We start from the raw sequence: 144,179 nt of genomic DNA, 5'->3' as shown, positions 1-144,179 counted from the left end.
TACCTACATATGCATGTCGTTTTTAAAAGACACACTGTAGAAAAAGAATGAAAAGAGACAAAAGCCTTCCCAGGGCAGCCAAATGCATTTGACTGCCACCACATTCACATCACCCAAAAATAATAACATAAAAACAAAATTTCTGTGATTGTGTTTGTTTGTATCATATCTATGACAACACTGGCTAGTCAAGCTGGGCAGGGGATTGCAGTAAATCTGTGGTGTTATTTTTAGTCACTTGTTAGAAATGTCACAACTGAGCCTGGGCCTGGCAAGACCTGCTTGGCTCTTCTGTTGAACATAGTTGCCCCGCCTCTCTGTCTCCCTCCATTTATGCTCATCTACCACACCACCAGGGCAGACCATCTGATAGTGGTCCAGTGAGTTCAGCAGAGCTCCAGCTTGCAGGGAGAACATCTCCGCACAAAGAGCAGAGGGGTGACCTGGCATTCCTCTGCTGAGGAGCAACTGCCAAGATCACTGATTGAAACCTCCCCTCCCCTCCCCTCCGCCAGCAACCCCGCCCTTCCCACCCATACCCCACTTTTTCACCCCTTCCACCCTCTCCTCCCCCCTTACTCCACTCCATCTCTCTGCTACAGGGACACCAAGAGAGTGACCAAGTGAGAGAGAGAATTACAGTGGACCTGCTCTCGATCAGAATGCGAATGGAGCTGGAGCTCAACTCGACCAAGCACACAAACAAACCTGCCTGAGTTTGGCACACATTGACCTGACCTCATGGTCCATGGTCCATTTGTAAACTGCAGCTCCAAACTTTCCCTTCACCTCTAAAGTGTGTGGTACAGAATATCAATAAGGATCAAAAGTGGCATGCCACCAGGATTTTTTTGTGCTGTTTATTCTCAACAGACAAAATTAATTAAATTAAATCCAGCTTTTTGGCAGGCCTAATCGACACTGGAGTTTACCTGATTTGTTATAATCTCTTATTGGTTCCTCAGAGACTCAGACATCTAACATTCACTATACAAATGTTTCCAGTGGTGGATCTATTCCAATCCATTGATTCCAATTCAGAATCCACAGGAACTGGACAGAGTACAGTTCAGAATTTAGAACATTCCAGTTTGTGCTTTTCATTCCAATTCCAGTTTGGAATCCACGACTTCTCACCAGAGAGAATGCTGCTATTGGATGCTTCTGCAAACACCCAGAGTTTAGTCAATGATAATATTTTTAAATATTTAATCACTTATTCAAAAAAAAAAAAAGCATAAGCTTTGGTCTCCATACAGCAGACTGACCTCCACACCCTGAATTTCTGCCCTGCTACAGAATGCAAGCTTCCTGTCCTGGCAATGAATATCAGAACTGGATATAAATTGTTTGCTGCAGAAGCATCCAGTTTAAAAAAAAAAAAAAAAGATTCCTACTGGGAACGCAACAGGCAATCTGTGATTTGAAAGTCTTCATGCGCCCAACTTTTTAAATAATGAGTTTAACCAGCACTGACATATTACATTTTTGTTGTTTTGTTGTTAACCAGGATGTGATGCCATTTCTATGTGGTGTACAGCTATACAACTGTACATCACAACCGAAACACAAACCCAACCTGACATTATATTTTACAGTTAAAATAGACACGCTTGCTTTCATTAATGTCTGACATGCCCACCTCTCTGGCTTGCTGTCTTCACTTCACAGAGAAGCTCCAAGCACACAGGAAGACACTTTGTTCTGAGGCAAATTGATGTTTTGGGCCAAGTATTACTCTCAGCATGTCACCATACACAACGACAGAGACACAGAGACCAATTTCTTCTCCTAACAATGCATTTTAATAACCTGGCAGTAGCCCAGCATTGAAAAAAGAAATCCCGAATCAGACCTGAAAACTGATATATTGTTGGGACTCGTTAGGCATGGGTAGAGCCGCAGAACTATGAAATTTATGAAAAATAAGAAACTGGCAGAGATTCTTGGAAATATTACATAAATTCATCTTGTGGGCCAGGGCAGCAATTTACTGAAATATGTCTCTGTATTTTGTCATTCTCTCTGTGTCTCTAGAACATTTTTCTTCTTGTGATTACTGTCTTAAATTATGTTTTTCCTCAAATGACAAAAATGCTATAGGTTTAATTTATGTTGTAAAGCTCAACACAAAAGCTCTGTAAACAGAGCTCAAACTGGTCTTTGTTGTGAGTGTTTGAGAAAAAAAAAAAGGATAAAATTAGAATATTATTCACTCACATTTCTCCTTTGCAGTTTAATTCAAATCCATACTCAGGAAAAGAAGTAGATCTTCATGTCACTTTGATTTACGCAAGATAAACCTTGTCAGCATGGATCCTAAACTCTTAAGTCTTAAGTTGTTGCTGGCTAAAGTTGGTGTGTGCAGCAGATAGTTTTTAAAAGGTTTTTTGTTGCAGTTACATGGAAGCAGGCTCTCCCTTTACCCAGAAGAACTACCAGAGAGGTGACCTGGCTGACTTTCACTGGAGAGGAAGTACAGCATATGGATACTAAGCTACAGTACCTGGTGCAAATGTGTGTGGGTGTTCAGTTGTGTGTTTGTCTGTGGGTGTTTGTCAGTCTAACAAACAAAACAGTTTAAGACCATCTGCCTTGTTAATGGGGGAACGCTGTGCCAGTAGATGCTTTGATATCAACCTTTGAAACTATGGACATCTGTGTGTGGCGTGATGGCTGAGAGTATGCACATTTGAGTGTGTGAGAGAGAGAGAGAGAGAGAGAGAGAGAGAGAGAGAGAGAGAGAGAGAGAGAGAGAGAGAGAGAGAGAGAGAGAGAGAGAAAGTGAGAGAGAGAGAGAGAGGGAGGGAGTTGGCTCCATCTGTTTGTATTGTTTCTCTCCTTGATTGCTCCGCTTCCAGCAAACTTGTATTCTGGGACTGTTTTATTTTGGAACACACTCCCACACATGCATACCTGCAAGGAATCATTTACACACACATACAGACTCACAATGAGAACTGAGTGATATGTCCTGGTGAGTAGAGTGTGGGCACAGATGTGTATTTGGGAAATGGAACACAAATAGAAAGGCCAGTGGTTGTTGTTGATTTAAAAGAGTCATTGTCTGTTCTCTAGACTGCTTAAATTTGTGTAGAAGATTTTCCTAACTCCATAATTATATGGTTTGCCTAGAGGCCTAATGTTTTACAAGACAACTGAATTATTTTCTGTTCATTAGAACTAAATAGATGCTTCTTCAAGCGAGACTTAATGTTTTTAGATTTATTCTTTCACTCTGTAACTTCCTTTCTTTCACAAGATTCACTTTTGCTATGCTATTTCTTGTGTTTGTGTGTAAGTGTGTGTTGGGCGTCATGTCTTGTGATGTCAGTGTGTGCATGTGTGAAGTGGCCCAGTGTCAGGCTCCTGGGACCAAAGAGACATAAGGCAGAGACAGGGGCAAAAGGTTAATAAACACACACATATTATGCACAATTGCACATTTATACAGCCACAGAGATGTGAAAACACTCACCAGATACCAGATGTATGCACTCATACGTCACTATTTCTCACTATTTCACATACATTACATTAATAAAAAGCATGATCATTGTTAAGTGCTTCTCATTTTTGTTGTAATGTCAGGAACATATACTCAAACCTGTGGAGAGCTCACGGACACGTACATACAGCCGCCTGTATCACCACTCGGCACGTATTTTGACCCTGGGGCCAACAATACACTGCAAGAGTGGCTCAGGCCAGGAGGGACTTCACTCTGTCTCTGTTCATATTATTCAAAAGAATAAAGCTTTTTTTTCCCCCAGTAAATTGAAATTCCAAACAAAATGCCTATTAAGAGCTAAGAGACCTCCCTGGAGGAAAGAGTACTGGCATTTAACATGCAGACCCAGTGTTTAGCTTCAGCCCTTTCAAAAAGCAACACAGCCAAACCAATCTCCCAGAGAACGGCACAGCAAATTTCTTGCGGATGAGTTTCGGCTGGAGCCCAGATATACAAAGTGAAATGAAGGCTTCATGGTTTATTAAAGCAGCCATAGTGTTTATCCTACGAGAAGCAAACACACAGGCTGCCTAATAACACTGGCAGAGGATATTTCCTCTGACACATATACAAGAGGACTTGAAAGCTACTGTATAGCCCTCAGTGAGATTTATGTGAACAGGCTTATTTTCACACAGAGGTGAGTGCATCTTGCAGTCTAAAATATGAGCTCCTGAATGACAAAAATCATTCAAATGGCATTAAAACTGTTCACATGCACATAACCTCCCCTCTGATGGTAGTTTCAGTGTTAATCTGCTGGAATGAGAGACTGTGTGAGGCTGAAAACATTCAGTAAACAGAGGGGTGTGACTAGGTCATGCCATGTAGCTATGTTAATCCTCTGAGGGGTCAGTGGTTAGCATTTTTAAAAGACTTATTTGTGCAGAACAATGAGATAGTCTCTACAACAGGATTGCCAGAAGCTAAGACAACTGGAAGCATGGGAAACAGTGTAAATTGAAAAAAAATTGAGAATCAATGGGATTTTGTTCTATGGTCCGTATGAAATTTGAGCGCCCATGTTTTCTTTAATATTCCCACAGTCTGCAAATGTGTTTTGGGTTTCAGCCATTAAAATACTCAATCATGGGTTAAATAATGAACCATGAGGCTAGTCTTGTGCTTGAAGTCAGCATTGATTTTCACAGTGTTTAACTGAAACCACACTCCTCCCATAACCCTAATAAAGTTATTTGAGTTGGCAGACAGATCCATAAAATGCTTTAGTCACAAAGAGTTGACACTGAAGCGAAAACTGACTTAATTTAATACACTGTGCACACATTTTGTGCATTCAGTATCTGCAGTTTTTAAAGTTATTCAAAAAGTTCCTGATAAAGTTAATAAAGAATAAACAAGACAAAATCCCTTCGTCAAATAGCTCGATATGACGCGTCCTTAGCGCAAAATAATATAACGTTCATTTTTAAAGATATGAGACAAAGTCCTCCTCTCCTTTAAAAAAACAAATATTACAGTGGCAGTCCTGTTTCAGCAGCGGAGGTACACAGCTGTTAAATGCATATAAGGGAAACACTGTACTTAGCTAACATCACATATGTAAGTTAAGTTACGTGCAGAATTTAAGTTAAATATGTGATGTAGGATTACTTACTTAAAGCCATGTTGATTTTATTCTCATGGACTCTAAAAACACTCTCCTTTGTGAAAGTCCTGTGTTTCCACCCTACACACACATTGTCACTCTTTCTCCTCTGTCACATGATGTCCTTATTCGAAAATACAGTCTCAAATGTAGGAATCTCACATTTTAGGAGCCATTATTGTGTAACTAATACGTTTTGCGCTGTGGACTAACATAGTTACACATTTTGATGTGAGACGAGGCTGCTCCGGCACACTTGTGCACAGTAAACACTACCTATCTCGTCCCTTTGTGTCACTGCTTTGAGAGGGCTGAATTTATTCTTTGCCTATTTATTTGATGTTGATGAAAGAGTGGATCAAATCGAATCACATCAATCACATCAAAGGCCTGCTGTGTAACATGAGAAATGGCACACACGATAAACACACACACATAGACACACTGGCGCACAATCTCATAAACCTTTATAGTTTGATCAGCGTCCTGATCTTGAGAGGAACTTATCTACCCTTTTCAGAGGAATGTGAAATATCTCATGGAGGCAGCGTGCTTGTCAGCAATATCTCTGGGCTCTACCAGCATTCTCTGCGACTACACTAAATGCGATGTATTCACTTAGAAACTGGGCAGGAGAATAACTATATGGTCTTTACCTGCCACTGTCTCTCTTTATCTGGGGGTCAAAGCCTTGCTGTCTGTCTCGCCACACCACCACACAAACTCACTACACCTATATCTTGATATTCTCCATCTCACATCTCTCTGCTCCCCCACATAGAGTAGATAGTAAAGATAGAAAGAAGCATTTAACCTACTCTTTCAAACAGAGAGAGAGAGAGTGGGGTTACATTCAGGGCCAACTAACCAGAGAGTGCTTCTTATTTCCCACAGGTCAGCCGATGCTTTCTTTCCACTGTCGTGGGCATTCTCCTTTCCCAGCCCTCCACCGCTGGACGGACAGACGTGTGAGTGTCTGTGTGCGTCTGATGCGATGGGCATGACGAACATGATACATCTTATCACATGCTTCTCCTTAGCGGATTAACAGGCAGGCTTCCAACAGCATTTATGCCAACGCTCCTGTGGGGACTGGCTTTGTGCAGGCAACGGGAAAATTCAATCACTGCCTAAAGGATAGGAACGGGCGGAATGAAACGCTACTTTGGTTCCATTTCCGTGTTAACCGCTGTTTTTCAAGGCTGCAAATGAGGAAAGAGAGAGAGAGGTGGGGTGCAGCTTCTCAATCTGTCCCACTCATATTTCTGACTTTGTCGGGGAACAAGACTGTGGCAGAATGGAGTTAGGAAATGGATCATCGGGACGCATCTGGTGTCTAATGTCTCAAAAGATCTTATAATAAACTAGTTTCTGAAGTTTGCATAGGTTTATATCCACATCACCAATGTCCCTTATAAATCTTGGTACTGAAAATATGTCATCCAAATGTCTTTTCCAGACATAAAAACCCACACAGCATTTTGAAAAGTCATCTCATGTCAAAATAAATCCCAGTAGTGAGAACAGTGAATAAAAAGTGAGTATGTGGCATTAATCAATTCTCTTTTTATGGCAATATGAAATATGACCTTAAATTATAGACTACTTTTACTAGTTTGCCTCTTTTGGTCCCAGCGCAGCAACAATAAGTTATATTCCCATGAAGCTCAAATTGATCAAATATAATGCAAGAAAGCTGGATTTTCTAAGGGCCTTTCAATGCCACACTTATTATCCTTGTCACAAGCTGGACTTTTATATAACTTGAAGGATTTCCTCCATTTTCCATTTGCACAACTTTTTAGCAAAATATTTATGATGTTTTCATATTTTCAGACATCATGAGGTGAAATAACACACATATGTGATATTTGTGGAGATATACAACTGTATTTTCACAACTAATATTGGGCAGGTGGTACACAAATACAATGAAAGAACGGGAGGGAGCTTTATGTTTGGGACAAGCTCTGTGTGTAACTTTCCAACTTTATGATCGAGCACAGTCTGCCTACTTCAGGTGTCTACTCTGTACTAGACATCTGTTCTTGCATTTATGCCTCAGAGGATATTACCACGTTGATAGGTATCTCCTAGAAACATCTGCCTGGAAAATCAGCTCAGTCCCCAGCTCAATAACACAATTGTCAAATACACTCGAGTACGGTTTGCCAAGCTTGCCAAGATCCAAGGGAAAGATCCCGATGTCTTAATTTGATCGCAGTATTACCGACGACAGTGCAAGTAATATGAAAGTAAATGTCAGGAAAATCTCTAGAAGCCTTTTTGGCACAACGTGTTCATTATATTTGTCTCAAAGTTGTTTTGTTTTGTTTGATCCCAGTGGTATTTATGAACACGTATCCGTGCATTTGCAGGAACTGGCGATCCACTCTTGAGCGCATTTGACAGTTTTGTTACTGAGCCTGAGGTAACATTTAAATATGTACATGACGTTATGAAGGCAATAACTATTATAATTTAAACTATCGATTTCATTAAGGTCACGCACACTCTTCTTGACTTTGAAAGTTCTCAGATTGTTGTACTGTCCACACTACACAACTTGCTGTCTTGTAATTGGACAGCTTGAAGTTGTTGTGGTTTGCACACTTCATGACTGATCGATGACAGGAGGTCACAAGCTCTTTCCTGATCTTGTGATCTCTGATGAGTCTGTCTGGTCTCCAAACTATGTTTTAACAAAGGACACAATATTATGGGTGAGACGGTTATGACTCCTTTCGTACTTGTAACCTAGGCCTGCTTACGATGCACTTTACCTGTGGACTTTTATGCAAACTGAGTTATGACTTTACCCCACCTCCAGTAGACACTAGTTGTCTGAGATACTGTCAGTCATATATCCCTGAGTGCAACTGAATGAGTAATGCATGTACGTGTACTTGAATGTGAATATGCGCATGAATGCTCTGGTGCTTGTATACCTCTGTGTGCTGTGAGTGTTTGTGTGTCTGACTGCTGTGGGACTCAGAGAGGAAAAGACAGTGAGAGAGAGAGAGAAGAGAAGAAAGGAAGAGAGAGCAGTGGGAGAGGAGAGGAGAGGTAAACTAAAGCTGCATGACGAGTACATCAGGGCACAGAGCCCCGAACGGGAGCGACAGTCCAAACACAGATACACCGTGTCCAAGCAGACAGTGAGGGGTAGAGGAGATTTCCCTATGGAGGCAGGCCGGGGATGTTGGACATCTGAACACACATGAATACACACACACACAGTAAGCTTGCACTTACAATATATCAAGCAACAGCTACAAAACACAAACAAACAAATGATCACACTCACGCACATGCCTATATTCTGTGCACATAAACAGATGAGTGCACACATTTGGGATACACGCGGCGAGCCAGAGATAGAGTATTGGAAGAAGTGATGGTATTTTTGCATCTCAGTAGGCTGAATTTTCCCTTACACCTTGAAATGTAAAGTTGACTTCCACCTCCCATCAGCATTAGGTCCTGAGCAGAATACACAGAGCATACGTGGAGACTAGAGGTGAGTGTTATCTTGCCCCCACCTCAATATGCTATCGCTGTCAAATTCCCCTCACGCACATACTCTTTCTTCACAGAGGCAGCAAAAAAAAAGAGAAGAAGAAGAGGAACAAACATCAGTGTTGAGACAGCAATATTGGATATTCACATGATGCCTAGCGCTCACAGCAATCCCATAAGACAGGCAATGTGAGTAGGTGTGATGTGGCATGATCTGTGTGTATGTGTGTGTGAGGGCATTTTTATATTTGCAGAATTTTTTTTTTTTTTCAACTGTTTGAGTCATGATCTCATGGACAAAGTTAATACATGTCCTGTGGCGATTGTACACGCATGATGCAAAGACAGACAGTAGAATAAAAACATTCTGGCCTTGGTGCTCACAAACAGACAAAATGCTGAAGAAAAAAGCACAGTGAATGAAATACTGTGAATGATAATTACCAGGAGAAAATGAGGGGTGGAAAAAAAAAAAAAAAATCAATTTATACATTCTTTTCCTTTGAATAAAGGACTACTTTAGAATATGCATTGTACTGAATAAAAGCCTGTGGAATGGGAATAGACAATTGGTATGATTGACAAGGAGATGAAACTGTTCATTTTAGGGCGTTAAAATGACAATATTTCAATGTCACACTCTGTTCGAAAAGAGACCTTCATTGAAGATGAGAGCTAACAGCTATCACTTGAAAAGACTGTTGAAAAGTAAAATCTTACACTTATAATGTTCTGTCGTCCACCCACAGGAATGAGAGGAAGAGGAGGGAAAGAGGTAGGGAAACATTTTTAAAGCACTGTGACCAATCTATTGTTTCTGATTGGCAAGTGTTATCCCTTAGGGTTAGTTTGGGATTGCGTGGGTGGAACAAGCACCGAGGTTCCTAAGTGGGTTGTCTGTAGTTTATTTTGAGACAGTTCTATTACTGATGTGTCATACTTTTTGGAACCTGTGTGAGTCCATGAGCAGATGGCGGTGACAGAGATGAGTTTTGGTCTCAAATGGTTGGCTTTTTTTTTTTTTTCATGAGGCCTTCCACAATGCTTCCCACCAAAATGAAAACTTGATTCATGATTACATGGTGGTCATGTGCAGCAGGTATGAACTCGTGGCTTTGAGCAAAGATAATGTAAAAGTATGAAGGCACAAGTCATACTAGTTTAAATGTAAGACAGGTAGAGCAGCGGTAGTTGGTGTGAGTATTAAGCGGAGTAGTTCTAGGACGCCAGGACTGCTCTTGAGCCTGAGCTCTTGAACTGAGGTGTCGTGGGCCGAACTCAGTGCCCCCTTGACAATCCTTGTGAGATACTGCACACTCTCACCTTGTTGCTAAGGCTTTGTACTCGGTAGTGTATCACTTTTGCCTATGATCAGAGCATGCATACTGTTAGCATAGCATCCTGTGATAGTAATGAAACCTTTGGTAGGTGAAGACATGTAGTAATATTGAGACAGTCAACTCTTGTGGTGTAACTCCACGTTAATATGGCACTTTGTGTGTGTACTTTAAAACCATCAATGTCAGTCTAAACTATCAAGTTCACCCAAAAATTTGCAAATTAGCCCATCATTCAATGTACAGAGGGTCCTCCCTACAACAAGTAGTTGTAGGTGTAAATTATTGAGAATTATGAGAATTTGAAAAAAATATATACTTACCATATGTTATGAAGGCGTTAACTGCAGGGTATAACACAAAGCAATGTTCAGTGATGATAAAGAAATTATTTAACATTTAGATCCACCATGTTTGCTGATTAAAACCACCCTTGTTGCATTTGCTGTTGGGAAAAACTCTTGATTTTAAAAGAAAATTTCTTTGCTATGAAAGCTGTGAAATATACTGATAATATTAAAAGCTCTATGATGAGCAGTTTGCTTCTAATGACCTTCAGTTGCATTTTGACTTAAATTGGGCAAACCTCCAGTTCATGATTAGTGCACAAGTGGTGTGACGTCTCAGTCATCAGGGCCCACATAGTTAAAATATTCAAAATTTGTTAACAGAGTACTTGAGTTTTTACTTGCTGCATTTGGAATGTGCACCATATGGACCATAAGATAGTGTTGGAGATGTAAAGTATACAGCAATCACACATAGAGGCTACAGTGACTGAATGTTAATTCTGGGGTGAACTACTCCTTTGATAACAACTTTGAGGACCCGTGAGACCCACAGAGGTCAGTAACCAAAAGGTTATGGCAGAAAGGGTATGTCAGTGTCATGAATGCTAATAAGTAAATACACTTTTTTTTGGGTCTGCTTTTTAATCAGGGTCAGAGGTTATGGCTGAGGTTAGGTTTAAGAGGTCAGTAGGTTACAATCGTTATTTTTTTGGTTCAGCTCACAGACATTCATTTATTAATTGTATTATGCTAACAAAAGGCTCAAAAGAAAAGACATTCAGGATCTGATGCAAATCAAAGGGGTGAGGAAAACAGCTCGGGTGGCAAACAGCCCAACCGGACAACTCTAAGTCAAGCACAGACTTGTTTGACTGTCTTATATCCAAAGAAAACGTGGATGCAGTTTTCTTTGACACACAGCATGTATCTACGACAGAACAGGGTAGGACAAAAAAAATAATGCGACTTATGGCAATCAATTGTATTTTTATTGACCAGAGAAAATAGCCCTGTCGCCGCACTCTCTCTGATTAGCTAACCTCATCATTGATAGTATGGGCTATTGACTGAGAGCATCAGAGTGCTCATCATAAGGGCCATAAATGAGGAGAGTTGTCTCTGGGACACTGATCCCTGTCCCTTGGGCACTGAGGTGCTGTTAACAGTAGAACGATAAAAATCTTTCACAAACCCAACTGAACCCAAAGCAGGAAAAAGTAGCCATAAAATCTGGATACAGTATCATGAGAAACACGCTTACAGCCTGACTTTACCATCCTGCATTGACAGCCTATATTATCTTTAGCACGTGATCCTGTTTTGTATTGCCGTTATGGTAATCATGCAGATGTCTCTTATCACTGCAAAGGTTGGAGTGTTTCCTGTCCAAGTGGCGCAAAATTCTCTCTACCACATTTCACTCTGTCAGATTTTACTTTTTAAGAAACCTTTAGCACTTTATGTTTGGTTTTTTTTTTTTATCACTAAATGAATATAATGTGTTGACAAGGGGGGGTCCTTGCAGTTAAAGAATTTGTAGGAATCCAAAGCACTTAAACCACTTAGATGGTGTTAATCTTTTCTTTTAAATAACAAGTTACAGAGTCCAGCAGTTTTACCCGGTAAAAACAACTCTCCAGGCAGAAAATCACAACTGCACACTCAAGCACAGTTTGCTGTGAAACAGAACAACTCCTCATTCATTGTTCACAAACAAGTCAGACATAATTCCAGGCAAAAAACACTTCAGTCTAGTTCTGCTCAAAAGTACATAAGTAGAAATTAATCATAGAAAGAATAGAAGATGATTTTTTTTTTTTTTTTAAATACATCAAGATAAGATGTTTTGGATGATTCCTTTATGAATATTTCACTCCAGAATATTTCATGAAGGAGGAATGATAAAATCCAAGACTTATCAGGAAAAGTCTTGCTTCATTAAGTGTGACTTTGTATTCCGGATTTGATTAGTTTCACTGAAATAACTTGTGATTTGTTTGGTCTGTGTAGTCAGATAACATGAAACCTCCTCAGATTTACAAGCAGGACAAACGCAGGAACGCACAACTCCAAATCGCGAATGTCAGAGAAGAAAACTACGAGGTGTGTTCTTCACAGCTACAGAGCAAGAGCTGATAGTACAGAAGTAGACAATGATGTTTACAACTAAAAAGGGGGCAAGAATGTTAATCTATGACCACTCCTAACCATATCATGGTGGAAGTTATGTCAGTGATCATAAAATTGCACAGAAATTGCTTTAATGAATGCTTTAGTGCTAAAGGAAATGAGAAAGACATGCTCATACTTAAACCTGTTCCTAATCAGGTTTGGCTGAAATAATTTGATACCATTGGCTAACTGTTTGACTGCGGCTTGTTGCATAAACTCACTTTTTCATAGATTATATCTCTCGGGTCTCAATAAAGTACACATTGAGATCCTTCTATGTGTTTGCTGAAGCAGGTTTTAGGTTCCGTTATTGATCGGCACTCCCATTACAACGATTTCCAGTTAATATCCCTCTTTCTTTCTCTATGTTCATCCTCAGATAGAATCTGGCCGCTATATATATTTTACTGACATGTAATAACGTGGTTTCAAACCAATCGAATATCAGGATACAACTTGGCTCCGCTGGTTGCACTCAGCAGTCAGGCTGCTACATCAGCTTAGTTGAATTTAAAAAAATATTTATTGTTGTTTAGTTCACATCTGAATGCATGCTTATGATATTCACTGTAAGGCTGTGATATTTCTTCCGCGGTGGCGTAAAATCAATACCTTCTAAATAAACCTGAGTGGCGTCTCGGCTAAGACGTGCATTTGTTACAATGTCGTTCAGCGGGGCCCGTGAGTGTTTAAAAGGGCTGATAGAGAGTCATTCATCCAGACATCTTAGACAGCCACCAACTTGCTGATATGAAATAGTGCCTCAATAGCTTGTTATCGACTATTATGGTGTTCTATCATTTAGTTTGATAAGTGAAATCAAATTTTGGATGCTGGCCATACTGCTATTACCCACAAGAGAAGGCCAGTGTGAGTGCATGTGCACAGGTTTGTGTAGGTATCTTTGTTTGTGTGAAACAGAGAGAAAAAACATTAATGTCCATTTGTTATCTTTTTTTTCCAGGGTTGATAAACAGACTTGGAGCCCACAGCATGAGGTCAGTAGTATGCAGCCTTTGACAGGGCACAGAGGACAAGGCAAGGCCTAACTGAATCCCTTAAAGACGTGATTAATGACAAAAGGCACACACACACACACACACACACACACACACACACACACACACACACACACACACACACACACACACACACACACACACACACACACACACACACACACACACACACACACACACACACACACACACACACTGTTTTCAATGCATAACTCAGTAGTAAGCCTCTTTCTGTGTTCTGTCACACAAGAGATGGGGAGCAGAAAGCAGAACAGGGTGACTTTATAATCCCTGCTGTATTTATACTCCACCCTACTGACTTCTGCACTTCCCACCCTTCTTCTTTCTCTTTTTTCCCTTCCCATTTCTTCATGATTTCTCTCCGCCCGTCGCCTATATACACACACACATCTGATCTTATATGGCTTCCAAAACCTAACCTTCTCGCTTACATTGGGTTTCACAATCAGTTTTTTTCTTTATTATTATGCCATCAGAGTACCCTTTTGACTTTCTCACCTCCTACTTTTCCATCTCATTCTTCCACGGGCTTTTATTCTTTTTTTTTTTTTTTTTATTCCATTGCTTCCTACTTCCTCTTTGTTGCCCTTTACTTCTCTGAGTTTTAGTGGAAGCACAGAGTAGAGAGCTAGAATGCCTGTCTGGTAGGTTTCTTTCCAAACAAAAGGCTTCTTTTCCATCTGACTTACTCTACCTCCTATGTTTTGTTTTTTTCACAATTTTTTCCCATACCTCTCATTTGTGACTGTTTACCAACAATACACTGGTAAATACTGGAATTCTGCATGCATGTAACACAACAATGACTAACACACAAACACACACAAAAAGAGAGGTAATGGAGGAGAGACAGTGTGAAAAAGGAAAACAGCCCCAGCTTGAGTCAATGAATGCTGACTGAGAGGATGAAGAGAGGTCTCAATTCAGACTCATCTATGTCAATTCCTCTACTGAAGAGAAGCCATAACGTTGTGGGGATGAGGAAGAAGAAACAGAAGGCCAATTACAATAGCAAATATTGATACAAAAGACACGATATATACCAAAAACCAAACTCTCCAAAGACATTTCAACACAAACAAATGGTTTATGTGTCTCATTAAAAATAAATAAATAAATAAATAAAAGGAAATCAGTGATTCTGAACTGATGTGGTGTGACACAGCAGAGTGCCCTTCATCACCCTTAAATCATTGACATTATTATATATTCATTTATTACAGTATATGACTGTGGACACAAGTCTTTGAACCTCACTATCCATTTTCAGAGTTGTTTTTACACCCCACACAAGACCCACCCGGAATTCAAGATGGGCCATTCATGATTACACCGAATGCAACACAATTTGTTTTTATGGCCAACATGGTACTCAGTCAATAAAAAAACAAGTTTAACTAGTTTAACTAATTCCTTCTATTTTATGCTTAATTACGAGCTTTAAAAGTGTCTATAAAACCACAAAAACACCAAAGTCCTGATGTAGCACTGTGCTGCTGTTACCACTACAAGGATATAAACAGAATGTTAAACTGCTGGTTTAGCTATTATACAGCTGAAATTTCAGAATTACTTTATGGTACAGTATAGCTGCTCAGTATACAGTATGACTGCACACTTACAATTCCCATATAAGCACTCTAACTGTGGTTCACTGGCACATTTTAGGATACTAAGTTTCTTCAATCTAAGAATTGGATAAGATGATGGTTGAACAGCCTACATTGTCTTACATCAAAAATCTTCTTAAGTCCCATTGCTGACTGCCATTATTCATCAACAAGTTAAGACGCTGGCATTAATGTGAAAAAGCAATATGCATCAATGGCAAGAGACACATCGCTCTTTGTCCCTTATAATTTTTTATGATCTAATTTTCTGCCTTATTGATTTCTCCCCTTGCTCCCTCTCTTGCAGCCTCAATGTCTTCCTCCTCCTCTAGTGCCACACACAAGCACAGACAACTTGGACAACTTGTAAACCCAGATAAGGAGGCTGAAAGCTTTGACATATATGGGGTCATTTTTACAACCAGTTTATACAATCTTTGCCCTTTTACTGTTTCATCTCGTCACACGCTCACAAATTGGATGACAACTTTTACATGTTGGGTTTGACAGAAAGAGGTCACAAGGGCCATTCACAGCAATTTAGTGTGTGTGTTTGTGTGTGTTTGTGCATTTGTGTGAATTTGAAGCCTGAGGTGTTTAAAGCTGCACATGCTAATGTCATAAACATAACAGAAGACACAAATGCCCTGTGGATCCTGGGACACCCCACTCTGCACCAGATTTTATTGGACACTCCTCTATCCTGCTTGTACTTTCTTATCTATGTGTGAAGGAGAAGAGAGACAGACAGTGAGGAAGACAGGGAGGCAGATTTACACATCTGCAGAGTAACGGGGTAACAAGCACTTAAGGTTGGGCATGGCCAGTGAAAGGGGCGCGGCCTTCTCTCGTTAACTTTAATAAAATACTCCCCCAGTCAATGCCCCAGGCTGTAAAACTCCTGCATCTAACACTTTCCAGCTCCCGTCCTACTGTATATCTCCAAACCTTTACTCTAAACACATTTTTACACAGACACACACCCTAATAATTTACAATTCACTCCATTGCTCCACCCTTTATTTCCGGAATTTGGTCCAGGCATTATCTCGTTGCCAGTTAGAACCATTTTAACTTTTTTTTTGCACCAAATTGGATCCTGGTAACTTTCATTTAGACTGATGTTTGCGTATGAAAATGTCAAAAAATAAACAAATCCTGTGATAGAAACAGCACGGCTCAGACACTGAACTGACTTTTTGAAAAGGGACCTCTTTGCCCTGAACTGGTTCTGGTAAACTAAAACAAGAGAGAAGGACATGAAATGAAAAGTTCAGAAATAGATAGGAATTCAAAGAAGGGGAGGAACCATAAGGAGGAAGAATATTTCTAAAATGAGGGAGTAAAGAATGGGTTAAGGGGTTAAAAAGGAAATGAGGAGGTCTGCGATAGTGGTAACATTCACCACAAAAGAGTGTCGTCCTTACATATATCAAAAAGGGTAAGTACTCATCCAGATTCCCCAAATTATTCATTTAACCTTTAAACACTGTAGATTCATGAATATTCTTAACTATAAACCTGACATTTCTCAAACATACCCATGAAAGCCAATTTGTTCTATCTATCTTAATTAGGATATACGTTATAAAAAGAAAATACTGAAGTATATAATTCACATGTCCTCGGCTTTTCACTTCCAATTCTGCTTAATGGAAACAGAAAAATCTATATTTTTTCAAATTAATCTAATGAGATTTAAATGATTAATCTGAAGTGTGTAAGGAGGGTGCAATGCTAGTAAATCTTAATCACACTGCCATCATAAACATTACTGATACGGGCATCAAAAACATTGAAGTAATCAAGGATGAGAACACTGGTGGTTTCTCAGGACTGTGCTGATCACTTCCTAACTACTGATGAGTAAAGGAACTGTAAAACCAAAGCACTGAGGTAGGGTCTGACTGATAGATGGCTTTGTATGATGTATAATTGCTGATTTAAAGTAAATAATGAATATAAAAATACCAAAAGGATAATTTGAAGCAAGCCCAAACACTCTAGTATTTTCAACATTCACATTTTAATGACTGGGAACCAGCTAAGACTACTTACTACTTAAACAGATGTTAATCACTTAATCAGATAAGAGACTGTGCTTTATGAAGTTTAATATATGGAGATACACACGTTCACATGCAGACGTGCTGAGTGATGCAGCGGGGATGGCTGATTAATAAGCTGGGATGCGATGCAATCTCCATCTTTATTAAGATGTTGAAAGACACGAGACGTTAAGCAACACACACTCGCAGTCACACACCTGACGCAGGGAATTTGCTCCATGACCGACCGCACACAAATATCAGAACGAGGAAAGGATTTCAATTCTCTGGTAATGTGGCAAGGTAGTGAGACACGAGGATGACATGAGTGTGCATGAAAACATGTCTTTAAATAAATATTAAAACTATCTGCAGAAAGTGGTGTGTCGGGAGTTGTGGAGCATGAGGGAGAAGATGGAGGGAAGGATTGTTTTTGGCCCAAGAATAATGAACAAAATGAGTGCAGATGGAAGAGGCAGATGGTTTCATTTGTGATGGGCAGCCCAGGGCTGCCATGGTGCTTGATGGGTAATAGATATTACTCCATGGAGCCCGTGGCCCTTCCTGAGGATTGTGGCACGATGTCAGTCACTTGCTGATAGAGGACCAGTTTAGTATGTGATCTTTTAATTGTCCAGGTTAGGATGCAGAGAGTAATTTGATCCTTCTTCAATATCTGAAGGGGACAACCTGCCCGCCTGCACAGAACAACCACTGTTTGATATAAATAACATAATTTTGTATGCAAAACCATACATTTGATCTTTCCTTTATTTAACTATCTATATAATTGACCTCTCAATTTATTTGACTACATATCTATCTAGCTTTTTGTCAGCTGTCTTGTCACTGACTAAATGTGGAAAATGTGGGTCAAAGTGGGGAAACCTCTGATGTTCCGGGCCTGTGTAAATGCAATTTGAATGATCTGTGGGTTAAATATGGATAAGAGAGATGGAAAAAGTGGAACAATAACAGGAAACATAAGGAAATAACTGTATGTGGCAGCACTGGCCAAGACAAACAAGCAAGATCAGCACTCCAAGATACTTGGATAAATGGGCAAAATTAACCAACAGATGTGGACAAGATAAGGTCAGGCAGATTTCATTTCCTCCTCCTCTTAAAACTGCAGTGATGTTTGTGTGAGAAGATTGTATCAGTATCTTATTTTCAAGTATAAATGGCATCAGACTACCTGAATCCCTTAATCAAAAGGCATATCCTGCATCGGTATAAGAAGTAACTAAACCCATTCATCACTTCTTTAAATGGCACAACAGAACGTGGAAAACAGAGCCGCAGAAAATCTCAAAAGGAGGGTGATTGTGTATTCAAGGCAAGGTTGGAATTATCTTCATCCCTGATTCACAGGATTATCAGGCCACATCTGTTGGCCATTGACTAGCTGCATATTGTATGTATGTATAATCATGATGTGAAGAGTAATTACCATTATGGAGCTTTGTGAATGTGTGAAGGAAAGACAGCAAGGGCACGATTTTTTTTTAAATTTTTTATAATGCTCCACATTCCTGCGGGGTAGTTGAAAGAGTTACAAGTGACAGATCTTTGGAAAAGTCACCCAAAAAATGTCTCATGATGCCCACATAATAAGAAACAGAAGAACGTGTGTGTGTTTCTGTGTTTGTGTGTGTGTGTGTGAGCGAGCCGATGGCTGTGTCGAGACTAAATGTTGTTGAGGCATGTTATTTATATGGTATGCACTGTTTTGATTGTGCATGCGTGTGCAGCGACTGTGTGGGTGCAGGTTTATGCACTATGCATGAGGGTGCGGGTGGGTGTGAGGGTAAAGGGTTAAGTGTTATTAAAAGAATGTCTAAAGGTCTGTTTTTCTATTATGTGGGCAGGTTTTCGTGTATAAACTAAGTGTGTATGTGTGAGTATGTGCAGCATGTGCTGGTATGTATTGCATTAGTATGGATATGTGTATGTATGTTGCGTGTAAGACCTGAATACTGCAGATATATTGCTCTGAAAAATATCTCCTCTCCTCTCCTCTCCTCTCCTCTCCTCTCCTCTCCTCTCCTCTCCTCTCCTCTCCTCTCCTCTCCTCTCCTCTCCTCTCCTCTCCTCTCCTCTCCTCTCCATGTGCCTTATTTCACACTGACCGCTCTTCAGTGATCTCACTCCGCAGGGTCCAGCACTGAGGATTTACTCTGAGGCAGCCAATCTAAACAACCTGGTTTAACTTATTTTCCTCAGTATGACTGTTTCTTTGCAACACAGAGAAACACAGAGAGGTAGAAGTAGTTCAGTAGGTAAATTTGGAAAATGTGGCAGCACAGCCTATTTTTAAAGCTATTCACAATCAGTCTTTGACATGATGAATGGCACAAAGATGTAAAGTCAGAGATAAACCAAAGCCCCAGTGGCTGCCTGTGAGCCCCACAGCCAAGCCATAAAACCCTCCTCTCTTTTCACAACCAATCGTTAGCTCCATACATGCAGGCCCGTCTATGCAACCACGCACATATATTTTAACACCAGGTTCGATTGCGAAAGGGGTGGGGGGGGGGTTAAAGTCAGTTAAATCCAGCAAAACCACTCTCTCTCTCTTTCTCTCTCACTCTCTCACACACACACATACAAAGACATACAGACATAGTTAGACAATGAAGGGAAAATCATTAAGTGAAAGCGTTTCCTTGCTCACTCGCTAATTGTTTCTCGCCCGCAGACAGACTCTCATCAGTGTAGATTTTGTCTGTGTACACGCATTTGCTGTTTGCTAATGTCTACATTAGTGCATTTTAGGGTGATGAGTGCATATGTAAATACACGTATGTGTCTGTGTATGTGTTCATTCTATTTGGGTGTATGTTCAGAGTATTTCATGTGTATAAGTTGTACCACCAGCTGGGTCAATTTCTATCTCTTTGCTTAATTAATGGTTTGCCTCTGGCACCACTGTGCAGAGAGCTCCGCTCTGTCTGCTCCTGCAGCTTTTCTCTATCTGCACTGTGTGCACACAAACAATATATCCCTCTGACATGCACACAAACCCCAACAGGTGGAAAGACCGGAAGAGAGCACGCAACAACTGCAATGCATCTCTCACATAGGATTGTATGCTCACAACAGAGAAAAACTATACAAATAAAGACATAGGACACTTGACTATACCCTAAACCTGTGAATTTTTTTTTTTTTTTTCAGGTTTCGTGAATTAAATAGTTTGTTTGGTTCCTAACAGACAAGCCTTGGTAACAACATGGTTGCATTGTGATATGACTGGAATTTAATGCCCTTTCTCAGGACTTATATAATATCCTTCCTTCCTGTTTTTTCCTTTAATGACCCTCCCTCTTTGTCTAACCTTTTGCCCCTATTTGTTGGTCTGCCAAAACAATGACCTCTCCATCCTCTGCTATTCACCCATAGCTGTGTGATGCAGATGCTGCCCTTGTTGGAGTATTAATGCTTTCTGCCCTTGTAGGCAGGCATCTGATTCACCATGACTGCAGAAAGCACCAGAGATCCCCTTCAGGGTGGTGTTCTTATTCCCATGCAGTGTTATTGAGATGCGTATGTTTAATTTATGATCGGAAACTTTCAAAGGGGATCTGTTGTCTCAGAATCAAGCTTTGTCCATATCTTCCATATATATTGCCTCATTCTCTGTCTCTCTCCATTTTCTTATCCCCTTTATCTTGCCAGTGCTGTCATGCCACACTAGGCCCTCGAAGAGAGTATACCCACATGCATGCTAACACACACACAACACACACACATTCCTGTATATCAAGCACTTGTGAGCTGAGCAGTCGAACGAGGATTGCAGGATCCTCAGAGCACCAGGAGGAAAATCCACAGCTGATTCAAGTTAATAACAGAAAAACAACATCTGACGTGGCGTGTCTGATGTATCATTGTTTCACAGGCACAGAGAGCCTATCTGAAATATATCCTGTGTCAAGTCTGTAATGGAACAGGCGATCCTACGATCTGTCTCCATGGGCCTGACCAGAGATTTAAGAGAAGAGCCGACAATCTATAAAACAACAGATAACCGATTGTAATAGATAGTGGTAATATTCTAGCTGGGGATAAGTGCGAGGCAATAATGAAAATGTATGTGTTTTAATCAAATTTGTCATAGCAGCTGTAATTTGGAGGAAAAAATGTGTAAAAATTCCTGGTCTGTGGAACAACTCTCCAAAATAAACAAAACAAAACAAATGTTAACTGATGCTAGTCGATGGTGGAATGACTGATGATTCAGAGACAATTCCCCTTTAGCTAATCATGGCAGCAACACTTGATAATAAAGGTTTTTTGTAATAACAGATTTGATATGCATATGAGTATGTGACATACTGAAGAGTGATCCCTGTAGTGTATCATATATGCTGCTGTAAATTACCAATTATCATGCAGTAAAAAGTCCTTGTAGCATTTGCATAAAGAATTATCTTGTTTTCTGTGTTAGGCAGTTGGTCTCCCTTTCCTTAACCTCATTTCTCTCGCTCTACCGTTTTCTCCCCCCTCTCCTCTTCACCAGAGGGCCTCGAGGCTTGAAATGTTGTGCAAATCCATTGGAGAGCTGTCATTGCTGCCTGTGTTCCTGCCTCTCCACTGGCAGGTGGTCCCATGTCCTGCCTGGGGCAAGGAAGTGAGAGAGAGGCAGAAAAAAAAGAGAGAAACAGAAAAGAAAGAGTCATAGGCCAGTGAGACATCGCTACAGGTGAGTAAGTGAGTTTAACCCAAGGGTGGCTAATAGTGAGCAAATCAAGACATGCTTGTGCTCATCTATCTTTGAAAAGGCTCTGTCTGTTTCCTTTCATCGCCGCTTTTCCATAAGATGTGAGACTGATTGACACGAAGGGAGATCTGCTTTGTTTTACCGCTGCTTAGACATGACACATGCAACAGAAATGGGTGATGTGAGGCTCCTTTTACTCAACCTGTATTTAGTATAAGCCATGTTACATTTTTACCTCGAGGCAAACATGATGGGATACAAAAATTTGCACTATTCCGTCCTGCTTGAACTTGTAAACTACATGAAAACCTTGTGTGAGGAAATGTATCATCTGGACTGTGACAATGTTATGTTTCATGGGCTTTAAAATTATTACTGTCATTTTTCTTCTGGATCACACGAGACAAGAGTAATTTAATGAGTCTTTGTCTCAGTCCAAGACATTACCTTGTCATCTGGATTCTTTGATGGAAACGTTAAATATCCTGTGGCCCCTGATCTCTGAAAAAATGTTTCTGATGGACACCATATGTGTTTTTATGGAAGCATGTTCGCCTTCATATTCATGCAGTGTTTTGCAGTGCAAACTTTGATAACAAAGTCAAAATTACTCAGATTTTCCTCTTTCATTTCACCATCTTCCATTTTCATACCTCTTTACCCCAGTAGTACAGGCCTCATGCAAAGAAACATAAGGTAACAAGACCAACAGTGCATCATCAGTCACACCACTGAGCTGCTCTTCTAGCATTCACCCATGGAGATGGTAGATGAGGCAGAAGAGAAAGGTAAAGATTCAGAACAGAGAGAGGCAGAGTTGCATTATCATCCCTGCTCCCCCGGGGGTTGATAATTAGCTGGCACCACAACTATTGATAACTGTCACTGGATTTGCCAGCTTCAGCAACACTTGAATCATCACTTTTAACTATTGTTAAAGGAGGCAGAAAAGATAAAAGAGAAACAAACTTAGTTTATTTTTTTTTTTTTTTTTTTAAAGTAAAACTTATTTTTAAATAAGAGCTTCTAAAAAATTCCCCCCGGGGATTAATAAAGTAAATACCTACCTACCTACCTACCTACCTACCTATATATATATATATATGTATGCTTCTCAGTTGCAATTGCAGGAATGTCTAAAATCCTGTAAATACAACATTACAGTTTTTTTTATTCATATTTACATTTTATTTTCATTCTAGTGTTTAACTGAACAACAAATTAATTAAAAGCACATCATAAGAGACTGTTTATGATGCAAATGATTTGGTTGGAAAGTTGCTGATTGGCACAGTGGCCCCTCAGGCAACAACATCCATTTCAGAGGCGAGTGAAAGACCTCTCTCTATCTGATAGATCTCACCCTCTCTCTTTCTGTATGCTAAAGCATCTCAGTGGTGACCAGGTCTGCTTGGCCTATCTGTCAGCAAATGTCACTGCTAATTATGACAGGCTCCTTGTTCCCTAAGAAGTCAGCGTTGGTGCAGTTAGGTCTGTTTGACTGGGTCCTACAGATGAATTGGGCTCCAATGACCCCTGTGCTCCAAGGGGGTGCTGTATGAAGGTAATTGCTCCAATATCCTGAGCTGCAGGGATATATAGTGCTGACAAGTTGGTATTAGTCAAATATGGTGGTTCAGAGGGCAGCTCTGTGTTGTACTGGCCTGCTGGCCAGCAGGTGTGGGAGTGTGGTGGGCGGAGATGTAACACTGATACTTATCACACAGGGATAGTCGGCTCTTGTGATATGACTCTTTCTATGTGCCTTCCTCAAACTTTGGGAGTGAATCTTCAACAAAAAACACGACAAAGCCCACTAAAAAATTTAATTCAACACATATTTTCTCTCAGTGACAAAACAGTTTGTTTTTTTATTTGGGCGAAGTGACCCTTTAATCCTTCACATTTTGAACAATGTGTGAATTGTCCTGGCTGCTCTGCTAACTTGGTTTTGCTGCCATGAAGTTTGAGGACAACAAATATGTATGTCCCTCTGGTACTAATCACTGTAATTAAAGTGTCACACTGTGGTAATATAAAGCCCACGCTTTGATTAAATCAAAATAGCAGTGACATTATTTTCCTGATCCATGTGTTTAGGAAGGACTGATCCACTTTGAGCACAGACATGCCTTGGATCTCACTTAACTTTTCTGGAAATCATCGTGATTGATGTTACATTTGGGGAAACTGAGGTGACCTCACATTTCCCTGGATCCTATCATCGGACAGGGTACTGAATGATTACATCGTATTTCATTAAAAAAAGGAAAAGAAAATTGATGACGTCACAACACAGGTGTTATGAGCGTCACTCCCAAAACTGAGAGTCATAAGTCACAACAAGAGCCCAGTGCTGCGTATGGGTGTGTTTATGTGTAAAATATGTGAGCTGAATGGAGTCATATTTGCTCATAATACTGCATCTGCATTATTCCAAGCACTGCCAACATCCAATAACACATTTCCCCACTTTGTTTTCAGATGTAATTACACTAAACATTTTCTGTTGAGGAAAAACACACTCTAAAGGTTTCCACCCCATAATTTCCACAGGCTGTATTTTCATGTCTCTGTGTCTGTGATTATGCATGTGAGAATGAGTTCAGGTGTGCACAAGCATTCGAACATGAATCAGTGCAGCATGTCACTGTAATGGGTTTGTGTGTGTGTGTGTGTGTGTGTGTGTGTGTGTGTGTGTGTGTGTGTGTGTGTGTGTGTGTGTGTGTGTGTGTGTGTGTGTGTGTGTGTGTGTGTGTGTGTGTGTGTGTTTGTTTCCTGCTAGTTGTGTGCACATATGACTGACAGGAAATCAGATGTGAATTTACCCCCGAGCTCCTGCTTGTCCTTCATTTCTTCCATTACAAAAGACAAATTAAGAACATGAGAAGGAAATGGTCTATCTGTGTGGCTGAGTGATATCTGGAGAGTGGAGGATTACAGTGGCATCAGGGGGCTGTGAAACATTCTCACATTCATACAGACACCTGGGACTGTTTGACTGACACAATGAGGCCAATATTCACTAATAAATAAGAGGAGATGATGATATTTTGTTGTAGTTCGATGTTTGTAATAAAAGAAAATACACTGTATATAAAACTGGATGGTCTGTAGATGGAAGCATTCTTGCATATGAAATGTGCATACCAAGTGCCTTCTCATAAATACCGCAGGGGAAATCTCTTTGTCAATAGCTTGTCAGCAATACTGTCCATAGCAATTGTATTACTCATTATCAGTTATTCCTGTTGGGAGAAAATTATTAATTTGATCAGCGTCATAAGCCCTCTTGCAAGCTTGGATCTCAGTTTATCCTTTTATGTGTGGAATTACAAATGGCCCGATTATAAAACTTTCCACAATGGCAGTGAGAATTAACAGGCTAAGCATACACTAATGCTATTGTACCCTCATCAATGATGTATAGCTGAGCTCTTCAGTGGTGGCCTTTTCCACCGAGCAACACCCATCGGAAAACGAGGGAGAAGGACATACAGAAGCCGAGAAAGTACAGTTTGAAAAGAGAATCAACTGGTATTAATAAGAAATTCATTTTCTTTGGCTTGAACTGACACATGGCCATATTATTCTGCACCTTTGCTTTAAACAAGTCTGGCTATTAGCTTTGTCCTGCGCCTATGAATATATATTCCCTTTCGTCAGAAGAGTCATAAAGAGACAGTGGAACATCAATTTCTTCCTGGGACTTCAAAGAGAGATGTGAGGCCCCATAGAGCCGAATGACTGCTGGGTTGCACACTGTATCCAGGGATATCAAAGGCTTTTTTTTACATTCATTGCGGTAATGAAAGACCAGAGAGAGTACAAAAAAGGACTTGATAGTTGCCCACCCTCTCTCCTCCCAGCTTTTTGGTCATGATTGTATGTAAGTATTACTAAGAGTTGAGGATAGCCTCTCCAAATTGAGACCCTTATTGCAGAAGCCAGCTGAAGCACCATTCCCATTAGGGAAGGGACAATGTGCTCATAATATCTACATCAGCGGTGTCCTGTCTTAATTCACTTTTATTACATCCATTCATAATGCTCTCATAATGATGAGATGGATCCCAGCCAGGGGATTTTCACAGTGTCACCTTTATTATCACATACTGTGATTTGTCATTTGCTACTCTACAGGTCCCTGTAATGAGGATAAGTTAGACTTCTCTGAATTAAATCTGAGGATAAAATGCCACCATGCTATGTATTCTTTATCATTAACCCTGTGTTTGTCCACTGGAAGTAACACACTTAGGGGTAATAAATGGAAAGGCTTTGGGTTAAAACAACAAGAAAAATTCAAAACACAGTAGCTACATATTACCCTTAACTTTTAAGCTCACATACACACAAACAGTATAGTGCACACAGGTACCTATTTGGAGACTGCACATATGTACATTTAAGAGTTATATACTTTGTTTCTCAGTGAAGCAGAGAACACAGCACACAGCTGGAGCTAATGTCATTAGTGTGCATCGTGATAGAATATCGCACAACATAATGCATCAAACACAGACATAAAGAAACAAAACGCTTTGTTTCCACCCAAATAAACAGTTATTCTACTGGAGCAGGGGGCTGTTTGTGGTTTTCTTCTGTGTACAATGTGAGAGCGAGCCATCGTTCATTTAACTGTGGATGGAACGGGAGGAATAATGATAATAAAAAAACAGCTTTACTGTAAGGCTGCGAAAAAACTGGGTGTAGGTCAGACGTAAAACAGCTGTTTTCACACCAGTGCTGGCTGATAATGTCCAGCTGAAGAATGAAGAATGTTCTTACTAATTCTTTATCAGCTGATGGTATGTCCAAAACCCCCTGTAGAAACAAGCCTGTGTGGACATTCTCATTACTCCAAGAAAGGAAAACTGCTTTTTGGATTATTTACTCAAGACAAGAAACAAGACTTGAAAAGCAAAACTCTCTCTGACATAGTGTTTTGGGAAATCTGCTAACCTTCACTTTCTTACATAAATTTGGTGCAAATATTAATACCACTTACAGAGTAAATATGCCATTAGCTGGTTATCTTAGCTTAGCATCAAACTAGAAATTAGGGAAGCAGCTAGCCCGGCTCTATCCGAAGCCATTTTTGTCGACAAATTGTCTCGCCTATAGTCCTCCATAAAACCACAATGTCTTGTTCTTTATTTTTCATGCATATTAAATAAACAAGATACTGTATACAGGATGTGTAAATTAGTGGACTTTAAAGGTGCTGGTAGGCTTACTTGGTTATTTCGTTAGAGCCAGACATGATTCCTCTGTTTCCAATCTTTGTGCTTGGCTAAATTTACTGATGGCAGGAGCATCACGTCCCCTGATTGAACTTTGAACTCAAATAACTCATGGAAAGAATATGAATACACGTATTTCCCAAAGCTGTGAACTATTCCTCCAACTTTAAAACCCAAATTCTAATCCTCCCCCCTGCAATTTAACATAACATTCATCATATTATGATTAAACTGAGATTGATTGATTGCTGTTTCAGCGTGCCTAACTTTGACACGAGTGACCACACTTGGCATTCGGTCTCCTAAAATCAATCAGTAACTCCATCCAAGTTGCTGCCTAGATGAAATAAAATCTCTACCCAAGAAAGGGTGGATCAGAAAACTCTCACATGAATCATTGTCATTTCAGTCACATGTGTTTGGATCTGTTTTGTTGTTTCTGTATAAGGTCTTGTCCAAATCCTGACATCATCCTTTGAGAACATGTTCTGTTTTTGTGTGGACATGTGCTCCTCGGAAGTATACACTCATAAGCACGCACACACACAAAACTTGTTTCTGTCTTCATGCGTATAAACACAGGCAAACCATTGTGTCTGTAGGTTCCTGCTTTCCCTAGATGAATAGAGGGACCTTGGCTGTCCCTATTGAAAAGCTGATTCCTCATTGAATAGGAAGCCCTTGTCCTTACATCTCTCTGTCTACTGCGCTGATTGTGTACTAATGGCAACATCAGTCCCCATCTGGTGTCCATCATTTGGATTCAGGGCAGGGCCCGTCCCAGCAGATACATCCGATTAGTCCATCTCATCGATTTGTGCTGGCTCGTCATGACTTAGTCAACCCAAGGTGTCTCTTCTATGACATGCTGTCTCCTTGTGATTTAGTTTGCCAACACTCTAAGTGCATTGAGTGTGACAATAAAATCTTTAATCTAATATGCATCCTAAAGAGGGAGATGGTGGAGAATAAAGAGAGAGGGAGGGAGGGAGACGGAGGAGGGAGGTAACGTTCTCAATGAGCTCAGATGAAATGAGAAATGTTTGTGTAAGTTTATTAATACACGGGATACAGATCTTAAAGTTTTAAATGCTGCATGTGCTTTTTAATCCTGATTGATAAATGTCTGTAACATGTGGCATCAAATAGTTTGTCAAATAGTGTCCTTTAGTTATCAAATGATGAATATACACTGGTGCCAAGTGCTTATTTTGAGGTATTTTACATAAAGGAGAATTGTGATCATTATCCTCTGAAATGAACATGATTTCTTTTTTTTCTATCTGTGCTCGAAAGAGGTGAAATCCCATTTTCTCCCCATATGTAACCCAGCCTAATCTGCGTTTGCAGTTTGGAGCATATGATAGTGTGAATGGGGTTACAGGGCACAATGCATGCAGAGTGCTCTCAGTAATTCTAACTGACAAGGATCCCGTTGCCTGGGCTTGTGAGAGAGCATCATATTTATGGTTGTGTGAGCTGTATATCAATGAGATTCGGAGCTACACTGTCTGAATAGATCATTACACAGATCTCCAGTACACTGCTTGAACCAACTACTGTACCCCAATGCTGCTCTGTATCGCTGTAAACAGACATAACATTAGGGAAATGGCATATCTTGTAATGCATAGTGTATTGTAAAAGTGTATGGGATACTTTATAGAAACTTGATGATAAGGCAGGATGACTCTAAAAGTGTCTTGAGAGCATATTTAATGTGTCCTTTTTATGGTTTATAGTATGAAAATCTAGCTATTATACAAGAAAGGTGCCACTTTGTCTCTATCCTTCGAGTGGTTTAGGGTTATATCTCTTTTGATGTTTTCATAAATTTTTAATGAAATTCACATGTAATGGAGAATGCAATAGATCTCAATTCAGAAAAAGTGATTAGATTGTACACATTAATTCATGCTTTGCCAAACAGTGTGACCTTTTTTTTGTGCTGCTGTCACACACCTCTAATTGACCGATATTTCAAGAGAACCCGTTCAAAAGATTCGCTTTTCATGTCCGTAATTGCTTGTTGGCACACCTGACCTGCCATGTTGACACCAGATATACAGAGCTGCCCTCTCACCTATTTAATGAGTCTTTGTTGTGACACCACCTCTAATTGTCCTGATGGCAAAAGAACAGTAAAAAATGGTGTGAATGAACCCCCCCCCCCCCATCCACTCACACATCACTCCCTCCTCACACTGCTGTGACCCTGGCCGTGTGAACGTGCAGATTACTGCACTTCAGGGGGAAAATCTCGGGCTTGAAGCCAGACACTTGTCATTTTGACCACAATGACTTCTATATATCAAAGTGAAGCTCTTGATGAAACCAGTTATCCTTTATCAAAAAGGCATTACTAGAATCATTGCTGAAATTGAATTGGACAATAAAACCTTGAAGTTGATTTGTTTTTTTAGTGGGAATGACAAGACTCTGCAGTAAAATTAGAAGACATGTTGTGGGAATTAGATGAAAATGTACCCAATTTATGGGGGGTGAATAATGAGGGAGCAGATAGAGGATAAAGAGAGGAGAAATACGGGCGTGCAAAAGAATCAGTCAAATTTTCATCCCTCTCCAAAAACACGTCACCTGATCACTGATGGTGTTGTTTTCCCCCTCACTAATCAACCAAATAGAAAAATAAACCCAGCTTTTTGAAAATTGAGTTCAAGCCATCTTTGCACCACTCTGCTGGAACATGTGGATGGAGCCGAGGGAGAAAATAGGCCTGCGTGAGAAGTAATCAACGCAGCCCACTATGTTAGTGACAGCGGGTTAAGAAGGGGATGGGGAGGGATAGCTCAGTTTGGAGAAAATGAAAGCAGCTGGGGGTATTCGGTGTTCGCACTAGGCATTCAAACATGCTTGTTATCAAGGTTTTCTTTTTTTTGCATGTGAGTGTGTATGTATATGTATGTGTGTGTGTGTGTGTGTGTGTGTGTGTGTGTGTGTGTGTGTGTGTGTGTGTGTGTGTGTGTGTGTGTGTGTGTGTGTGTGTGTGTGTGTGTGTGTGTGTGTGTGTGTGTGTGTGAGAGAGAGAAAGACAGGACGCAGCAGGAGAGGAATGCAGTCATGGCTGTAAAGTGGGTGTGAAAACAGCTATGTTCACTGACCTCCAGGCTGACCTCCACACCCCTCCTTCCCTGGTAGTTGATACTGTCCTGTGTGTGTGTGTGTGTGTGTGTGTGTGTGTGTGTGTGTGTGTGTGTGTGTGTGTGTGTGTGTGTGTGTGTGTGTGTGTGTGTGTGTGTGTGTGTGTGTGTGTGTGTGTGTGTCTGTCTGTGTATTGCAAAAAAAAGCTTGAGAAAAAGTGTGTGCGCTGTAACACTTGCCCGAGTTTGTGTGGTGGTAGTGTTTGTGTGTGTGCTTGCAGCCTGAGTGCCCTTCTGTCAGTGTGTGTGGTGATAGCTGTAAGTGAACGGCCCTGAGTTTACATGAGTCCAAGAGAACAGGTCAAGAGGATTATCTTAAAATATTAGCTGCGCTCTCACCCTTTCCTCCCTCCTTATGTCTTCCTTCTCCTTTTTCTCCTCCTCTTCTCTTTAAGGCCCACAGCACCTGTTGCACACAGCGGGCTTTTTAGCAATCTGATAATCTGATTTCTTGACTTTACAGGCACAAAATTATCCATACATCAGTCAAGGTCTGTGTAAATGTATATATATATATATATACATTTTTTTTTTTTTATCATTCAAACATTACTGGCTGACAGACACATTTAAAAAAAGTAAGATCTACTAAAGATTTTACTAAGTCACTGCAAAAAAACTTTACTTACCTTTTCAGAATCCTGAACGTTTACATTTTAATGTCTTTTTTTTAATAAATGTTAAAATGTTATATTATTTTTACATTGATATTTCAACTCCCACTAATTTGTACTTGCATGCTCTTGCCCTTTTCCACTGCAACTATATTATTACTTCTATTGACTCTGCTTTCTATTTTGTCATGTTTAATATCTCACTTTTGGAACACATCTGAAATGTGTACACCGATTATTATACCTAGCATTCCTACATTTGGAGATATATATGTTTTACATAAATTCACCCTATAAGTCCTGCACAAATAGGCTATTCATATTACAGTTATTTCCGTTTGGGATTTCCCATCAGAACTCAGGCCTGCTGCTTATTTTCTAAAGTTTCACAGATCCTCCTGCTGAACATTTGTCTGATTAAACCGACGACAGACGCGGCTCCCCCGGCGCACTCGAAGTTGAATGTGTCCTCAGCTGAGTCAGCTGCTCGCCACTGCGGGGCGTCTGGGCGCTGGAGCAACTCTTGAACCCCTTCAGTCCGCTGCGTCCCCGCAACAGGCTGCCAGTTTCATCTACATCGAACCTGCATGTCCATCATCTCTCAGCATTATGTTATCACACAGAGGACTGTGAGGCATCACCACACTGCGCTCTCTCAGTCCTCCTAAACCTGTGGAATAGATGGGAATTTTACAAAAACAATAACATCTAAAATGTTACATTAAAAAAAAAAAAAAAAGCAATACTAAAATAATGAATGTATCATATTTAAAAAAATAAATCGAGGAAAAAGCCAAATGATAAAAATCAGCCTATCTTTTATTTTATTTTAAATGATATAATTATCCCACATTATCACAATATAAGCTCCCCACTGTTATTAGAAAAAAACCGCACATTTAAACTGAGTTAAATTAAACTGAGAGAGAGGAACTCAAGCCCGGTCTTCTTTGGTCCGCTGCGTCCGTTTGCATGTAATTAAATAGCGCCGAGCGCACTTATCGGTAGAATCTGACAGTGGAGTATCTAAAAGCGATCCCTGTCCTGTGCACCTTTTCCCCCTGTCCTCTCGCAGCTCTACCTTTCGGTAATTGAATTAGCTCGGTTTTAGAGGAGGGGTGGGGCTTGGCTTTGTTCGAGTGACGCCCATTCAAATAATTTCAAACCAATGGGACTATCCCCCGCTCCGCCGTAACCAAACCCACTCTCTCAATCGGCGTCTGGAGCTGCCTGCCTTTGCCCTCACCTTCCTGCGTGTCCCAGCGTTCTAAACCCAAACACAGGAAAGAGGAAGACTACACAGCACGCACATGGGAGAACGCGGTGTTTTTTCCCCTCCTCCACGTCGCACGATGGCTTATATATGAGGTGGACACTTTGGGATGCGGCCATAAACAAGCGTCTCCACGGAGAGAAGCGCATGAGAAAACACAACGCTGTCTGTCCTCTCCGCCACCGAGAAGGACTCCTCCCCACCTCGACCGTGACACCTCCGGTGAATCGCTGAGAACGGATAGCAGTCTTTTTTTTTTTACGCTGGAGGCGAAAGACCGAGTCCAGTGGCGACATTCATCTGCCAGTGACTGACTGAATGTATGGCTTTAAAAAGTTGCCTGGAAAACATGGACATCTGACGTGCGCCTCACAGCGTCATTGGACACATTGAGCCCCCCTCTCTTTTTTTCTCCATCACATCTTGGGCTGACTAATCCCCTGCGCTTTCGGGTTTGGAGTAAGAATAAGTGTTCAGCAGTTGTCATTTGCCCTGACACAGGCTACATCCAGTAGCACCCAGCAGAAGGGTATATCACCACCACCATCACAGAAGACCACTGCCTGTTGTGTTGCGCATTTGTGGCTATGTGCTGATCTCACTGTTTGTGCATTAGAGGGAGAGATATTTTGTTCAACCCACCACGGATTTGTCAGACCTGACATCCTGCATGAAATAAAGCTCATGATTCATCTGGACTCAAGCCGCGCAGCAGAGAAAACACAGTGACGCGTTGGTTTTTATAACTTCAGCATTTCCTTCAACCTGAACAAGTGTCATCTCAAGTGGCCCTCTTGAATGGTCACAATTCCAACTTTCCGTTTTCTATGCTGTGCGCATTTCTATTTGTTTAGCATTCACAAAACTGCGCCAGAAACACACGGCCACATGTGAATGAGACTCATCACCTATCCCGGTTGAAGCGCCCGTACAACTCGACTGACTGACCTACACTGAAGAGGAATACGTGCCGAAGTTTTGCTGTAGTGATGCTGCAATTGGAAATGGTCCTCTTCGTCTGCCTGGTGCTGCTGATGTGTGTATTTAGCCAGGAGCCCAGCTCCAAAGTGGTGGCCGACCGCTACGCCGTCTTCTGGAACCGGACCAACACCAAGTAAGTGGCCTCACACCGGGCAGGTTTACCGCGGAGGGTCGGCGATGTTCCGTATCCTCTGCAGGAGCCCAGGGGTTCGCAGATTTGCTGGACCACATCGGTGTTTTTCCTCCGCAGTGAGGGCATAATGCCAGTAGCTGTAGGTAAGGCTATAGGTGAGAAGAGGAAAAGGACTGTAAAGACTCGTATTTTCAATACGTGGCTGCTCATGAACAGCGCGACGCGCGAGAAACTAGACTAAAACCGTGCGTAATAAGGCCTGGACATAACATTCATGGTGTGGTATTGCATCGCTTTATCCATATGGTCTAGATAGGGGAATTTACCGTTTCTGTGGGAATTTTTCAGTTGTTGGTAAGGGGACAGAGCTGGAAAAGACCGTAAAACCTAGAGCTTTATCTTGTGTTGTTTCAAGGTGGGTATTTACACATGCCCACTGGACCCATTAACACCAGTATCTAGCTTGTCAAAGAAGCTGAACTCCACACAGTTCCACATCAGTACAAATCCGCAAAGTTAATTTACCTACAAAATGCGGCCATTCATTTCCTCACTTAAGACCCTATGTCTATTTTTCTTTTGGAAAATGTCACACCATTTGAGTCTGAGGCACATCAGAGGCCAAATGTCCTCCACCGGTGCTTCTGTGTCTTTTTTCTGTTTGGGGTATTTACCCCGTGACTTTGTCACTATAGCTTAAAAAAAACTTTTTGAAATGTAGCAAGAAAGAGCATAATAAGTCAGTCAGTATTTAAGAGCTCCTTCAAGCAATCCAGTACAGTTACCATAATGTAATTTAGGTGCATACAGCGATCTCAGCAGATCTAAAAGTACCTAAAGGAGTGGTTCATGAATATTATAGAGGCAACACGGCAGAAGAATGACATAAAATGACCATCTCACTTTCAGTAACATATTAGAGTTTGCTAGTGTTTCTTACTCTTAATAGCTCAGGTTTTAGAAAAAAAAAAATAGACTTCACTCATAAATTGAAAGTATTTTCTTAATTAAATTCGGGCAAGTTTATATGTTTTCCAGTCAATATAATACAGTTTGTAAACTTTTGTAATTTTTGATTGTACAGCAATGTAATGCAGTATATCTGCACCCTTTATATTAAAGCACACTATTGTACAGAGGGAAAAAAAAAATCCTGTAAAATTAGTCTGGCCGTTTTTCAAGCTAATGAAGAACAAATAATAGCTTTATTTGCTAAAATATACTTGCTCATTAAATCTGGAACATAAAAACCTAGTGTTGCATGATGTTGTGTAGGGATGACTGTTCAATATGGAAACTAGTAACTTACCCTTTAAAAACTTTTGAAAACTCTCACTTCCTGAAATAGTGCACAGCTTCCTTATTCTAAAATGGACATAGTTTGCATACATACAAATTTACATATTGTTTTTCCTATTTTTGCATTTTAGTGTGGATAAATGGTTACTTGTTCGTACGTTTAGAGGCACTCTGTCCTGATGTGATGTCTCCAAAAATATATAAATTCAAACACTTAAAATACTGTCCAAAATTGTAGTGATAAAAAAGGTGGTTCTTCATTTTTCAGTTATATTAATAAAAGAACAATTATGTGTTTAACAAAATAAGATTCAACAAAAATCTGTTAGTGAAGTGAAGATTTTATATACTAGAGAACTTCAGCAAAGTTAAAAAAAAAAGAAGTTTCTCAGATGTGCTATACTTTTCCAGTCAAAACCCTCTCTACTCGAGCAGGCTTGACTCACAGCCTACATTCTACGCGTTTGTCGAGACAGCATTTCCCTCTAAAAGTCCCTTATGGAGTTACACTGTACAGCCTTGTCCCAGCCTTATTAGGTCTAAGCGCTGATGGTGGAGTTTACAGAGATCTTTCACTCAACTGCCAATGGCACTTAGTATTTGTTGAATAAAATCCTCAGCTTACCCTCCAAGTGCACAAAGCCATTAATAGCACATGCTGAATTTGTTGCACAACTATTTACATTCAGTTTGAAGTTTGGGAAAACATGATTTATTGCTTGAAACAATTAGTGGTCAGGGGTACAAACGGTGGGCTGACTGTAAGCTCTCTCCTGAAGTCAGGGCCAGTGCAGCGGGGTGTGTAGATTCTCGGCCTGATATACCATAGACCATGACTGCTGTGGTCTTGGTCCTTACTCCGACTTAACATGGCTGTTTATTTATGGACGGCTTTTTTCAACAGAGGCAAACACAATTTTGAGTCAAATCTTGATTTCTGCTGTTGATAGACATACTTTCATTTCACTGCACATTTTTTTTCCACAAAAAAGTTTAGACGACTGGCCGCTCAGTTAACTTGATATCTTCCAGATGTGCTGACACATTTTCTCATTTTTTTGTGCAGAAAAAAAAGTGAATTTAGAAAAAAAAGGAAATGTAAGTAAATCTACTGATAATCTCAGATCTGACGCAGTAACAGTAAGGGAAGGAGAGAGAGCGAGACCACTGTGATCCACTGGTCTTCATGCATGTTGTGCGTTTTACTCTCTTTCAGTCCCCAGTAAAATTGGAGAAATAGATAGTTTCCTGAGCCTCATCTGTTTCTGAAGTTTCATACTTGCCTGAGGAAGGAAAACAGGTTTTCACGGAGGCTGTTGTGCTAACACCAGTCACTCTGTTCTACTTACTCGAAATAGAGTTTGTTTGACTCTCACCCCTGCAGGGTTGAGGCAGGAAGCCAGAAAGGTAAAGAAGAGAGGGAGAGATAGCAAACTTGTCTTATTGATGACTCAGTTAATAAATATTGAGTCCCTTTCCTCGTGCATTACTGTAGAAAGCTGGCGTGGCACTGTAACGCAACTTGTCGGCTTCTGCCTTTGTTCTGAGGCTTCAGAGTCACACCGAAAGTACGGCTGCTTCAAGAATTTACACTGTGAACGCCCAAGCACACAAACAGCCACATTTGAGCCCGAAGCACATGTTCTTTTATGATAGCAGTAAATTAAACCCAACGTAATTTGTCAGAAATATTGTTAGTAGGTTACATAAAGGATAACTTCGATGGTTTTTTTTTTTTTCTGGTTTGACTCTTTGCATTCTTTGTTGTTGGTGTCTGACCACAGTCATTCAGGGCTTGTTTTACAACCTACAGAAAAAGCCATTTGTCGCTATTCTTTTTTGCATCAAAAACTGCAGATTCCAGAGACTTGAATTGCCAGAGTTAGTTAATCCATCACACTAAAGCTGTAGTTTGAGTTTAGTTTTATCTTGAAATCAGTTTTGCTTTGAATTTATTGTCGCCAAATTGAATGTTTCACATCAGTGTGTGCAATATGTTATGCTCTGCTTACTTAATCACCTGAAACGCACAGAGAAATCATCTAGAGGAAGCGTCTACATGGCAATACCAACCAAAACAGTTTTACATACAAACTGTCACATCTGTTTCTAACTGTCTAACTACAATGGATTTTTAATTTTAAACAAAACATTTAAGTTGAAAAAGTGACCACAAGAAAGCAGACATGGAATTGTCGAATTGCATGGCATGCTAAATGGTTGGAGAAAGTTTAAACTTGATGTTGACACAAAAAGCGAAAGGGCTAGAAATTTTGAGTCAATTCTACTAATGTTTGACTTGTAGACAAAACACACTGCTGTAGACACTTTTACAGCTCAGCTCAGACTATCAGGAATATTAAATGGGGAATGCCAGAAAGGAATAGTTGTGTTTAAAATGGAACTTTTTGTCAACATAAAATTTACTTTTGCGGGGTGAAATTTCTTTGATAGTTTTCCAGTGGTCAGAATTATAAACACTTGTAGATTAGTGTGAAATGCTTTGTTGGTTTAGAGTCGTTATTTGTGCTCGCGGTGGCACAGTCGTTTCTGCTGGGTATTTGTGTTGTTGGCGAGTTGGGTCGAGGCTGACGGGGGTTTCCTTGCTGTTTTGTTGGCTTCATTCCACTGTTGTGTCTCACAGCCGCAGTGTGAGACCAGAAACTCGCTAACTGCTTCATTATTCAGAATAACACTTTTATCTTCCCTTTTAATCTCTCTTTTAAACACATCCACACTTTCTCTTTTAGATTTCAGTTTTTATGATTCAGGTTTTCTTATAATAACTTAATTTGAGCATTTTAGCATTATGCCCATCGAAAAATTCTTTTGATGGCCAGTTTAGAGATGTGTTAGAAATCTTGAAGGTTTATCTGTCCTTAAGAGAGTGCCTTCAGTTTGAAATAACTTTTCTCTCTCTATGAATCCTGCCCTCTGTTATCTCTCTGGCTGTCTTTGCTTGTGAGCATTTATTCTAATAAGGGGACAGACAGTGGCTCTAATGATGTCTCAGCTGTAATGCTGAAGAGACCGGTCTTTCCTTCCATTCTCCCCCTACCGCCCTTTCTTCTTCCCCATATCCCTCCTCGCCTTTCTCCCGTGCTGCCTCTCGGCTCTCTGCCTCTCCCAGTCTCTTTCTCTCTCCCTCCCTCTCTTCCTCCCTTTCTCTCACTCTCTCCGGCTCTTTTTGCCAGGCACAGAAAATGAATGAATACAATTAAGATATTTTAGTCCCTCCGCAGTTGATGATGGAGAAAGACGCGCAGAGGTCAGGCACACTTTGGGAGGAGCTCAGGGACAGGTCACACACATACGGCGAGGAATAACGAAGCAGAAAGTTTGCCTGTGAATGACAAACTAGTAACTGGAACTCTCCTTGAAGTGGAAGGTGTCATTAACACAAACAGTGTGATGCGGTTTTGGTCAAGCAAATTGCTCAATGTGATTTGTATTTTGCTGCATAATTTGTAGTATACTTTTTCTAACAAGCTGTTGTTGATCTCACATTTGTGTCGTAGACTCCACTGTAACTGAAGTTCTATTTACAATAGCTGTGTTGCCGGTATCGGCTTGCTTTTGTTTCAGTCCTGTCTGGCTTGTCTTTGTCCGTGCATGTTTTTGTGTTTAAAGGTGTGTGTGTATGTGCAAAGTACCAGATGAGCCATGAGGTCATAGGGCTTGTTTCCTCTCCATCACTCATAGATACCAGAATAATTACATATTTATTTCTCTCTGTTTGGCTTCTCATTGCTTGTCATAGACCAATGGGACATAAATAAATGTCTTGTCAGTCTGTGTTTGCATGTATGTGTGTGCAAATACTGACTCTACACTAAAGCACATACGCGTGGAGGTAGAAAGTTCGGATGGGAAAATTTAAAGCTGAATTGTTATTATTAAATTCATTCCTATTTATCTTAAAATGACAAAAAAACTGTATTTATTTAAAATCAAGCCTTTGATTTTTGACTGATTCCAGTCTCTCCCTTTTTTCTTATTCTACTGACTCCCTCTGAGCTGTTTTACTCTCTCCACTACTCTCTACTACACTCTCGTTCTCTCCCTCCGTCTCTGTCTGAGCGCTGATTACTTCTCGTTAATGACCCCTCGTTCTGTCATTTTTTTATGCCTGTGGTATTGGCAAACCCAGACACCAGCCGAGCTGCAGGGACATCGAGTGGAGAGGACACAAAAGAGAGCGAGTAATAAACATAGGACCTGATGGAAAACCAGCAAACTGTAATGATGGTGTTGTGCGATATAATACTTTTATTAGGTATAAATGGCACTTTGTGTTTTCTCACCAGACCTGTAAATGTACTTTCCATTTAAATTAGATTTTTTTTTTTTTCTATTAACTAGAAAATGAGCCCAGCAGGCAGTAGTCAATGCTTAGTCAATGTGCTTGGCAGAGCAGCTGTTCTTCAGTGCGCAGTGGGAGAGGGGGAGGACTCTTGGCCGTGACCCTTGTGGAGGTGCTATGCGGCGGACAGAAGCAACCCTGTCGCCGGGGGTGCCTGGTGGTCAGGCTGTAGTCTTGGATATGCTAATCTTGTTGAAGGCAGCCTACGACTGGACAGAAAAGACATTCCCAATGTGGGCATACATGTGTGTGTGTGTGTGTGTGTGTGTGTGTGTGTGTGTGTGTGTGTGTGTGTGTGTGTGTGTGTGTGTGTGTGTGTGTGTGTGTGTGTGTGTGTGTGTGTGTCAGTGTGTGCGTATTAAAAAATAAAAATAATTAGCTCATCAAAAGTGTTTTTTTTGTTGTTGCTTTTTTTGTAAATTCAAACGTTTTAATTTTAAACTATTCCATCCGCGTACTTGGGTGCAATTGATACTGCTTTTAAACCTTCACTCTGGTGATTTTTCTTTACCCCACACCACATCAGAAAACCTGTGATTGCTTATAATTAGATAAATACTGACTGACTGAGGTTAACGGTATTAAATTAGTACTAAGAGCCTAAACAATACCAGCGTCGATGTAAATGTTGGGTTATCCACCATAAAGCAGGCAGGATTTCTCGTCCACACTTACAAATACGGGAAATATTGAATGGCAGCTTCATTTCAGTTGCACATGTTTCCCTTCTTTGCCTGGGGAACCAGATTTTAATGTCCAGGTTTTTTTTTCCAGAGTAATCACCCCAAGGTCAGATGGAGCACTGAAACGCTGCTATCAGCAGAGAGATCTGTATTTTAGCCCTCGTTCAACCCTTGGCATTCAACCCGTGGGGGAACATTCTGTATAGCTGTACTTGGAAACAATAAAGTATTAACCAGCTTATGCAATGTCCACATGTACAAAGTTTGATGCAAGACTTATATTCTGGCATGAGAATGATAAAAATACAGTTTCCATTTTTTTTTGTTAGTTTGTTTCCTTTCTACCAGATACACGTTTGTTTATTCATGGGCTGATTTTTTTTTTTTTCCATCTCTGCCTGCTTGCTTGGTCTCAGATTGACTTAATTATTTTTTTTTTCTAAAGTTATGAAATGCCCCCCTAATCCAAAATCAGATTTTTACTGTGAACACCTGAGTGGATTTATAGTTGAAATGGACAAATTACAGAGGGAAAGAATATACAGAAAAGCCTATATTTCATTGTAAGACCCGAAAAAGGAGGTATAAATAGGAATACAGGATTACTGCAGGTCTAATGAGGGTTGAAACGCCGGTCCAGGAATCTCGCTATTGTGTACTCATAGGCCCTCGTTCATAGCTGAAAATGGCGCTACCATATCCTTCTTCAGGTCTCCTCTGTAAGATGGAGGCTTAGAAGCAGCTGTTACTGTAGTAACACTTGGTTGATCTATCCCCCCTGACCAGAAAGGGGCGCTACTGAGAGGGGTCTGTTAGCCTCTGATGCCCTCTGCTCTCAGCCTGAAGCATTTTAAGTGTGCAGTTGTAGTGAAAGCTACATAGATTTGCTTGATATAATCCAGCTCTTTCCACTTTGATTGATTTGACCTCGTTAAACTAATTTAGTGTCAAAGTCATATTACATTTACAGGAACTTCACCAGCTAGGCCAAAACAGCTGATGGCTTTCAAAAAAAAAAAAAAAAATTCTCTTTTTGTCACTGCTTACTATTCAACTGGAAAATGTGACGGGAGCGATTGAGACTGTTGGTTTTTTTGCCAGACACATTTTCCACAGATAATTCCTTTCATGGTAGGCTGGCTTCGGACCGTACGCTGCCGTTTTCCTTATTTAACTTGGGGGGCTGCGGGGGAGTGACTGGATGTTTTTCTAGCTGGGCAGCAGTGTGGAGAATAGATCCCAGTAGAGAACACATCTCCAGCTTGTGAATAAAGACCTAATTGACGGGTTGTAGCCAGTTGTAAATGACTCATGAGGTAATTCGTCTTCACAGACAGACTGAGAAACACAGTGGGATTGTATGATTGTGTGGTCTGCTTTCCCTTTGGAATTTACATAATCTTTTTGGTTTATTTCCAGACTTTTATATCCCCGAAAATAATTTTTTAGCTATCACAAAGTACTACTTTTAGCCAGAGATAGTGTTATCACCTTCCTCACCGGTGTATGGTGACTATCCTTGGAGAGTCTACACGGCTTCTCGTGTTTTTGTCCAGTCTTTGTTTGCGTTGGCACAGTCATTAAAAAGTGAAGAAAATTCATGGGAAAGGCCTAATTGATTCCCTGGCCTTGTTTTCATATGAACACCACTTTGTAAAGGTTCCACCGCTGTGACAATTTTCCACTGACATAAATATAAACAAACAAACAAACAATGCTGCTTTCACTTGGTTGAGCCTGCGGTTGTACTGAGATGGCCAATAATAAGATAGCTGCATTAGCCTGTTTGAATTGACAGTAGAGAAAAATACAAGCAGCCAATGCCCCCCTCCAATGCTGGGCTGTGAGACTGAAAGGCGGCCATTGTTCTGCTCTCTCTGTCCACTTCACATAGCCAGGACTGAAAGAAATGCATGCGTTTTCAACGGAGAGAGAAAAAAAGGGGAGGGCAAAGGAGAAGAGTGAGGGAGAATGGTGTGAATGGCGAGGGGAAAGGGAGATTGCACAGCTGAAGTTGTAGTGTGCTTTCGTACAGAAAAAAGGGAGGAGAGGAGGAGTATAATGCAAGTGCCAGACACGAGGGGAGAGGCATGTAGTAGCCAAGGATGACACAGTGTGTGGAAAAGAAAAGGTGGCATTTTCCCTCATTTCCAACTAGCCTCCCACATCCTCTCTCATCTGCCTCCCTCCACACCATCCAGCTCATCACCCTCCTCCTTCCCCGTCTGCCCTTGCCAAGGTTTAAAGATGCATGTGGCTTGCTGGCTGGCTGGCTGGCTGTCTCTCTGTCTCCCTGGTGGTGACCGTGGTTGGTTGGTTGGTGGTGGTTCTCCAGGGGACAGATTCCGGGTCTTCACCCAGAGGACATGATGTCTTTGGGTTTAGTGACACTTTGGCTATTTTCTACAGAGACAGGATTAAGCCCACTCAGGTTTAGACCCCCGCTTTGTTTCCTGTGACACCGAAGAATCACACACATGGGGTTGTGTTTACTTGGGGGTTGGTGCTGTGGTACTAAGTTGCATCTTGGTTCTTAACTACTGTGACACATTGCACGCTGTGCCCTTGAAAGTGCGTTTTCCACTGAGAAGCATGTATCACAGTCAGAATGCCAGGGCGTGTGCAATGTAGCAGCTTAATGGAGGGTTTCATTCCAAAATGCTATATATCTGCTGTGGAGACAAATTGGTACAATAAGAATGAGCTGTTTTTGTCCTTAGAAGCACATACTTTACAAGCGAAGGTCATAGAAAGATGCGTTGCTTTCATGGTAATGAATTATGTGGATAATTGTGCATGATTGTTATTCAAATGATAGATATCTCATTTTGAAACAAATCTCTTCATATTTATCTTTGACTCAGCTTGTCTCTAACTGTATCAGTTAAAAAGCTCAGGGCCTAATAGGACTAAGTGGGATTTGGACAAAAAAATGAACCGAATTAAATGAAAATATATATTTTTTTATATCTGTCAAAATGTATTTCAAAAATGTCTCATGCCGTAACACTAAAATCCACTGAACTGTACTTCAGCGCCTACTACTTCGGGATGAAAAGCTCTGCCTCAGATCTGCTCTCCTGGCTCCAATCCCTGTATTAGGGAACAGATGCCTGTCTGATCTGAACTCTAAGAAGAATCTGGAACCAAGCAGTTAATAAAGCATATTTAAAAATGCATTAGCCTGACCTGGGTCTAACATCCTCAGTTGAATTTGGCTTTGATGCTAAGACGAGTGAGTGTTTTGTTTTTTGTGGGTGTCCATGTCTATGTTTGCTGGCAACTCACTCGTGCGTAGTTATTTGCATGCATACGTTAGTTTGTATGTGCATGCGTGGCTATCCTGAGCCGACCTCTGCTTCGAGGCCCTCTTTAATGAAGCAGCAGAAACACAGACCCACTACTATAGCACAGCACAGCACTATTCTTGACCCAATTCTCTGAGCCTGCTCCTCTGAGAGCTGCTTGATAGTTTTCCCATTTTGTGAAGTTGCATTGTGTATACGCGTGCATGTCAGTCTTTCTTTACGTGTGCTGTTTGGTATTCCTGTATGAAACTGTAGTGAGCGTGTTTTTTTGTTTTTTTTGTTTTTACCCTGAGGAGAAAACGATTGATCCCCGGAATGTGTGATAAATCCCATCTTCACCCTCTCCTCTCATCTGAGCCCGGCTTTGACCGGTCTGGCTTACTCCGAACATTATCCCACGTAACCATATAGGACACCCCAAAATACTCAGACCGACAAACTCACACCGACACATATGCACATACTGTATACCAGTCTGGTTTTGTAAGGGCAGTTCATTATTTCTTTAGGGAGGTTCAAGTTGCAGGAGATGTGGTATTTATTCTGCTTGTTTATTTTCTTCCTCTAAATCAGCAAGCAGTGAGCCTCGGAGTGCAGCAGCCTTTGAACCACGGCCTATCCCATGACTGCAGCCCTGGGTATTAACCCAGAGCCACTGAGAGGCTTAAAAAGCCATCAGCTCATTGTCCGGAGACACAAAAACCCCTTCCTCTGAAATCCCCCCCCCCCAATCCTTCTCTCCTCTCTTCCTCCTTCCCTCCTTTCTTAAGAATGCCTTGAGCTGGCCTCTGCTGGCATTCATATTAATCAGTTTTAAGGGTCTAATGAGATAAGTGAGACTTAAGGGGAGTCCCCAAAGTGGCCTAAGCCCTCCAGATAAACAGAGGTGATGAGCGCTGCCTATGGCTACATCCTCAGGAGTGGGTGTTTTTCTCTGGGATAGCCATGCATACAAAACTTTTTTAATGCCCTTAATCTCACTGTTGAGGTTTGAAAGCCAAAACATTGCGAAACTAGATTTATTGAAGAGACAATCATCACTTAGCCTTGTGAATGTTGAGGTGGTGATGGAGATTATGCTGATTTTCGTTGGGTTCCGAGCTGTTTAAGGGTTTGAGAAGCTCGAGCATGTGTGTATTTAAAAAAAAAAAAAAAAAAAAAAAAAAAGTTTCCTTCATACCTCTCTCTGTTGTTTTAATCTAAACTCACGCCCTCTGTTCCTTATCCCGCCAAGTACCCCTAGAATATAGGCCACTTCGTTTTTTCCTGCTCTTTTACTCCTTGTGCCATATTGTCTTCCCGTTCTCATCCTCCCTCCCTTCCTCTTTCCTGTCTCTGAGATTACCAGATCTTTAACTGTACTGTCCATGGCTCTTGGGGTCCTGCTGAGGTGACCCAGCATGCCCACTGTCAGCATTTGGGTTTAGTGCTGTGGCTGCAGCATTTGACTGACAGTCACCTACACACTTGTTCTCCTTCCCCCTGATTTTTTTTTGTCTGTTTTTATCTTTTTTAAAGCACTAATCCCCTCCCCAATTCGGCAAAAGATTTAAACACCAAGACAGAGCTACAGTGTGTTTGTGTGTGTGTGTGTGTGTGTGTGTGTGTGTGTGTGTGTGTGTGTGTGTGTGTGTGTGTGTGTGTGTGTGTGTGTGTGTGTGTGTGTGTGTGTGTGTGTGTGTGTGACAAAATAGAAATGTGACACTCGCCAGACACAAAGAGATGCAAATGGAAGCCATGTCTGAATCAGTTTTTGATCTGAAATGTTCAGAATCTGAGAAATGTAAAAACTACATTCATGATTATAGCAGCTGCTCAGCAAGGATAACCTTCTTAGGCAAATTAAATCATCTATAATCTGTAACAATCTGCCTGTACTTCACCAGGTGTTGGTTAAGATTACTAAACATTAAAGAGAAGCTGTCTATTTGAAAAATGTCACGTATTTGATTTATTAAAATATATAAAAATATTTCTTTTAGAGAAAATAGTTTTGTCGCACATTTGGGCTCTTGTGTAACAGAGGGACTGGTTGAACTAGACAGCAGAACTACTGGAGTAGCTGTGAGGCGGGTCAAGTCCCCAGAGAGTTCAGTTTCACCTGCTGTTCTGTTCCTCAGGGTCGCAGGACTCCACGACCGGAGACATTCCAGCCAGGATTAGAGCATGCATGGCGAACAGAAGCACAAATAGGAGGGACTAAAGTGGCCTTTTTCACAAACGGACTAGCGTTTGGCCCGGCTGTTTCATGGTTAATGACAATTTTTAAAAGTAGAAAGAACGTTTCTGGGCAAAATTTTCTTTTCCAATTTGTCTTTCCAATTGGCATTTTTGGCTCTGAAAAATATAATTTAGCAATTTCAATTTTGAACTCGTAAGATTTAAAAACTAAAATAATTTAATCAATTTACAATTAAAATAAATAGAAAATACCATTTTAAAACTAAAAATGACAAATTTCTCACAATAAGTATCATCAGCTGTTATAAAACTGAATAATTATGGACCAAAAATTATAAAAAAAAATTGATAATATTATATTTGTATATTTTTTTTTACATGTAATATTTATAAATAGGCGATGGCAAAATAATACCTAGCAGGAAAATGCAAATCGGTAAGAAAACTCTAAAATTAATTACTCTGTTTTTGTCCAATACTTGAATATCCCCTAAATCTATTATTATCTAGTTTTAATATATATTTATATATATTTTTTAACACACAATATGTGCAGTAATTCCATTTTTCTTCGTCTGTCAAATTTAATTAATTTGTTTGCAGTGTTCATTTTTTTTCTTCTACAAAATGCAAAATTGCCTTTTGTTTTTTATACCTTTTCTGGAAAAGCTTGATAATTTGCAGATGTTTCAGTGGTATTTTTTATGAGATACTGAGTTGAAGTGGACTATCAGCCTGTGGGAAATGAGATGCATCGTATTGCTCGTATTGGGTTAGAGTGCGTGCTTGGCTTTGGGTGGAGCAATGAATCATTCATTACTGTTTGTGATCTTTAAGAGTAGCACTTGCAAACCTTAGCACGCAACTCATGGAAAAATCAAGTCCAGGTAGACATGCCTTGAGCATGGAGGTGACAGATAGGTGCCGGCTCATCTGGTTCATATGACTTGAAGCAAAAATATTCATGATGGCTGCCAGGACCACATATCATCTCTCCATATGTTTTATAATAACTTTTTTGTACTTTTTTTTGTTGCTTACGTAGAATACATAACATGTTGAATTAGAAGATTGGACATGCATTCACAGTTTTTCTTGTTAACAGATTGACAGGTGTCAGTCGCCCGGTCCGTGAAGGTGCCAGACTTGTCAGTCTGAGTGACATTTGGTTTGCAGCAGCTTTAATAATGCAGCATAGCCACACTTTTTATGTCCTTCCGCTGGAATGTAAAGAGCTGTCCCTACATTAAGCCCAGGTCAGATTGTGTCTACGTCGTACATTAGCAGCACAGCCTTCCTGCCTGTATCACTGGTAAGAGGAACATGGCACGAAGATGGCTGAATTATTCACACTCATAATCGGCCTTTATGTCCTGCTGCCAAGCCTGGCCCCACTGTTATTCTAGTGCATAATTGATAGTGCTCAGAAGTGGAAAAGTTAGAATAGCAGAAGTAATGCGAAGCGAAAGTGTAGTCAGGCAGCACAAGGAGGGAAGAGGGAGAACGGTGGGGTAGTGAGGGGGATAGAGGGATGGAGGTGGGCCCCTATAGGAGTTTTTACACTGAGCTTGTGTTAGCCTTTACGGGGCTTAGGCCCAGCTAGCGTGAGGATCGCGTGTGTAGGCGAGCCAGACTAGTATTGGGGGGGAAGGGGGAGAGGGGGATAAGAGGGGGATGAAAGGAGGTGGGAGGGAGAAGAGATGGGGATCCAGAGTAACAAGGGCTGACGCTGAGCTGGCCCAGAATGTGGTCTTTTTCTCCCTTAAAGTTATTCTGGCGCTCCACTGTGGGCAAATATATTTTTTGAGATTGAACTGAATTTTATTTTACGGAATACATTTTTCTCTTTTAAATCATTGGGGAGGAGTAGTCCCAATAGTTCCGTGCAGGTGATTTATACTTATGGGTTTGGTTTTTCGGTTGGACCTAATCCAGCTAGTTTTTTTCACTACCTGCTTATTCAGGCAGGTAAGACAGGCATTGGCATCACATTACAACCATGTGACACAGTGATCAATAAACAGTGGCCCCCAGAGAAGAACAGTGGTTGGCTCTGTTCCAATAGCAAAGAGAGGCCATCTATTGAGAAAGGGAGTCAGTCATCCTCTTGAAAAAGACAGTACTTTAGAAATAGGAAAACTACTGTCCCATATTTGATTTTAATTAGCCTGCAATTGCACACCTTCATCCTTGCCTACATCCCCCCTAAGAATTCATACATTATTCTGCAGAGCTTGTTTGATATTTCTATCAGTAATTATACTTTTTTTTTATCCTCATAACGCCACTCTTTTCTTTGAATTTCCTTAACTGAATGGGACTCTGTTTCGAGGAAGTTTGAATGTCTCAGGTGAAGGTGTTAAGACTGCCCCAGGTATAGTCTATTTAACACCTCTCTGACCCTTAACAAAGCCTTACTAACTGCTGCCTAGCTCTGCCTTTTGTGTTCCATAACAAAGCCCTTTAGCTCCTAATAACACCACAGCACTGCCAGTGTCAAGAGAAACCTGAGATAAGGTCCACATCAGAGAGTTGGTGGGAACTGTTTAATCCGCTGCTCGAAATCAAACCAACACACAACAGGCAGGGATCATGTTTGGCAAAGTGGCCCGCTTTGATGGAGGGATCGGATGGTGTGAGTAGAAGGAATGGGGATGATGGAAAAGAGAAAGGCGGACGAATGCCGGTAGTCTTTTACAAAGCAGTGAAAGAGAACATCTGGAGAATAATACAGGGTGTGCGCTAATGCTCAGTTACACAGACAGACGTACATACACGCACAAACTAATCATGTCGCAGCAGCATCACACGCTGTTCTTTTTATGATCATCAGTGTATTCCGCCGATTGATTCAGGGTTTCTTTTTTACCTCTGATCATAACAATTAGTTGCTCAGTTACTTCAGCTTTCAACATGTATACAAATATATAGATCATGCCTCATAAAAAAACTAAATAAAAAAATACACTCGTGTTCAATTAATACTTCTTCTCTTTTAAAGACTTCTTCTTTAGTTCCTAATTGTGCCAAACAAGCCGTTAACATTTAAATGAAAGCTTTACGTCTAAGCTGTATATTTTTGGTCAACATCACTTTTGCAATATTTCAGAAAGTATCTTTCGCTTGAGTCACTACAATGTGGCAGTAAAGCTGTCGAGTGGAAACATTAACAGCGGTATGTCTCAGAAACTCATAAAACCAATTTATGAGTGCACTTAAGGCCCATACACCTACTGGAGCCATTCTATAAAGATGCAGACAGAGATTGCGCCAAACTCGCCCCGATTACCCACATTTAAAAGTAATAAATGTGGATCGATAAGTGGTAGGGGAAGGTTAATCTCTGACTTACCCAGTTATTTCCAATTCAGGCACTCCTTTTCAAACTAAAATTGCAGCATTTACAAGCTTACCATTGATTTGTTTTATTGTTTTCTTCCTACAGGCTAAATGCATTGAGTTGTTTTTGCAGTAGTCCTCCAGAATGGATGTTCTTATCTTCTGCACTGTTTTAATTCCTTAGAGACTTGCTGTTATCAAATTATTATAAAAAAACAAACAAACAACACATGCACAAAAAACTGCAAAGAGCAGAGATTTTTATTGCTAGCATTGTTTTTATATGCGACTCACTCATTTTTCCCAAATGAGAGAAGAATTTTAATTAAAGTAAACTTCAGTCATCAGCACTACACTATTAAGTAAACAACATAGTTGCTCTGATATGTGGAAACAATAGTTGCAGCCCTTTGTGAAATACATTCTTGGTTATCCAGCAGTCGGTTATGTAAACAGGCCAGTATGCCTAGTTGAGCTCATATGCTTATTTATTTACAGGCTCAGCCTGCCAGTGCTGGAACACTATTGGCTCTGGCAGGTATGGATTAGACCCCCTTTCTGTCTCACTGTGAAGTTAATTGAGGGAATCCTCCTCCCACAGTGGACTGTAACCATCTCAGATCTGCATGTAGACTTTGCTTACGAAGCACTACGCTGTCACTTTTAATTTGAGTTGACGATTTCTGACTCCAGTCTGATGGGACTGCTTCCAATAAATCATTTCTCTGTGACCTTTTACATACTCCGTCTGAAAAGGGCCCTGTGCGTCAGACCCCCCAGCCCCCCATAACCACTAATGTAATGCCATTAATATGATATAATGGCTTATTACGGTCTCACTAATTAGATTGTACAGCAGTTCGATGTGTTATCGTCCTGCTCTACCATTAATTGCTTCACTAATGGTTTGTTTTTGCATATTTACATGTAACTGTGCAATTACTCTACATTACTTTATGTATTTATGTACATGAACTATGCAAAGGTTCTTGTATGTAAATTCCTTTCCTTTCTATAGTATGATGGACCTTCTCAACTTTCTGGAACTAATTAGTGTATTATCAAGAGAAAGTCTCATCAGGAAAAGCCACAGCAAATGCTCTTGAATGGTATTTGGTTGAAATTCACACATGGCTGATGGAGGATGAGCTACCATCTTTGGATACATTTCTTGGATCATGTGTTATTTATGAGATTTTTTTTAATACAGTTAATTCATTACATATCACAGCAAAGAGCAGATTACCTGTCGGTTTGGTTGCAGTGTATTGCGATGGATGAGAATTTTAGAAAAGACAATTGATTTACAGTTGATGTGGTGATATTTGCTAGTCATATGAATAAATGTAAAAACCCTTCAATAGTTAGAATATGAGTTCATTATTTTCATCTTTTTCTACTCATGCCAGTGAAAACCACAGAGAAAACATGATTTAGGCACATACCAGTCTCCCCATGGAACCGTACTGTATGTCATTGCATGTGTTGTGCAAATGTTTTACTTCCACATATCTGGACACGGAATAATTCCTTTCCTTCTGGCTTTGTTTTCTCTGTGTCTCTGCTGGTCTTTTAATTGTGAATTTTTCCAGTGTTTTACAGCCCAGTAATGATTTTATAGCAGGCTGTTTTATACCGGTGTCTAAACCAGCAGCCTGGGGAAGATTTAGTGTGTTGCCGCTGTTGGGTAGTGAGCTCTAATTGGAAGGTCAGGGGGACGTGTTTCAGGGTAGCAGGAGATCACCTGCATACTGCAGATTTAAAGGTTATCCAAACCCACCCGCAGACATAAAGATGTAATTTTCGTGTTATTATATTAGCCATCTGGATAGAGACAAGAGAGATGCTGAACTGATTTAAATTGTAAAAGGGGGCCGGAACTTCCTTTTTACGTCCCAGAGAGACAAATATGCTAATGTCATTCCATTATTTGTATTAAGTATGATCTGACTTTATATCAATTGTTTTAGTTTGTTAGGTACATGCTGCACTATTTCAACAATTTCAGATGTAAGTAAAATGGTTATCTTGGTTGTGATTTTTTTCCATCAAGTCATGGTGTCCCTCTTTGAGAACAGCTGCCTCTGGTCCTGCGTGGCATGCCAGGAGTTAACCACAGGCCGGGCTTGGCTGGAAGGCTGAGACGTCTGTGCGCTTGACGATATGTGTGTGTCTGTGGGGGTCCGTTTCTGCATTTCGTGCCACATTTCGTGTCTATCGCCAGTCCTTCTCTCACGCTTGCCTGGTCCCATGTCGTTGATGGGGTTTGGGTGGAGGGCGGATTGGGGAGGGGGGGGTTGGTGGCCGGCAGATAAGTGGTTGATGTCTGGCTTGTGCGGCTGATGTAGGCTGGGTAGGTTGGGCTACATGGTGGGCCCATGGAAAGATATCTCTGGGTGATTCTTGGCACGCGATGTTTTGAGCTCGACATAAACACACAGCGCTTGGAGACAGACTCCGACTGTACATTCACAGACATGCACACACACACACCTTTGACATCTGGTGACAAAGAAAACTGGTATTATTCTGGCTTCCAACCTGATTGGGGTGGACATGTGCAAGTTATATCGTGCACTGGCCCACATCTATGAATGTGTGTTGAGTTCTTTATGTGCATCCATGTGTGCGGCTCACTGCTTTTCCACCCACCCTTGGTAGCAATACACTTATTGACAACAGAAGGAAAGGTGAAGGTTCTGCAGACAAAGAGGCAGAATGTGCTGACCAGTGCATCCAGCGACAAAAGGAGTGAGGAGTGTGGGCTGAGGCAAGAGTGCAGGAAAAGTAGATATACCATAAACAGCCTGGCTCAAATGAACCGGCTTGGCTTGCTGACCAACACTCCACTATTTTATACCTTCCCTTCCTCTGTTTCTTTTTCTCTCTTTTCCAGAGGGTCTGCCATTAAAGCAAAGAGAATTGATTTTCTCATCCTTTCTTCCCCCCCCCCCCTTTCTTTTATTTAATACCTCTCTGCCACCGCCTACCCCCCACAGCCCAAATCAATACAGTATCTGCATGTACACTGGGGCTAAAATACAAACACACTATATAACAGTTTCACAGTGGGGGTCGACTATTCTTAAGGCAGCGTCCTCTTGTTCGTTCATCCCTTCACCTGTTTACTCACTTCCTCCCCGTCTTTCATCCACCTCTTCTTCTAGTCCACCTTCTAGATAATGTTATTCATTTTACGCGCCTCCTCTCCTTCATTGCCGCCTGCCTCTCATCGCAGCGAGGATGTAATGCAGAAAGGTGAGAAAGTTAAGAGATTGAGAATGCATTTACAGTGCCCCTTTTGCCCTGTGTGCCTCCTCCTCCTCGGGATGGTTCGTCATGAGAGTCTGAATGCACCTATGTGGGTGTGTGGTGTGTCTAAGTAATGAGTCATATTGGCTCTCATGGGGTAAGTGAGAACGAGCACGCACAACAGACCACGACACTCGCCATTACAACCATTTACCCTGCTTGGACCATGTGTGTGTAGGTGTACATGCTTTTCGGTGTTTTCTGTTATGCTGTATCTGCAGAGCTGACTATCTGCAGTCGTCTCTGCTTTAATCTTTTCTTTGTCCCCAGTCAAGCTTTGGCCTGACAGAAACAGAAACGGCACATGTAGGTTCAAACACACACACACGCGCACACGCACTCATAACAGAAAAAGCAGCTAGGCAGACAGACTGACACCCAGTCGCAAACACACTGACACCACCTCTCCATCCCCGTCCCCCTGCTTCTCTTTCTCTCTGACTGCTGCTTGACTATTTGACTATATTCAGAGATTCTGTAGAGCAGCATTTAGAGCTGTCATGCCCAGTGTGGAGCTCCCATGCTGGGCTTGCTGTTTCCTCGAACTCCCCTCTCTGATGACAAATGACCTGTGTCTCCAGATCAGACACCGGGAGCTGCCGTGGGGGTGGGGTCAGGGAGGGTTTAATAGTGTAAAGTGTCCAGTTATATGGACTGAATTTAAAAAAAAGGTACTAGTCGAAGGCAGTAAAGGAAAAAAATGAGACATGGAGAGAAAGAATGACTCGAATCTGTGAGAATTGGATCCTTTGAAGTGACAAGGATTTCATTCACCTCTCTGTTCATTGAGTCACCTTTACTTTGTATTACAAATGCATTGTATATATATTTTTCTACTATGAATTACAGTTAGAAAATCAGCCGTAATGTCAGTTGAACCCATTTAATTAAGCTAATATTTACCTAGTACCATAGCCAAATAGATACACCCATGTCTGTGTAAAAAACACACATAGACACACCTATTGAACACAAAATGGCTCATCACGGTGCAGTGCATACAGAGCATTCCCAGAAGCTTGAAAGCAGTATTGTAATTTCCACGGAGACCTTTGGCTATGCATGACAGTGAATACAATAGGTTCCCGTTAGACATTTGGCTGAAGGAAAAATAACTTCAAAGTTGACAGGGTGGTATTGCTGAGTAATTTAGGCCTATTAGAATAGCTGATGATTGGAGACTATTATTTCTGTGTATTACTGAGTAAATGGCCTCTGATTCACTGCATGTCACAGGACGGGGCAGCCCAAGGGGGGCCGGTGTGACTAACAGTTCCTCTTTGTTCACACAAAGGTTTTCATCAGGCCTTCAAAACCTCCATTTTTAAACCGAAATGCCTAATTCATCCCACATGCTTCCTCTATTCCTCCCCTCACTTTCTCCCCTCTTTTTTTTTTTTTTCATTCATTTTCACATTCATGAACACACATGACATATTATATCTGCACACACTCACAGCCTGAGCAGTCGCACACATGTACAAACACACACAGACACACATTTGCACAGGTACACAAGCAAACACCTTCCCTCTTGTCTCCTGTTTGGCTGTACCTTCCCCAGTCAGTCATTCAGTGTTGGATCTTGCTGATTCAGACAGCTGTCACAGCAGCATCAGCACTAGCGGCTACGCCAGACAGACACCATGCAAAGCCACGTAGACATTACAGTGTGTGTGTTTTTTCAGGGCATGGGGGCGTATGTATATGTCGAAGCATGCATCAGTGGTTTAGGTTGTTTCACTTTACTCTGTATTCAACCAGACATATATGCTGTAATCTCTGTTATTTCACAAGGGCAGGCAGGGTGGCCCTATAGTTTGAGAGATAAAGGAGAAGTCACAGATGCGACAGCCTGTGTTTAGTGATGAGAGCTCTTGATGTTTCACCCTCACCTGCTCATTCATTGTAATTTGCCCTGGATAAAAGCTTCAGCTAAAGTACCTAATTTTGTGACAGATTGTATCTGACAGCTGTTTTTTGACAAAATGTTTTTCATTGATTTGATTCTGGAGAAAATTCACCTCCGAAATTAACTTGGTGAGGCAGTGAATTAACCCCAAACTTAGAGGGTCAGTCCACTCAAATTACCAAGAACATATTTTCTTGTTTGCATTGAGTTATATCTAGTGATGCAAAAAGTTACAATTTTACTTCTCTTTAGGGACGTTTGTTTCCTGAGATTTCGGCTTTAACCCCAATACAAAGAAGTTGAATGAAATTTGTTTTGTTTTGCTCACAGCACTGAACAATTACATTAAACAAATTCAACAGCAGCAACTCCCCCCATAAGCAGTTCCCCTGCTGCTCTGGATAATCCAAGAACTTGGATAAGCAATGTTTTTCATATAGGCTCTATATATGGTAAAAATGCTTTCAATGGAACTGGGACACTGAGAGAGATGTTGCTGTTGACTTTTTAAAATGTTTTCAATGCTCAGTTCACTTCCACTGTATTTGATCAAAGGCAGAAATCTTAGTGATTGATATCTAAAAATGCAAACTAAGCGATACATTTCTGTACCTCTACAGGCCATGTACCATGTACCTCTACAGGCAAATGAATAAACAGGTTTTTCTGTTTTTTGGGGTAAATTTACCCTTTAATTAGTGTGTCTATACAGTCATATTGTACACTAATGAGTACATTTTTAAGTGGCACTAAAAGTAAAGTGAGGATGTTTGGTGTGGCCATCCTTGTCCTTTGAAACACACAAATTCTTGTTGTGTGAAGTTTTTCACTGTACCAGGCAGGTAGGTGGTTTCAAGCATCTTTGAGAACTTGCCACAGCTCCTCTGTGGATTTAGGCTGTCTAAATGTCTTCTGTTTTTTCATGTAATCCCAGACTGATTTAATAATTTTGAGATCAGAGCTCTGTGGGGGCCATACCATCTGTTACAGGACTCCTTGTTCTTTGTGTCAATAAAGATGGTTTTATGACTCTGGCTGTATGTTTGGGATCATTGTCTTGCTGTAGAATGAATTTGGGACTGATCAAAGCACTCTTATTCAAAGGATGAATAAGAATCTAATGGCATCTAAAATGGCTTTCAATGACTTTTGCACACTCATGTGAATCTGCATGCTCACGCGTTTAAATGCATGTTTCACATGTGTTTGTGTGTGTTCTTTTTAGAGAACAAGTCCATTGGCAGTTGATAACTGTGTGAGCACCACTTGGGGACCTTAGCTCCTGCTGTGCCCTCAGGGGTGGGGGGTGCCTCTCATAGATTAGACACCATCTGTTGGCTGGCACTTGACAAGCACATTGCCTTCTTGCACACACAAACAAACACGGAGATAACCTTCCACACAGCTTCCACATCTATGGCTCTGAACTACATGTTCTCCTTTGCTTTCTTCTTGACTTTTCCTCCATCCTTTGTCTTCTTGCCTTCTTTTTTTTTTTCATCTTTGCTGACCTGTTTTTTTTGCCTCCCTGTAACCAAATTTATTTCTGCCATCCCTACTTTCCTTCTCCCTTTCCACCTACTTTAATTTGCCTTCCCTCATTTTCTTCCTTCACTTTAATGTTCTCCCGCAATTCCTCGTGTCATTCCTCTCTCTGTGTGTCTTTGATCGTCAACTCTTGTTTTCCTTCCTCCTTAAACATCTCCCTCCTTGCCTCCCTCCTGTCTGGTGGGAGTGTTTGGGTGTGAAACGCTGTCATTAAAGAGATGCCCCTCTCCCCTGCTGGGTGTAATCATCTATGAAGGAGGACAAATTAATAGTACCACAGCTAACACTGTTGCCTCTGTGCACGTGTGTGTGTGTGTGTGTGTGTGTGTGTGTGTGTGTGTGTGTGTGTGTGTGTGTGTGTGTGTGTGTGTGTGTGTGTGTGTGTGTGTGTGTGTGTGTGTGTGTGTGTGTGTGTGTGTGTGTGTGTGTCATATTTTGCTAGGAGATCTATTTTTGTGTTAGCATTGTTTTTGCTGTAAATGTGTGTTTGTAGGTGTGTGTGGCATCTCTGTTTTATCCTGCCCCCTGAGGTTCAATGCTCTCTGGCTATTCTGAAGGTCAGAGATGACACCGTGGGAGAGGGGTCAGTCATCACTGCCACCCCTCCATCCCCTCCTCTTTCCATCTTTCCATCTCTCTATCTTTCCTTTCATGTATTCTCATCTCTCTCTTGTGTGGTTCTTGGTATGTGGACTTTATTAAATTTTCCTCCGGGTGGGTGATGGAGAAGACAGGGGGGGATCAGGGGAGTCATCCCCTCTTTGCTGCTTTCATCTGTCTCTCCTCTTTCATTCCCACAAGGGGACTCTGCTCGTTGGGTCCTCATGGTGAAAAGGTAGCCCAAGAACCTCTGCCCTCTCTGGCTACTGTGCTTCATGACAGCTCCCTGATTCCATCTGGAGGTCAGAGAGTGGAAAAGAGATTAAAAAAAAAACCCCGAGCTCCCTCTTTCTCCTTCCACATATTACACATGCTGCCTTCTCTTCAAGGCCTTCAGCCTGACTGAAAAACTCTACTACTACTCTTCTCGTCAATCTTACTCAATCAATAGAAATTAAAAAATGTTGCTTTGCAACAGCAAAATAAGATGCAGCCTGGAATTGATTTGCAAATTCAGTTAGTAAGCTCTTCATTTAATGATGGGTTGAACACATCTTGTCCTGCAAATGCAGACACAGTATGGTCAGAGCATCAAGTTCTCTTTTTCTGTGTGCAGTTGCACACTTGGGAGATTAAGAGAGCAAAACGTTGGGGTTTAAAATGGGCAGGGAGCATAACTGAGTTTATAGTAATATATTATGTATATTTATGTATAGAAAATAAATTGTAAGCCTATCAAGCTCCCCAGATTTAAATATGAAGAATCACATTTTTGTGCAATCATTTACAATTGTTTATTTACAATGGTGTATGATTGCCGAGAATCTAAGATACAGTAATGCCTATATAGTGTTAGATCTTCCTTTATTCAGTAGTTGCTCAGTGGTGCTGACACCTTTTTCTTTTTGTACTGTTATGAATCGTACTGTGGTCTGCCCTGGGGCTTCCTGGCTCACACAGTCTCTGTTACAGCTGAGGCATCAAATAAAGTAATTGATTGCTTAAAAATGGTCCTTTCCCCCTTTTCTTCACTGCTTACTGTATGTGTGTGCTAGAGCTAAAGCTTGTTTATTGGCAGAGATAATTTATCCATATTCCCCAGGGAGAAAATGGGTACGTTACATTACTGTACATTACAGTCGACTGGATATCATAGACTCTATTTTAGGGAAATGAGTAAAGACGGTCAGATGTTTTACATATACCCCCATTACACACATACCCCACTGCTTATGCATAAAATCCTACCATTTTGATAAAACACAGATAAATGGATAAGAGGATGTGTTCACTGTACAATTTGTTTTTATTGTTTCCAAAGACAAGTTCATCCTGTGGCTTTTTTCTGTCAACCCTGCTCTCTCCCTAATAATGGCATGAACAGCAATTCATTTGAAAGGAAAAGAAGGATGGCTAGTCAAAAATGCAGTCTTCATCTGTGGAGTTTTGTCCACTGTTTTGAAAATGTGTTTTATACGCAACTGATTGTGAATAAGACCTGGCCGTGTATTTGCTTCATGTGATCCTGGAGAGATCACAGTCGCAAGAACAAACATCAATCCCAGTATGGAGAAACTGTGATGCCACTTTGGGGGTCATTTGTTCAAAATTTCCCAAAAGGATTATGACAGAAAAATTATTGCTTTCCCTCTTGTTTTACTCTAAACTCCACGGCCAACAGAGCGAGATTAATAATTTGTGTTAACAAGAGGGATGCCAGCCTCTTTCCATCCATCCTCAAATTGTGCCCTTCTCCACTTTCACACATCACCCTGCTGATTATACCTGACAGTTCCTCCTTCTCATCTTCAGAGATGACAAAGTGTTTCTACTGCGCTCCCAGAGTCTCATCCCTCACCCACGGATGGCCCAGATCGCAGTGGGAGCAGATATGAGACCAGGGAGGAGATCCGTCACGACTCCCCTTTGTACCTGGAACTCATTTTTAAGCTCCTGGATAGGCGAGTGTGTGGCATCTCTTAGTGGTAAATGTGATTTATCCACTGAGCTGCTGCTTGGTGGTGGCCAACGTGGCTATAGGAGCCGCCAGACTCACAATTAACACTGATTTATATGCTAGCTCTACTGTTAGACGCTGAATGAGCACTGATTAGAATGAAGATGCTTCTGGTCGAAACTGAGTAGAGTTTTTAGTGCTAAAGTCGATTGAAAGGACATGTTGTGCTTATGTTTGTTTGGAAAAGATAGATAATCAGCTCTTTTTTTTTTTTTTTTTAATCCAGAATGTGCCATTTCAAAATATGTTATGTGGAATATATAGCATTTTTAGAAAGAGACTTTGTTTTCACTTGCATAGTTGAAAAAAATGGCAGAAAGAGAGACAAACAAAGGGAAATTCAAGCAGTAGTTTGTCCCCGTTACTCACCAGGACACCTTATGCCCATGATGGTATAACAGTATTAAATATAATCATGTTCTATTTGTATTCACACCACTGAATTTCTTTTCTTTGGTGCCATAATGGGAGGAAAAGCTGAGCCACATAATTTTACACAACACTAGGCTAGTATAAGACACTGTGGGCCGCAAAGACAGACATTTAGCGGTACAGTATTAAACAGGATTAGGATGATTCAGGGGAGAAAGGAGGCGCCGGAGATGACAGCTTTAGCCACACGTTTCACTAGGTGTCATTTAATACAGCTTCACTGCTTAGGCAAAATGAATTTACTCATGATGACTTCTGCTCTTTTTCTTTATTTATATATTTGCCGCTGTCACATGTGCTCCCGTCTCTTTTTGTAAAAAATTGCATCCATCACAGTTTTAATGGGTTCATTTAATTACAGTCTTACTTGCAACTGTGACAGCTATCAGAATACCACCAACTTGCAAGAAAATTAGTCCATTTCATGTCTGTAATTATTGACATGAGGGGAGGGGGAAGGTGTGTTTGAAACACTCACACATACCAATTACTAGTTTCTTTGAAGCCTGCAGTAGCTTGCACTGTCAACAGGTTTGCCAAAAAATTGTAACATGATTTACTATCGTTTAGACAGTTTAATTGTCAGACAGTTGACGTGCGCATGCAATGAAGTCGTCATCACATTTCATAACTGGTCAGTCTGGTCATGAGGTGCGTTGAAGAATCCAAAAAACACAAAGTTTTGCATAATCTCTCCTTAAAAAATTTGAACGCATACCACAATTTATCACAATCCCAATTCTCAGAGTCACTAAAAACACATTTTTCTTACTTCACCCTCCTTTGTGGTGAGGTTTGGTGAGACAAAAGTCATTGTTTTGAACAGGGACTTGGGGGGAATGCAGGGATGGGAGGACTGAGAGGGGCGAAGGGGTTAAGGTCTCAGCCTAATCTGCCCCCAATCTGGAATCGTGTGAAGAAATGTTGAGATCAGGCCATGGCTGGAGGTTAGGTCAAGTCCCCGATATAAAGCCACAGCATTCTTTGAGTGCTAATGGTATATCATATTTGTGACTCCTCCAGTCTTTGTGTGTGTGCACGAATGTGTGCATTTTCACACTGCTGCCATATCAGCTTATGTTTCCGCAGTGTGGTGCAGCAGGGGTCTCCGAGGGCTCAGGGTTTATGCTAAGACCCTCATAAAGAATCGTGATTGCGGACGATTGTGTGAGAATGTGTTTATGCATGTCTGCATGGGGCGCCGACAGGGCTGTCTCTTGGGGTGGGTTTTAATTCCAAATGGACGTGTGAGGACCGGCAGGGTAAAAAGTGTGTCTACGTGGGGGCGGAGGGGGACCTTCGATGCAGTGTGTAAAATGGTTATTGTAGCGTAATCAGCGTGGTGACCTGAGCCACAGTTAATATTGAAGAGTTTGACCTTTTCTGTTGGCGGGAGATCAGGAGAGCCCTGCATCCCCTGTGGCTTTATGGTCTTTCAACACCATTGTGCTTCACAGACGTGCAAAGAAACACACACACACACACACACACACACACACACACACACACACACACACACACACACACACACACACACACACACACACACACACACACACACACACACACACACACACACAAATGTATTTAAGTATGTAGACATGTTTTTCAAATGCCAGATGTATGGCAGAAACTGAAACAGACACGCAATACTGTATATGACACAGACAATGCTCGGCGATGTAAGTCCTGTACCTGCATTTGCCTCCATTTATGCTACAAATAGATACACAACACAGTTTTGTTTAGTTAAAATATCATTGAAATGTCATCTGATGTAGCTGAAGGTGAAAAACAGGCTGGGTGAGTCTATAAACTTCAAAGAGAGAAAATGCAGGAACAAATTCTCTGAGTGCTCGGAGCAAGTCATTGCCCTCTCAGAAAGACACCCTATGTTGTTTCATTCGGGAAATCTGCCAAGTCATACCTGCCCATGCTCGGGAGAAATAACTGCATACTTTGATATCACATCTACTTTGCTCGCAACAACCTCACTTATCCTTTACCCAGACTTGCCTTTCTCCACTTTCCTTATTCAGTTATTCTCCGACTCCCTCTGCTTTCATAACATCCCATGCTCACTCCCTTACTCTCACCTCTTAAATCCTCCCAGTAGTATTAAATTTGTGTTTATCCCTGCAGCCTGCCTCCCCCCATGTCTCCTGGTCCCCAAGGAGACATCCAAAGCACAGAGCCCCAGGTAGGGAGCCCCAGGCTGGGCTTGTAGCTGCCGTGGGAGTGCTCACAGGGATTTGCAAGCTCTAGAGACCCTGTAGTAGTTGCACAAGGTCTTGTGTTGCACCAGAAAAAGATGAAGAAAGATAGCAGATAGAAACAGACTGCAAGACAGAAAAGGGTAGGGGGAATTCAGGGAATAAGTGTTTTCTGGTGCATATTTTAGGATAATAAATGGTTGTATTTTGTTGTAAGGCTAGACTTCTGGAATGGAAAGGCAAAGGCCTCACGACATGTATACCTTAAACCCCTCCTACATTTGAACCCCTGCCTCCCGTTTGTCTGACAGAGAGAGAACAATTGGTCGCAGTGGTTTCAGAGGCTGTGGCTCAGTGTCTGCTTTGTACAGCGAAAAGATGATGTCCCACGCTAAGAAGAAAGCTGGATAATTAAACCCCTTCAGTGGCACTAGCATGGCTCATATAGCCTGTTGGTCAGAGGCAGCTGTGCACACACGTGTACACATGAATGCACTGTTCAAGCATAATCATGCTCACACCCGGGTATTAAAACTGGCAGAAATGCAAACAAAATGTCTCAGACTGTTCCATTCTTGGCTCACTTGATTGAACTTGAACAGTTCACCAGTAAATGTAAGATTATTTTAGTCATTTTGCCTAAATGGTGTGTTTTCGGTCATCTGCTAGGTGCGTTTCAGTAGCTAAACATATATTTAATCTTTTGTGCTTTGTCATACAAGTTAGGTGTAAACTTTCAGCTGAGATGAACAACTTTACAATGGGCAGTTTTTTTCTCACTCCTCTGTGTGAATGGAGAGCTCTTAAATGATACACTTAACTATGAGCGAACAACAAGAAATATTAAACATAATTGGTTTGAGCTGAAATATACCCTGTTGCTCTTAATCTCTTGATCTTTGTCTCCTAAATGCTGCTGTTTTCTTCTCTCTGAGCAAAAAATACCATAAAGTACCTAATGAATTGTAAACATTTGCTTTCATGCTTGAGATCTTGAGATATTTCCCTTTAGTCATCATTTGACTAGAGAGAGAAAGAGAGAACGACAGAGAACGACAGAGAGCGACAGAGAGTGATGGAGAGCGACAGAGAACGACAGAGACAGAACGACAGAGAATGACAGAGAACGACAGAGAGACAGAACGACAGAGAATGACAGAGAACGGCAGAGAGCGACAGAGAGCGACAGAGAGACAGAACGACAGAGAGACAGAACGACAGAGAACGACAGAGAGACAACGACAGAGAACGACAGAGAACGACAGAGAGACAGAACGACAGAGAACGACAGAGACAGAACGACAGAGAACGACAGAGACAGAACGACAGAGAACGACAGAGAGCGACAGAGAACGACAGAGAACGACAGAGAGACAGAACGACAGAGAACGACAGAGAACGACAGAGAGCGACAGAGAGTGACAGAGAACGACAGAGAGCGACAGAGAGACAGAACGACAGAGAATGACAGAGAGCGACAGAGAACGACAGAGAACGACAGAGAGACAGAACGACAGAGAGCGACAGAGAGCGACAGAGAACGACAGAGAACGACAGAGAGACAGAACGACAGAGACAGAGCGACAGAGACAGAACGACAGAGAGCGACAGAGAGCGACAGAGAGCGACAGAGAGCGACAGAGAGCGACAGAGAGCGACAGAGAGCGACAGAGAGCGACAGAGAACGACAGAGAACGACAGAGAGCGACAGAGAGACAGACAGAGAGAGCGACAGACAGAAGAGAACGACAGAGAGCGACAGAGAGACAGACAGAGACGACAGAGAGCGACAGAGAGACAGAGAGAACGACAGAGAACGACAGAGAACGACAGAGAGCGACAGAGAGACAGACAGAACGACAGAGAGCGACAGAGAGCGACAGAGAGCGACAGAGAGAGAACGACAGAGAGCGACAGAGAGACAGACAGAACGACAGAGAGCGACAGAGAACGACAGAGAACGACAGAGAGCGACAGAGAGACAGACAGAACGACAGAGACAGAGCGACAGAATCAGATATTACCTATCTGGTATACTGAGGGAAAAAAAAATCCTCTTCATTATTAAGCACAGTTTTAAAAGTACTCATGAGAACTTTGAACCTTTTATCTTTCAGATTTAATGGATTTGTTTGTGAAAAAAGAAACAATAAAAAAAAGTTTCCAACATTATGTGCTTAAATCTGTGGCTCAGTATGTGAAGCAACACTGTGTGACTGTGTGTGTATGCATGTGTGCCTCCCTCTCTCTCTGTTTCTCACACACGCATTGTGTTATTGAGCTTGGCTTAGTGCGGGTCAGTCACATCATTCATTCTCAGATGGCCAGAGTAGCAATATACTGTATGCTAATTGTTTGCTGCTTAATATGCTACATCAATCAGGACTAATTATGACACAGTTTCAACAGTCAGTGTTGTTTCAGCAAATGAGACCGAGAGAGGGAGGGGTTGAGGGAGGGAGACAGCCGGGAAACAAAGATGCTGAAATGCTTTATAAGCGGAGCAGAATGCAAATACAACTGCAAGTAAGAATGTGCAGTGTATATAAAACAGTGCATATCTACCCTTTGTGTTGGTCTTTAAGTCTCAAAGGAATGTCTGTGTTATGATCGCATTGCTACTTTTTTCTCTGTATGATGAGAAATAAATGCACTGCTTTTACAGTTTGAGCAGGAGCGCCAGTAAGATGCAAGCCAGCAATGCACAAAATGCACAGCACAAATGTTAGATGTGGCTTAACAAGTGCTTTCTGTGATCCAAATACGGAGGATCATTTTACCGGCTGCCACATTAAACGGCGTTCATGATTGATTACCACAGAAATTCCTTTTAATGGGTTCCCATCACACAGTAGAAACACCTCTTTGTTACGCTGAATTATTGTCAGATATTGTGACATCTTAAGCAACAAATATTATTTCTCCTGTTTAAATAAACTTTAAAGTAAACACACACACACAGACACTTTCTCTCACACACACTTTTTTAAAACTTCTTGACTGCAGTAGGTGACCTCCTGGTCGTTGCCAAGTGCCTGGGATGGGGGCCCTCTGGCTTGTGAGTCTTTTTAATGGACTCCTAGACAGTCCATTTCTATTGTGTGTGGAGAACAACCCTGGTGAATGCGGCAAATTAATCACATTTGGAGCTGGATTGGCTGCCACTTTTCAATATGAGCCCCCTTGCTAAGGTGCAACTACAAGGACCAGCGGGGTCAGACAAGCGCAAAATGGAGGGCTGAGGGGAGAACGGGGGGGAACTCTTTAGTTTAACTCTCAGCTGAAAGAGGAACAAGGCTATCATTTTGTATTCTTTCTTGGCCTCTTTCGTGCTCCTGCTGGCATTCGGCTACATTTGTAGTAGTAGGGCTGTGTGTCTTTGTGTGGCTGCATGAGTGTGTGTGTTTTGTGCATGTAGGCAGGGACAGAGTGTATTCTAGATGTTTTGTTGTGGCAAAGGTCAGCTTGTAGTGCCAGCTGGAGAGAGGACTGTGAAGCCCTCTGGATAGGCAGACTTGGGAAAGAAAAAACAGGGCGAGAGAATGAATGAAAGGTGTGGGGGCGATGGTGGTGGCGATGGTTTAGAGTAGGGTGTATAAAATGATGCAGAGGTAGGTAGCTTACGTCACAGACCATTTACGCAAAATGTATTTCATCATAGCACATAAAAGCAGGCCATGTTGCAAAAAAACATTTGTTAGTTTGTTTCAGATTGTAACAAACCGAGGCAGAATGAGGGTAATGTGGAGAAGAGGATGGGTGGATGGAGGGGACGGAGGGTGGGGAGTTCAATGGGCAAGGGGAGGTGAATGCATGGTGAAGAGGAGAAAATAGGCTAAGCAGTGAGGGAACCCCTTGGCTCGTCGTGGCCCCTGTTCAGAATGCATCCCCTCTGTTGGGATGATATTGGGGGCAGAAGAAGGCCATTGTTCCTCTCGGATCTTCCTCTCCATTGAAAAGGGAGATGGATGGAAGAAAGGAAGAGAAGAAGGCAGAGAGACAGAAAGAAGGGTTAGGGTGAGGGGCTGACCCGTGACCCACCCTGACCTGCAGACACCAGCCACAACTGGGGCTTTTGTCTGAGGGTCGAGCTCTCCATGACCTCCTCCATGTAAAATTGAACCCCTGGAAACCCCTCCCCCGCAGACCCACTCGAATGTGACAAGGTCAGGGTTCAAACACTGTCAGGGGCCTGGGGCAGTCAAATAGAACTGGGAAGCGGCATACTGCATATGTTTTTGTGTGTATAATGTGCATGTGTGTGTGTGTGTGTGTTCGCCTGGATATGTGGATATGTGTTTATATGCTTGTGTGTGCGGTTGTTCTGTGGTCATGTAATGTAATAAGGGGGTGGATTGCTCTCCTACAGTTTTAGAGTGATTTAACTAATGCCGACTTTTATGTTCATTTCAACACCCTTTCAATCCTTCTGTACCTGTGTGTGTGTGTGTGTGTGTGTGTGTGTGTGTGTGTGTGTGTGTGTGTGTGTGTGTGTGTGTGTGTGTGTGTGTGTGTGTGTGTGTGTGTGTGTGTGTGTGGTTCCCAAGTGCTGCAGGGACTCATTATCATGTGTCCGTTGGTTTCAGCATGTGGAAACTGCCAAACTAAGTTAAATGTATTTACCATTCATGTGGAAGAAGACCGAGAGAGTTTTGTATTTTCATGACCCAAGTGGTCGGTGATATCAACTGTTACTGTGTCCAAGATAATCAGACACACACATTCACGCAGTATTTCTCCTTCTTTATTCCTTTATCCCTCTCTACCCCACTTTATTACTCTGTTTAGTCTTTCATCATATGTATATTGTAGTTTATATTCATTGGAGAGCCCCTATACTACTGCAAAATCACAGGAGCTTGACGGTTTCCATGTGTTGGGTTTTATTGCTGGTTTCCTGTCTCACTAATGTGGATTTTATCAACTCAGCATGTTGATATTGATGTTTGAGAAAAGTAGCGTTTCCCTTTTTGAAAATATTCAACCAAACTCTCTGTGGCGCAGTTTTAGGGACATGTTTTTAGTCACACATTGATACGAGTCTTATATGACACATAAACACAGTCTCTCTCTCGCACACACATACACACTCCCCACATTCACACTTCAGAATAATATGCTTCTGGGATAAAATAAATCACCACAAGATCACACACACCCGCCGTCGAATCCTTGGCACGGCATACACCAATATAAATGCATTTCATAGAGCTGGCCAGTGACTAGAAAACATATATTAACATTTTCCTCTATATTTCAAGCTTGTCAAATGAAAGGAGTAGACGGGATATACAGCTGGTAAAACTTTTTGACTGATGCTTGCTGACTGGAGTGGAGCGTTTAAAGCCAAATAGCGAGTGGAAGGGAAAGCCGGGGAGAGAGTGAGAAGAGCTAAATGTGGAAAACATGAGGATGCTGGCAAAAAAGCTTGCAGCCGAGCTGTGGGGATCAAGAAAGGGATGGTTTGACATGGCTCCGTCAAGCCAGTGTAATTACTAAACACCCCAAATTACATACCCTCATTTAGTCGCACCCTATCATTTACCACTATCCACACAGCACTCTCTTTACTCCTCCTCTCTGTCCTACTCATTTGTGCTCTTTCTTTCGTCCCTTTTTTTCCCCTTCTGTCTGTCCTTTCGTCTCATTTTTTTCTTATTTACGTCTCTCCATTTCTCCACCTGCGGTTCCTCTCAGGCCTTCAGAGTTATGTTGCATCCTTGTAAGGGTCCTGGGTGTAATAAAATGTTCATTCCAAGTAGGCTACACGTATTTTTTCTCACGAAGGGTAACACCTATGGAACGCAGATGAAGAAACTCATAAACCCACATGGATACGTACAAACACACGTCATTGTTCAGTCAACAGTGTCGAAAAGATGAATCACCATAATCTGTAACACTAATGACAATGTGGACTCAATGTTACCAAGGCAGTAGGTAAACAACAATTGGGGCGGAGGCCTTGAATAGCAACCAACATCATTTGTCTGTCCAAAATAAGCTGAGAAGCGATGCTTTCTCCACATGTTAAATTCAAATTCGCAGTGGGTGTGAGACCTTGTTGTGAGAACATTTATTTATATTAGTCCCCTGACAGCGGGTGAAATATTATTTCCAAGAGTTCAGCCTCTCGCATTTCCACAGGCACAATGGAGACAACCATATGTTTAGAAATCAGAAGCTAGACTCAGGGTTAGAGGGCCCTCTGTGTACATCTGTGGCTTTCTGTGTGTGTATGTTAGAGTGTGTGTATGTACAGGCTTGCGTATCTGCTTGCAAGTGTTTAAACGTGCGTATGTGGTGAAGGGTGTTAGCTGGTATTAATCCCATGTGATTGTCCTAGCCTTGCTAGTTTGCTTGGATTGGCATCAAAAGTGGCAGAGGAAAGCCTCTGCCACAGACTAAATACCAGGCTGAAATGCCTATATCCAGTGTCCCTCAGTCTCACCCACAACACACTTGTAGGCTTCCTGTTTGGCTTACATTGTGTACCTTTTGATTGAGTTGAAACCACTCTCCATACTGCTTCACTGTCTTAAGTGTCTCGCTCTGTTTGTAAAAGAATGAAGCACTAAGAAACGTCCTCTTCCAACATTTTGTGACTGTTTGCATATCTTGAGACCCTGTGGATAGATCAGACCGTCAGGGCTCTTTGCGCCATATCTCTGCCGTGGCAGCACACTGATGATGTCATAAACCTGCTCCAGCCCCTCTAGATCATAGCTGACATTTTCACGGCTGACGGGACTTCGAATGGGCCGAGCACCACGCATCAAGGAAGGGATTCCATTACAGAACCTGTAACTCATAACTCACGCACACACACACACACACACACACACACACACACACACACACACACACACACACACACACACACACACACACACACACACACACACACACACACACACACACACACACACACACACACACACACACACACACACACACACAGAATCTACCGTGCACTCACAAAAGATAGACTTGAGCTAGAGGACACCCATTGTGCATGTCTGAGGAGGTGTGTATCATTTCCAATGAGAACATTTGGGGTTTTCAGGGTCGAGGAGTGTGTGCTCAGTTGGTCTCCGTGGTGATAATCACTAGGTGCGGCCACTGATTTATTGTCCCATCAATGGCCACGGAAACCATCAGCAGAGCGATGCAGATGAGTGGCGAGGTAACGAGATGAAAAACGACAAGAGCAACGAAGAAGTGAAAGAGAAGGGGGCTGTGATCAATAGAAGAGAGTGGTGTCCATTTGGATAATGGACAGTGGATCATAAGTGGACAGGGTCAGAAGCAGTTTCATTATCCACTCCATCCTGATCTTTGTCTTCTGTTCATCTGTCTGTGTGCATGCAGGTGTGTGCATGAGTGCTCTGTGCATCTTTGAATGAGTGGGCATGCTAATGTCTGTGTGTGTGGAGACCTCTTGTACACACTAGTTGGTATAGACAGATTGTGAGTCAGCTCCATTATCTCACCGATCAGCTCTTTTTTCTCATCTAGCAATGTTAAGTGAATTAGAACTGAAAGGGAAGAGGGTGATTAAACAGCCAGTGTGAGAAGCTGACACAACTTTAAAGAGAGCAATAAGACGGTGTTCATCGAGCGTTTACGAAATAATAACAGTAATACACTTGATCTGTGTGTCCAATTTCATTACCTTACCTGAACTCAAGCAGCTTCATCAAAAACACAGCACACTCGCACCTTGAATTTATTTTCCATTTCTTTCTATTTTCCGCACGCTTGTGGGTTGTTCAACTGCATAGCAATGTTTGCACGTTTTGAAGATGCAGGTTAAGTTTCCAAGTCACCTCCTCGAACCTCATTTCTCTGCAGCATTCACTGTATGATTCCACATTTTTCTGTAATGCTTTGAAGTGTATTTGAATTGTGACTGGCTGCTGTTTGCTCTCTTATTCCCTCTCTGTCTCTCTCTCCTCCTCTTCTTCATTCACTGTCCCCTTTGTTCCCCCCTGCATTCCTTCTAACTCTTTCTCTTCATATCTCTGACTCTCCTTACCTTTTCTATTTGTCTTCTCACTCTTCGTCCAGTTTTTTTTTTCTTTTTTCAGTCTCTCTATTCACTGCGCTCTTTCGTTTTTTTTTTTTTTTTTTTTTGCCGCTGAGCCGAAAATGGACTTAAATGGATGAGGTCATGGAGAGCTGTCAACACTGTGATCGTATGGCGGCTACCGGCTCTGCTAACAGCTGAGGATGGACTTCCAATGGCAACGCTATGTTTCATAATCTCAGGAGAATCACAAACTCGAGAAAATTGAGATATTAATTTGCTGGAAATAAGGAGACAGGCTGACAGGCAGACATACAGAGGAACAGAAAGTGAGAGAGTCAGCTGTTCTGTATCAGTAATATGAGTGTTATAAGGTAAAACAAACAAAAAAGTGAGGTCTTAAACAAATAAATACAGAATTGATCTCAGATAAAATCCCTGATAATCCTGCTCTCAGGTAACATGTGTTTCTGGTGGTGTGTGTGGCCTAAGTTTTCTTTCTAGTCAGGGTGGCATAACCTTTTCAACACATGCTGATACATCAGAGAGAATCAGTGAGAAGGTGTTGATTTGACTCAACACCCTCAATACACACAGACATACACACTCTGAGGGGTGGGATTTCCCCTTCAGCCCAAGAGGAATGTAGTTAACAATTTTCAGACACAGATAGCATCTCTCCTGTCACATATACATTACAGGTACGTTATTAGAATGCCCTCTGTGTGATCGTGTTCCCATGCCTATCTGCCTCTTGTTGCATTTGGCAACTTTTTATTTTGAACTTAACAAATAGCAATATGTTCAATTTATAACTCTAATTGAATAACAGGAAACAACTCTCTGTAAAACAGGAAGCAATCAGACTGTTGGCACAACACTTTCCCTGCTGCACTTATACATTGTTTGTTACCACTCGTCTAAGGAGTTTATATATACAGTACAGTTTTTATATTAGAAATTGTGCCTAATTCTCTAAAACAAAATTCAGGACAAAACTGCACAAGTACCAGTGTTTATTTGGCCAACACATACCAAGGAGTAGTATAGTATTGTGTTCACAAACATTTTCTTGAAATAAAGTAGATTTATGTGATATACTCGTCAGCTGATTATAAACAAATGATTGTGCTGTCCACTTTAAGTCAGGTGGTATCTCAGCTCTTTATTTTTCCTTGTAGTTCTTTCTTGACATAAACGGATGTGGTTCTTAATATGCTGAACACTTCCTCCATCATTCGAGCTACTTGTAGTCTGTTTCCTAATGAAACACTACTTACACTGTGGCAAGGCTTGTCTCTGGAAGTTATGTAATCCATATATCAATAATAAGTGTTTGCTGAGTTGTCTTCTCTTACCCCTGGGTGGTGAGTTAAATCTTTAGCATGCTGCAGGATTAATGCAGACAATTCTCTGACAGCAGCGTCTGTACCATCAAAGAAAAACTGTATAAACAGTCTTCGTGGCTAAACTGTGGACACAAATGTCAACTTGCAGGCAGAGAGAAAAGTAGCTGTTTCACACCTCTTCTCTAACTCTGCTTTGTGAGTCAGAGGCCAGCATTTACTTTAACAACCAGCAGTGAAAAATCAGACAGTTTGGTGCCAAGTTGTTGGTTTGTTTGCATCTCTGTGTGAGTAAAAAAGAAAGATCGAGCCAGACTGTGAATTGCATGCAAAAATAGCCTGCAGGTATTTAGACAAACTAGCCTTTGCTAATGGCTTTCACACAACATGTGGCGACAATGACTCCTAGAAAGATGCTAAAAGTCTTTATGTCACCTCCGGGTTCACATAGAGCTGCCTTAGGCTGTTGTTTACACAGGGAACGCGTAGGCTGATGGCGAACAGCATGTGTGTTTGTGGGAACAGTGCGGATGAGGTGCATCTGCTTTTTAATGTCTCGCTGTCTTCTGAACACACACACACACACACACACACACACACACACACACACACACACACACACACACACACACACACACACACACACACACACACACACACACACACACACACAGCTTCTCTGTGTAGATGGTTATAAATGGCTGGGTGTGCGGTGCCTGCAAGCTGTCATTAGGAAGCCATTAGGAGCATGCGGAGGAAGGACAAAAAGAAACGGAACAGAACAGGGGAGGAAACATGCAGCTGAGATCATCTTGGATCAGCCTCACTACATCCTCCTCCTCTTCCTCCTCTCGCCTTCATCCTCCCACCCTGTAGCAGACTCGAGGTGCTTGCCTAATGGCTAGCACACCTCCCTTCAATGGCCCCAGGCCCCCGGCGCTGCTGTCAAACAGAAAAATATACAGGGAGGAGGGGCTGTAGGTGACTAGAGGGGAGGGGAGTGGAGACAGATGAGGATAGAAATTTGGCAGTGAAGAGATATTGATATTGGATAGTGGACAATAAAAGAACAAGCAGGTAAGGAGAAGAAAATGGATAAAAAGGGAGTATGGGTGGACAATATGAAAGAAGAATACATTATATGGGGCCTCTTGATAACTCCCACTTTCGTGACACAAACCGGGAGAAGGGAGAAGAAGAGAGAAAAATCAATAGTCTGACTTTCTTTCCTCTAATTCAAGTTTCTCTTCATCTTTATGCAACATACAGAGTAAAGCTAGCGGCATCTCTCCCTATTACAGACTCTCTTTTCATCCCAGTTCATCTCCCTTTTTTTTGGGCCCTCTGTCCTTCTCTCTTCCTCTTAATTTGCCAAACAGTGAGAGATAAAGTAATAGGACAATAAACAGATAACGTGAATCAGAGTAAAATTGAAAGAGGAAGAAAAGAGGTAGAGGGAGAGAGTAAATAAAAGCTTGTGAATAGCTGCTTGAAGCATGGACAGATGGTCTCCTAGCAACCAGGACCAACTATGTATTTTTTTCTTTGATTTCCTTTAAAACACTGAAAGAGGGAAATACACTTTGATTAGGAGATGGGTATTGTGGTTTTGCTCTCAAAGGACAAGTAAAGGCCCAACAACAGAGATTTAGTATACATCTGGGCTATAGGGGGAATGAGATAAAGGGAAGAAAGGGAGAGGGAGAGGAATGGAAGTGAATAGTATATAGAAAAGGGACTAATAAATGAAAAAAAAAAAAAAAACTAGAAAAGGGTTGGCCCGAAAACCAGGACATGAAGACACACCCTGTTATGAGAGAGGAGTTGGACCGGTCTTGGGATGATGTGAGGGCTGAGGCAGAGCAAAAGAATGTAGGACGAACACTTAACCAGAACAGACAAACTGGAATGAAGAACTGATGAGAAACGGGTGGAGGTGAGGGTGGTGGTAGAAGGAGAGCGAGAAATTCGTTGATGATCAGTGTGATCCAATAACAGTTCCCGAGCCGATGTCTAGTGCCACTGGCAGCCCATAGCACGTACAAAATGTGTGTATGGGTGGAACTGCTTGAAAAGAGGTAGAGTTGATTAAAGGCAGAGGGGATGGTGGAGGTAAGAGTGGCTGATGGGCGGGAGGAAGGAGAGGGGCAGTGTTGGGAATGTAATAAGTTACAGATTACTAGTAATAAGAAATGTTACTATTTTAATTACTTCATCAAAGTAATGCAAGTTATTACATTTGAATAAAAACAGAAATGGAATTAAATTAAATAAAAAAATAAAAACACAATTGGGGATAATGCAAGGCTTTATTTATTGTCGCTCTTTTCAGTATCCCCTTAACTTCACCTGTTTGTTTCTCTTCTAATGTGTAACACACACAGGCGGAACGGAAAGGTAACAGCAAGTACCAGTCATTGTGCGGCTGTGGCATCACTCCAAAACCACCATGATCAATATGTTGCCAACAGTGAAAACAAAAAAACAAAAACAAAATATATATATATATTTCATCATGTTAACAGAACCACAGTGTGTCCAACAAAGAAAATGAGAATAAATGCATGCATGCGTATGCCCGCAGTTTTGTTTTAGTTGCATGCCTTTGTATGTGCATCATATGCAATATGTTTTGGCTTTTGTTACAATAGCAGTTTCTGCAATACAAACTGTGAGTGAGGGAACTCATATGGGACACCACAAGCGCAGAGATCAGAGAAAAAACATCTGTATATATGCGTAAGCTCGTGTAATTGCTTTGTGTGTTTAAGTATTCATCTCATCCCGCATGAGGGAGGGGTGGAGAAAGGTGGAGGTCTATTTCCTGCAAGAACACTTGAAAAGTGGATCAGAAACATACAGTAAACAGCTGTTAATAAACACAGATGATGTCTTTCGGAATAATTACAGTGTCAAAAATGACATGGCAAATAGAGCTCATTATAAACAACACTCATCAATTACACTTAAACCATTGTCTAACTGCATTATGTCATATGTTGAATGATGAAGATGGTGAGTGCTGATTGTGGGGACAGAAATAGACAGGAAGACAGGGAAAGGGATCAAAGAGGGAGAGATTAGATCATATCTCAAAATTGACTTGGTGGTGCCAGCCTTGACTTTAGATAATTAACACACCTACCTACAGACAGATAGGGAGACATGAGTGACTAAGCGGATAGATCTGAGGCAGCCTGATTGTGAATGTTTGAGAGCCAAAGAACAGTAAATAAAGGTTACAAATATAATTACTACACTTGTATACTAATATATAAGATCATATTTTTGAACTAACTTTCTGATTCTGAGTCAGGTTAAGTAATATGGCCTCACACAGTCTGCTTCCAAATCAGTGATGTTTCCTCACCAACTCTTCTTTCCTAATTAAACACATATTCAACCTGCCGCCAGACATGCTGTTGTGGCCAGCCTTGTCTCTTGCAGGCACCAGACATATAATTCACACATACAGTATGTCAGAGTGACAGTATACCGCTGTGTTGGTGTTCCGGGGGTGGATAGAGGTAGCCAAGGACGCAAAAAGAGATTGAAGATGAGAGTAGGGTGCATTCCTGCGTAATAGCCAGCATGCCTGCAAGCCCTTGTTCTTGTTTACTGTAAACAGCCTCATGCCAATCATTCCATCACTCTTTTCCCTCTCAGGGCTGCGACTCCGAGACAGCATGTTGCCCTGGGCAAATCTCAAAGTTGTTGTTGAAGCTTGTGCTCACATGCAGGAGCATTTGTTGATGACACCGACAGGTCTCACTTTCATTTTCATAAACATACACAGACTTTTTTTTTTTTTTTACTTCTAGGAAAACATCCTATTTCATATTATAATGGGATATTTTTGAAGCCGAAGCAGGAACAAGGGAGGGCTTATTTTCTGAAAAGTTCCACTGATACATCCCGCAATCCTTGCCAGCAAGTAAGTCACTTAATCAGTGGCCCCCGGGACATAACCGTCTCTCTACCTGTCCTACCATGTAACAAGGTATCAACCTGTCTACCAGCTGGCCTACCAGCTCCATTGTGTGTGTTTGGATGTATTCAAGGTGTTAGTGTGCTGTCTTGGAAGTGAGAGACTGTTTCCTGACAGGCAAACCAAGCATGCTGAAGGGCATGGCAAAGAAGAGATGCACTGTTTGACCAGGTGTGTATCAAGGTGTGTGTGTGTGTGTGTGTGTGTGTGTGTGTGTGTGTGTGTGTGTGTGTGTGTGTGTGTGTGTGTGTGTGTGTGTGTGTGTGTGTGTGTGTGTGTGTGTGTGTGTGTGTGTGAGTGTAAGGGAGAAAAAGAAAGCGAGACAGAAGATGGGACAATAGAAGACTCTGAGAGAGCAGAAAGATAAACATGACAGATTTGTCGGTGGAGCACGCTGCTCTTCAGGCATCAGGGTGGTGGTTGATCCAGCATAATGATGAACCATGATGGATCAACACAGGGTCCAATAGCCTCTCGGGGCTGCTCTCACTGTAGAGCTGAGTAAAGGGAGGGTGGGGGAGGGGGAGGGGGGGAGGAGGGAAACATCCCCCTGGCTGTGAGCCGACCCACAGCCAAGACGGAAAGAGGACACTTGGAGCATTTGTTTATTTATTTCCTCCCATATGCTGTATCCTCTGCAATGCTACAGTGAGTCAGCTCAATGAGGCATAAGGTGAATGCTCCATCAACTCTCTGGGGATGGGCGGGCATCTCTACCGCAAGAGCAGCTTAGTCAGACTTCCAACATGGAAAGTGGTCCTTTGGAAGGTCTTGGATGGGAACTAAGCTTTTTGGTATTTCACTGTGGGCCAGGGGACTTTTTACTTGCTGTCCAGTGCTCTCTGCACAATGTAGAGCTGAGATTAAGAAAAAAAAGACTAAAGCCACATTTTGCCACACAATTTCAGAACAGGTAATTAATCTGGCAGCAGACATAAACCAAACCTTGTGAAACAAAGCTACACTGTGGTGTACAGCAAAGCCAACTCCTTAAGTGGCCACCGGTGCTACAAAATTAAGCCAATTGAAAGTGCTAAAAACTGCAGTTCCTCACATGAGGCTGGTTTCAAAAGCGAGTCAGTCCCCGTAGACCCCCATGTTAAAATGACCAACTTCACAGCAGAAATAAACATGTTAACAGCACGGTCAAAACAGTTTTGGACTCTAGCTAATTTCCCCATTCACAACAATTCTACAGGATGGGAATATTTGTATAACTCACTGGTTTAAATTGTATTAAGGGTTAACATTGTGCATAATTAAAGGCAAGACTGCTTTGAATAACAGGTGGGTGCTGTCACAGTAAGCTTAGCTTTCAGCAACCAGGCTTCATTCGGCCTGCCCCATCTCCACCCATGCACCACCTCTGTGCCAATTTATAGATTAACCAGGACTAAGGCTGAGTCTGTCACAGTCAAAATGGCGACAGCCAGAGCCACGCAGAACTGTATATACAGTCTGTGGTGTACATGCATGTTTTCTTTGTTTATTGCTATGAGACAATTTGTTTCTCATCCCCATGCAAGTTATAATCTTCTGTGTTATTCTGTGTGTGGCCCTGAAAGAGGGAATAATCTGATGCACACAGTTTGAGAAACTGTTACAATGCCACTTCATTAACAAATGTCCTTCTTTGTGTTTGTTTACACCATATGGAGTGTTCGGAGCCAGAAGGGTAAAAGGAGGTTTTGACTCATTTAACATCCCAAATAATTTTGACCTTGCCACAAAAATGTTATGTAAAAATCTGACCTCTTTTTTGTGTTGGTGGGTTCACTAAGAACACAATTAGCATGTCCAGCAAAGGCGAGGGGAAGGGCTGCAATGGGAGAAAGGATTGGACACCTCTAGCCACTTGCACCTGGAAGCTCCCCATTAGGAAAATATACCTAAGCACTGAGATCAAGGACAAGGGGCAGAGGCCTCTCAGTCCATCTGTGGGCAGTTTTGAAGGTAAAATACTTTGCATTCATTTGTTTCTTTGACCAATGTTATAAATTGTCCACAGCTTTCATCACTTTTAAGGGTTGAAACAAATATTTTGCAAACGGTAGACAATTATAAAAATGATGCTGAGTTCATATCACTCAAAATGACTTTCTGATGCACACTTTAAGTTTCTAAGCTGATGTTTTCTTTACGTTTAGGCTACGTCTCTTTTGACTGGTTTGGCTGCAATAGGAGCAGTTTTGACACTTTTAATTGCTAAATTGGTAACTGACATGTACATTTCTACCTCCAAACAGCAATCTGATTGGCAAAAAAAGATACAATTCTCATTTTCCTCCTCACATTATCCATGGATGTTTTTCCTAAGAATTGATTTTCTGACAAATTAGCTCATGAATGTATTGGTTTTTGGCAGCTCACTGTTGAATCTTGGACGTTCACGTTTGCTGTAAGCGAGGGAATGTGCCAAATTCATCCCATAACCAATGTGCTTTCCTTGTTGAGCTATAATTTGATAATGACAAATTTTGGATGCTGCCACACAAAGTTTGTTTCTTGAAGATTTTTTTCCTCTATAAAATGGTTGCCTTTCCCTGCCACTGCTTTAAACACAGCCTGAAGTTGAATAAAATCCCTGAAGACTGCACACATCATTTCAAATCATGCTAGAATGAGCAATTTACCTACTGTGACAGTTGTGTTATGCTATATGTTGTCTAGTCTTATTCACACTGGCTTCATTCCATCCATCACTTAAGGTAAGGTAAGGTAAGGTAATAATGGTCATCTTCTTTTCATAAAAACGGCCCATTTATCATTTAAGCAATCCCCACTTGTAATGACAAAAAGGAGGCAGAGGCAAGACGGTTCTCAGTTTATGAGGCAGCAAGCTTCATACACTGAATAAAGCTTCGTAAGAATCACCCCTAACAAGAGTTGTGGTGAGGCAAAATGAATTCCCGGTGCCTAAGTCAAATTAGTCTGTATCCTATCACGATCTGATATGGAAATATTCAGCATTGTGAAGATAAAGCCACTTGGAAATAAGAAATGGAAGATGAAGGAGAGGACATGTTGTCAGTCTCATACAGGAGAGGCAGGGATGCAACTGCATTTTGCTGGCTACCTTTCATCTGTGCATATACTGTATGTGGGTAAGAGTGAACATTTGGGAGGGAGAGGGTGTTTAGGCGTGTGAGTGTGTACATATGTGTATCTAATGAACAGTAATTTCATTTAGAAATCAGTTAGATGGGCGGTGCAATCAGGCATCCCATTTCAAAACTCTATCCCCCCAGGTCTCACACACACACACACACACACACACACACACACACACACACACACACACACACACACACACACACACACACACACACACACACACACACACACACACACACACACACACACACACACACACACACACAGACTCTAAACGCATACCGAATAAATGTCTCCTGGCTGCTATCTAGCTATCTAATTATTCCTTTTTTCATTAAATGGGTAAATCAGATTCTAATTAGCCGGGCTGTCATTCAGTGGCCAGGGACCCAAAGACGGTGAGCACGTATTGGTCAGTATTACTCTGAGTGTGTGTGTGTGTGTGTGTGTGTGTGTGTGTGTGTGTGTGTGTGTGTGTGTGTGTGTGTGTGTGTGTGTGTGTGTGTGTGTGTGTGTGCGCGCGCGTCTGATAGCACATGCTCTCCTCTCTGTCCCGAGGGCGAGGTAGAGGTCTCTGGTAATTACTTTTGTTGCACCAGGAAAGACTGCTGGTAGAGAACAGGAAGGAGGCCTGCGAGAGCCAAGCAGCTGTTCGACCTTTGATTAAAGCGTCTTCAGACATACAAGAATGTGGAGTTTGGCAGGTGGACACAACTATCTAACTACTAATCTAACGACTAATATATGCAGAGTAATCTTCATCCAAAAAACATTTGTTTTTTTGTTAAACGGAATATCTAATCCAGATCATGTTTAATAACTGTTTCATTTGAAATCCTTCAATTAGCCCATTTCTGAATGGCTGTGTAGCCCAATTTGCTGTGCTTTGTTGTACTTGTTTTAGTCGGGAGTAAAGGAGCCATCAAAGGAAATAAAGCAGAGAACAGGGTTGTGTAACATTAACCATGGCTCCTCTGACTAATTGGCCCTCAAGAGACTCACTGCTCAAGGAGGACACTTTCTTCTCATTCCTGTCCTGCAGCATGCTGCGCCGAGCTGCTCTCCCTCTGCATTTCGCTCCGAGGGGGAACACAGTTTACTAGGCCATGACTGTTAAGGGCATTCAGTTGCTCGCGTGCGTGTCTATGAGGGACTACCTGGGGGGGCTTTATGTGTGACGGCGTTCCCTGTCTGATTGGATGCAGCCCTGCTGTTTGTCCAAGCCCCATTTGAATTAGTTGAATTGATGTAAAACACTTGAGAAATTGCTATCTCTCCGAGATAAGATAAACATCAACTCATCAGGAATTCCAGCCCGCCACGACCAAACAAGCCTGCCAAAGTTTCCCATCACTAAACCTCGTCCAGAATGTCAATGTCCCTTACTACTGATTCTGATTCTAATCCTTAACCCAGGCCTCTTCGCTCCGGGGACTTACTAAAGATTTGTTTAGGGAGGCTTTTGAAATTTGCAGGACTTTTGCATTTGGCTCCTTGTTTTGTGCCTGCCTGTTGTTCTACGTTTTAATTGCAGTGCAGTGCAGAAAGAAAGAGAAAGAGAGACGGCTGTTTCAATGTGAGCGTATGCATGTGTTCCATGTGTTCACGTGTGGTGTGTGTGTGTGTGTGTGTGTGTGTGTGTGTGTGTGTGTGTGTGTGTGTGTGTGTGTGTGTGTGTGTGTAACAGTTTTTGTAAGTAGTGGTGGGAATTTGGATTTGGTTTAAATGAGAACAAAAACATTCCTGCATAATGCTCAGTTCTGAGCATTACCACTCAACGTTCTCTCTCTCTTTCACACATTTATATACAGTGTATATGTGTACACTTACATACACACTTCAGGCAACAAATAGGGCAGATTGCATGGGTTCCTCACAAGTTTGACAGTTTGCTTTTTGAGTTTAGCCATTTCTGGTTAAATTTTTTTCTATTGATTGATGTTCTTTAAAATAATCTATTTTATTGTTGGACTTGTTAATTTCTTTACTTGACACATGAGTTCAGCCCAGTGCTTTTTGTGAAGGGATGCTCAAAATGTTTAAAATACAGAAACACCAGTCCCATCTTTTGATTTTTACCAAACTGAAATGACCCCCTGCACTGTACTCCTCTCTCACATACTGCTTCAGCTAGTGTCAGTGTGTGTGGACACAATATACAACACTTAATCCCACTTTGACCTACACAGATTGTGTTCTGATAGCAACACTTACACCCAGCACACTGCTGTATTTACTGTGTGCTTGACACGGGCACACTATCTGTGCTGTGCAGCGGTTGACCGCAATCAAGCAGTCTGGTTATGACTCAAAGCCTTAAGGGAAGAGCGGAATTAATAAGAAATGCAGAGTGTTGCAGGCATTTTCAGTGGTGATTTTGAAAAATGTGCTTCAGAAAACACGGAATGAGTCACTATGTAAATAGTTAAAGGCTTATATTTAAATAAATGTGTTCACTTGTTCAAACTGCTTTTTTGCATCAAAGCAGAAGCCTTTAGCATGTTCACTGATCTCTTCCTTTGCAGACACTCTTTGATTGAGATGAATCATTGTAAGCAAAGCAAAAGAAGAAACTTCTGCCTGCAGTTCTTGTTGCTCACTTCTCACACTTATGACAAGGCTTTTTAGGAGGTCCTTTTTAGGTGTGTGTGTGTGTGTGTGTGTGTGTGTGTGTGTGTGTGTGTGTGTGTGTGTGTGTGTGTGTGTGTGTGTGTGTGTGTGTGTGTGTGTGTGTGTGTGTGTGTGTGTGTGTGTGTGAAGTTGTAGCTCATATGTCATTTTATGAACAATGAGATAATAGAATAATAAAAAAGAAGAATATGATTTGGAGGATATGACAGAAGAGACAAGGTTATGTAACTGCATCTTCTTTGTTCAGTTTTAGTGATTATTTCTGAAACTCTTCTTGACAGGAAGGAAAGTAACCTTTTTTTTTTACTGCTCTGTTTATCTCTGTGTCTCCCTCTGATCCTGTCTCTCAGTTCAGAGTGGGTGTTCTGATAGTCAAGCCAGCTCGCCACATCTGGGCCCTGTTTGAAAATACACTGTTATTTCGGTAATTAGGCTTAAAAACAAACCGAGTATCTTTGGTTTATGCTTGCCAATCTCCATATATAAATGCCAGCGCACACACACACGTACCTCCTCTCAATCTTCCTCACACCTCGTGAGCACACGCAGGTCCTGCGCACACGTAATGACATAATGACCGTCACTGTTTATGTCTGTCATCCATTTTTCACGGCCAATTGGATGAAGTGGAAAGAAACCTTGAAACCTCAGCTGCGGCATCTCAGGCTTTAGATGATGCAGATGTAGCGTAGAGATGAGCTGCGAGTGAAGTGGATCAGGGTCCATGTGCCATTCCGTGCTGTCACGTAGTATGCATGATTTTGTGTTTTGTGTATATGTGTGTGCGATGCTCGTGGTGTACAGTAAAGTTTCATCAGTTTTGGACTCTCACATCAATCACGGCAGATTAGCTGACACCTCTCTCTACCCACACTGCTCTGCTCCCCGCCTGCAGGCCCTGACTGATAGGTGGGTGCTAGAAAAACAACACACACACTCACCTGATAGCAAACAGCAATACATGGTCTCTGTCTCTGTCACGCACATAAATACCCACACATATTTGTCCTCCTCCCTTGCCTATTTTCTTTTTCTCTGTCTTTGTTTTTCTCACACTAACTCAATATTTTTTCTACCCACTCACTGGATCAGTCTATTTTCATGTATACAATTTCCTGTAGCTTGTGTGTGTCTATAAATCTGTAGTTATACGCTCTGGTCTTGTTGTGTATATCGCACTGATTGTCGTGTCTGGGTTCCGTATCAGACTGATCCACTGCTCAGCACTCTAATGAGCGGATCCCTGATGATTGTAGCTCCAGATTACAGCCGGCTATAGACTTCCGACCAATTCAGTCTTGAAGCGCTGCCAGGTTGGTATGGACAGACTGATGGAGAGACGGGCAGGTAGTAGACGTTTAAGATGTGGGCAGCATTACTGGATGGAAAAATACTTGAAAAATATTAAATTTGCACCATGATATGGATGTCTAGCCTCATCATTCCCTTGACCCGCTAACAGAGATGTTGTACCTGTAGTCGTTGGCGAAGGATTCATCATCACTGGTCTGTGCTAGACTGGTTTTGTTGGGTGGTTTCAGACGCGTAGGAGGAGACGGAGAATTAGTGATCATATTGAAGGAAAAAAACTAAACTTTACTTTGACCTGCAACATCAGTGTTGCAACTTTATAAGTCTGTTAATGTTTGAGCATTTCCCCTTCTGAAAGTGTATTTAAATGAAATGCAAATTAAACACTAGCTTTATTCATATGAATGGTCTGTCTGTTGTTTTCCTCCAGACTCCCTATATATTTATGAGCCTTGACATGCCTGTTCAATTTGTGTAGATGTTCCTTTGCCTGAATTGTACCACCTCGAGTGAATACGTTTTGGGCAGTAACACATTTTTGCTAGGAATTACAATATAAAGTTTAGCAATTGTAGTTCAGTTATTAATTCCAGTAGTGCTCCATTACTTTGACATTCTATCAGCTTGTTCGCTATCTAACTGTGAATCAACACTACATGGTTGTTTTATGTCAGCTTGACTCTCTATGGTCCATTTAAGGACCATGTTAAAATGGTGCTATTTAAAGTCACACAAAGTGAAAATTACAACTGCTTTTCTGCTTTTTAAAATGCACCGTTTTTTTTTTTGCTAGACAGTAATCAACATGAAGAGTTGCACTATGTGAGCAGTAAAAAGCACAGTGAAGAGTGATACAAATGACAGGTATGAGCTAACCATCATTGTGAACAACCAGTCTTCCCCGCAGCATCCATATGGACATGACTGTCAGTTCTATGTAGTTTATTGAATGCTTAAAGCATTGGAGCAGCAGTCAGATTTCTTCATTAAAAGCTGAGGTATGAGCTGACTAATCATCTCGGCAGGAAATTGGATGGAAACAGAATCACAAAAATTTTGAAAGATATTAAATATTACAATGAGAACCGCCTGCTAAGCTGTGTTTGCTAAGACCTGTGCTGGAAATAAGGCCAATCGTATTATAATAACACTGCACAGTGTGTCATCTTCACTAGCTTGAATTGTATTCTTAAAAAACACACACACACACACACACACACACACACACACACACACACACACACACACACACACACACACACACACACACACACACACACACACACACACACACACACACACACACACACACCTGTAGAATGCACATGCTATTGTGTCTGCCTTGGTTCAGTAGACCAGTAATATCAGCCCATGGGACCAGCTAAAATTTGCCGACCACACAGGGTGAGGATATGTGTCAGCACTGTATTTCTCTATGTGTGTTTGTGCGTTTTTGTGAGACTACACCCTGCCTTTTCTTGATTAATGGAGTGTGAAGGGATTATGCTGATTCAGTTCATAACTGGGGCACGGTGACACAGTCATTACACAGGTGAGTGTGAGTGTGTGTGTGTGTGTGTGTGTGTGTGTGTGTGTGTGTGTGTGTGTGTGTGTGTGTGTGTGTGTGTGTGTGTGTGTGTGTGTGTGTGTGTGTGTGTGCGTGTGCGTGTCCTTGCATAGCTGCTCTCCACAGACAGGCAGGTGAATGGAGATGGTGGAGCAGTGTAAACGTCCCAGTCCTTTTGTCCTCTGTGCCAAAGGCAAACATAGCAGAGAGCTCTCACTAATCCCCTCCTCTAGCCTTATCTAAACTACACCTAAGGGCAAAGGATGAGGGTGGAGAAGGGAGGAGAGTGAAGAAAGGTGTGAAAAGAGAGAGAAAGAGCTATTAGAAAAGTATGATTAATACATGATGAATGTGTGCAAGATAGGTGGAAGGAAGAGTGGAATCACATGCTGGTACAGATGAGAGATTTTAAAGATGTGAAAATGAGTAAGACGCATAAGAAGAGAGTAGCAAGTAGAATAATAGAGGAATACATAGTGCAAGAAGATCTACTGAAAATGTAGTGAGAGCTTCAGTGTATGTTATCAGGTATAAGACTTTTAGTCCATTTTAACATTCTTTACAGGGAATCTTCTATAGTGATGAGCATTTTGTTCAAGCAGTCAAGTCAAAGGGAATGGCATAGCAGTTGGCTTTTATCACCACCAGTTCAACTGATCATCTGCTTATTAGAAACCTTGCAGTCCAACTAATCTAGCAAAAATGAATGAATACATATATGAAATGTTTTGAACTGAATATGGACAATCAAATAAGTTGCTCTCAGGTTGAATAAAACCTGAAGCTCCAGAAAACTTTGTTTCAAATCTAAAATATTTCAATGTTATATTGAAAATCTATGATTGCAATGTAAAGAGAATTCAAGTTCAGAAAAAAATATATCATTAGAAAACATGTATTAACATGCAACAAAAGAAAACAGCGCAGGGACAATACTTGTCCCACACAACAATGGTAACACTGAATACAACAGGTTTTTATTATTGTAGATCAACAGAATGTAGAGATGTCAGAAAGTTAGGAGAGTAAGGTGAGCAAAGAAGGCTGGGTAAACATTGCCAGATTTCTTTTTAAATTCTTGAACCAGTTAAGTGTAACATTTTCTTTTATTTGAAAGATGGTATGATTTGGGATTTTCTTGGGTGTTAAGGCTTCAGATAAAACAACAGAGGCTACAGTGTATAAAACTTTGACAACACTATTGGTGTTTTCAGCCTAATCTAAATAAGCATGTTGGGCTTTTCTGTTGTTTCATGCTGTGTTGCCAACCTCCTGTCACACACAAAACATGCACATTGAACATGCACATGGCCTTCCTGAGGCTGCTGAAGAGGAGCGGAGGATAGGTAGAATGGCAGAAAAACAAAATATTAGATGGATGATGCAGATGGTTGCACCGGGAGAACACAAAGGTTATTTGTTTCCCTCCATCTCTTTTCTCTGCTTCCGCCACTCTCATGTTCCTTCCCTCATCCCTGTGTATGCATGCGTGTGTGTGTGTGTGTGTGTGTGTGTGTGTGTGTGTGTGTGTGTGTGTGTGTGTGTGTGTGTGTGTGTGTGTGTGTGTGTGTGTGTGTGTGTGTGTGTGTGTGTGTGTGTGTGTGCGCGCGTGTTCACTCAGAGCTGAATGCCAGTTGCAAGTGTGGAAAATGGGAGCTGCGTCATGGGCATTTTACACAGATCAACACCTGCACACACCCCACAAACCAGGCATGTGGGAGACAGATAAACAGACAGACAGACAGACAGACAGACAGACAGACAGACAGACAGACAGACAGACACCAACACTCAGAAACACTCGGAGTGTTTATGTGGAATCCAGTAAAGACGGTCCCAGCTGTCTGTTGGTCTTTTCTCAAAGCCCCCACATCCGTAAGCCCACAAACCTTCTCTTTGCTTCCACATTTATTTAAAATGCTCATGTCAGTGATGTTTGTGTGCGTGTCTGTCAGTTATAAAACAACGTTTTATCATCAGCCTCAGACCAACATGACAATATCCCTTACAGGATTTTGCCTTGTTTTTTAAAACAATATTGCCGTTTCCAGTCTCAGCTTGGTATCAAATCAGAAAATGCTTGATTCATGTACTGGGTGCGGTAGGAAAGGCTTCCCTAACAAGCATATCGCAAACTGCATGTTTTCATGTGCCACCCTGCGTCTTAAACTAATCTTCTAGTGTGTCTGATTACTGGTGTCAAAATGTAAATTACTTTCAGCAAACAGGACATGGCTTGAGGCGAAACATATCATAGTAGTCGCTTGTCCGAAGGCATATCTTGGTATCTTGTGTGCATGCATTTACTGTCTTCTTTATTTTTATTTTTTATTTTATTTCTTTGTGTGTATATGCACAGCTGACTGACTCTGTGTGTGTGTGTGTGTGTGTGTGTGTGTGTGTGTGTGTGTGTGTGTGTGTGTGTGTGTGTGTGTGTGTGTGTGTGTGTGTGTGTGTGTGTGTGTGTGTGTGTGTGTGTGTGTGTGTGTGTGTATGTATGTGTGTGTATTCATGTGCATGATGGAGTGCCAGGCAATGAGTTGATTGGCCATATGTCTACTCAAATGAGCTCTTTATTTAATAAGGCCGGTGATCTATATTGTCATTACTGTCAACATTTAACTGTGGCCCTCCCTGCCAGATGGTATTTGGTAATATATCACAGCGATGAGCTCTCTCAGATTACTCTTTACTCATTACATGATGAATCCATAACAGATTAGAAAAGGCTCCAGCTTTTAGTTGGGTTATCTTGAAGTTCTCTTTAGATTTCTGTTCCCCTTAAATGACTCTTAAATTCATAATCAAATGTTATTGTGATTTTAATGTTTCTCCAACATGGCTTCTTGCTTTGTATAACTTAGTGTCTTGCAAATTTTTAGATAATGTGTCATTGTGCACTTTAGCTACTGTTTTCTTGCTCGGTTTCATTACGCTCAAGATCTGTATGTAGTAGATAAAACATTGATTATAAAGGAAGCATGAACTCTCTCAAAAAAAAATCAAAATACCTAATTAATGAGAGCACTACTGTTCTTGGGAACTGCTTGTGGGTAAATTTAAAGTTACATGTGATTAACTTACACTTCAGGTTAAATGGAACTGTCTTTTGAAGTAGGGATGGACATTTCAAGCAATAAATAGTGCTCAATATTCACAGATAACTATTTAACTATTATTCACAGACACATTCACTGCATCACAGCATCGGGCTCAACAAATGTCATCAAACTTCAAAAACTCTTTAACACCTTTAATGCAGTTACATGTCATCAGCTTCATCTTTGAAATGAGGGCTGTTGTTTGTTCTGCACATCTAACATCAAGCTTACTTTGTCTGGTGACAAAGTTAGTCACTGATTGTTAATCTTTGGATGCCTATGCTTGGTGCTTTGCTCTTAAATGACTGTGCATAGTGTTGGATGACGTATTATCTGCTAGCTTTAGAAGGCAGAGTTTGCGCTGCTTCTAATTTTCATATATTTTTTGAGCGTTCCACACAACTTTTGACAGAACGTTTCTCCTGTTTGTATTGCAGCACCTAAGCCTGGTAGAACAGTGTTCTTCTTCATCTCCCACTGTTGTATAATGGCCGTTGGCAAAAAGCTTCTAGGTGCATTACCGCCACCTTCTGGTGGTAGATATGCATTACTAAAACTGTTATCCATAATGGATAATCCAGATCACCCTCTCCACCACCTAATGCAGGGACAGCGGAGCACTTTTTTCAAAAGACTCCTCCAGCTCCGCTGTCACAAGGACTGATGCAGGAGATCGTTCCTGCCCACTGCAATAAGACCATACAATTTATCACCTCTGGTCAAATCCATCACCAAACAATAATACCGTTGGTTGTATGTTTGCTGCTTAAATCTTTGCACTATTGTTTAGTTAGTTTAATTTAATATTATTATATTTTATTGTATATATTGTGCATTTTCATTTTAATATTTAATATTTTTTACTCTGTTATTTTTATTTCTTTACCTGTGTCTATAATGGTACTGTTGCGGAAAAAAATTACCCTTGTGGGATTAATAAAGTAAGTAAGTATCTATCTATCTATCTATCTATCTATCTATCTATCTATCTATCTATCTATCTATCTATCTATCTATCTATCTATCTATCTATCTATCTATCTATCTATCTATCTATCTATCTATCTATCTATCTATCTATCTATCTATCTACCAAGCGCTGAAAAAAAAAAAAAAAAGACAAGACCAAACTTTCAGAAACTATTTGATTTTTATTTTAATGGCTATTTAAAATGTGAAAGTCATGATCCATCCCTATTTTGAAAGGGCAGTAGAAATCCAGGCATTCACTATCTTTCACTGGAGGACATCTCGCACTACCCAGCATACTGTCTGTCTTGATGACGGCTGACTGGTAATGCAGAATGCTCCGTTGCTGACAATACAAGATCACTGATGAAAATGTCAGGCGTGTTTGTTAATGACTGGGTTGTCCCAGATGAGGTCAGGAGCACGATGAGGCAATTAAACAGCAGCACATCAGTCTATTCACAATCAACTTGAACAAAAGGACACAAATGTAGTGGTTACTGACACTAAAATATACTCTGTCATTCTTGTGTGCATACACAATATGTCTGTGCTTCATGAGAGTGGTAGAATAGCAGGAGCATGGATAAGTCTAATATAATGACAGGCAGAGACATTGATGGAGTGGCAAGGCTGAGTGCGAAGAGGAGATACACACTGGGAACGATTTGCACAGGCAGAGGGAATGTACTGTAAGGACAGATGTGGGGAGTTTCAAAGCCAGGAAGAAAGACAGTTTGTTGGGAGGAGAGAGGAGCAGAGTAAGAACTGACAGAGGGATACAGAGAGATGTGTGTGCGCAAGTGTGTGTGGTGAGCTTTTCAGCTATATCACAATGTCTTCGCAGCGGTCCTGTCACTGTTGGAGTTTGAGTGAGTGCGTGATTGTCATATGCAGTCCACAAACACAACAACACTGTATTACAGTGTCTGTCTTTACTTCTTGTTTTTAAACCTCCTGACATCAAGCATTGCACTCAGTCTACTTTGTGTTTATTTGTGTTGTGTACATCTTCATCCTGTCTGTACTCCCCTGTGTCATGCGTTTTGGCAGTACTTTAAATCAATGGTCATGCCATTAAAACTTCCCTCTGTGGAAAATAATTGAGTGCAAGGAAACAAAAGGACAGAGCTTCCTTTCTCACTATTGGGGCAATACTTCAGCTGCTTATCACGCTGCCAGAAGAATGTATTCTCAAATTTTGGACTTCGATCAATGTGAGGCTTTAAAAAGAGATCACTAAAAAGAAGTAACAAATCCTCTCTGTGAGAGGAAACATGAAATGAAAATGTCTAATAAACCAGGCGAGAGTCATAACAAATTCAACCACAGAGTAAAAATCAGTTGTGTCTGAAGTGGAGACATGCTGTGGGCTTGGCAGATGGCATGGGGTGCTTTTAATGTAGCATGGTGAAAAACACTCCAGAGAGGAGACAAAAGTGCTTGCGTGGTGTTGTAGGTTGTGTGCTGTTGCTGTTCAATTCATTAGATTGCTTCTTTTCATTTGATGGTTCGTGTCTGCGCTGCCATTGTTGAAAAGGATCGTGAGCGATTAAGTCTGGACAACGTCTCCACTTGTTCTGTGCTGTCTCTGAAAATTGGGAACTTTTCACTTTTTCTCAGTTTTTGACTCTTTCTCTCTTTTTCCCTCCACCTCCGTGTTGGTCTCTCCCTGATGGGGGTTAAGTGTTCAGGTTAATTGCAGCCCTGAGTGGAGCCCCCACTGACGCTGAGAGGACATTTTCACACCATCCTTAATGTCCTTTATTCTTTTCCTCACACCATCAGGTGCCCTCAATTGTTTCGAAGCGACCCTTCGGGAAATACCGTGTGCTACTTCATATCACTGTCTCTCCCTCTCTCTGTCTCTTGCATCAGGTTATGATATTATATATCAGTTTGCTAAAGCTCGTTAGTATTTAGGAAATATTCATAACGGCATACAGAGCTGTTTCATTATTGCTATTTATAGTACTTTAAATGTGAGCATTGCAGTCAAGTCTTCCTCGATGTCCGAATCTCAACACCAAAAAACAGCCCATTCTCTCTATCCTCGATGTCGCCGTCTCTTGTTTCTTCCCTCTCATCTGTCATCCCTCCTGTGCTGCCAAAAGACAGCCAGGAGGCAGGGAATAGGAGCAGGGTAATAACAGGGAGGAAAGGAAGGAAGGAAGGATAGAGAGGGAGATAGAGAGACGAAAGGGGAAGCAGTGAATAATAATTGTCCAATAGAGGTGACTGCAGAAAAGTACAGGGGATGGTTTTTCACCTACTGTTCTGTAGCTTCCTTAAAGTTTGTTTCGTGGAATAGGAACATGATATATAGTTAATATTCGTGTTTCATTTTCAGTCATATTGGTTTGATCGGATCCCTGTGTGTAGGTGTATGTACAACAGGTGCATACTGTATGTACGTGTTATTTCTGTTTTCTCTTCTGTTGGTCTCTTAAGAGTACTCATCCTGAATGTTCTATGCTGTAATATATTAATATAAACTGAAAATTTACATCTCTATCAGTGTGGTCTAAAGAACACTCAGAAAGTCAGAATACAGACTCAACATGTTGTTTTGGAGGCAATTCAAGGGTGGATCAGAACGTTCAAAGACTGCCCCGATTGCTCATGAACAGTGCGCAGCATCGTGCCATGCATGGAGGAAGAGGAAGCTATACACTTTATGAAAACATATTGATGAAAAATAGCACCTGAGTGAGATATGTTTTTCTGAACACAGGTTGGGGCACGTCAGCGATTTCTCGATGTATCTGAAACTTTAGCAGAGAGCACACACACCAATATTTGGGTCAAGTTTTTGGGAACCAGAAAGAAGTGGCAGAGAGACAAATCTAGTGCGACGGGTGGTGGGGAGCAATGATTGTGATGTCCAGCGCAAGAAACTTGCGTTTTAACCTTCTGTGAGCTGGCAATTTCTCATGTCGGAGACCCAAAGTGCCAACGCCACAATTCATGTCCGTTTGCTCCAAATGTTTCCTTAAAATGCCTCAGAACTTCACAGGTGAACTCGACATTGACAGTCTGGCACTGCGAATGTCCAAGAAAACCCAACCAGTTTTGCTTCTGACTTGGTTTTTGACAGTGAAATGCTGCCCTTCAGAGACGTAAATGCATCTCAAAAGACCTTTCTTGGCTCAATGCTTCACTGCGGTAGATTTTCTGAAGCATTTCAAGGGTTGCTGTTTGCGATTTTCCGAGTTTGACACAAATTTGTGAAGTACATGGGGAAATTGCTGACGCACTTGACCAGTGTTGACAAAAACGTGTGTAACTCACGTGCTGTTTTGGATCAAACAACTGAACCTGGAATACTTCCTCACAAATATTAAAGCTTTGCACGTCACCTTACTGCAAACCAATTTCGTGGCAACAAGAGCAGTCTCTGAACTTTTTGACCCTAATTACTTAAGGAGGTTAGAACTTCATGGCTGCCACATCCACGTGGCTGTAAGGGACAGCCTGATGTAAATTTCATCACTTTCCTAAGTTTGCGAAAACTTATGTGAACCTCTGTATATTCACGTGATGACCAATGTTTGTGAACGTGCAGACTATAAGCGCACGACCACTCATCCACTAGAAAGGCAAACTGGATGCTTATTTAATGTTCTGCACGTACTGTATTTTCCATCCATGACCCTATTTTCCTTGAGCCCTTGTATGCACAAGTTTGTGTATATATGTATATCTAACATTTTCTCTTGTTGTTCTGCAAAATACAACAAACAAATGCGCTCTTGGAAGTTACCATTTTGTTTTATAGAGTGCGTGTGAGGAAGTTGTCTGCCGCAGGCCCTCAACAGGAGCGCTGTTGACCCAGTCGGCCTCCTTTATGCATCTCATTAGGAACCAACAGAAATGTGAAGATGTTCTTATGTGATCCTTTCTGAGGTTTTATTCTGAATCTTTCTTCCATTTAAATGGCTTTTTTGAGGAAAGTGTTTAAAAACGTATATTATATTATTATTATTATTATTATTATTATTATTATTATTATTATTATAACGTGTCGTTTATTATCATGATTACCACTGTTTTCATCTACACTTATACGATTAGACATAGATGACTTTGTGGAATAGTTCCAACCAAATACCCGGTTATTCCTTCAGTGTTTTTGCTGTAGTCTTTCTGTTCTGTTCATATGTGTGGAGTGTGCTGCTGTGCTCCTGAAAACATCCACTGTAGATTTATTGGTAAGCTACGTGGCATCTCTTCTCTCGCTCTCTCTCTCTGTTTCTTTGTCACTTGGTGCTTACTGTCATTCTTCTCCACTGGCTGTTGGTCTTTATTTGCCTTTGTTTTTTACTCCATCTCCGCACTCACTTCCTCTCCGTCTTTCTCCTCTCTAATTCTATTCATGAGAGGTGCACACTCCATCATGCTGTCTCCCTATATTTCTGTCTGCCCTTCATTTTCTCTCCACCTTTCTGCACCGGAGCGAGATGGAGGAAGAAGGAAAGAGAGAAAGGGGGGTGGAGAGATGGACAGATTAGGTGACAGTGATAAGCGATCGATCTCGAGGCCATACAGCCTAGGGAAGGACCCCCCCCCCCTTCTTCCCCTCCAGCACCTCCACTCTATTCTTCTTTTCTTTCCGCTCTCCACTCATCTGCTCCTCTTCCCCCTCTTCTTTCTTTCTAACCTTTGTTCCCTTCAAATTGACAAGGGTTCATTAAGGATCCACTTTGTGTGTATAAGTGCATGTAAGTGTGTGTGTATGTGTACGCACACTTATGCCTGTCTGCCTAGTTGATAAGTCATGAAGAATGGCTCCCTAAGGTGCTCCTAAAGAGCTTTTAGTGGCTTTCGACACACACACACACACACACACACATCCACATGGGCACGCAAACACACACAGGCATCATTAGAGTTTTTCTCAAGCACAAAGCACTTGGTTAGGGATTGTTGGAGAATCTTCCATACATGTCTGCATATTCATTTTGCTTGTCTGACCTTTCTGTTAAAACCCATGTGCCTGGAGAAACAACCACAGAGACAGGCTTCGTATCCACCACTTCCCTTGTCACATCCACCTCCCATCATCCCCATGTGCCTCAGAATCTGCCCGTCGCAGCATTTTGCCCTAACGAGGCTGTCTATTGATCAAGTGATGCTCTTTGTTCTGGACACCTAAATGGACCTTCAGGCACTCTCACCAGGCCTTTATGGGAGTTGTTTAGCTTCTGCCTGATTACAATAGAAGCACTTAAAATGCTCAATGCCTGATGTTTTATGCAAGAGCACGCTCAGCTTCAAAAGTGCAGGTCTGCCATATTACAGCGTTTCCTAAGTGTATGCATTACAGCGTGTTTTTCTTCACGATGCTCATCGCTGGCTCACCGTCAGTTTGTTTTTGTTTGGCGGAGATGTTGGTGATGAAAATCTGAACAGCTCAATTGGATCTAGGTATATAAACACAATTTCTGTTGACTCACTCAGCCCCTTGCTTGTTCGTACATGTTTGGAATTATTTGTTTGTGTGATATATGCATTTTACTGTTATTTCTGGTGCCTGTCTGTGTTTGTGCACATGCACACGTGTTCAAATGCGTTGGCGTGCCCTGCCGTGTGCCAGTTTAATTTAAGGCCAACCAAGTGTGACTGGGAAGAATGTGGAAATATTACACACAGACCCTTTCACTAAATCCCAGGTTTCCCTCCCCTTGCCACCCCCATCACCTCCCCTACTCCTCTTGCAGCCTCCCAATAAATACGCTTTTCCAGTCAATTCATTCCTCTGCTGTTTATTCATCACACATCCACTTCAAACATTTCACCGTTCATCAGGAAATATATTGAGACAACGCTGATGAATTATGGAAGTGTCAGTGAGGTTACATGTGTGCCTGTTCCAGTGTGTGTCTGAAACACCATCCGTAACATCAGCCTGAGTCGAGCAGCGGCCTCGACTTTTGTAGCATTTTGTGAAACACTGATTGTTTCTGGTATTACTTTGATCCATTGTCAACTGTCAAATTTGCTTAAATGAGATGTGCAAGTGCTCTCTATAGTGCCTCCTATCACTGTCTCGCTCGCTTTCTCATAAGCTAATGTTTCACATGAGCCTATTTCAGTCAAACAGCATGAAGCCACAGTCTGATATTAAACCCACCCATGTGTATGTTGATGTGCTGAACAGCAGAGATGGTCAATTAGATAGCAACGTATGGTTTTCATTCTAGTACTTTGATAAACTCCTTCACTTTTTCTTCTTTTGTCTCTTCCCTTATGACATTCTCCTTCTTTCATAATAATATTTTTTCTACTCACACCCCAAACATTCTTTGATATATATTGAAGCTTCTTTTTTTTTTTTTTTCCTGACAGAAATAAAAAGTTTATATTGGATCAGATCATCTTTTTCTTCCTTTCACCAATCTTTATCTTGATCTACCATTTGATCAGTCTCTGAACATCTGCCTGATGTGTTTTTTTTTTTTTTTTTTTTTTTTTCCCGTTGTAGAAACAAAAGTTCAAAAAAAAAAAAAAAAAAAAAAAAAAAAAAAAAAAAAAAAAAAAAAAAAAAAAAAAAAAAAAAAAAAAAAAAAAAAAAAAAACCCCCCCCCCCCCCCCCCCCCCCCCCCCCCCCCCCCCCCCCCCCCCCCCCCCCCCCCCCCCCCCCCCCCCCCCCCCCCCCCCCCCCCCCCCCCCCCCCCCCCCCCCCCCCCCCCCCCCCCCCCCCCCCCCCCCATATATATGCAGTATTTATGGGATTTCATACATTTATCTCCTTGCATGAAAAAAGCAGACTTTTCAGTGGAAAAACAGGTAGGAAACTTGTCCACATCTGTTACCAGCTGCGTAATGTCAGAAAGATGTAAAAAATGCAGGTGAGGGTGTGAGCGGGGATTAGCGTAAGAAATGATTTGTGTTTGAATGGATCGCTAACACCTGTGGGAGGATTCAGCCAACCCTACAAATCCTACACTTCTGACTTGATATGGACCGTGTCTTTGCGCATATACACACACTTGACTAATGCCTCAACTGGGACGTCTTACCCAGGCATCTGTGTGTCTGCATGTGTGTGTCTGTGATGAAGGGGCCCCTGCTGTGCCATGATGGGGACATCAATACCAGGCGGTTTAGGCTTTCGACACACTAGTGTCAGAGTGTGGAGAGAGAGCAGCAGGTGGAGTGAGACGGACACAAAATGGAGGACAGGCAGGAGGGAGAGTATTGGACAGACTGTATATTTTGTTGTAAATGTAAATCTGAGCAACAGGGCGGCAATAAACTTTGAGAAGGTTGAAAAATACATTTGAACAGACAGTTAACATTATCTTAGAATAGATAGCTCAAAACTATTAAAGATCACCGTAATAATACACCATATGTACCATATGCAGTACAACATATGGTCCTAGTTGTTGTTATCGTTAAGTAATAATTGGAGCCTCTTTTATACTGATTGATAGTAATTTTGTTTAATGAGGTCTTGCTGTACCCGGCTGTGGTATGTAGTGAACGTGCAGTATGCTGTGTTGAAGCAGGAGGCCCTGACAGCCAGCTCAGGTCAGCGGATGAGATGAAGGAGACAGCTGGAGAGGAGTGTATGTTCAGGGATGGACGGACGCAAGGATGGAAAGGCATTCTCCAACTGCGCTAACTTTAGACCACACATGTCGGTAAACCTCCCAAAACCTGTCCACAACGTGTCACCACTTGCTTCCATAAAAACCCCCTTTGTGTGTCTTTGGGGGTGCGTATATTGGGGACTATTTCTCTGTTTGCCCACACCAGCTAAAGTGCATAAACAAACAGCACAAAGGGCCCATATCATTTGCTAGTATTAGAAATCCCATCTCTGTGTTGAAATTTCATTTTCTCTCCAAAAGCTTATTGTTTCAATTTCCTGCTCTGTGAGCCGAGTTCAAAAGTTCATGAACTCACAGTTGGGAGTGTGAACAGAATGTAGCTTATGCCCACCAAGACATGACCTACAGACCTTGTTTTAGCGCCAAAACCTTTAGTTTCCCTCCAAAGGGGAAACTCAACTAGGGCAATTAGTTTGAATGAAGAACTAGTTTTGGTTTGGCAAGACTCAATCAGAGTCTCTATTATCACAGGGATGATTTGGGAAGGGATTTGTATGTTTGAGTGTCTATATTAGGATGGAGAACGGTGGGGTTTGGGTTGCGTGTGCATGAAGGTTAAACTTGATTGCTGTTCCTCTTATTAATGAGTGGTGGATTGTTTTTCCCTGTTGTAAAGCTCATATTTATAGAAGAGTAAGAGGCAAATAGAGGTGGTTATTACCATAAATATCAACAGGAATGCACAGACACACAAATTGTATGCACATACAGTAAGGTCAATCCCCACACAGGCAGCGTGCTTGTATCACTAATCGCCTGCGGCCCAGAACAAAGGCACGCTGAGCGTCTTTCAGCTTGTTTGACGTGACACAAAGCTCTGTTAGACTGACAGTTCCTGCTCCTTCAAACTGGGTCCTCTAAACAGGGCTGAGTTGGGATCAAAAGCAAGGACAGGACTGAGTGCTGCCACTTTGCATGGTTTGATCCTGTATATACACTTAGTTTCCTCAGAGAGAAAGTTTCACCATTTGGGCAAAGTATTCATAGAAAAGGAATAAACCTGAAGATCATTCAGGCTAGTGAACTATTTTTTAATTACTGTGATGTCTGGATTAAGCCACTTAAAAATAATAAATATTAATCTCCTACTGTATAAGCATGCAATCGAAATAAACAGTGACAGAGTGATAAAGTTGCCCATCATTGCAATTTAATTAACCAGACATAGACATGATTCTTAATAAAGCACTTGTTTATGCATTTCTTTCTTTTTTAATCATTTTCTGTTGCATAGATTTGTCTACCATATATGCAACATCTTGATTTTGTCAGTATGTTCCCACTAAACAAGATCTGTGTGCAATAAATTCCAAAAGCAAGATCAAGGCTTCAGTAATGTAACCCATTTCATAATGACAGCAATACAAAGATAAGTGCAAAGCGGCCCTGAACTATACGTTTTAAGTTTTAGGGGATTTATGTGTGCTCATGCATGCCACGCGCATGTATGCATTCAGATTTGAGAGTGTGAGTGTGTGCAATCTCATGTCTATATTACATAGTGACCTTTGCTGCCCTATATAACACAGGCATTGCCCACAATAAGACACACAGCCTGAGCCCCCGACACACCACTTAACCCCCTGCCTGGGACCTTGACAGCTTCTCCATGGGAGGCTGACCCTGAAGGTCCTGGAGAGCGCTTTGTTCATACCAAACACACAAACTTGCTGCATTAATACAGACTTACACTCCGCACATACATGCACGCACAGGTGTGTACAGCGTAGGAGCTGGAAGTCCATATAGCTTTTAAACAGCAATGAGGCATTAACAGAGGGGCCCATGCGTCAGCTGCCCGCTGGCTAAAACAGTGTTGATCCGCCTGGAGTTACAGCTACTGCTCTGTCCTCTTGACCGCCCCGCTCTCTGCCTCTGTTTGTCTTTCTCTCTCTCTCTCACGCACGCGCACGCACGCACGCACGCACGCACGCACACACACACACACACACACACACACACACACACACACGCATGCACGTACGTACGTGCAATGACAAACAAAGAAACATGCATAAACACAATGTGTGTGATATTAGATATGTTCGATTTTATGATCCATTGTCAATTTTAGAGTTTTGGATTGTTTTTCAAATTGCGTTTTAACTTTTCCCCATGAGTGTATAAAAGATTAAGTGATTAATCAATTTGTCAAGAAGATAATCAACAGATCAACAAATATAATCCACAAATGATTTAAGAAAATCACTACACTAGGTTGTATCATTGAAGACTATACATGCATATATGTATATACATTCTTGTTTTGCAGCTGAACAAATGATTTAAAAAAAAAAATCCTTCTCATTTCTAGAAACTACAGCCCCCCGTTAGAAAACATTGCTGCTGTTGCCTTGTGCCGAAGCTGGTTATGAAGGACTTTCATCATCTCTTCATTACCATCTGCTTTTAAAATATTCTTGCCTTTTACAATCAGCAGATGCTCAGCAAATTACCTCCACTGCCACATCCGCCACATCTCGCCAGATCTCCAGTTCAATAACAGTCATAACACTGGGGATGTTGGTGAATTTCAACCCTTAAAAGCCATGACTGAACTTGAAAGTTGTTATCTGTCTGGAGAGAAGGCCAGTCCACGCAGTCCTTGTAATCTGACTGCGATCATTGTATTAGGTCTTTGTTAACCCTTCATAAACTCTTATGTTTGCACTTTAAAACTGGATTTGGAAAGCTGCCAGGAAGATAACAATCTGAGAATATGGCTGTTTTCTGTTATCTGATTAATGTGTCAACACAGTTTCCCAATGCTTTATTGTGTAGACTACATTATTACTAAGATGGGTGTATACTGTCTAGACTGGTACATATAATAGAGGGGGCAAAAGATGACAGGATTTCACAAAGCATGTGATCGCATAAACGGTTGGCACAAGTATTTATTCAGAGAATCATTTAGTGAAACGATGCACTTTTAGTATGAGTGTCCCTGGGAAAACAAATGAATCAGAAACTCTGGCAGGGTTCAAACCTTTCTCTGTCTGTTGAGCAACAGATGGGAAGTGTTTAGATCATGAACTGGTTCCCTCTATTGTAAGATTCCAGTGTTGTACTACGATTCACTCCACAGCCCCTTTGTATTGCCTTAAGACAGTAATTAGTGTAGAAATTAACGCTTGATATATTCTCTCATTAAATGAACAAGCTATATGCATTAAATGAACTTCTTTGCAATATTTACAAAGAGCTCAAGTGTGCAAGAGCTGGAGGAGGAAAGCTATCATGTAGATAAGAGCAGAACCTGTGAGAAAGTCCACCTGAAGCGAATATTTGTGATAGAAATCCCAACAAGCTTTTTCATATAGTTTTTACTCAATGTGATGGGTGCTTGGTGCCTAACAAAACATGTTCAAACGTGATTTTATTCAAACTAGTTTGTTAGGGTAATATAATATGTAACGATCTGGGAGGAATCAAGTCTGAAATTAAAGACTCACCCTAGAAGGTGTGTGTTAAGATGAACATGGAAGAAAGAGGTTTATCTAATTAATAAAGACACGTTCACTTTAATCTTTATAATAATGGCATATTCATTTAAAATATGTTTGTGTGGTAGCCAAATGGTAGAAGTCCCAACATTATACTATACTATATTTATTGGGTAGAAAATTCTGTCCAAAGAGACCTACAAGTGCACCTAAATCATGCAGAATTAAGAGATAGATATCATCAAGAGTGTCAAGTGCGTCCCTTTTGAAAACAACTAAAAGTATATTCCGCACTAAAGTTAGGTACTGAACTTTGATACTTTTATGGCACTCATCATTTTATATAATTGCTTTGATACCATCTCGTATTGAAAAATGCCACGTTAATTGTTAACCAATTTTGATACAATGCTACATAGATAGAGTTACTCGGTTTCAACTAAAAAGTAAATGTTACATTAGAACACCTTATTTTACTCTTTTAAAAAAAAATTTTTTCCATACACCTGTCTGAGTTGTGTGAGCTGCAGTAATTGGAGGTTTGTCTGTGTACACCCGGCAAGCTAACATCTACTAATTGCATGTGAGGCGTTTAGAGCAGGGGTCTTCAACGTTTTTCAGGCCAAGGACCCCCAAACTGATAGAGAGATGGAGCAGGGACCCCCTACTATATATAGTGTATAAAATTGTGTTTTATATTAAACTGGAGGAGTGCAGGAGGTTTGGAGGGACATGTCCAGGCTAGTCTCGCGCTGTTGAGTGAACCGGTGCCCAACTTGAGAGAGCTCCTGTGTGTCGCTGAATGTGTGCATTTCTGACTGAAAGATAACATCTTCTGCCTCCATTTATCCATTCACTACAATATGTTGGATTCATGTGTATTTAAAGACATTTAAATTTGTGGAAAAAAAATTCGGGGGAAAAAAATATTTAAAAAATATAACAAATTGTCTAATCAATCAAAAATCCCCACCCCAACCCCCCTGCAGTACCTCTGCGGACCCCCCAGGGGTCGCGGACCCCCTGTTGAAGACCTCTGGTTTAGAGAACATCCATAAATTATAGCGTCCATCAAGAGGCTTTCAGGGAACATCAGTAAATTGTAGCATCTATAGTAATAGCTTGCATGTGAGGCGTTTACGGGACAACTGTTAATTATAGTTACTGAAAAAAACCTGGGTTAAACTTTTCCAGTTTAAACTGCATGAAAAGTAAAGATTAGTGTGATGTCATTTTATACAAATGGTATTAAAAAAAGGTTCAGGAACCGGTTTTGAAGTCATATGGGCACAGGTAATAATGACAATTTTGGAACAATACCCAGCCATATTCAGTGCTATAGCAGGTGTGAGCTTTTATTTTTTTCTATAGTAGAATGTGACAGGAGCAAGTGCAAGAGTTGAGATACAATCTGGTAAACAATATGATGCATTTACATAAAGGAAGAGAGAACATACCGTATGATATGTTTTCTTCAGCTGTGTGATGGTCATCTTTGACCATTGTATATGAGCCATTTGTTGAAAGGGCAGTGAACGCACATTAAGTTTCGTATCAGTGTGGTTACAAATTTAAATCTTAACCAGATTGGTTTTGAGATCTTTGAGCAAAGATGAAGTAAAACTGCCTTTTTCTTGGTAGCTTGATTAATCCACTTCTGATGTTATTTGAAGAAGGGTTATATTTGTTGTAGAGTTTTCTGATTGGGTGAGAGGAATCCCTGAAGGAAAGAAGGAATCTACAGGGTTTTCATATGACAACAATGATGTATGGACTGGCACAACTATAGCTACAATCTGTCAGTAAAGCAATTACATCCCCCAGATAAGCACATCACAGTTACCATTTGGATCCCCACAGCTCCGTTGTTACGTGTTACATACCTAACTCATCCTAAAGCTGCAATCACAGAAAGCCCGACACATACTCCATGCATGCACGCACACACACACCAACGCAGAGTGTTAGTGGTTTGTGAACTGTGAAAGGGGCAAGGGTTTTATGAAAGTGGTGACATTATAACATCCTGACACAGCTCCATGGCAACCCACCTTGAAGGTCAGTTTGTGTGTGTGTGTGTGTGTGTGTGTGTGTGTGTGTGTGTGTGTGTGTGTGTGTGTGTGTGTGTGTGTGTGTGTGTGTGTGTGTGTGTGTGTGTGTGTGTGTGTGTATTTTCCCTCATGTATTTAGTGTAGATACTGTATATGGGGATGTCAGAGGGGGTCAGGGTGTGTGTGCGCACATGTGTGCTGTGAGGCGAGTCTTAATGATCAGTGCAACTGGTAAAGAAAACAGCCGTGCCGAGATGAAACGAGCAGGACACGTCCATGTCTGTGTGTCTTCCTTTCATCAGTTTTTTTTTCTCGTTTCATCCTTGCTTCTGATTCCCTCTACCCACATGTTTACCCTTTCCCTTTATGCTCCCCTCCATCTTTTGCAGCGTTTAAACCTTCATACATGCCTTTCTTTTTTTTTTCACTTCCTCCCACATGATGTGCTTCCTTCATTTGTTCCGTCCATCTCTGCCCCTTTTTTTTTTTTTTGCCAGTTTTCCTACTCACTTCCCTCCTCCATCCATCTGCTGATCATTTGTCCTGAGAGACAGAGTGTGGAAGGCTCGCATAGCAACTACAGAAGAAATGTGGGCTGACATTCTTCTGTGACGTGCCATGCACAGGTGGGCCACAGGAGGTGGATGAAGTAGAAAGAAGGGAGGGGAGAGGGGGAATGTGTGTAATGGTCTTTTCAGACCAGAGAGCTCTACTGACTGAGCACATCCCTTCTTTGACAAATCAGGAAATACGAGGGTGGATCCAAAAGTTCAGAGACTGCTCCTGTTGCGCCCAAACAATGTGCAGCACCGTGACATACACAGAACCAAAAAAAAAGGCATAAGCTTCATGACTAAGTACTTCAAGTTTTGTCACTTGATCAAAATAAGAACCTGAGTTACACATGCTTTTGTGAGCAGTGGTCCAGGTGGGCCTGTGATGTTTTACACACCTGAAACTTGAGCAGAGAGCACATATCAAAGTTTTGGAAAAATTATTGGCGAACAGAAAGAAGTAGAAGTATATTCAAAGAAAAATTTAATAGTTCACAGCGAATTTCGAACAGTAGATTTGCTTGAAATATACACATCCCTAGTTTGAATGGGCTTCTTTTATAGAGATTTTATACGAGTTGTTGGCCTTCTTCCATCCAAGCCTTGTATTCTAAGCACAGCACTTCTTAAAAGTATGGGGAAAAGTAAGTATTGCATGTTTAAATAATAAATAATAAAAAGACATATTAGATTAAATACATTTAAGGCCTCCACCAGGGACATTATTCAATGCACGTAAGCACTATATTGTGAGTACAACATTACTCTGAATAGTGTGAGAAGAAATTAGTGTGACGGAACATGGTGCACATTTTAATTTCAACAGCCGGATTTTTTTTTTTTTTTTTTTTTCTTCAATCCACTGACTGCTTCATCTGCTTTGAAGAGACCATTTTAGTTCCATTTAAGGTTTGCTCCAGGGACATTATGCAACATCGCCTACTGCTCACAGATACAAACATGCACCTGGGAATTTTTTTCAGTGTTTACACATGCACATTACCCCAACTATCAAAGTGTTTAGTTGTGTCACTTACGGAGCATTAATTGTCGCAGCCGTGTGCACTGTTTGTGTTTGTTTCTAACCTTCCTGGAATCTATTCAGCGCAAGCTAGCCAGCATGTTATTCAGAACTGAGAGCATTTAATGAAGTAAACAACAGACCAAGGCTTCAACTCTGTATAGGATGCCCTTCTCTTCCTCTCTCCCCCACATTAGGAAGACATGTTACACGGATCAGAGACGTTTCATTGCTGCTGTTCTGTCTCAGCTGCCAAACAACATGTCACTAAAAAACAATGACTTATGATTAATGGCCAACACATCTCTCCACTCAATGATACATAGCTATTAATTGATACTAACTGCCCATGTGTGACCGTGCATAAACTCGTACGCATCTACGGGCAAGCACACACTTTCACTCTTGTACAGTATTTACAAAGGGATTGAAGAGGGTTTGGGGCAGCAATGATTCAGAAGAATGGCCTCAGGGCCTAACAGGATGTTGGGGGATGTGTCATTTTTCCCTGACTCCCTTGGTGATGAGGGGAGACATAAAGAAATCCTTTTACACACAGAGAGACATACACAAATCCACATACACACACTCAGCCGATCACTCACACGTATAACTTGCACACATCAGTGTTACACACCCATAAAAATGGTTGTTTGGCAGAGTAGCGAGTAGATGAGCTCAGAGGAAGTATCTGTCTGTTTTTTTTTCCCGTCCTCTGTTTTGGACTTGAGCTGCAGCATGCTGATGCAGACTACATCAAACAATCACTGGAGCCCTACATCTCACTGTTTCACTCAGCACCAAGAGCAGAACAAGAACTTATCTGTCACTGCTCTTAATTCATTGTCTCCCTGGGGCAAAATGAGCGCTGACAGACATAAATGGCAGAAATGAATATTGTAAGATCACAGTCAAGGGTGGCGGCGGTGTGTGGGTGGCTGGGAGGGGGCGGGAGGGGGAGGGGGGTGAGAAGATCGAAGAAGCAGCGGCGGCAGGAGATGGAGAGATGTAGAGGAGGGCGAAGATGGGAGGATGACTAAAACTAGATGTGAGAAGGAGAGATGAAGGAATGCATGAGCACGTCCCCGTGTCCCTCACTGCTGACAGTCAGTATATTATACTGGGCTGACCACCTGCTCTGAGCCTGGAGTCCACCCTCCATAAAGCCACAGCAGATGGACACAATAAAATGCACCATGACCAGCAGCTATATGAACGTGTGTGTCTTTGTCCATAACAGCAGATATCCTGTGTAAATATATTAAAATATGCTCACATTCACACAGGCTTAGCCTTCCACCGTGTCCCGGACGCAATACCCGTAATATATGATACTCTATAGGTCTGATGTCACCGTCTCTTCTCCCCTAACCCCTCCACAGCGTTGTAAGCCTACCGGCCAGTTAGCCAGCAAGGAATGTGGCTGTCAACTGGTATACAGCGAGTTGACACTCTCACATGTTCTTCCTCTGACTTCACTGCTCTCCCCTTCTCCATAACTGTCTCTTTACCTCAGTACTTGTATTTTTGGAGTTGTATGTCTTATCCTCATGGTATTATTTACTAAGACTTTTTAAAGACCTTCAAGAAGTTTCCACACTCAGATCAAGAAAACAAAATAATAGATGTTCGAGGATAAATCTGGTTTGTTACAACTTGGGTATTATTCTGACAGTTTTGGTCATCATTTCTCTTGGTACTAATTGTGCATTTTAGTCAATGCTGACATTTAGGAACAAGTCAACTTTGCTACAGCCAAAAGCGACAGGGAAAAACGCTCAGTGCAGAGGCAAAGTCTGAACTATTGCCCAAATGATCAATACTTCAGATGGATTAGTTAATCTGGTTTGTTTACGGTCTCCATCAGACTCTGTTGTACAAATGTCCCATATGTTCTTGTACTTTATCAAAATTATCCTTTAGAGTTACCTATTACATTTTGTAACATTTAATCTTTTAATCTGGTCGAATACTGGTTGTGAATTATGAGCTGTAATATGAGTAGCCCAGAAGGTGGTACTGTCATCCCTTACCAGTCGCTCAGACAACAAAGAAACATGTTTTCCATCTTAAGGTCCCAAATTGCTGCAATAGACGGCTGGTGAGGAATTTAATTTTACAGTCAAGATGACTGTGAAGTGGAAATGCTGGATGCAGCTGATCAGTTCCTCACCTCTCTCCCCACTCATCAATACACTCCCTTGCAATCAGTAATATTAAGATGAATATCTGTGTGAAAGGCCAAGTCCTTTTCTCACTGCAGCTCTGAAAAAGACTGATGAAGTGCAACAGCTTCTCTTTGTCTGTCAGCTCTCTCTTTCTTTCCACTCCCGGTTTCTTTCATCCTCAGACCCAAACCAATCATCTGTAATTAGACAACTGTGCAAACTATATCGAGAAGTGTTTGCTATGTGTGTTTGTGCATTCGGTGCTGAAAGGTCCTGAGTAGGCTTTTGCATGTGTACTCTAGTCAGGGTTCAGTCAGAGTTCATGTCCTTTTAGCTAAACATATTTTCCCTCTGGACCAAAATCAACAAATGATCTCTCACTTTAGGAACACACACACACACATACCCCCACCACCAGCAGCACTACCAAACACACGGACGGATCCTTACAAGCACGTACACACACTCAACATGATGCAGAGGAAAGTTGGGGGGGAAAAAACAATAAGTGATTTGCCTTTTAAGGTCCCAGTGCATTTCTAGTTTCTAGGTTACTCTGATTTGATTTATCAGGCAACGGAACATTGCCTGAGGATATTGAATTGAAAATATATCAGATGTATGAATTTCAACAGGGAGAAGTGAAATAATGTAAATAGATCTGATTTGGGGTCATGAGCGGGACCGGGCAGACCGAGCAGCTCAGGCAGGCGGAACAATTTAAGAAAGAGAAGGGTGGGAGAGAGAAAATGCATCGAGAACAGAGGGGAAAGAAACAAACAGGTAGAGACAAACAAAGATGATCTTTTATACTGAAGTAGATGGGGCTTTGACTTTGTAATGCACATAGCTGTCAGCAGCATTTAAGCGCTCTGGTTTTGACAGTTCTTCAGCTAAAGCACATGAAGCCGGATTGTTTCAGGCATTTCTTTTCCATAAAAAGTTTAGTAACAGTATTTTGTCACCGTGCTTTCATAAATTGTTAATCCTTAAGGTAAAAAAAATTGCTCATGACATTTTTGCAGTGACAGTCTCTCTTAGAAGGTGTGATGTTGTATTCAAAGATGATCTAAGCTTTAACTTTGAGAAGCACATATTGGAGTGCATGGTATGATTCCATCATGTGTTTTGCTTTACATCTTGGAGAAAAAACAATACAGGAGAAGGAAGCCAAGCATTGAAGAGTGAGAATTTCTTTGAGCATCTTTTCGTGTCCTGCAGAAGAAAACAATTTAACACAGAATATTTTGAATCCTCTGATATCCTGTGTTAGTAATCAGTCTCCCCCTCTCGTTCTGGGTCACACCTCTGAGCAGTGGATTTAGAGTAGTGCTCTGCTGCAGCAGCACATTGAAAACTTCCTCTTTCTATTGAATCTCACTTATTCAACTGGTTAGATGACTTGGATTGCTCTCTGCCTCTGCCTGCCACGGAGCCCTTGCTCTCCTCCCCCTCTGTCTTTCTCTTTCACTCAGGTTATCTATCTCTCCCTGTCCTTCTTGCTTTCTGTCTGCAGCCACCAATGCACAGCTCGGAGAAGTGGCTGATGGGAGTGCATAGGGTAGAGAGTGTGTGTGTGTGTGTGTGTGTGTGTGTGTGTGTGTGTGTGTGTGTGTGTGTGTGTGTGTGTGTGTGTGTGTGTGTGTGTGTGTGTGTGTGTGTGTGTGTGTGTGTGTGTGTGTGTGTGAGCGCATGCAGGGCACTGTGCGTCTACGTGTAGTTGTGTGTATGTTTGTCGCTCTGAGAGTGTGTGTGTGTGTGTGTGTGTGTGAGTGCCCAAGTGTATGCACAGCAATGTCACTGGGCTGTGTAATTGAAATGGAAATGAGCCAATCAGCGACTGCAGTGGTGTGCCACCTTAGCCTGCATTCACTTCAGTGTTCCAGCTCTCCCACACTCACTCTCTGTTTGTGACTATGTGTTTGCATGTGCAAGTGTCTCTATGTATCTGTGTGTGTGTGTGTGTGTGTGTGTGTGTGTGTGTGTGTGTGTGTGTGTGTGTGTGTGTGTGTGTGTGTGTGTGTGTGTGTGTGTGTGTGTGTGTGTTTGTGCTGACAATACTTGGCTCCTCAGTTTTAACCGTGAGGGCCTGAGGAGGCGGTGTGAAAATGTAATCAGCTAGTAATAAAAATGATCTCCCTCTCTCTCGCTTACTCACTGACAAACACACACACACACACACACACACACACACACATACGTGCGCCCACGCTCAGTGTCCAGCTGATTTCCCTTGCTTTGTGCTGTGACCCCCAGCTCAGTGGGACAGCTGTTGCATAACAAAGACATGTAATTATCACCATTTGACAATTAGCCTGCCATCCAACTTTGCTCCTTAATTACCTATTTTACTGCGAGAAGGCATCCGCTGCCATTCTGAGCGGCTACGCTCTCTCACAAGAATGGAAAAGATTGTCGCTTGTGACATAACCAGAAGTATGTCGTAAAGCACATGGAAATGATTGTGGCGGTTGGATGGCATATGTAAATGTGTGACAGTGGAGGGGGAGCGAGGGCAACTTTGCGCCAACTTTAGTTGGACAGTTTCTTAAGTGATTTAGATCAGCTTAGGCTCTCATTTAGGAAGGCTAATAGAAGCAAACTATATGTATTCTGGTGCTGTGGAGTGTTTGGAGTGTAGCAGATTGATTCATTAAATTAGCATGTGTCGGTCTACAATATGCCACCTCAAAATTAGTTTGCCTCCTGCTTGTATTTTTGCTTCAAATCAGACAGCCCTTTTTAATTTAAAGCTATAAGCAGTGTGTTACTAAAAACTCAGCAGCAGTGACACCGTGGTTATTTATTTAGTTATAACCGTTGGTTATTATTTATTTGTTGCATATGCCGGCAACCTTATTTTCTACGCAGCAACAGGTGGAAGAAGTCTCTGTTCGAGAGCTGAGCAGCTGGTCGTTTTAGAAGCTGATTATTTATTTTACATTTTAAGACAGAATAAGATAATAAATTTTGTTAATTGGCCTATTTAATCATGTTTGTATGCCTAATTTTAATGTCAATTTAAAAGGTAACATAAAGGCTGTTTCCGATTTCTCAATTTATTTATCATCAAGATAGATTGAGAAAGCGTATTATTTAGGACCCTGCATACGCTTAATTGCTGACCCACACATAAACCAAACCACCCATTTTGATTGAGTTTTATTGTATATTTTCCCCATGGATTAGTTGATCCTGCATTGCCTCTGCAACCATTCTCTTCTCTTGACTTCAGCGTTACTTCATTAACTCTCCTGCCCATCTTTCACTCTTTTGGATTCCAATAAAGAACAGCCCTGATTTGCATTACATTGGTGCAACATCTTGGTGCGTGTGTATCCAACACAGAGGATGCATGTTTTGAGCGACGTGTCCAATTCGAACAGTTTTCTCTCTCTGCTGTAAAGCGGGGACTGTTTATACAACAGCAGCAGTCGATTAAGGCTGCCATTCCTATAAACAAGACACCAGCCGCATCTAAAACTCCACCATTAGTCCCACGATAACAGCATTTTTATAAGGACAATAAACACATCTTTCTACAAAATGCAAGAACTTCCCTGGCAGGGACACATCTTGATGGCAATGTTGCACTGAATAGGGCAGCCTTGGCTGCGTGAATAGTCATGCACATGCAGTTTTAGTTTAATGATGAAGTCATGGTTGAATAACCCCTGCAAAGACGTGGATTCACTCGAAGCCTGGCAGTGCTATCTGCAGTATTCAGTCTTGCTGTCTCTTTTTTGTATTCCCTCGCTCTCTTTTGGAACCAGGTCCTCTCTCTCTCTCTCTCTCTCTCTCTCTCTCTCTCTCTCTCTCTCTCTCTCTCTCTCTCTCTCTCTCCTGTCCCTGTCTGTTTCTCACCCTCACTCTCTTTCTCACTCTGTGCCATTAGCAGCTTCTGGCTGTCTTACTGCTGTTCCTTTGCCAATGTGCCAGGGAGCTCACTCAACTGATAACACAAACCTAATGTATGAGTGCATCCAACGGGTGTGTGTGCGCGCACGTGGAGGTGTGTGCTGGATGTGTGTTTGTATATATATATATATATATATGTATATATATAGGTGTGTACAGGTGTGTGTGTGTGTGTGTGTGTGTGTGTGTGTGTGTGTGTGTGTGTGTGTGTGTGTGTGTGTGTGTGTGTGTGTGTGTGTGTGTGTGTGTGTGTGTATATGTGGAGTGAGTGAGTGTGTTACATGTTACAAATGCCTGTCCTGTCCCCTTTTTATGTGCTCACTCACCCAAACATCCTCTGCTTCATTTGCAGTCAGGGCCACGAGCCACTATTCTGACTGCTGAGGCAGGGAGAGAAGGGCAGCTGAAACATCACATACACACACACACACACACACACACACACACACACACACACACACACACACACACACACACACACACACACACACACACACACACAGAAGCCGGGACGAGCGGATGGGAAGATGTGACCATTAAGTCAGTGACATTTTAAAGTAGTGAGAGCGATGCATGGCTCTTCGTGGACCTTCACAGACATGTTTTAAATGAAATGTTACAGATGAGCTACTCCAGCTACTCCATGCCTTGGTTGTAAACACCCTCACACTGGTATTTACCCTACACTGGTTAACACGGAAAAACAACATTTCATGCTAGCTCATGCTCGCATATACACACGCATGCACGTAAATATAGAGAGCAGGGCCAGAGGACACACATGATCACAGTAATGAGAAATGGTTTCGTTCAATTTGTCGCTTGATTGTTACATTAATCATTCCATTATACCAACATGAATCAAGTGACAACTGAAGGCACCAAAAACAGATTTTTATTTCCCCAAATTGCTATTTGATCTTCAATACAAGCGCTCTGGTTTAAATTCTGTGAAGTTTGTCTGGATAAACTGCAGACTGTTTTGGTGTTTTCTGTGCATATACAGCGGTTGGGTTTTAGAAGATCAATTCTGCAGAGTCCAACATCACACTGAAATAACAACAAAGCCGTAGTTTGAACTGAGAAAGCAAATAAGTGAATGGACAGAGAGTGACAAGGAAAAGGAGGATGAGAAAGAGAGCTCGTTATACCATTCTGCAGCATATATTTTCAAGAGCAGCTAAAAATGTGAGACACTTGGTGACAATCAATCAAAATCGTCATTGTTTTATGAATTCATTCTTGATAAATCTTATCCACCATTCAAAGGAGGCAGGAGTTGTTGTTTCTTTCAAACATTTTGAAGACTTAAAGGACATTTTTTTGAGGAGTGCAGCAAAAAAGATTGTACGGTGAGAGAAAGAGGTCACCATGCTGCTTCAGTATGTTAATCCTGAGGCTCCAGAGTCCTTAAGGATAAAATTATTTCCGCCTGTCGTACGCTCGGCCCCTCGTGCGTTCTGGGGCTTGAGGAGCCCTTCTTATAGACTGCAGTGGCAGTTTTCAATTAAAAGTTTTGTCAAAACTCTTGTTAGGTGATGCTCTTACAACATTGAGGACTGGGTCTCAATTATAAACTCACACCACCTGGCTTCTGGGTGATGTGCGTCTGCGGCAACAGCTGTATGTGTGGACGTTTTGGTTCACGTCATTGCTCTTAGAGGGTTTCAAGTGTGTGTGTGGGTGCTTAATTGGGGCATCCATAGTAAGTTTACAGGTATTCCAACCTTTTTTCTGTGAAGCCCCATGTGACCCCAAGGTTAGGGTCGTACCACCCGAGGTCAACCAGAGCACTCATAGCACAGGAAGGGCTCTTTATTTAGGTAGCTGATGAAATTCCACATGAGAGGCCTATTTGGTGGGCAATAGAGAAGAAATTGTTATTGTGTGTGCACGGGTGTGTGTGTGTGCAGATACAAACTTGTGACAGTTTTGGGCCTTGTAATGAATCTCCCTGTATGTATTGAAGCCCTCTGACCCCGTGTGGCCTGTTCTAGATCATCGCTGCTGTAAAGCTGCCTCACTGCACAGCCCTCAGAGACAGCACGGCCCTGTATTTTTCCTATCATGACATTTATTGTCGGGGACCATCATGTATCCCTGTGACCATTTCTACTTTGCACTCACTTTTTTGTTTTTCTGGAAAAATCCTCAAGTAAAACTGTTTACTTCTAAGCATATTTCCTCAGATTTGGATACTTCAGTTTGCTATCATTCAGAAGGCACATGTGTACATGTGTGAGTAAATATCTGTTGCAGAGATAGATTTATAGATTAAACCAACCCACCTAAATTTATTGAAGGCAGCGGATGAAACTGTTGGTGCTTGTAAATTTCCACACAACACTTAAAGTGTGTTGAGATGTGTGAACTGCATTCTTGGTGTACGTGCTGAATTGGAACAAACCTTTATATTTATCAACTGAAACATCAAAACAGATGTATAAAAATGATTTAATTTGCTCATGTAACTTGTGAAGTACATGCAAGTCATTCAAAATCAGGAGCTCTGTACTTTACATAAATATGAAAAAAGTTCATCTTTTCCTTACTATCTTCTCTTCTGTTTTTCAATCAGGTTCCATCGTGGGGACTACCACATCGACGTGTGCATAAACGACTACCTTGATGTCTACTGTCCCCACTATGAAGACACAGTGCCTGAGGAGCGGACAGAGCGCTACGTCCTCTACATGGTCAACTACGACGGCTACAGCACATGCGACCACACCGCCAAGGGCTTCAAGCGCTGGGAATGCAACAGGCCGCACTCCCCGAACGGACCGCTCAAGTTTTCAGAGAAGTTCCAGCTCTTCACTCCCTTCTCCTTGGGCTTCGAGTTCAGACCGGGCAGAGAATACTACTATATCTGTGAGTGACAGCTATGATTGTTTTGCAATATACATAGAATATATACTGGTTGACAAATTCAAAGGAAAAAAAAGCAACACAAAGTTATCAATGTCTTGAGCTACCATTAGCTAAAATACACCTCTTGTGTCATGTGAATACAGTTATAGACCCTGAACACGCCTCGCATCGAGGTCCGATCTGATCCATCCTAGCGTGATCGGATCACAAGTGGTTGGCTAAAAGTACAGGTGTGAACACACCCAGGACACATTGAGATCTGATCTGCTCAGGCCACATTCGGAGGTGGTCTGGGATGCATGTGGCCACTTGTATTACAGCATTGTGTATGCAATGTCTCCTCAATGTGTCCTGGACCACACTGGAAGACTGCCTACTCAGTTGAGTGGCGCTGCCCCCTCATGCAGTTCGTTGATCCACATCAGAGACGCACCAGTATAATTAATGAATCTGACCTGAACTGATTGATTGCTGATGGTTGAGAATTAAAAACTTGAGTTTTCAAACATTTACAAGCTTAAAATAGCCTACGTCAAATATTTCTAACAGATCGAGCCTTAAAATGAGGCTCAGTAAGCAAAGATGTTTGTTAAATAATTGTTGCTTAAACACCTTTTGTCTAGTATCAGTTCATGTTCTCTTTCTTATTTACTTGTATATTTTCGTGACGTAGCCAATGTGTTAACTTGCATATAGAGCGGTGAAATGAGATCCTATCACAAGTGCTCGCTCGAGATGCATGTGAAGATGCATGAAAAACCAGGTGGGAACAGATGCCTTAAAACTGACCACTTTTGAACCGATCACGCCAGGACAGATCAGGATGGACTGATAGTGTCAGGTGTAAACAGCCTCAGCGTAATTCAGGAGGAGACCATTTTTTTCATCGGATAAAAAGGCAATCACCTGGGAATAAATACAATCAATACAAAATTGTTTAATGTACACCCAAACCATGCTCAAAAAATGCCCCATATTATATGTAAGCATTTGCCATGCCTCTGCTTATTATCAAGACTTTAATTTGTCACCCGACTGTAGATATGACAGATACTTGTAATGAAGTGGCACCACTGAGAGGTGACATGAGACAATTGCCTTTTCTTAATATTAATTTCCTATTATTATTGGCACTATGGCAATTTTTCTGATCACAGAAAAATATGACAATATGAGGCCAAATAACCCGAAGTTGACACGAATTACAACCCCTTCCTGACCTGATCCATCTGTACAACAGAGTGAGAGACATGCTGTTCCTCAACCATGTTTTCTCAACTACACTACAGAGCTTTGAGAGTGGCATTACAGTGATCTGAGTAGATGCTTTCATGCTCTGCTTTCAGCCAAGCTTTTCACACCGCTCTCATCACTCACAGAAAACTCTTCCCTTAAATGGCAATGGAATTCATGGGGGAGTTAAATTGAGACAGTTTGAAAGTTAGAGCTCACTTCCCCTGCTGCACAATACTGTATCACTCCAAAAGGACTTGCCCTCCTCTCCGCATCATGTTATGCTTCTATTCGGCTCGCGTTAGATGTTAAGTTGTCTGCTTCTTGGCATAGGAACTGAGCCCGACTGAGTTCATCTGAAGTTGAGGCCCCTGGGAAATTTAGGTTTTATCAAAGCAAGGTGATAGGGTGGAATTGAGCTTAGTTTGTCCTTCCGCCACAGACTACATGCACACGGGAGACGGAGGATTCATTGTCAGCAGGCCCAGGAGCACTTGCTCAAAACACATTTGACACAGGGATACGCTGATTGTTATAAGATAAGATGTGCTCATATGTGTGGCAAAATCAGGCAGTGTTGTACATTATTTCCTCGGATGATGGAGGAAAGCCTTAAAGGTTTGTGCACATTGTAGGGCCATTTGATGTTAAAAGCGCAATAAAAAAGAAAAAACATTCCTGCTCAGTGGGGGTGGAGGTGGAGGTGGGGGTGGGAATGGCAGTGTCAGTTTTGATCTGTTCATCTGCAAACTTTTGACCTGTGTTGTTAATGCAGCTCAAGGTGATTGTCAAACCCCCGTGTCTTTGTGTTTTCTCCGTCTCTCAGACAGCCTTGAAAGAGCCAGCAGCATAGCCCTACGTCCGCACTCTGATCTGTTTTCTAAATTGGCACCCTTTTTATGGGGCCGTTAACCTGACAGGCTGCCAAGACTTTTGCGCTTTATTCATTTCACATGTTTTGCTCTCCCTCCCTGCTCCGCTAAAGAGTTAGGAACTGGAGTTAAAAAAGAAGAAGAAAAAAAAAATCGACGCACCTCACTAATGTTTGCCATTGTTCCCATGGTGGATAGGTGTTGTCTCTTTAAGCTTGCCTACAAAACAAATAGCCTGGATCTTTTCCAGAGGCCTTTCAACAAGCAGGTGTTTGGCCATTTGTCTGTTAAAAAAATAACCAGATTTCCCTCTCCTTTTATAGCCAATTTGCATTGACAGTCATACTAAATGAGACGAGGGAGAAATAGAAGTCTCCAAACTTGGGAGCGTAGATGGGGGTTAGTGTAGGGTTATAAAATTCATCCACTCCCTCAAGTCTCTCTTTCGAACATTTTTTTCCATTTCTGTTGAGAGATGCTTGTCCTAAGGGCTGGATTAAATTACACTGCGACCGACAGGGCTTTCATGGAACACATCCATTCTGCTACAGCACGCCATATTGGTTTAGTGGCCCGCGGCTTCATTGGCTATTGAATGATTCTAGCGTATAGCCTCACTGGCTACTGTGGCGGATATTAAAGTCATCTACCATGAAGTCATCTGACATGTGATTTCCCACTGCCATTGTGTCCAGCTAGAACGTCCATAAGAAGCAGAGGAGATGGCTGCTGGTGGATTGGACGGTCTTTTTAGTGGACAGACTGTAGGGCTGAAGGAGGAAGATTGAGAGAGGGGGAGACGTAGTTACATTACCACACCTGGCAATTCATTCGCAACATGTGTTTCTACCGCTGCCATAATCATCATCACCATGAAGAAATCCTCCTCATGCCCGATCACCAGAGACATACTAGACCATTTCAGGTCGCATCTACTTACATAATTTCCATTCTCCTTTCACCTTGAGGTTTGAATAATTAATACAACTTTCTAACTGAGGAATAAGTAAACAGGCTGCCAAATTACATTCACAAATCACAGCAGGGAACTTTTTTTTTTAACGAAAATAACCTAATTATTGTAATATTCTCGGGGATACTATTTTGGCTTAACATATCATTATTGCAAATATTCAGTTAAGATGGTGAAAAAAGTAAATAAAAACATTGGCTCAAACCTCCTTTTAAAAAGCAATACTGAATGCCACAGTAACTGAAAATCGTGTTTTCTTTTTTCTTGTTTGCACATCAGAATCAGGTTTGTTTGGCATCAACCACAACAACCTCAGGTAATTTGGAGTTGGAATAAACTTCCCAGGCATATTTTTAAGAGGTATTTCCCATGTGGTCTGGATGCTTACATGCAGTTCTTTTATTTAACAACACCAAACCACTCTCATAATAACACCATTTAAATAAATGGTAAAATTGTTTCCTTTGTGACCATTTGTCTCTGGTATTTGATAAATTGATTGGACTGAGTGAAGCAAAGAAGCATCACTTTGCCTCCCGAGGTCACGCCACAAAACATTTCTACTTATATACTGTGTCAAGCATCTTTCCTACTCAAGTATTCTTGAGCAAGAGGATAAATATTTCAGAAATGTAAATGTGCATGCCATTTTTTTGTTGAAATATGTTTGCAGATGAAGTCCAGTGTACAGTGGACAAATAACCAGTCAGTGTTGCAGCTTTTGTGTAATCACAGTCAGTGCTTTCAATATAAAGTTAAACCAAGATAGAAAAACAGTGTGAGTGGAACAGTGAGCCTGACAGCTAAGTTGTTGTGCAGTTTTAACAACCTTGCGTGCAGCATTATGTCTTTGCTTGAGTACTACAACGCATTCCAAAACCTTCTGCTGGAATATCTTCAGTGGTAAATTTCCTGCAGTTTGCCAATGTCTAATAGCACAACTCTTATTTAATGAAATGAAGATGTTGCTCACCTTTTTTTTTTTAATGATAATCACAACATTATGTGCTGTATCATTTCCGAGATGTGGATGCCGATTCAACTATGAAACAATATTGGTGCTATTTAACTTGATTGTTATTATGACAACACTTTGCCAGCCACCTAGTGATGCTATCCAGTCTCAACATCGCTGCTAATGGTAATAAAGACTCCATTGTCAAATTCTGTGAAGCCGTGACTAAACATCGATTAAACCCTAGCTCTGGGCTCAGGCTGCATCTTTTTAGAGACACTTTACTATCAGTTGTGCCAAGATTTTGTGGTTCCTTTTTGAGGCATCAAAGGCTGACTTGCTTATACCACCACATGAACACACACTATGTAGGCCAGTCTTGGGTCGGCTGTCAGTTATCAGATTGTGGTGAACATTGGTGGTTGTGATGGGGCCTAAAAGGCACATTATATTTCAGATAACTTGTCAACATTCATGCCTATCATTCATGAAATGTATCACTTGAAACTTGTCCTTTGAGTAGAATCAAATGTGGAGATGGCAAAAGTCCTGAATGGCCTTGATACGCGACCTGAATTTACCCAATTTTTCCACCAGGACCATTACATGTTTATCTTATCATCTCTTTCTGTTCACAGAACTGTTAAAGTACCTCAGGCAAAATCTCTAAATAATGACTTGCAAACCGCAATTAGTGACTGATTTCTTTCATTTTTTAAATATTTAGTAGGCTATTCATTTTTATTGACGCAAGGTCTAAAATAAGTTACAATAAGCTTATCAGGGTGGACATTACACTGGACGCAGTGAGTACATCTAGCTTTAACAGCTGAGAGATGTTTACTGTATAACTTGATAGGTTCAGCAGAGAGCGCCAGTGGTCACATTTTGTTCTTGTAGTCGATTTGCCTATATTGTGTCAATGCGTAGTGTAACGTAGCTAACAGAGAAAATGGTATGCATCACTACCCACTGAAGCTGTCTATTCTGCACACCTGCACTCGACAGAAATGTCAACGTGTCCCGAGGCAGAGGTCACTATCCATGAGTACAAGAGGCAGAGGTAAGCAATAGTTACCGCTGCAGGGCTCATACCCTTGAGACACAACAGTTTATCATCTAAAGATAGAAAATGTATTCACAGTCAACAATCAGAGTAACCAGTGTTTAACCACATACAGCACTGTAAAGCCCTTATATATAAACAGTGCTGATATAGAGTATCAGAATATTAATCTTTTCATCATCTCTATTAACTTTCTGTCACCAAATGACCACAGGGACTGTTGGGATGAAAAATGTGCCCTCACTAACGTGATTGATTAGCTTTCTTGTTTGTAGATGAAAATTAAGATGTCAAATCATATTCCTGCAGAGAAAATAGCCCCTAATGATGTTTTCACCCTACGAGTTTGATGGTGGTCGAGGGTTTGATTTGTTGCGTCTCTGATAGAATTAGAGAGAGGAGACAGGGCTCTGCTGTCATCTGCTTCAATAACTGAAACAGCTTAATCAATGCCAGCAGGACAGGGGAAATTCACTCAAATAGAGGTCATAATTCTTAATGTTTGTTTGCATCAGTCTCTTGTTTCTAATAAGCAGCTAATTGAAGACAAGAAGAGTTGGTCAGGAGCCTGATCTTTTTGCAGACAACACCCAGCTATGTTTTCTCTGCAGGCCAACCCGAAACAGACTGACAGGAGCGGGATAGAATTAACAGAGAAATACATTAAAGATGTCAAATCTAACAGATTCAGGGAAGATGCAGGGAGAGGAGTAATCTAATGGTGGTCACATATGCAAGCAATTCAGCAAAACGGAGTATTAGCAGATAGTGAGTGAGTGACAGCCCTGAAGTGTGTGCCTCTATGAAAGACAGGCGGGATAAGCGAGGACATTGTGAGCACTTCTCGGGTCGGAGTTCACAGTGCATTCTTGGTTTAAGTGAAACCCATTTCGCAGAATGCTGACGCGAGCACGTTTTTCTAATATGGATGCAATCCGCAATCTTGTATTTGAGTGATTTTAATCTGAAAAGGGCAGAAATCCAATATCAGTGGCAGCTCACTGCAAGAGAGTGAGTGAGCACAGTTATGGTGGTTTTAAGCATGTAAGATGTGCGACAAATAGGAAACTGTACTTGGTATGATCATGCAGTGGTAAATTGCCGTCTGACTTGCTACATGGACTGACACTGCTTCTCATAGAAAACACACCTTTGTGTTGTGGTTGGAATTATTTGACATATATTTCTGGGTTTGACACAGAAAAAAAGGTTAATATTACAGAATCAGAATCCCGAGGAGAGTCTGTGGCTTGTACCAAATTAACACTTTTCCATTAAAACTGAGCAAATGGTGATGATTCTGTTAGATTGTCAAGTGAAAAATATTCAGTGAGGTTTCAGTCACTCTGCAGATGCCTCTAGTCCAACATGCAAAATGCAACAGAAGACTGACCATAAATACATTTTTATATTTATAAGGCTTTTTCACAAGACCTCATAAGGTCTTCTTCAACTTTACTGGACTGCTACATGCACACAAAGCTCAAACAGATTCTTCAAGACATGGACTGTCGCTGTCTTGTGATTGATCATAAATCCTGTGATGCACTATGCTCCTTCAAACCGCTCCCAAGAGGAGAAAGAGGTAGAGATAGAGCAGGCAGCAGCAGCAGCAGCAGCAGCAGGAAAATTGCATTAATGGACAAATAAAATAGAGGCAGGGGATGGAGTATGCAGTCTGTATTTTGTTGGTGCTACAGGAGGGTTGCTAATAATGACAAAGAGCCAGTGCTGTTCCATTTGTGGTACGAGGATGAGAACCTGCATATGGACATAATTCAGGCCTTTCATCCATTCACATGAAAAATCGACCCTGTCATCAGCATGCAGAAATGATCTGACAACACGGAGTAATGTGACAGAAAGCTGCAAAAGAATTTGCACGGATACAAACGCACTCATGTACATTATACATACATAAACATGAACAGACATACAGAATAGGCCCGCAGATGCACACTGTCTGGAATGCATTATTATAATCCTGTTAGATGTATAGACATTCCGCCACCTGTGTCTCTCCTGGTTACTACATTGTTGCTTGTCTTCCCTTTTCATCTCATCTCTCTCTTTGGATTTTAGTACAGCACTCCCCGCCATAGACACTCAATATAGAGATGAATTGATACATAGAGCAAGTATTGGAGCCTACAGTTGTAGCATATGGTCAGCACCATGTTTTCTGTTTGGAGCCAGGACCTTCCAAATAAGGAGTGCAGCATATCACATTTCTGCTTATCACAATCAAGTTTTGTTAACATAACTCCTAAAGTACAGTAGAGCTGCATGTCTGGAGAACAATCATTACGTGTTCTGTAGAAGCACCAACGATCAGGACAGGGCAGATTCAGGAGCCAGGGAGATCTGCAGGCCAAATACCTGTCAATCAACAGCCACACAGCACACAGAAAAGCTGTTTGTATGCCTTGGTATCTTATATATGGAGCAAACATTTCCACTGTGACCACCTGCACACTTATTAGAGGGCCCATATTTAGCAACTGAGACCATAATGACTCACTGAAAAAAAGAAATTGACTGGCTTAGTATTTCTAGAGAGGTTGATGCTTTTGAATTCAGTAAGAGCCGGGGATTTTTTTTTGGAGCGAGCATCTAGCAGCTGTTGGTGGCATTGCACTTTAATTAAGTGTCCTTCCTGTGTCTCTTTTGCACCGCACACTCATCAGCTGGCCATGTTTTGAGGACAGACCTGAAAAATGTGCTGGTCAAACTGGGTGACTTCCAGGTTCTTCTAGACTTCCCAAATGTCATCAGACCGAATGAATCAAATTCTGATGATGAAACAAGTCCTTTTGCTAGGGTTGTGAAGCTTTTTATTTTTGTCCACCATTTTACAGCCACAACAGCAGCCACAGAGTTGACTACAGCAGAGCCTATGACGTAAGCGTGTGTCGACAGTGTTCCAGTAATTACTCTTACTGTCAGAAGGGAGAGACAAAATTCTGCACTGCAGGTTTAACATTTACGACATGTCAAGTCAAACCAAATTAATACCAAGGAGAGATTTTGGAACGACATGTTTGACAGTGCTCTTTAGAGCCATCATCTAAACACCAAATGAAGGAATAACTTTTGGAAGAATATTTTTTCTATACATTTAGTAGACTTCACAATATTTGTAGAACCTATTCTACAAGTAATACCAGTTGAAGTTATTTATGGTGTCATAACACCTGACTAAGAAATACATTTCTTAAATTATCCACCTGTTTTGTCACCAATGTCTAAATGCACATCAAACACACATTAGAAAATGGTAATGAAAAAAAAAAAGGCTTCTGGGATATCTAATAACACAAGAATACATTGTTTGGTCTGGCCATGACAAGCTCATTGGAAGTCTAAGAGTCCCCATTTGAAAAATAAATTGAAAACAGTTAACCAGCACAATAGCCCACTAGCCAGACTTTGTTAATAATAGCCCATGAGCCAAGTAATGGCACACTTGTTGACAACCTAGAGAAGGCAAGGCAAAAGACAAAAGTCTTTAATCAAGTTATCTGAGTTTGATCGCCAATAATGTAGTCATCACTTTGCCTGCCAATAACCAGAGAGGCTGCAAAAAGCCAAGAGATCAGAGGAGTAGGGCAGCGAGGGCAGATATTCAAAGGGCACAAGGTTCTCAGCCTATTAATGAGTCGTGCATCTAAGAGCCATCTTCACAAGCTTATTCACTATCATAAAGTAATTTTCTCCTAGGCCATTAAACCATTAACACATACAGTAGAGTGCTGTGCAAAACCTTTACTAAAAGCAAAGTGGGGATGCTTTAATTCCATTTAGGCTGTCTAATTTGCTTTTGCCTCTCCATGTAATCCCAGACAGACTTTGAGACATGTTGAGATAGGAGCTCTGTGGGGGCCATAGTGTCTGTTGCAGGACTCCTTGCTCTTGTTGCTGCTGCGGATAGTTTATTTTAATGCATAATGAATACAAATCTAAACATCTGGAGAGCCTAAAAGCTTTGCATAGTTCTGTATATAATCAACCCACTGCATTAGTCATTATGTTAAATTGGCTATTGTTCATTTATTTGTTCTTTTTCACCTTTCCTCTGTTGCAATACACACACAGTTTTTCTCATTTATTTACTGGGAGGATACTTAGGCCATACTAATAATAATATTACGATTGTATGTGATACATTAAGTGCAGTAATGAAACCTTATTATGTGCGGTTATTTATTATGCTGTGGCTTCCTTAAACTGCTGAAGTCCCCCTTAGATTAATAAATCGGCACGTTTGTTGTGATTTGAGTGTGAGGACATGAGTCAGTAGAGGAAATTGAAGGGTTCTCAGACTTTCAATCACAGAGTCATTTGTTCGAGCATCATTATGTGGTTTTTCACAAAATTAGTAAGCTGGATGTAATTTGACATAATAGTGAAAGGAAATAATTGTATCTGCACTCATGTATCAATAATCACAATACAAGGAAACAAGTGCAATGTATAATTAGGCATTACTGATACTCACTGCTTGTGACCTTGTCACTTCTGTGCAAGTGGCATAAAGAAAGAGTTGGGCTTACTTTTGTCAAAGACTGAGAGACACAAGGAAGGAGCAAAAGGCCAGCAATCACCAGGGGGAAGAGTTTATGTGGCTTCTGATGGCTGAATCCAAGTTCTCTTCTTTGACTGCTCCTCCCAGCTCCCTCATTCCCTCCTATTGTGTGTTCGCTGTAGTAGCATCTGGTTAATGGGCCTCTTCAGTCGATAGTCTCTTCCATCTTCTTGCACACACACACACACACACACACACACACACACACACACACACACACACACACACACACACACACACACACACACACACACACACACACACACACACACACACACACACACACACACACACACACATTTTTTTGTAGTAAGGCAAACACACATGCACATTATCTCTGCTGGTACTGTGTGCAGTTTCCAATGTTTTTATCAAATATTTTTTCACTCTTAAGTTAAAAAAAAGGTGCTGTTGTGTGAGTTGTTGAATGTGAGAAGGCATTTTTTTGAAGGACGGCTAATCATTTTGTGTATATCAGCGTATATGCAAAATTGTATTGCATATGCATTTCATTGTGTGTGTGTGTGTGTGTGTGTGTGTGTGTGTGTGTGTGTGTGTGTGTGTGTGTGTGTGTGTGTGTGTGTGTGTGTGTGTGTGTGTGTGTGTGTGTGTGTGTGTGTGTGTGTGTGTGTGTGTGAATTAAAAATCTTTTTTGGTTCATTCACCTACTATACTTGATGGTGGAGCAGTTCATATTGCTTATCAGAGGGTTCATAAGAATAGTCTCTCTCTCTCTCTCTGTCTGAAAAACGACCCAAGTCTTTCGATTTCAAGGTTTCCTTCTGCGTGTTTAGTTCAACATTGTCCTCCTTTGATTGAAAGTTAATAGATCCCAGCAGGGATTTCTGTCCATGGAATAGAAAAAAAAAAATCCTTTTGGCTGCATATTGTCTAAATGGAAACGTGTGTCGAAGATGGCATAAAGTATTGTTGTGTTTAAATTTTTCTCTAAGTGTGCTCTCCCTTTTGGACACAGTTTTATGTAAACTCAGACTCCTAAGCCTAAAGTCTAGCTAAGTTCGTTTGTTGTAATCCACGAGTAATCCCAGTGACTGAATGACATGGTCAGCGGGCTGTTTTTCAGTGAGCTGGCAGAATAGGGTAACTAGAAATTGTCAGTGCTGGACACAACATTACATTGGTATTCAGTTTAACCCATCCTATCTAACAAATAAGCAGGGATCTAAGGATTAGAGCACCATTATTGAAGCCAGCTGGAGACCTGACGCAGACTACAGGCATGCTAACACAATGCTATTAATGTTACATGTTCACGTGTCAGGGCTTTATTTAAGAAACTGAAGGGATGCTTTACACTAAAATACTTAAATGTAAAATGCTGACAGTTTGTTGTCACAGTTTGTTTAAGATTGGTAGATATCAGGAATACGTAGGCTCGATGAATTATTTAACATAAATGTAGTTAGGCACTACAAACGAGAATCTGTCGTGTCAAGAAAGCCATTTGTGCTAGACTGCTTGCTAATCTACCGTACTGCATTAAGCCTTGTGGTTGGGTTGACACTGACACAGTGAGTATGAAAAACTCTAGACGATACCAGATTAAATTACAAAAAAACAACAAACATAATTTCACTCTGCAGGATCCTTTTACAGCTGCACGATTACACCTCCGAAATGATGGATAAAATATCAATATGCCACCCTCATGTTATGCAATGTGTTTAGCCGAATTAAAATTTGCTTTCAGCTTCCGTTCAGGACATTTGGTTTTATGTCCTCATGTCTGGATTGAGAATCTTCCATTGAAAAGCAAAGGAAAAGTGTTTTCCCGATAACATTGCAGTTGCAATAAAGCTTGGCTTGGGCTGTGATTGAAACAATGCTGCGCCTAAGCTGCACTGAGCCCACCTGTTTGTTCTTCAGTAATTGGATTCTGCTTCATTCCATTTGCCTTAATGCTAATGCATAATACAGTGCACTGAGGGAACCGGCCATCACCAGCCAGGGGACACGGAGGAGTAACCTGACCTTACCCCCCATCACCCTCTCATCACCACTCATCCCATCTTGGGACATCTTTTCAGGGCCTCTGTCCTTCAAAGCAACCACATGCTCAGGCTGGATGGATTGATGGTTAAGGTTGTGGGCCTGAAAGGGAACCAGAATAGCAGGTGTTGATGTTATGGCCTACAAGAACAATAAACTAGGCCCTCAGTAGCTTGTTAATCCAAAATAAACAGGCGCTGGTGTGGACAGTTTGGGCCCGGGGTGGAGGAATCCTCATCAAACAGAGTATGAAGAGTTGCTACCAACAAAGGACTGCATAGCCAAAGCTTAATCTGTACTTTGGAGACAATAATGTACAGAAAAAAACCTTAGTTGTCTCCAGCTAATGAACACAGTGGACTTGTTTACATTTCTTACATGAGCAGACGTAAAAAAAAAAAAAAAAAAAGGCTTGTCCAGGCATAGATGCTAGAATATTTACATTGTATTTGCTGCAAAACAGAAAAAAAAAAAAAAAAAATATGACTAAAGTAAATATCCAAAGTATAATTGGTGAAATCTACTCTGACTACCTCTGACTACATGTGCTCATGACTTTCTCTTGTGTAGGAGGAAGGTAGCATGTTGTAGCCAAGTCTATAAACATCACAACACCTTCACAAACTGTCAGCATGTCAGAGACTCCCATATGCTCTTTGCCATTTTCATCAGGGCCATACTTCTCTCATGATCAGCTGCCTTTACTAAGTGGCTGGTGTCGATGGCTGTGACTCAGCTCTGCCCACAGCAGTGATGAAGATAAAACATCTGGAGATGGTGTGTCTGCGCCTGTGTATGTGCGTCTGTGTGTGTGAGAGAGAGAGTGTGAGAATGTGGTTGGCCGTGCATTGAAAATGGAAGCATAAAGAAATGAAGCAATACGAAGACTGACATAAATTGTGTGGGTACTGGTGTGTATGTGACCGAGTGGGTGAGCGACGGTGGCCAAGGTTCATTAGCGTGTCATCGGCTGCCTCCACAGCGAAATAATAAGGCCCTCTCTCTCTGTCTCTTCACTTCACTTTCTTCTCTCTGCATCTGCTGAAGATGAACTGAGCTGTGAAAAATAGCATCTGATCTCAAGTCAAGTCGGTGACACATGATGAAGAAACGGATAACAGCTGATGAAGTGACAAAATCTAAATGCTAACAGTGAGGTCAAGAGGCAAGAGAGCTTGATGAGCTGCACAGAAGGCAGAAGAGTAATGTTTCTGATTTGATAAGAAACTGGCATCTGGATCTCAAGGCAAAGGAGTAGTGGTATACAAAATGCAAGAATAGATCTCCCTCTCTCCTGACCGTTTTCCAGAGTTGTTTGTTAGTATTAAGAGATTCCCTGGCTACAGAGACTGTTCGCACTTTTTTCCACTGCCTCAGAAACAATGGATGCTCGGACTGTAATGTGAGACATTCTGCAAATGGAGAGAAATTCAAATAGTGTTATTTAAGTGGATGCAGAGGGACAGACTGCGTTTTGCAAGCAGGTGTACAGTATGTGCATGCATTCGTAGGTCTATGTGCTGTAAATATGATGAAGGCAAGTCATTTGAGCTTTGAAGAATGAATACTGCTGCGCTGACAGACGAGAAGAGAGTGTGATACAAGCAGGGGGAGAGGGAAGGTAAGGGAGGGTTTCGGTAAAGCTTCACCAGAGAAGAGTTGACAGATCTTAAAATGGCAGCCTTTGGAAAAGCCTGGCTTCACTGCATCAGACTGATCCACAGAAAACAGAAAATGATGACCAAAAGACAGTTCAGTGGACACTTTTCTCTCTGGAGCCGAAGGAGATGATAGAAATGAAAACTACTAAATAGCATTGTTGTATCACACTATTCTCTCTTTAATATGAGGTCCTGACCAAAGATAACAACATATATTTTTAAACTACTGTACATTCTCCTACGATGATGGATGCACGCAGTATTCACCCACCGCGCTCCAACTGACATGTGTTTGACCCCTATCCCTGTCTACAGGAGACAGCACCTGGTGCCTCACCACAACACCATTAGTGGTCAACCACACACACACACACACACACACACACACACACACACACACACACACACACACACACACACACACACACACACACACACACACACACACACACACACACACACACACACACACACACTCTCTCTCGCACTCTCTCGCACTCTCGCACACACTCTCGCACACACGCTCGCCAGATGGGATATTTTTAGGGGACATGATACAACCAATAGGGTAGCTAACGCTCGGAGATTCACACCCCATGGGTCTGACAGGAAGGGATCCATTTCCTGACAGCAACCACAAACCATCCACACATGCAGCACATATCCTCGGTGTGTGAACCTTAGTGTCGCTTGAAGAGTGACAGGAGGAAAAATACATAAAAACTATACATATAAAGCAGTCGCACAATGTTTCATCTCCCAATTGTTTTCAAAGAAGTCAAAATGGAAATGCAAATTCCTTGATCCTTATGAGGATATACTGCCAGTTGTAGAATCTAAAATAGTACAATTAAACTGTTTTCCCTCAAGAGGTTTCTCTAGCACATCTGTAAATACTTCCAAGCTATAATTCCACAAGAACCATGACTAACCCTACAAAATCCACTTATGAGTCAACATTAACTGTCTGAAAGTTTTTATATTTCTCCTGATAAATTACCTCAGGTTTAACTGTTATCTACAGGAATGAAAAACATTAGAAATCAAATTCACAGATCTGAAGGAAAAACACAGTTGGAAACTACACTGGAAATGTTTTATTGTTTAATGCATATGCGATACTACGTAGTATGAAATGAACACCATCTTTACCTGTGTCTATCCCGTTTTTTTTCAGCCTCCACCATTGCTGAGAATGGGAGGAAAACATGCCTGAAGCTCAAAGTTTTCGTCCGACCATCAAGTAAGTGTTTGCATGCAACACAAGGCTTTGTAATGGAGCTTGCTGAAGTCCACAATTGGACTGAAAATCAAAACAATTTATGTCTACTTCTCTGGTTACCTCACTACCCTGAATTGCCTTTTTGCTCACTGTCCAACATATCCCCTTCATTTATCACAGAAATGCTTTACTTGCTAAGAAAATGTTTGTTTTTGGAAACATTAAAAAAAAAGATGATAGCCATTCACATTTAATGAAGTTATCTGAAAGTTGCCATGAGCTTTGTTGCTTGGGATGTTTAATTTGAGGGCTGAGAGGGGTGGGGTGGGACTACAAATGTCACTAACCTATTTGGCACATACGTCTAATGATTTCTCATTCTCCCTATTTTCTGTTATAGACAGCTGTGTGAAAACTATAGGCGTACATGACCGCGTTTTTGATGTAAACGACAAAGTAGACAATACATTAGAACCACGAGGTTAGTATGGCTTCCTGCTTATTTGATCCTCTTCAGTATGACATCTGTATATGTGTCTCTTGTTCTCTGCTTGTTTCCTTTTTTGCTGCTTGTCTGGAAGCTGATCTGTCCGTCCACATCTCTGGCAATGCTTCTCTTCAACTGATCCTTCTCCAGATTGCCAAAGTCGTGTCATGTTCCTGCTGCCGCTTACATGTTTAAATCGCTGTTTATGTAATCACACTGTGGGCTTACTGTATATTGACTGTTGATACATGCCGGTATATACGTGCGTGGGTGTATATACAAACGATCATTTCCAGCTGTCTGTTGTGCTTCATACAATCATAGTCTTTAAAATGATTCTGCCCATTAAATCAGTCACTTCACTGTTAAAACCCATAGCGCTGGACTTCTACATATAACAAATCAGGATCAAATTCTTATCGTCAATTGAGTCATTTTGTGGAGGTTTTGACGCCTTTTACAGTATTTAATTCATCCACCGTTGTATAACCACAACAGTAGCAACAGAATAGGCTACCGTGGAGGCTATCATGTAAGCACAACAGTGTTTTTTTAATCACTCTCGCTGGCAAAATGGGGAGAAAAAAAATTCTGCATCGCAGGTGTAAATTAAAATGGTCATTTTAAAACACAAAAATCATTGCATGCACATAGCTATACCATACCGTCACACAATACACTTGGCATGTTTTTAGAATCTGTTTTCCTGCTCTCTAAGTTGCTCTGTAGCCCAGCATTAATTATCTTATGTACTCTGGACGCACAGCATTTCTACGTCTTCATATATGAGGCTAACCCACTCGCTCAATTAAAACTCTTTACATAACCCACATGCTGCCATCTCCTTCCCAGCACCGGCTCACCCTGAGGTCTGAAACTACACAAAGACTGCCCCACCATGAACAGATAAAACAAACTATTAAATATAGTGAATATGACATACGTTATTAATATTCAAAAACATTTTATAGATGTTATGAATTTGAAAAGATCTATTACGTTTTGAAACTGGAAGAATATTGCTTTATCAGTTCACTGTGAGGATAAGAAATTATGATAAACTACCACTTAAATGGGGCACACACACACACACACACACACACACACACACACACACACACACACACACACACACACACACACACACACACACACACACACACACACACACACACACACACACACACACACACACAAGGATTCAGCAAGGCCCGATCCTAGGACATTTTTAATGCCCACCTGCCTCTCCTCCTGCCTGATTTTCTTTGTGCCAGTTTGCCCGCCTTTCTATCCAGTCTGCATCTTTAATGGCCGTCTCTCATCTTGCAAGCGTCTTTTGGCTCCATCCACTATTATGCACTCCAAAGGAGGAAAATTAAAACATTCATCCGTCATCTGCTGTTGCCCTGTCCCTCCACTGCCCCCCCCCCCACACACACACACACACACACTCACACTCACACGTACGTTCATATAGTTATTTAACTGTCCGGTCCTCTGTTCTGTCTATCTGTCCTTTGCTGTGCATGGTTCAGCTACTTTCCCATGGTGCAGCGGGCACATGGCTGCTCACAGATACTGATGCCACTGCCAGACAGACACAGGAGGCAGCTCACCTGGGAGATGAATTCAAAATGTTTCTAACAATGAGAGTAGAAACATTATATAGCAACTGAAGTTCATATGGCAACTCAGACTTTAAGACATGAACCCCAAAATCTTAGCTATGCACCAATTAGTAAATAGTACTGTAAGTAAATAAGATATATTGTCAGGTTACACTTTGTAGATCTCAGCACAAATGTAAGCATTTGAGAAAAGATGTATTGCGTGTTATCTTTTGTCTGTGATGCAATGTTTAAAAAAACAGGCTATAACATAAACTCACTATTTTTTTTTTGTTGATCCTTTAGATGATACCAGCCATGATCCGGCTGAGCCTTCCCGAAGTGAAACAAATGCTGCGCCACATCTTCAGAAAACCAGTCCACTTCTGGCATCGTTGCTGGTCTGCCTTGCAGCACTCTCCACTTTATAGCGCCTCCCTCTGTCCTGGAGGTCATTTACACCTAGCGTGGCCTGAATCTGCCCGTGGCTGCAGGGTAGGGGTGGGATTTGGGTGAATGGCGTTTTGCTTGATTGGGCATAAGAGCAGGCTTCTCAAGGAACCCTCTATTTTTTTCAGAAAAAAATATTTAAGTGGTCTTTCTCCGTCTGTGAGTGAACAAAGTTGATGTTACAAGTGGGAGAGACAGTTCCCCCTCTTAAACCTTCAACTAAGATGCCAAATCCCGTTTTTTGACACTTAGTGATTCTTATTTTCCCGTGACTTTTGACATCCCTTTACATTACGTTTATGTCATTGCAGCACTGATATTACCCCCCTTAACACATACACACACACACACACACACACACACACACACACACACACACACACACACACACACACACACACACACACACACACACACACACACACACACACACACACACACACACACATATAGAGCACATACACAGTGACAGCATTACAGCATTGCAGAGTCAAACAAGAAAATGCCTCTACACTCACAATCAATAGCTGTAGAGTTTATACAAAGTTGTACACAGTAGCAGTTTCACACAGTAGGAAAGTGAAGATTCTAGGTCTTAGTTATGACTGTACATACACAAGTAGATAGTTGCCCCGAGACCTTTCAAGAAGCCTTTCAGAAAATGTTTTGATCAAGTTCTGTTGGGTGGTGGGAAGCACATTTTTGCGCCTCCATTTTCCTGGTAAGTCTAGTACAAAGCTGAAAGATAAAGATGTAAGAAAAGAGGAGTGATGGTTTTAAGCAAAGGTCAGACTAGAAAACACAGCACTGAGAAACACTTACATGGCATGCACCTTAGCCTGCTGATCTTCAGACTGTCCTGGTTTAGAGATAGTGGCCAATTTTCTTTTGAGTATGAAGTGTATATAAAGGCGGATAAGATACTTAGAACTGTCGTCAGCGATGGTAAAACCGATAGAACCAGTAGGTAACTCCTTTATGTCGCTCAAGAAAACCCCTCTCAAAGCATTTGGTTCCCTCCAACTCACAAAACGACCAAATTGAAACTTTCTCTCCAGACACTTCAGGGACTGCTGTTGAGATTGAGGATCAATATCTTTTGAAAGTTGATCACACAATTTCACGGCAACAGTCACAGACATTTTGTGCAATGTTTACTGAGCTGGGCAGCAATTGTTCTCTCTGTTCCATTTGAGTTTTAGTCAATATTAACACTCCCATAAACATTTGCATCCACAGACTTTTTTTCCCCTTTACTATTGATTGTTAAAATGATTATTTAAAAAAATATTCACGGCTAAATTGGACTTCAACAATCAAGTTATTTTACTATGACAGTGGAGTCATCAAACATTGTCTGTAACAATAAACTTAGCATTTTTGTGCTGTTTTAGATTCACCCGAATGAGAAAAATGACAGGACATTGGAAAGTGTTTGAAAAGATGCTTCAATGCACAGTGTCAAACTTTTTCTCGCATGTTTGTCCCTTAAATATAACCATAGTTTTCCCTCATAATAGAGTTAGCTGGAGGCTTCTCACATCAGTTTGTTGCAGCAGTAAGTACAGCATTTGCAGGACTGATGCATAGCCCCAATTAGTGGAAATCACACTGCAAAGACAAAATGTATCCATTAAATCCAAGGCGATGCACAGCTCTATTTACCAGGTTTATATTAGCACTTAAATTCAAAAGAAGTCACTGTGCAATAACGATATTCAGCTTCCCTCTACTCCCACAGATGCACATGGTGAGAAAGCAAAACAAAAGCTTTTATGTCTTTTTTTTCAGACAGAGTTGTTTCTTTGCTTTAAAAGACACACAAAAACACAGAAAACCTAACTCTGCTAAAAACCGACTTCCTTTCAGAGTCGAGTTGTTGGATGAGAAAGGGGGCACCAATTTGGTTTGAAAAGACAGATACTAAGAGAGAAATAGAGCAAGAACAGGAGCATGTCCACCTTCAGCTCCTAATGTTACTGGTTTAAGTGACTCTTTAATGAGGTTCAAAATGACAGGCATGTGGACCCCATGTTGTGGCAAGGGGAGTTATTTCTGGTATTAAAAATAGATGGAGGAAGGCTTGGGGGGTCTCGGGAGGGGGGTGTAGAGTTCCATCGTGGGGGGTTTTAAAGCACCAATGACCTTGCAGTTTGAGAGAATTGGTGAGTGAAGGAGACAGAACGAATTAAAGGGAGAGACACACACACACAGAGATAGAAAGCCATGGGAGGTAGCCAAAGGTAGTGTGACTACAGTGCCTAACAAAACAAATCTAGACAAAACCATGCAGCACTACTGGAAAAAGAACAAACACTTGATTTAATGTCAAACACAATGTCCAGCACTATTCAGTCTCAGAAGGCATGCACTGTTTTGTTTTTGCTTCGTTTTCTTTTTTGTGGCTGCCTTTTTGTCTGTTTAATTTTTTTTTTCTCAAGAAAGACTGCCTTTCCCTTTTGCCATTTGTTTTTTTGCGTTAAGGTAACAATGCTATTACAGCGGAATAGCAGCTCAGCTATGAGGGGGCAATAGGAGACGAGGCCATTTAATGAGGTACTAATTTTCAGGATAACACCACAGGAAATCAGCACCGCGGAAGATTCAAAATGGACACTTGTCAGCAGCTTAACACTAGACTTTTATCAGAAACCAGCTTCAATTGTACTCTCTTATAGTTACCAATACTATTTGTCCTTATTGCTATCATCACCATGATTTATTCCGTACACACCTTAACCTGGGAAATGAGGATCAACTTATATACTGGATACTGTGTATCCTGAGGTAGTCAATCATAAAACATGTAGTGTTAGGTTAGTATCTGTTTTGTACCTTTCTGGAGGACAAAAGAAAAAAAATGAGATACATCATTGTTAAAACTGTATAATTATTATTATTGTTATGATGATGATGATTATGACTATTATTATTAGGAAAACTTCTTGATGTAAATAGTGTTTGATATTAAAGTATTAATTTGGTTCTTATGTCTTTTCTAAAAAAAAAAAAAAAAAAAAAAATACCGTATTATCTCTGGGTTTTGCGGAGTGTGTACTGTCCTCAAACAATGCATTGTGTGCTTTGATCTTCAATGCCTACTGAAACTTTGAGCTAATATGAAGGGGAAACGTGTGGGAGCTGTACACGTGTCCATGTACAGAAGGCTTGACATAAGCCAACATCTTTCAAACCAGTCACCAACCTTCACCATCTCTTCACACACGGTCCTGGTCCCGCCTTGGAAAGAAACACTTGGGATTCAATGGATGGCCTATTTGTACTTGTTTTGCCTTCAGTGTTTGAGAGCATGTTGGTCAGCTCAAAGATCAGCCATGAGTGGACCGTTGGCTTTTTTATTGGAAGGATCTCACCAGTTTCACTATGTGGCATGCGCATGAACTTTATAACATGTAAAAAAAAAAAAAAGTAAAAAAAAAAAAAAAGGTTTTCTTTTGCTGTTATTTTCTTTAAGCTGTATTAGATTTTCTGATCACTTTCATGTGTGTTTTTGCATCCCCATTTGAGTGATGTCATTAAACTGTGTAGTTACAGGTGACAAATGTACATAACACAAACCATTGTTGTAAAGTTGCAGTGGGAGGGGGGGAGAGGCAGGGTCGGTCCTTTTGTAGTTCAAAAGCAACTTTTAGTTGTTGTTTTTTTTCCTAAGAATGACTCTCTCCATCCACTGAATTCATCCCATGTAGCTACAGTCTGTCTGCTCTGACTATTCATCCTCTCTGCTCTCCCAAGAGGAGGTTTTGGGAGTGTATACATCGGTCTGGACGTTTTTCAGTGTGAAAAAAAAAAAAATGTGTGAGACCTATAAGTTTGAGTGTGTGTCTCATTTGCTGTTGCTGCAGTGAATGGGAAGCGGCAACCCTCTTTGGCAGCGAAGAGTGTTTCCCATGCCTTAGCCCTTCAGCCTCTGCCGTGGCAGCCCCGTCTGTGTACAAGACGCTTTCTGCCATTGTGCTTTTACACGGAACAGCTGCTGGCGTCGAAGAGACTACAACAGGGCCCTTCACTTTCTCTCCCTTTTTAACAACCCTAAATCACTTGTCACTACGGTAGACGTCGGTCCTGGGCACAGCTCAAGGATTAGTGCACCCCCTTCCACCAAATCCTGAACTGGATTGTTAGCGGGGGTAAAGCCTATCATCGATCCAGGTTCTGTGCGTATGGGGCAAAGCCTCTCAGCTCCCCTCTTGGTGATGAGCCACTTGTTCATTTTATGTCCCGTCTCATTCTTCTTGTGCTTGTATAACCCCTACCACACTACCTGCTGTCCTTCCTCCTTCACCTTTGAACCCCGCTCCCACTTTGCCATCAGTGGGGAATGTTTCCAACCTGCTCTTTTACAGTATATAAACGACAAGAAAATTTGACAAAAAAAATGATCTGTATTTGTATATACACGTGTCTGAGCAACTATGAGTAATACAATAAAACAGAAATACATTGCTTTGATGTTTGTTCTACAGTTTTTCCTCCTCTTTTAAACCCTTTTAAAAATGTATAAAAGTGCAGTATTGTGATCGTCGAGTTTAGTCTTGTAACCAGAAGCACTGTCAAATGTGTCACTGCATTAGGAATGTTCACTGCATTAAACGTTCCTCCTGTAACTGACACAGAAAGTAACACACAAACACACGCACATTCGCACTCTTCTCTCTTTAGGTTTCTCCCTATCTGTGCCTCTGACTAGCTGTCTACGCTGTGAAATCACACCCCCTAAAGTCCGACTGAGAGGAACACTATCCATCAGGATCAGAATAAGACCTTAAACCTCCTTTCACTTCAGTCGGGCACTAATGAGGACACCTAATAACCTTCTGCTGGACCCCATCAGCGCCATTTAGCTTCACCTTCCATTATCTCTGGTAATTAGACTGAGAGTCAGCAAGCCCTTAGGACCAAAGGGGGGTGAGAGGCCTCCTGATAAGGCAACTCGAATCCGGCAATGTTATGAAGATCAGTGAAATCTGACTTTACACACAAAAAAGACTAGTCTTTATACAGGAGGTAAACATAAATAGTTGGATTTAAAAGATAATTCGATAAAATAAAGAAAGCTTAGATTCTTGGAGAACATTGATGCTGCCAGTATTAAAGGATTTTTCAGCCCTATTGTGGTTTACAGTGAGGATTAAGCAGACAACGCTCCGAAAGATGGAATAAAACATATTGATGCAAAAGACATGAAATCTCATCCAGGATACATTTCTATCCAATTTCATCTTTTTCCAAAGCCAGTACTTTTTTTTTGAACGCGTCAGAAGAAAAAAAAATTCTTTATGCATGATCACACTTGACATGATGAGCCAATTAGTGTCAAGTCGTTCTTCCTGGTGTTAATACTAAAGAAGGCTCTGGAGATGCAGGTGTGTGTGTGTCTTGGTAGACCAATAAAGACAAATCACTGCGTCTGATCATTAAATCTGGGATAATGATAGCTTTATGTGAAGATGTGTCCCAGATGTACCATTAAGGACATGAATATAGTCAGGGTCTGTGACCAGGAGTGAGCGAGGGGTGAGCACCGGGATGAGATGCCGTTCAACTGAAACCATGTCACCCTCGAGATGGCAACACAAATGCAAGATTTACCTACGCTTTTGATTCTATTTCTCCTTTTCTGCCAGTGTGGCTTTCTGATAGAAGAAGTTTTATCTTAACACAATAACAGCTCGAATGGCAGCCCTGAAGAGGCCACTTTAGTAAAAGGCTTCTGAAGGCATCAATCTCAAGTCAGCTGGCTCACTTATTGGCTGCATGGTGTTTCGTTTCCATGTGAACAATCAGTTTGACTGACAGCTCTGAATGATGTCTTCAGTTAATCGCTTCAGTGGTGTGAAAAGGTCATAAATCACCCAATTACGTTGCCCCGCTTTATGAATAGATATTTTTGGGGGAATATTTAAAACGCCTCTAAGGCATATCAACTTAGTCAACCCCATATTTATTGAGAAGGAGTTGGGGGGGGTGGCTGCTTGTGCCAGAAATAACTGATAAGCTGAATACATTTTAGAGGCTCAGTCACACTGTGGAATGTCATAATGTTACTGGGTTAGAAAGTTAGAATACAATTCAAGGTCAGGAGTAACGATTTATGACAGCTTAGACATGTTTTATTAATAATTTCAGAAAGAAGAATATAAATAATAACGGACAAACAAAATGAAAATTAATGCGATTTTTTTTGTTTGTTTTGTTTTTAATCTTTGAACAATACATTAGTTTTCCAGCAGATTGATTAGAAATGCACAAAACAGAATTATTTGAAACACTGTCTCTGTCAAAGCAAGGTGCAACGTGTTTCAGCTGGGTTTGATCAATACCCATCAAAATACAATCTCTTAGTTTCTTTCATTGCACTTTGAGAGTCAGTTCTAGGGATTATCATTTTAAGCAAAAACACTTGTTGATATTCACTGGGAACTATTTGATTTGATTTGAAAAATAGAAACTTCATCTGGTGACAAAGTCAGTCATTCATTGTTGATCTGTGGCTGGGACGTCTGCCTGATGCTCTGATCTCACAAACTTATGATATGCTAGATCTAGAGTTTTCCCTGCACGTCACTTTGGTTTAATTTATTTAATTAGTTTCACACCGAACTATTTGGGGGCTTTAGTAGCCTTTGCATGTTTCTCCTATTTAAAGTGGAGGATCTAATTTCACAGCACCTAAAAATGTTCAGATACCTGGTAGTAACACATTCTTCTTCTCCTTCTTTTGATGCTTAATCATGGTTGGGAAACAGCTTTCAGGTGCATTAACTCCACCTTCTGGTGGTAGAAGAGAATTACTAGCAGGTGCCGGTAGAGAGATATAGGAAATATCTAAATACTATAGCAGCTTTCTGTAAAACAGGCCTTTTCAATATATATATATGTGGCCTATGTCCGGATATTGCTAATTCATTATGCTGTAATTGTAACAGTTGGTTGTAGCCAGTACATGACAAAATATTCTGTGTAATCTGTGTATTCCCAGTGATCTTCCTATGCTGCCATCTTGCTTTGACACTGAGTATCCCTGCAAACAATGAGGTAAAAGGCTTTTGTTGCGGAGATGTTTAGGGAAATTGTCTCCCATAAAGGTGCTCACTCTGCGTGTCTCTCTATAGATCCAGCATAGGTCCTCAGCTCAGGTGGAGGTCACTGCACTCACTGCACTCGCTGCACTCACTGCACTCACTGCACTGTGTTCCACGCAAGTCATTTTCTTTTATTTATGCCTCTCGCATGTTGACCTTCAGGGCTGAGAGATGAGGGGCTGCAGCCAATCCAGAGGAGGATTATGGGAAGATATGATGCCACTACAAAATGGCAACTTCAGGGCAGATAGAACAGATTGAAAGAGGTGTTGGTGGAAGGTGATGACTGAGGATCACATGTTTGAGCAACTGTGTGTTTTATGGATCAAGCTTGTATGTCTTATATTGTCGTCTCTTTTTCAAATCGAGACAAAAAGGAAGGAAACTGTTATTGTTTTCAGCGTTGTGTGTGGGCAGTCAAATAATATGTAGAGCTATGAAAACAGCAGGTTTCCACACAGGGTTTCACACCATGTCTGATGTGTTACGCTAAGCATTCACACATGCAGAAATAAAGATTTCCTCATTTGAAGTGACAGCTAATTTCACATGGAGCTGTGAAAAATTAATGCAGCCCAGTTTGAACAGTGAAACTAATAGAACGCTGGCTAGACCATGAACAGTGGGTGGCTCGGTCGCTATGAAACAAACCAATACACAAAACTTGTTACAAAGAAAACAAATTAGCTTGTCAAGTGTCAAATGGTTTCAATAAAATCTGGCATGACACATATTCAACTGTCAGGAAGTGTTGATTTTTCTATATAAAGTGTTGATCAGAGGGTTGTTTTTCCATTGGTGGTGCTGGTATTGCTTATTTTTTCTGTTCAGAAGAACTGGTAAATAAACTTTAGTGGACAAGTTTGGTTATTATTATGTTGTTATTTTCACGATTGCAGAATTTAATTATCTCCGCTGATATGACATGCAGAAATCAGATGTCAGATTTATATCCTTCTCGTCTATCTCCTTCCGCTCATACAGAATGGATCTGTGATATTTGTGGGGTACTGACGTGGAATTTGAGAATCCAAATTCACAAGCTTTGCCAAAGGGGAGAGGACCTTTGTCGTCGCCTGAGCAGCTCCTTCCACTCAGTGAGTATGCCATTGAAACGAGAGTATTTCCTGCCTGTGCCCATTGAATGAATGAGGCAAAAGTGACAGGGATATTACACTGACATGTCAACACTAGATCATAGAAGTCTTTGCCCCTGGGTCATAAATTAGATTCTAATGATTTTGTCATCCTGTTAAAACAATAACTTTCAGACCCAGTCCCTCTTTTTTTTTTTGCCTCCATAATCTTTGATTTATGCTTTTAATTTTTTGATGGCTAGAAATAGTCTGACACTTACGCCATTATGATGTTGATGGGATGAAATATTGTCACAATTCATTTTACTTTTCGGATTTAATTAGTTTATTTTAAAATGTCATCCATCATTACAGGTTTCGATGAAATGTAGAGAGTACTGAGAGTGGGGAGACTTGGCAAGAGGACTACGTTTTATAGTTGAGTTCCCGGGAAATAAACGCAGTCTGCATTATTCATAAAGCTTGTCGTAACTTCAATCTGATTCTTAATTTAAGACTTTCTTTCCCCGATATGTCATGTCACTCCTTCACAATTTCTTTGAAGCCTCCATTTCTGCAAATGTGTCTTCAGGTGTATTATCACTCCTGCTGTTGATAGCATCGTATTGTATTTCAAAGGAGAAGGCAGCATGTCGGAGATCAGATTAGCAGACGGCACAATGTAGTGTTCCAGCTTCTTATGAAACCCGGTATTAACTGAATCTTCAGTCTGAAGCGAGACATCAAGACAATAAAATTATAAATGCTAGGATGAATGCACAGAACACTGTGATCAACATCTTAGCATTCAACCTCACATTACTTTTAGCTGCTAACTGATGAATGAATCTTATTCGTACGCTTTGTCACTTTTGTTTTACAAATATTTACAGGAGTTAGAACATTCAAACTTACAGTTTAAAATTTCATGTGTATACTTTGAATTGGTCATTTTGAATTATTGTATTTTTTTTATCATCTTTATTTGTACCTTTATGCTTTGTGTTGTGGACAATTTATGGGTATGAACAAACAGTAAAGTAAGGCAAACTCAGAAAAAAAAAGTTGTGACGTTTATTCCTTGCAACAGGAACCTATTGGCCAATTAAAGAAATTCACTAAGGTAAAAACCCTTACATATGAACTAACAAATTACAGTTGTATTTATGATAGATTACAACAATACGATCTAATAAGTCTGACCTCTGTGAAAAGAAGTGATGCCTGACCATTTCTCTTTAAACTCTTTTCTCTTATCTTTGTCATTGTAAAAGTTGTCTTTAACTGACGCCATCCAAGATGATTTATATTTGTATAATGCCGGTTACCTGCACTGGTGACTTTTGCAGAGTAGCCACAAGTGTACTTTATCACATTAAGAACATGTCCCACTGAGTTTAACAATCACAACTTGTCCAAATCTGTTCTTTTTTTATTCCCTCCCATAAGGATGATGCTCATGCTTTTTCAAGTGACAACCCGATTGATTTATTTTAGTGGAACGTTTTGGTGAAGAGTTTTTTTTTTTAATGAATCTCATACCAGTTTAACATTTTATGAAATAACCTTATGTACCACATGGAAATTTGTTGATATTTTAACTGTCCACATACTTTTTTGGCCCAATGTAGGTCTGTAACAGAAATTCAAATGAATCGGTTATGGTAATACTGTCCAAAGTATGCATTATGAATCGTATCCCTCACTACTGGATCTCATTAAATGTCATTATTCTGAACTGTTGCTGAATGACATTAATTAAGAGAAAGGCAAAGATAATTGTGAGACTACTACCTTATATGGTTGTTTAATTGCTCCATGAAAAATGCATTTATTTATCTTGAACTAGCAGAGAGAGCACACAGTACGGGAAATAACTCAGTATTTTTAGTAAAAGCCTGGGGCTACGGCAATATTTCCAAAGAACATGCAAATGACCCCTCTAACTTCTGCCTCTCTCTCTGCCTCCCTGCTGTCGTCGCTCACTGTTTATCAGCTACACACACACACACACACACACACACACACACACACACACACACACACACACACACACACACACACACACACACACACACACACACACACACACACACACACACACACACACACACAAATCTGTGCATATTTTGTATTTTGTGCACACACACAGTACACACATTTGGTTGCTGGTGATAAATTCTCTAATATTAGTCTGTCATTTTTATTTAATGATATTTTATCAGAAGGGCTGTGGTGGAGCTGCATGTTGGTAGGAACTTGAAACTATTCTATTGTCCTTATTAGCATACTAAAGACAACAAATATACACAATACAAATATATAATGCTTCATCAGCTTTATAGCCACACAACTACTTGTTGCTTAAGTCAGATCTTTAAATGATTGCCACCATTGCTGAGTGACCCCTGACTTTTTAGTCTGGTTGCTAAGCACTCCTATATCCCCGAGGGACAGTCCTAAATGTCAGGGGTCACAGGGTCAACATCCAAATATGACCGTCATTGCCTGTCTTTACTTGAACTGCCAAAAGTACATGTGGTGCCCCAACAGATCTGCTTTCACTCAGAGTAGGTCATCATTATTTAGATGTAGACATACAGTATACACAAATACAAATATGTGGTATTTAGGTGTGGCTTCACATGGGTAGAAACACTGCTGGAATGGCTGTTGGAACAGCAAAGTCAATCAGCAGCTCTAGGAATCGTAAGTATACAGTAAAAGCACTCTCTCCTATTGTATGCACTGCAGACGTTAGTATACCAGTCTCAGTGAGAGTGAAGGGGCACTGTTAGTACAGTAATATAAAAGCTGAATACATAAAAATGTTTTATTACTAAATGCTGGATGTATTTTTTTTAAATCTTGTAAGGCTGTTTGAATTCAAGATACCCACAAGGATGAATGCAATATTTAAGTCATTTGAGTGCACTGCTACCCATTTCTCATGAAATGTTGAACATATTTTTCTTAACTGGGAAGATAGCACTGATAAATCCAATGGCAAGGACGAAGCTACACTATTCACATCCTTCTGGTACGAAAGAGACTTTAAAGTAATCATAATAAGAATACTTCGGATAATTATATACTATACAATGTGCGGAATTAATTTAAACTGAAATAAATGATAGAGCAACAGAGTGATACTGCTACAAATATTAGCAAAAATAATGTGGTTTGTAAACTGCCGTTTTGAAGAATCAGGCTGGAATTTTGGCTGTTGTCTTCTTGGTTTTTTTGGAGCCAGAAGTGACCATATTTGAATGGACTTACGAGGAGCGAGGGGTGGATCTGAGCGAAAACCCAGGACACTATGCACTGCAGGCATATCAATCAAACTAGACATGCCCCAAAACATACCTCTCTTTGAGGCTTAATATGTAATTTATTATGGAATCATTTTCAGATGACTGACCAGGAGGACGGAATTTTAATGAATGACATAATAACTTGTGGAAATTTAATGAGAGAATTCAACACTTTTTGAATGGAAGTGTATTAGAGGGTTTTTTTTTATTTATTTTTTTTAGCCAGCCCCTACTGGCCCACATTGATATTGCACTCAAGCCATGTCCGCATTGGCTTCACTTTTCACACCCAAAGATTACATCCATTTTCATGTACAATCTATGGTAAAGACTCCCTTCCTGGGGTCCTGTCCTGCTGAAGTAGAAATTTTATTATCAACACTTTATGTTTGGATACTTGTGCATGCCTCCACACAGGTTGTTGAAACAGAGTAATTATCATGTCCCATCACTCTGCATTATTTAGTTTACTAAAAGCCCTACTCATGTCTCGTGGCATCTGTACAAGCAAACATTGTATCACAAATATTTTAATAGCGTGAATTGCGTTTTCTATTGTATACAGTGTAATGTGTGTAAAATGGTGTTCAAAATACACACTTTTCCATAACTATCGATGATCTTGACATGTAAATTAAATCCATATAAACTTGTATAGGAGAGTTACTGGGGGAGAGTTAGAGAGGGAGAGAGCAATTGAGAAAGAGAGAGCACAGAGCATCGAAAGACGGTGGACAGATGAACAGATGTTATCTGACAGGTGCAGTGGGCCCGGCTTTGTGTGTGGGCAGCAGATATGACAGGGATTTTGCATACACTGTGTGAGCTAATGCTGTGCACTTCAGTACCTGTCATGACTATAACCTTATGGCCAGATACAAAAGTCTGGTATGGGATGTAGGAGGATTAGCTATGTCGATGATTTGCAGTGTTGATGTAATGTGATCGCATCAACACGAGTGCCTGAGCCTTAAACAACTTAAAATGACCAGGTTTCCAGCATAAACACAATCAAAATTCATTGAAAAGATTTGCTGTATTTTCCATACTTCATTTCAGATATACATTTTCTGTTTATGAGGGGCTCTATGTAATGACACCTGAAAGCTTTCAGCATTTCGTATGAGGACGTGACTCATCCGTGAATAAAGAGCTGATATGTTTGTATGTGTTAGCATAGCAAAAATCTCTTTTCAACTCGAGGCACATTTTATTCTGTTTAACCTACAGCACTCCTTTTCCATTAAGCTCTCAATAGAGTGGCTATCTTTGCTTGGATGTGTTGATTTGGACTAATTCAAGGTTTAGTGCCTATGTTTATTTAGCACTTGGTGGGAGTGTTGTTGTCCCTCTCCTGTCTGGTTATAAATAGGCCAGTCAGGCAGGCAGCCACCCTGGAAGGAGGTGATGACCAGCAGCAGCAGGGTCAAGGACAAAAGGGACCCGAAGCCACTAGATGCAGAAAATTAAATTAGGTAACCCACCTGGAATGTGGCTGTTGAGTGAAGTGTGTGTGCATGCTTGTGTATTCAACTTTGTGCACTCAAAGCATGTGTGTGTTTCAGCTTATGAGTGAGGCTAAGAATGCGCTGGGATGGTTGTGGGTTCGGTGGGTAGGTGGATGATGACAGAGCAAAAGGTGTACAGTGTTATATGCTTTAACCAGGCGGGTGGGCACCTCTTAGGTAGGCTTAGCTACTAATTCCAGATAAAAGCACAGTGAACTGTGGTAATGTGAAGCTAAAACCACAAACCCATGGCAGGATCTGAGGGTGTAGTACAGTTTGTGGAGATCAGAGACATGATATTTGAAGGATAAATCCCCAAAGACATGTCCTAAACCCTTTGTCTGCAAGTTGGTGGACAAACACATTTGAGCATTATACATCCTCTTTATATACACATATATTGTGTGCAAACATGCAAACTGGGCAAATACTTGACTATATTACAGATTGTTCATGCACTTACCAAACTATTAGACTATATTATACAGGAACAACGTACAGCATTAGTGTGAAACGTGTTAGAATGAAGCTGTGGGGATTATTTTACAGGTCAATAGATTTCTAATTATTTCTTTGTAATTTCTTAAAATATTTTATCGAAAAAAAATATGACATTAGTAACTAATTGAAAAGAAAGGGCAATGGAGTTTGAATCCAGTTAGTTGTGCTGACTTTATTATCAAATGTTGGTTTCCAGGGGAACAACTGTTCCATTTAAGCCTATTATTATTGATTGATTAGTGGCTACTTTATTCATCACACATGTGGAATTGTATGCTTGCCTGGATATAAATTTCACGTTTTTATATATTCAGCTGATCCACTGTGCACTGATTTAACAACTCTCCAGGTTACAACCAAATCTAATTAATTAGAAGTGTACCAATTAAACACTTACATAATGGTTTCCAGGAAAATTCTACAAAGAGGTAAAATTAGGTAGAATTCAGGTCACACATGGTGTACTCACACCAGAGAGCAAAATTCTTGACAGAAATTATATTCTTTGACAACATCTATGATGTGCTATTATGGATAATTTGTTCAACATAATACAGTGATTTATATATATATATATATATATATATATATATATATATATATATATATATATATATATATATATATATATATGTATATATATCTCACTGGTCTACACTGAATCACACTTTGGTAATATATGAAAAAAAATATTTTTGCACAATAATTTATGGCCCACACCTGGATAATAAATTATATATTAACTTCACTGCTGTTTTTTTGCACCCCTCAGATGGGCACCGTGTATCGCTGTACTTACATGGAGTCAGTGTGACCCTCCATGTTCAGTGAAATTGTACAAGCTTATTGTCATTGTATGAACCGCATGCTCTGCTGAGAGCTGTATCATGTGGATTAGGCAAGACACTAAATATTATGTCTTGGCTTTGGCTTCAAACTTGACCAGGCTCCATGCTCAGATGAACTCAGTGCTTTGACTTATAACATCTCATTTATTCATAAATGTTCCCTTTTGATACAGCAGGTGTCATGATAATAATTATAATCTGTTCAAATGGATAAAAATAAGGTAATGATTTGTGTGAAAGACCAACAGCGAATTGCATGCTGCTCTCCTTCATCCACATAGTGTACACAGAAAGGCACTATTCAAATGAACTCTGGCACTTAATGCTACTTAGCCTGCTTAAATATTGCTGAAGCTGATATGCTTGACGTCAACGGGCTCTCAATGATATCATCTGGCTTTGGTCCCTGAAGGTAGATGACTTATATTCATTTCTTCGTCTAAATAATATTCAGTCCCTGAATTATAATAGTCGTATTGATTTTCCATTTTTTTTCACCCCTGCACAGCGATACTCATTTACTCTATTATTTACTGTAGATGTAATCAAATTATAAAATTATACTTGGTGTCATTATGATTTAAGCGCCAACTCCTTTTTACTTTTTATTGTAAAAATAAAGAATCCATATGGTTATAAACATTGGTGATCTTTTTTATTTATATGTTGTGCGTCGAGTTTACTCAGTAGATTAAAATGATTTGATGACAGAGTTTAATAATCGTGAATCACACCCACATGTGGAAGGCAAAGTGCCCTTAGATATTATTTCTCCCAAACCACCATTAAAGCTCTTGACTTTTAGGGTCTCTCTGTGATCCCACTGTCTCGACAGTATTGATCAGACTTACATCACTGCACTAGTTTTATTAGATAGCTTTGACTTTTCTATAGCAGACATCATGTTAATATTGCCAAATCAATGAACACGAATATGGTAATGCAGGGAACGTGGGCACAAGAAGACAGTAAAAACTAAATGTAGAGACGTGTGTGTGTGTGTGTGTGTGTGTGTGTGTGTGTGTGTGTGTGTGTGTGTGTGTGTGTGTGTGTGTGTGTGTGTGTGTGTGTGTGTGTGTGTGTGTGTGTGTGCGCACGTGTGCATTACATTGGGGTGCAGTTTTTTCCATTGTGGGCATGAGCAAAAATTTCTATTTTGGACTACTATTGTGCCCAAAAAAAAAAAAAAAAAAAAAGGATCTAACCATTGTGCTGCGGCCCACACCAGCATTTGAGATAAATGGACTACTGTGAATTTTGATTGGGGGACATTAAAAAAATAGAATCGCAGTTCATCTTGGAAGCCAGAGCGAGCATGGAATCTCTCACTGAAGTGTTTAAACACATGTTCTGGGCTGAGCCGGGCAGAGCTGACTGCGTGGGGTATAATCACAAACAGTCAAGTCTTAAAAGAGTCCTAATCCTGAAAGGATTACAGAGAAAAAAAAATCAGTTTATGTGCAACATTACAACATGCATACAGAAAGAAATAAAGTCCCATGAAGTGTTTTTTTCCCCCTGCTTTATTTTGGACCTAACAGTCGATAAGGATTTGAATCTCTTCCTCCAGATAATGGTGTTTTCAGTTCATTTATTTATATTTTGGCCCCTTGCACCAATGTACCCCTTAAGCCTTCGAGTAATGCCCATTAGACATGCAACATTTCCAATAAAACAAATGGCGAGTCTCATGATGGAAACTGATGACTCAACTAAACTGAACAAGCCAGAGACATCCGATGCCAAAAAAAAGATGCAGTGAAGGTGGAGGAACAGTAAAATATGAGTAATATATTTTCAAATTGTATTCACAGTTAATAGGGGTGTGCAGATGAATTAATCATCCATTTTCTACACCCACTTATTGAAGTTCGCAGGTGGCATGGAGCGGATCCAGCACGCACTGGGCTAAAGGCTGGGAACTATCGCGAACAGATTGTCAGTCCAGCACCTGGAAGAAATCCACAGGAAGACGGGGAGAACATGCAAACAACACTCTGAGTTTTGGACACAGGACATTCTTGCTGTGAGGCACCGGTGCTAACCATTTAGCCACCTTCCTGCCCAAAAAGTACAAGAAATTCACATGCTGCAGGCCACTCTATTCCTATACTTATACCTATAATTTCACACTGTATATGTATGTTTTTTCAGATGCAATTCATGTCAAACAATATATGTTAACCTCAACCTCCTCCAACGGCAGCTTCCACTGTAAACAAGATGTCTAAAAGTACCAATTTATTAAACTCAGAGTCAAACAAATGCACAGCCAAGCAACTGCCTCATCTGGATTCAGAGAGTGAGATTAAAATGAATGCACAGGGCCGATCACAACCACTGTAGATATAAAGGAAAGAATCACAGCACCACATTTCACTAATCCTCCTTGCTTGCACGTAACAGTGTGGAGAATAAGCTTGAAATGTCAGATTTGAAACACAAATCAGATTTCCTTCCCTTTAGATGATTACATGGCAACGTGAGAGCTATACGTTTGCAGCATGTTGCTTTGATAAGCCAT

At 41.1% G+C, this 144,179-nt stretch overlaps 1 protein-coding gene across 2 annotated transcripts; it reads left to right on the top strand.

Moving 5' to 3' along the window:
- Nucleotides 1-32,108: 32,108 nt before the first annotated feature.
- efna5b (ephrin-A5b) lies at nucleotides 32,109-131,775 on the top strand. Of its 2 annotated transcripts, XM_069699591.1 has the most exons (5): nucleotides 32,109-33,270; nucleotides 109,889-110,181; nucleotides 124,714-124,779; nucleotides 125,159-125,239; nucleotides 127,159-131,775. In XM_069699591.1, the coding sequence occupies exons 1-5, from the start codon at nucleotides 33,146-33,148 to the stop codon at nucleotides 127,281-127,283; spliced, it is 690 nt and encodes a 229-aa protein (XP_069555692.1). In that variant the 5' UTR covers nucleotides 32,109-33,145; the 3' UTR covers nucleotides 127,284-131,775. The 2 variants fall into 2 exon arrangements, with proteins under 2 accessions (XP_069555692.1, XP_069555693.1); XM_069699592.1 differs by lacking the exon at nucleotides 125,159-125,239.
- The last annotated feature ends 12,404 nt before the right edge of the window (nucleotides 131,776-144,179 follow it).

Source organism: Brachyistius frenatus, unplaced genomic scaffold (assembly GCF_029030835.1).
Source record: "Brachyistius frenatus isolate BFR_SWC_R1_liver_20210118 unplaced genomic scaffold, ASM2903083v1 Contig_30, whole genome shotgun sequence".
Taxonomy (NCBI): Eukaryota; Metazoa; Chordata; class Actinopteri; family Embiotocidae; genus Brachyistius; species Brachyistius frenatus.
The sequence above is the reverse complement of the archived record's forward strand: the minus strand, read 5'-3'. Positions and strand labels throughout refer to the sequence as shown.

Coding starts and splice junctions, on each gene's coding strand:
- efna5b (XM_069699591.1), top strand. CDS start 33,146: ATGCTGCAATTGGAAATGGTCCTCTTCGTCTGCCTGGTGCTGCTGATG. Junction 110,182..124,713: donor CAGAGAATACTACTATATCT/GTGAGTGACAGC, acceptor GTTTTTTTTCAG/CCTCCACCATTGCTGAGAAT. Junction 124,780..125,158: donor AGTTTTCGTCCGACCATCAA/GTAAGTGTTTGC, acceptor TTTCTGTTATAG/ACAGCTGTGTGAAAACTATA.